The sequence below is a fragment of the Hetaerina americana genome, unplaced genomic scaffold (assembly GCF_022747635.1).
Source record: "Hetaerina americana unplaced genomic scaffold, ioHetAmer1.1.p SCAF_16, whole genome shotgun sequence".
NCBI lineage: Eukaryota > Metazoa > Arthropoda > Insecta > Odonata > Calopterygidae > Hetaerina > Hetaerina americana.
In genome coordinates this window covers 4670374-4814552 of record NW_027286719.1, presented here as the reverse complement: position 1 = coordinate 4814552, position 144179 = coordinate 4670374, and positions in this window count along the sequence as shown.

Here is a 144179-nt window from a genome sequence, read left to right as displayed (position 1 = left end):
AGATCTGGTATATACATTTGAAAATTAATATCTTTATTTGACTTTGGGTACATCACGCCAAGATGGTACGGGATTTAGGCTTCTAATTTTTTTGCATAAATCCGTTACATATTACAAGGTGGCGTAGACTTGGTCTGATTTGGATATAATTTTCTGGAAATGTCTAAGACCGAAAAAATAAAATTGAAAAATTATTTTTTTACTGAAATACGGCATTACTTTTTTATCTTATGATTAAAATTTCAATTTATTCACTTCAGTAAAGAGTGACAACAAAACTGTCGCATTCTTTCTCTCGCTATTCTACACGTAACATTAGCAAATTAATATTACGATATGATTTTTGCAGACAACTAACGTGACGCTTCGAACAGTACAGCTGCTTAAAAATTCAATAGTCTGGGATTGTGTCTTTAAAAGTAAATTTAAAAGTGCATCACTTCATTTTTTCAAATCCATTATTAATTATGCCTGACAAAATAAAATCGTACTTGCCCGAAGCATCTGCAAAATGGCATTCCCACAGAAGATACTGATGAAGAATCTACCTCGTAGCATTAAAAGACTTGCAGTACGGATTCAATTTAGTTAATAATATATGAAGTTCCACCGATAAATTGTAGTTATTACCATATATATATATATATATATATATATATATATATATATATATATATATATATATATATATATATATATATGGTAGTCCATGGGGTAGAGCGTTGGAAAGAAAGAATGACCGGAGGGTCCCGGATTCGATTCCCGGGCAAGGCACTCTGGGCACCTGCAGCCCCACCCAAGCTATGTGATTTTTCGGGTATCAGGTCTTCCTGGGACACTATAACCGGCACCGGGAAAGGAACTGGTCCCCCTTTACCCTGATGTGTGAATTTCACACGCCGTCGGGCTTATTACTGGGTGATCTCTGCCATCACCTACCCAACCGACCTTCGGGTTGATTACTGTGTTTATGGTATTTATTTATTTATAAAGGTAAATTAGTTAGGTGAAGCCTTCCCTAGCCACTAGTGACAAACTGTATCTGCATCATGTTGTAAGGCTTGGGAGCCTAATGCTCCCGTAGAAAAAATAAGGCAAAGTTGATGGGTCGCGGTACGGATGAAGAGTAAGTGAGATAAGAAGTGCGGTGCAATCTCTGGAAATACGAAGTCATATCTTAATGAAACACCCTTTGAGATTCAATGAGCTGATGAAACTAATCTTCGGAGGCGTGCTATGCGGGGAGAACTTCGGAGAAACGCCCCGATCAAGATGCAGGGAAGGAAGCCAAAGAGGTCAAAGAGAAGAAATATGTTGACGTGAATGATTTGATTCAATTACTATAGTCTCGACCTTCTAGAATCGCACAGTGGAAGGTTAGGCAGGAGATAACTATAATTCTCCGGAGCATTGATACAACATGCGCTTTTTTTCAGCGCATAGGTGAGCGATGGCGGCACTTGCGTGATGAAATCTGTCGATGTCTTTGCAAAATCTATTATTTCCCTTTTATTTCATTTTCATGAAGAAGTCAGTCGATAAAAGCAATGAAAGATACACTTGCGTCATACCAGTAGTGTCAGAGTTTTTTGTTCACGGGCTGAGTGTTTCACAATAATTTTTAATGAAGAAACAATAAATTATTTATATTCACCAGCCGTGCGAAAAAGGTGTTTGGCTTGCGTTGTCCCAACTCTACCGAACGCGGCTTCCCGCAACGCGAATTCAAATTTACGTCGTAATTGCTAAAATATCAAAAACTTTGCCGACCCTGGGACACACGCGGTTTCCTTAAATGACCTTTGTTTTTAAATATTTCCCCGGAAAAATCCCAGAAGAGATTTGATAATAAGTAAATTTTGCGCAAAATTTAAATTTTATTTCAAATGCGTCACAGCTCGATATAGAATTCATTTGGTGAACTTTGTTGGCCACTCTTTCAACCTAGACCTAGAAATTGGTTTATGTTTTTCTCTTAAATTCACATTCAAGCGTCACTATTACATTTAAATAGCATTCACGGGACCTTATTCTTATAACCCAGGTATTTTCGCAGTATTCATTTTCTAACTGTGGCTGCAGCAGGAACAAAACTCATTTCGATTATTTTCAAGACTGAGGTAAAGAGTTGTGACGAGGTGAGCGAGGTCGGGAAGGTTTTCTAAGGTCAGCACCGAGCGAGATATCCGTTGCTATGTCACCGACAGTATCCAGGGTGTGCACTCCCCTCTCCCCGTCCCTCCCGACCCCAGAAGGTGAATCACTTGCCTACACTGCGACTCGTGACGTAACATTACAAAACAGATTCATTTCCGCGAGTGTTGGGAAATGCTTCCCACTAAGTACTGCTTCGACATTATAATCCTCAATGTAGGACCAAAGCGACCTTCTGGGTGAGCAACTGGAGATCCTTAACGAGAAAGTGCGTGCGATGCTGATGCATGCTTAGACTAGTATTGCCCATGAATTATTATTTGCTCTCGCATAACAAATAAACTTCGAGGACGGTTTTTTGAAGTTGAATGGAACTCAGTCCAGTAGGACTGAGTCGGTGTTTGCTTGTGTAATAACCGTAAAAGTATTTCTTCATTTAATTTAACAAGTTAAGGAAGAAAATTAAGATTTTAAATCAATTTCAGAATGGCGTTGTCACAAAAGAAAACAGTTTATTTTATGCAAGGCTTCGACAGAATTATGGTCATATCCTGAGTTCCCGTGGATAACACACTCGTTGCTTCGACCAAAAGCTGACGTTTTCATTACTTGCCTGGATATTAGCGTCGCTCGGTCATCCTATCCTATCTTTCTAGCAGTGAGTTTTCCACCAAACAATTTACGCATCGAGAAAGATGGTCCCAAGCGTATTAACCGTGATATGCTCGCGCTGCCCTTGGGGCCCTTCACTAATGCCAACGCCCTTACAAATATTAATGCCAGCGATGTATTCAGAACGGTTTCCTTACGAGTGCATGCATATCTTATCCATGGTATTGTCCTGGTCCATATACTTTATATCTTTTTTTAATGATCTTGTCTCCCACACCATCCCCCCTCAAGCCTTCGTCTAAGGCATCCTGTCACAGTCTACAAGACGTCTTAGACAACATTTAGACTGGTGTCATTCCTTGAACCTTGAATTGAATCCGAGTGAAGGCAGCGTTTTGTCTACTCCGTTAAAAAATCCCCTGTTTACTTTAAATATACTAAATACGCCATCTATTTCAATCGAGTATCATCAGTAAAGGATCTTGAAATGCTACGGGTTCTAAAATTATTTTAACGGTCATCTTCAAACAGTCAAAAATAAAACTGTCTCTGTCAGGCCTCCTCTCTTGCTTTACGGAAATAAGTTCTCCGCGAGCATTACACTCATACATTTCCTCGTTTCTTCTTACGCTCCTAACTTATCGCTCTCACATTTAGTCCATATCAACACATGCCAACGTGGCTACACTCAAGAGCAAATTTTAATTACTAATTTCTTCACAAAATTATTAAAATTCCAGTTCCTTGGTCTCCGTAAAGCGTCCAAATATTTAATTTTGCCTTCACTTTCCATCTCTAACCTTCCCAAAAAATAGTGAAATCCCGATTTAAAGTTCATTTACAACGCTAATAAGTGTCTCGCTGACTGCCTCAAACTGCTCTTTCTCGGAAACTTCAGAGTACCTTCACGACCCACCTGCACCCACTCAATACTCCACAGGCCCACTCCCAGGTTATCACTAATTAAATGCTCTCCTTTCTTCCGCCTTTCCTCTCCAGTTGAATGGCGTCTTTTTTACATCAAAGCTCCGAATCAAATCTCATTTTTTGAGTTCTGGGAATAAGATAAAGTCACTTGGGGCGAGTTTGGGGGGGAAATAGGGCGGAAGGGGCAAAATTTGAAACCCCCATGGCTTTGATTGCCTTTCGCGCTGTGGTCGTGGTTGTAGGCTGCGCCGTGTTTGCTTCTGAAAAGGAGTCAGTAGTCGTGACATCCAGGGTAACACTTTTGAAATGTGCAGTTCTTCGTGAATAATATTCCACATATTAGCTCTGAGCACTCTCATTCCTGACCATTTGGATGGTTGCTCTTCGGTCTAATTGGAGAAAGTCCTCCCGTTCCGTCAGCATCGCCCTTGAGTGATGCCCTTCCATTTATTGGATCGTTTCTGAGAGACATAGAGACATCTGGCCAGTTAGAAAGTTCCTTTTCTACCCCGCAAATGTGTCATATGGCGGCCGATCATTTCCATAAATTCCCATTATTTCATCGTGGATTTTATGGGTATCCTTTCAAATGAAGGAAATTAAAATTATATTGCCATACTGTATCTATTCCAAGAAATATTTTAATATTTCAAAATACTGTAATAATCTCGGTATTTATCTCATTGAGTGAGGGAAACAACTTATTTTCGCCATATTTGCACTGGAATAAATGGAAAATATTAAAAGTCTGTGTTGTCCATAGGGGAATATAGTGGAAGTTACATTTTAAATTTTGTACAGGTTATTTTATACCTATAACTTAATTTTCTCACAAAATACTAGTACTTAGATTTATTTGTTGCGATCCATATTATTATTTTAAATGCTAGCAAATTAATACACCATTATTGAAGATAGATCTTCAAAGCGCATAATTTTTCGTTTTGGAACGGAGGACTTAATTACTGAAGAATTATGAATTCAAGGATCATTTCTGATTTATTCCAGGAAGCGGCGCAAATTTCGAACGCTACAGCCACTTATGGAATGTGTTAAGACATAAAGACGGATGATATGACCTGAATATTACTGAAACGTTGGTAACTATATTAGGTCATGTTAGTTCATGCTAAGCCTTTTTCTAAATTACATGTGTATTCCGGGAAATTAAAAAAACATCCCACGCACCAAGTTTCAATTTACTGTACAAAAATGATAAATGTCATAAAATCTACATAATATTAGCTACCAATAGTCATTTTCAAAGATCTCTGGGGCTGAGGGACTTTTAGAAATTTTTTAGGGCATGGAAAGCTTACAACGTGACTTCACCGGAACCAAAAAAGAAGGCGATTCCTAGTTTCGCCAATTATCAATCACTCCCAGAACTCAGTAATGTCCACTTCGCGAATCTTCGTACTCTGATCCCTGTCCCGTGTTCATTTGTGAGATATCCCTCATTGCTGTTTCTACATTATATCTTTCTACCGTCTTTGGTCTCTCCACGTTCTCATCTACGAATTTTGTTCGACTGCCGTGAACATTCCTGCACACATTTATGGACAACAACCTGGCCAATGTGCCGAGTTCCCATTTGTTTCTATACAAGTACTTGTATGAATCGCAAACCCATGGGTTAAATAATAGCCCCTTACTAAGGCCCATTTTTCCACCCCAGTTAAATATTCAACTCTTGACATCCTTCATCATTCCTTTGAATTCTTCCATTTTTTGCTCCAATCTACATTCCTCAACATTTGCATATCAATGGAATCCTTTATATAACATGTATACTGTTTCCATTGTTCCGTTTCCGGCTTTAGATACACTTTTTGGCGAGATCATATCTCTCTTCTATTTTAACCGTCTCTCTGTCTTCCGCATCAACTTTTCCACTGCCCCTATCCTTTTTGTCTCTACGCAATAGGAATAGATTGGAGGGAAAGGAGGCTAATCCGCAGACTGTACATGTCTCAGACTGCTCAGGAGCGAGTGGGGAACGGGGAGTCCGGATGGGCAATGTTAGGAAGAGGTGTAAGGCAGGGTTGCCCACTATCACAGTTACTTTTCAACCTGTATGTAGATGAAATGATTAAAGAGGCATGGGAAGAACTGGCAGTAGGAATGAAAGTGGGCGGGCAATTCGGAAAATAGTTCGGTTCGCCGATGACCAAGCTTTAGTTAGTCAGTCAGCCAAGGGGTTGCAAGCATTGCTGAGTGAATAGGAAATTCAGTGCGACAGGTATGGGATGAGAATCAATATTAAGAAAACAAAGGTTATGCGATTTTCTAGAAAGAAAAAGGGCAAGCTTAACATTAAAATAGGAGGGCAAAAACTAGAGCAGGTAGAACAGTTTACGTATCTCGGTAGTGTTTTGGACCAACGCGGTCAAAGTAGTAGGGACGTAAGGAGAAGAATTGCGCTTGGTAAAGAGGCTTTCACAAGGAGGAGGGAGTTGATGACAGGGACGTTGAGTAAGGATATTAAAAAAAGACTCGTAAAAACTTTGATATGGAGCGTTGCTATGCACGGTGCGAAAACGTGGCCATTGAAGCAGGAGGATAGACGTAGACTGGAGGCTTTTGAAATGTGGGTGTGGGGTAGAATGAAGACGGTGAAATGGACAAAGAAGAAAACAAATGCGGAAGTACTTGTTATGGTGAGTGATGAGAGTGGTTTTTTGGGAGAAATTCTATGGAGGCAGGAAAAGTGGATGACGGGGGCGATCTGGCAGATCTAGAGAGATCTGGCAGCACACCTCCAAGGCCTTGAGTTTCCAACCGACTGCCGTCTCAGGCCTCGTCCCTCCTATATATCCATCCAGCCGCCGTATGGGCGGCCGACCTGGCATAGGGAGGAAGGACGGTCCGAGACGGACGGTCGGCCGGATTCTCGGCGGTGGAGATGTACTGCCAGGTCACAACCTGTGACATTTCCTTTATTACTAATATGTACATATGCTTAATGTCGGCATTACGGAAAACAGCTCCTTTGCCTTTACATAGAGAATATACAACTGGCATATTGTCCGAGTAAATGGTAATGTTGCATATTGCCGGGGCCACTTGCGCTGCGTGCAGGGCGGCCATTAAGGCCGCGTAAGCCTCCGCTTCTATGATCGGGACCACTTCGTCAAAGGGCCATATTTCGGTTAATCCCAGGCTGGGGATGGTCCACGCCGCTTGTAGAGGTGTAGCATCGGCGTAGACGTCCAATTGTGTGGTGATGTTTGTAAAGGTCCTTTCCTTCCTCCATACCCCCGCCTCCCATAAATCCTCTGCCCATCGAGTTTGTCTCCTGGCAAGATCGGACATGAGGAAATATGGGAGACGGAGAATATACACACACCACGAGATATAGCCAAGGGCCTTTGGGAAGTCGATCTGTCTTAGCCTGGGGATAATGTCTAGGATATACCGCACCCGTTCCAGGGTTTCCTTAGTTAAAGATAGTTGCCTGGTATCCGTTCTGATTCGTACGCCTAGGTATTTGAGACACTGCGTTGGATTAAGAACACTCTTGGCTATATTGATGGAAATGCCCAACTCCTCGCGCAGGAAGGTCAGGATCTCGTTGACCGGTTGCGGCGCTGTTGGAGGGAAAACGAACAGCCAGTCATCCAGGTAGGCGATCATCGGCACTTGGAAGCGGGTATAGACTTCTTGTGCCACCGCCCGTGCCCATCGCTGCATGATTGCTAGTGCGAGGGCGTGCCCCATGGGTAGCCGTGTCCATTGAAAATATTCGTGGTTAATGAATATGCCATAGAAGTGCCTATGCGCTGGGTGGATCGGAATTTGCCAGAACGCATCCGTAAGATCTAACTTGATGAGGAAGGAGCCTTCTGGGATAGTTATTGGGGAGCCTTCTGGGGACGTATTGACCGGCAGTGGGATGTTGAAGACTGTAATAGAGGTGAGAATGTTAGGCAAATGAGGAAAGGGAAGGAACAGGATAGGGATGTTGGACGAGATGAAGGGAGGAAGGAAGTACTCAGAAATGAAGAGGGACCTGATGTACAGGGTTCGTCCAAAAAATAAGTGTACTGATTTTTTCCCGCCGCTCCAGGCGCGCCCAGAACCACTCTGACGGGCTGCGATTGGAGGGGGGTATGTTGGCAAGCGACGCTGAAAAAGGCAGTCGGCTCTGAGCTGTGGTGTAGTGAGGAGCTCTGTTAACGCGAACCTCCACGCTCGACCCACGTCACGGAACGCGATGCCGAAGTTTTTGGAGCAGCGTTATTCCATCAAATTTGCGGTAAAGCTTGGGAAATCGTCTACCGAAACTGTCGGTATGATTAACCAGGCTTACGGGGAGTCAGCCATGCCCAGAAACATGATCTTTCGGTGGCACAAGATGTTCGTGGAGGGCAGAGAAGAGTTCGACGACGAACCACGGCCTGGACGCCCATCAACGACACTCACCGACGAAAATGTGCGAAAAGTTCGCGATGTACTGAACTCTGATCGTCGTCTTAGTGTTTGGATGATAGCAGAGCACAAAAACAATAGTGCACGAGATTATTAGGGAGCAATTACAGATGCGAAAAATTTGTGCAAAGTTGGTGCCGAAAGTGCTCATTGATGATCAAGGACTCAATCGTTTGGAAATCGCGACACAACTTGCGGATCACGGCAAAAATGATCCACATTTTTTAGAGAACGTTGTTTCGGGTGACGGGACGTGGATCTTTGAGTACGACCCGGAGTCGAAGAGACAAAGTGCGGAGTGGCACACCCCATCATCACCCCGTCAAAAGAAAGCTCGCATGAGCAAATCTCGGATCAAGGCGATGCTCATTGTCTTTTTTGACAAAAGGGGAGTCGTCCACTACGAATTTGTACCTGAACGACAAACTGTAAATGCTGCATTTTACGTCCAAGTGCTCGACAGGCTTCGAAAACGAGTCACCCGCGTCCGGCCAGCGATCAAAAACATCTGGCGGCTGCATCACGACAATGCGCCGTCTCACACCGGGCTTGTCGTGTCGGACTTCTTGGCCAAGCACGGCGTGGCAACGCAGCCGCACCCGCCCTACAGCCCGGACTTGGCACCACCGGACTTCTTTCTGTTCCCGAAGATAAAGAGGAGTTTGAAAGGAACGCGATACGGGACTTTGGACGCCGCCAAAGAGGCCGTGACGACGTGTCTTCGAGAGGTTCCCGATGATGACTTCGCGGGAGCGTTCCAGGAATGGGAACGCCGCTGGAACAAGTGTATCGACTCACAAGGGTCCTATTTTGAGGAATATTAGCTTAAGATATGTAAAAGTGTAATAAATTATTTTTCCTGAGCTCAGTACACTTATTTTCCGGACCAACCCTGTAGAGTAGGATGCTGGATTTTGTGTTGTGTTAGAAGTAACGAAATATCTATTAGGTAGTAGCGTCCATCCAAAACGTACCTTAACCGGTAATTAATAAAATTATTTTAATTCTTTATAATATTTATCTATTCTTCATTATTATTCTGTGCTTGTTATAATGAATTAATATCTATCAATAAGTTATATCTATTGTATAATAAAATTTGTCACACGCTCCCCAAAATGGAATCAACCGTTACGGTGCCCTGGTGGGCCGGGAGGGCTCGTTGGCTGTGTTGTGCGCGGATGGTACCCAGTGTCAGGTCACTGCGTGTGACTGGTTTTCTTTATTAAATAATGTTAAATACATCTTTCTGACTCCAGGGTTCAATTGGAATACCAAACATATACTCTTAATTAATGACTGCATGGCTGCGGTAGGGTTTGAATGCTCTCGCAGGTGAGCATTAAACAAATTAAATTCATTGTCTATCTCCAAAACAAGAATTACCCCTTCCAGGGCTGCGTAAGTCTCTGCGGCGTTGATTGTGCACAAATATTAAACGATTACTATGCGTGGTCTGTGTCCGTACATCACTACTTGTGTATTGTATACTGGCTCAATCCAACTATTTACTGTTGCCTAGGAATTGTAGACAGATTGACATGGTACCCGGGAGTTATACCAGTGGCAGACATCAGGTGAAGATTGGGGGTATAGCTTCATTCATTGGATGAAATTCTTAATACAGGAATCGTATTCAGTCAATTAATTATTACCAATACGGAAATCAGGGACCTGGGAATCAATTTTTTTTATAGACAGCTTCAGCTGATTGCAAGAAACCAAGCCGTCACATACAGCCAACAACCTTGCGACCAATATCCCAGTACTATCGTTTCACCACCTTTGAGGAGCTATTCAATATACTCTAGCAAGAGCTGGGTGATTTTTTACCAGTTGCTTGTTTGCAATTTACTCAACATTGAAGTAGCATGCAGAAGTAGCGACAATTGAAACCCTTGATGACCAAGTACTACACCGAATGATAATTTTCTCCTTATCTCGACCAGGGGTAAATGCAAGATTTTTTATGTGAAGATATGGCTCTTTGGTGTGGGGAAAATATAATGTCAGTAATATAAAAGAATCTACGCAGCATTAATTTTTTCATACAATATACGTGTACGTCCCATATTGGGGTATCCGTAACTGAAATAAGGTCTTCACTGGGCTTTGGAAGGCCCACTTCTCTGCTTAAGACTGAGGTCTTGACCAAATGAAGCCAGCACTAGTTGTTCCGCCTATGGTTCTTTGATATAAGGAATGTCGGTAACCGGAATATGCAGGCCATCCCAGCCAGGAACCCTGCTGCCTTAGGGTGAGCACTTTGGCGTAATCTAGGCAGGATAAGGATTAATTGATGCACTCTGTTCACTGGTTTGTAAGTTAATATTATCGAGGCAACGAGAAAGACGTTAATATTTGCTAAATAGTTAAATTCCCTCATAAATATTCTTTACGAGTGTTTTATAAGCTCTAATAATGTAATTTTTTTATTTTCTAGCACTACATTTCTGTATTTAATATGGCGGTTACTTTAACACAGGTATTTCCACGGTGAAAACATAAAACTTTCACATTATATATTAATTGAGTTGCCCACTGATGTAGAAGGAATAAATATATTATTTATCACGTATGACGTCTTTCTCTTTGTAAAAGTGTTATGTATCAGGTGCATTGCACTCGTGTCTTGTTTTCTGCATTTAGAAACTTAGAAGTTGGAACTTGGTTTATTTCCAGAAAGATGGTTCACCTGAGGAGAATAAATATTTTACGTACTGATAGCAATCAGCGAACTTTTTCTTTTATCCGAAGGAATAGATGATCGATTGGAGGGAATAATGGACATTTCCCTGAAAGGAAACCATTGGTAGCGGTTGTGGATTGGGGGGAATGGGCTTAGAGGGAAAAGCGAATGAGGGAGGAGACCACAGTTAATGACCCAGGATTGACTGCGGCGAGAAAGCAATAGACTTCTGCAAGAGACGGGACGTTAAAGAATAACAAACGAGTTTAAATACCAAAATAACCGTAAGTTTACGTGCATAAAAGTGCGGGGACTTGGAAGGTCTTATTTATTATATTCTGATTAAGTAAGGTGTTAGAAACATCGTGATCTAGCCGCACTGTTTCGTGCGAGATGATGCGCCTTCAGATCTTCAGATCATAATTTTTTGGTAATAAAGTGTTACGACCAAACCACGAGAGGAAATAGGAAACACGCACGAGGAAATATATTGTGAATTTATGGACTGAGAAAAAAGAAAGGGCTTACCGGGGGAAGTGGAAAAGTTGATGTAGGAATGCAGAGATTGTTAAATACAAAAATGATGCAAGGTCTGTCCCAAAATTAGTATGATTTATTTTTTCCCGGATAACCGGAGGGATGGGCGGCGGTTTCTCTGTCTGGCTTCGAGGGAGGGGAGTCTCGGGAAGGTTGGAGGCCGATGTCAGTTGGCTCCCAGCCTTTGCAAAGTGCGGGCCGTTTGTTTGCGAAACCTATATTACGTTACTTTGTTACGCTCCGTCATGAATCGGTTAGTGGAACAACGCTACGCCTTTAAATTTTGCGTAAAACTGGACGAAACCGGGAAATAGACTCATGACGTGCTCGAGGCTGCTGAAGGTAATAACGCCATGAGTAGATCGGGTGTTTTTGACCGACACACACTTTTTCGGGAGGGGTAGAAGCTATTGAAGACGCCGAATGTTCAGGACGCCTTTCGACCCCAAAGTGTGAAGAAAATCTTGCAAGAATGGAGGTTTTATTGGAAAGGGATTGCAAATAATATATTCGCATGATTTTTGATGAACAAGGCATCGCTAAAGTAGTGTACATCGACTTGCGGACGAAAATATGAGCATAAAAAGATCTGTGCGAAGTTGCGCTGCTGCGAGTGTTCTCGGACAAACAAAAGGAAACTCGCACGCGGATCTGCCAGGAGCTTCTCGGCCATGTGAGTGAGGATCCAAATTTTTTATAAAATACCCCACCATACTCCTTCCTCTTCCCTGCCTCGAATGCGCGCTGAAAAACGTAAGTGGTAGCCTCACAACAGACCGTGATTAGCAGCATTCCGGGCGCCGCCTTCCAAAAGGCGTGGAAAACCCGCTACCAGCGGTGTGTGAAGGCACAAGGGCGCTGCTTCGAAGACTTTTGAGAGAGTGTATCAATTATGGCAATGAATTTTTTAAATCAACTTATTCCTACTAATTTTGGGTAAGAAATTTTATAAACTCGCCAAACGGTTTATCTAAATCAGCAAGAGAAACTACAGGAAAAGAAAATACGGAAATGCAGGGGAATCTATTGATGGCAGATGAGATGTTCAGGAATATAGACTACAGAAAAAAATGGAAGAATTTGAAGAGAATGAGGAAGGAGATGAAGAGTTGAGTTGGTTGAACTGAGGCGGGAACTTGAGAGAGAGAACTAAGCGAAATAATGGATGCAGTGTACGGCGTCATGGAATGTGTTTAGACGAAGGGCGAATTCGGTGCACCGCGTGGAAAGTAAAGAGCAGTTTCAGAAAGTTGGAAGGAAAAATACGCTCACAATATTATACATAAGACTAGGAAATTTATAAGTGACCCAACAAAGAAATTTAGTCATAGAAAGCGACGTAGATGACTTAGATAATGATCGCTAATTTCCAGGCATACTTGATTGAAGAGAGATATTTATTTAAGGGAGTCAACACCAACGATGGACTCATGAGGAGTGTGAAGGAAAAGTTTTGATAGGATAATTCAGCATCTAGAAAGGGGGTATTTTGCTGGAAATTTTCTTTAGTTAATTGTTCGTCGAGATTTGCAAAACAGTAAGGCGAGGACTATAGAAAGAGGTAGAGTTTTGGATGAACACATCCTAGATAACTGTAAAATTTATATTTACCAACATATACAAACATTTACTTATCTCCACCAAAACAATCTGTCATCTGACAGTACGATAAACCCCTCTTCAATAACCCATACTTCTTTAATTTCGTCCAACATCCCAATCATTTTCTTTCCCTTACCACGCTTGCCTAACTCTTTCCCCCTATCACAATCTTCAATATCCGTCGATAACAAAAACGGAAAAAATCTTCGTACACTACTAAATGTTTTCATTGATCCCGTAGCCTTCTCTTTAGAATTATAAAAACTCAAATTTTCACAGACTTAGGAAAATTGAATGAAAATCAGCAGCATTAATTCCTTAAACTCACTTCTGTTCTCATTTTCATATTATGTTTTGTTTGAAGCTTTTGACAAATGACTACCGCAAAGCAATACAAATTTTCGAAGCTATTTCAGAGATGTCATTACGTCATGGCCTCGGCAGCCCGACACTCAATGAATATCCTGAAATGGTATGGACGACATTTATGGAATAGCTTCTGATAAAATTTCACGTAGCTGATGCCACAGTTGCATCCTTAAGCAAACAGTACCGGACGCCACCGTTTGGGAATAGCCCCCGTAGTATAATGTACAGTATTAGAAAGGAACGGGTCACTAATAGAAAGGAACATTGACAGAAATCGGGATATAATTCCAAAAAAAGTAGCATAAATCGGGGTAAAACTTTATTGCAGATCAAATTACTAATTACTGAACTCTTCAAAACAGCACCCTTGTGCATCAACACACCGATGTCATGACCCTCTGCCACGCTTCCTGGAAAGAGTCGAGAGGAATATCGCTCAGACTCCTCGTCACAGTCCCCAAGGTACTGTGGGAAGATCTTCCGCCTCTGGCAAACAGTGTTCAGATTGCTTGTCAGAAGCGGGAGATCTTCCGACAGTACCTTTGGGACCATCTTGGCACACCTTTCTCGCGGCTAAATCTTCTGTAATAATTCAATTTCTTTGTGATTTTCTAAAAATTGTACTTTCCTAACATTCTGACACTTGGAGGTAATCAGAATTGGGCGTGTCTCGCATTTTTCACATAATCATCTCACTGTGTTGTTGGTGGATGTCCAGGGCATTCCTCATCGTTGACCTCATCGTAACCCTCCCAGAACGTTCTGTGCAAGCAGAAACACATCACTTGGGATAATCCTCCGTAGCCATAAACATCGTTAACCATAGTCATGCACTCCGAACCCGATTTACCAAGTTTAACACAAATTGTTATCGCATAACAATGCTCAATGGAAAGTGACAACGTGAATTTGTGACGCGACTCTCAAACAGAAGTTCAGTCTGGCAGTAATCCGCATACTGCTACGGTCTGCAGATAACTGACGCGGATCGTGTTGCTTTCCCAAGACCTTTCATCATTTTCCCCAAAAAAATAGCCCCACTACCATCGTCTGCTTCGCCAGGAAAAATCGTTTTATGTACAGGTACTTTTCGGAAAGACCTTCTTATATTTATTTTCTATCAAATTGGTGCAAAGGCGAGGCATTCAATAAGAAACATAGCTCTAATATTAAGTCTTCCAATACTTTTATCAACTGTAACCATTTTCTTCTGATGTGAACTTCACGTGGATATATAAATATCTGACACGTGCTGCCTAATTTTCGCCAAGTCCTATTTCGCTCAATTAATATTTTAATTTCAACCTTATCGTCACTCTTTCCTTTTCTCTTCCCAAGCACCAACTCGTCCTCACTAATTAAGTCGTTTGGATTTTTCCACATACTTATGTAAATGGTACTTTGCGCAATTTATGGACCTAAATCTGGAGAAAAAGCTTCCGCGGGATATAGAAATTCAGTTAATTTGACTTGAAGAAGTCTTAAAGGCTAAATTCATCATGAATATCTCAGTCATGGAAGACCAATAAAAAATTAAAAACCCTTCCCTCTCTTTTCCCCTGGATTCCAAGGGGAGGCTTTCATTTCCGTCCATCTTGCCGCTTTCTTTCCTCGCGGTGATAATTTTCACCGCTGTCTTTGGACTTCATCCACGTCCCATCACGTCTTACACTACCCATTCAAAACGGATAAATTACTTCAGCAAAGTTCTTCGTATTTATGCCCTTTACATATACATAATGATTTCTCATTCCATTCATAATTTCCATGGCCATCTCTTACCTTTGTCGTCATTATTATTTTTTTACTAACTGACCAGCCCTTCCATTTTTGTACAATGCTTCGCCCAGTAGTTTTAAATATATATATTTTCCCAACCCAATCGCTATTTCACCATGCTTTTGTATTCATTAAAGACTTATAAGAGGAAAAGGAAAGCGACCAGAGCTCTAGGGTGTATACTGAATAAAAGAAACATTTCACAACAGTAACAAATTAAAGGCAAACTCCTATAGCCGTAATACGTTAGCCTCACTCGTCACAAAAAAAGAAACTAAATTCGTTGTGATGGTTTGTGGGGACAGAAATTCCACGAGATTCCAACCACAACCTCTCAACCAAAATACTCTCGTGTAGTAGTTTGCGGGAATGTTGCTGCTTCCTCGCCAGTGACCAACAGCACGCACGCACTCTCAAAACCAAATGGGAGTCCTCACAGTGTTAAAGAGACTCCGTTAAGGATACCTGGGATTATGAACACGTACAAACTATCCGGGACTTTTTACGGGAATATATGTGGTGGTTCAAATCCGGCGCATCACTCACCCACGGAGAGGAAAAATGGGAGTGGAGAGGGGACATGGTAAAAAGGCATAGGAGAATGATTGGAGAAGGTAGGAGGGCGGTGGAATCTCCAACAGAAGAGTAAAAATGCGGCGCCAAGGAAAAAAGAGACCAATGCTCGGCAAGAATCGAGATAAACAATGAAAAGAGTCGAAACGGAAAAGAGAACGCTGAATTTTTTATAATCTTGGAAGTACGGGCATGCTTTATAAATCTACGACTGTTCGTTGTAGTTTCATAAACAATCAATGGTCAACGATGAAACGGTCGTCTAGCAATATTCCATCAGTGGTCCTCCTTTCAAATTTTCTCACGCTTCCCATTACCTTTTTTCACAATCTCATGTTAAGCTCGAGAAATTGGAAGCTTGGAAGAGAAGGGCTGCGTTTTAGTGTCGGCTTTCAGCTTGAGTACATGAGTCTACTCCCGTGGCTACCTCGTGCCATAGCCATCGAGTCCTTGTGCCGTGTTACGGAATGCCAACGGGCACGGACAATATTTATAATCGCAATAAAATCTAGGAGATCGTCCATCATTAACTGCAATCCCTTATTTTTTCCACTCAGTGTCCGTAAAAGAAACTCTCACAAAATCATTTATTGCATGGCAGGGCCGAAATTTGTGTTTTCATGTTTCATTAATCCACATTTTAACTTAGAGACCTATTGCTATTAAACGTGGATTTTACAAATATTAATTTTGTTGAAGAATGTTTATGATTCTAAACACGCGTTGGCTGGAATATGTTGTCGATTCAAAAACATGATACGGAAATATGAATTCTATACGCGGATACTCAATTTTTTTGAACTAATTTCATAATACTAAGGAATTTAAATATATTCCTCAGTGAAAAAATATTAATACAGGAATGAAGAGTATGAGATAGAAAATTATCAAAGCCTGATCGTTCCATTCCATTGTTTCCGATTTCCGATACTATTCATAGACTTTGGGATTCATAGTCTACTATTCATAGTCTTTGGGACATTTTGCACATATATTCATGAATACGCAAAATACGTGCAATAAATCTGCATCGACTAAGCTGCAATTTCATTCATACCTAAAATGTTTTGGGGATAATTGTATTTTGAACTCGTTTCTAATGCCCCTGTCATCAAGGTTTAAGTGGTCGTCGTCAACATTACAACATCTCATTTTGTCGTAAAAGACTTTGTAGTTCACGTGACAAAGAGAAAATCACTGCAAATTCGTTTTAAAATATTTTTCTGATTTCAAGTAAAATGCGTAAAAGTTACTTGTATTGCTGTTTAAACCTACTCTATTTTCTGTCTTCATATTTAATTGTTTAACTTAGTCTTTCTGTTTCTCGAAAAATGCATTACCTTTGTTTTATTCTCATACTATACCTATCAAACTGACTTTCTAAAGCGCTCGTTAGAGTTTGCAAAACCTTGGGTAATAGACAAACTGAAGTTTCATCATCCGAAAACCTGACTGATTTTATGTAGTATTACCCATCAACATTAATTCCCATCTCCAGTTCCTCCCATGGTTCTAATCATTTCCTTCACGGATATGTTGAACAGTGCAGGTGATATGGGACAGCACAGGCTTACACCTCTTCCAACATTACCTATCTGGACTCTTCATCCGACACTCGGACCTGAGCTGTCTGAGACATGCACAGGTTTCGGATAAGTCTCTTGTTCCTCCAATCAATTCCTTTATTTTGCAATGCATCAATTAACTCTACCCAATTTACTCTATTAAAACAGATTTTCTAAATCTATGAGACAAATTTACATCCTGATCGTATTACATGTTCCTCTCAATTAGTGACCTCATTATTGCAATGGCATCATTTGTGCCTCTCCCTTTCCCGAACCAAAATTGATCACCCCTAAGCAATAATTAGTCCTATTCTTCATCCTCTAATTGATTACCCTGAGAACTATTTTAGCTGCGTGCTAATTCAAACTTAATTTAGAAGATAAGAAATTTACAAATGAGATGGGAATCTAGATTTTGAGATCATGGTTGAGTGAGGAAAAAAATAAAAATCGCAAGACGCAAGATCAGGGGAATAATAGCACTTGAACACGTCTCCATACTTCCACTCGTCAAAATACACTGAATGAATTAAATGACCTCAAAGCTGCGCATCCGTGTTGAGGGGGGATGTTACTTCCACATGCCACACGAGTGCTTCTGTAGGTTATTTTGATTTTGGTCTACAAGTATGTGCGCATTACTTTTCAGCCAACCCTCATACAAATGCAAGATAACAAAAGAAAATATAAAATAAAAATGAGAACAAATGACATTGAGGAATCTTCGGTACGGCACAGATTTTCGAAGCAGCAAAGTTCACATACAGGGATCGTCCGGAAAATAAGTGTACTGAGCTCAGGAAAAAAAAGTTATTACACTTTTACATATCTTAAGCTAATATTCCTCAAAATAGGACCCTTGTGAGTCGATACACTTGTTCCAGCGGCGTTCCCATTCCTGGAACGCTCCCGCGAAGTCATCATCGGGAACCTCTCGAAGACACGTCGTCACGGCCTCTTTGACGGCGTCCAAAGTCCCGTATCGCGTTCCTTTCAAACTCCTCCTTATCTTCGGGAACAGAAAGAAGTCCGGTGGTGCCAAGTCCGGGCTGTAGGGCGGGTGCGGCTGCGTTGCCACGCCGTGCTTGGCCAAGAAGTCCGACACGACAAGCCCGGTGTGAGACGGCGCATTGTCGTGATGCAGCCGCCAGATGTTTTTGATCGCTGGCCGGACGCGGGTGACTCGTTTTCGAAGCCTGTCGAGCACTTGGACGTAAAATGCAGCATTTACAGTTTGTCGTTCAGGTACAAATTCGTAGTGGACGACTCCCCTTTTGTCAAAAAAGACAATGAGCATCGCCTTGATCCGAGATTTGCTCATGCGAGCTTTCTTTTGACGGGGTGATGATGGGGTGTGCCACTCCGCACTTTGTCTCTTCGACTCCGGGTCGTACTCAAAGATCCACGTCCCGTCACCCGAAACAACGTTCTCTAAAAAATGTGGATCATTTTTGCCGTGATCCGCAAGTTGTGTCGCGATTTCCAAACGATTGAGTCCTTGATCATCAATGAGCACTTTCGGCACCAACTTTGCACAAATTTTTCGCATCTGTAATTGCTCCCTAATAATCTCGTGCACTATTGTTTTTGTGCTCTGCTATCATCCAAACACTAAGACGACGATCAGAGTTCAGTACATCGCGAACTTTTCGCACATTTTCGTCGGTGAGTGTCGTTGATGGGCGTCCAGGCCGTGGTTCGTCGTCGAACTCTTCTCTGCCCTCCACGAACATCTTGTGCCACCGAAAGATCATGTTTCTGGGCATGGCTGACTCCCCGTAAGCCTGGTTAATCATACCGACAGTTTCGGTAGACGATTTCCCAAGCTTTACCGCAAATTTGATGGAATAACGCTGCTCCAAAAACTTCGGCATCGCGTTCCGTGACGTGGGTCGAGCGTGGAGGTTCGCGTTAACAGAGCTCCTCACTACACCACAGCTCAGAGCCGACTGCCTTTTTCAGCGTCGCTTGCCAACATACCCCCCTCCAATCGCAGCCCGTCAGAGTGGTGCTGGGCGCGCCTGGAGCGGCGGGAAAAAATCAGTACATTTATTTTCCGGACGAACCCTGTATATCTATATGATTTCGTCGCGTTACACGGAAGTGCCGAATAATAAATTGGACAGCAACAAACAATATAGAGACACATAAAAAGAACACTCACACGTTATTTCTTGATCATTTCGACGGAATTTTGCTCCGTCTTCTTCGGAAGATAGAGAAGTAATCAACTTAAATTCTCAAAATGATCAGGAAATAACGTGTGAGTGTTCTTTTCATGTGTTTCTATATTGTTTGTTACTGTCCAGTTTATTGTTATATATATATATCTTAAAATCCCTCCCCGGACTACAACCTTGACGTGGTGGAAGGGCTTGTGCGTTCCGATGACCCCTAGAGCTGTGCTGGCGGGAGTAATAAAAATTGCTCCTGGTAGGGTCACCCATGCCATGCGTACCCATGCCATGCGTACGCTTAAATAACTATCACGTAAGCGAAGAACGTCAGAAGCATGTGGCATTTGGATAAGATGAATCAATTTTTCACATAAATAATCTGCTTTTAATCATAACGAAGTCCTTCGGTAAAATCAGGGGGAAGAATCGTTCGCCATTACGTGAATAATTTCTCCTTGTATGAAGGTTAGGAGCCAGACGAAAGGTAGTCCACGCAGCGTCTGTTCCTCAGTGAGGCGGCTGCAATGGCGTCTGACCCCAGTGGGGCGGCCAGTAAGTGATGGTGTCACGTTAAAAACACAATTGAGGAAAGCAACGGGAAACCACCTCCATTATCATTCCAAGATGTAAATGATGGACAATTCAGAGATTTCGAGTCCTGGCAACTACGGGGCTCGGCTCAATCGGCCGTGTGTCGTACCCGGCAACGGGGGAGGCAAGGCTTCCAAGGTCGTCATCCCACGAAACCCTTGCGAGGGAAAACCAGCAACAGCAGGACAGAAGACGCAGGGGAAGAAGACCAAATTAGATAGAATAGCAACGTGGAATGTGAGGACAATGATGAGGACAGGGAAATTGGAGAATGTTAAGCGCGAGATGGAAAGGGGAAATATCGATATTTTAGGTCTATGCGAGGTGAGATGGAAAGATAGCGGGGATTACTGGAGTGATAATTATAGAATAATATACAGCGGCGGGGACGAGAGCCAACAAGGAGTTGCCATAGTATTAAATGAAGAGGTAGGAAGAAGCGTAGTCAACATAGAGTAAGTAACGGATAGAATACTACTAGTAGAGATAAAAGCAGAACCGACGAACTTGGTTATTATTCTGGTATACATGCCACCGAGGAACCATACAGAGGAAGAGGTCGATAGGATATACGATCAATTAGAGGACATAATCGCGTGTGCTCCTGCAGGGAAACATTTGATAGCGATGGGGGATTTGAATGCGACGGCAGGCGAGGGAAAAGATGGTGTTGAGGTGGGGGACTACGGTTTAGGCACGAGGAATGACCGCGGGGAGAAAGCAGTTGAGTGCTAAGAGAAGGACTAGGAAACCTTGGATTACGGATGAGATGATTATAAAGGTGGATGAGCGGGGAAAATGGAAGAATGTAAATACAGAGTTAGGGAAATGAAGTACTAAGAATTAAACAATAAATTGAGGCGGGCAACAAATAAAGCAAATGAAGCATGGTGGAAGACGCAGTGCGAGGATATGGAGTCTGCAGAGGAAGGGGGAAATCGGTGCGCTGTACAGCAAAGTTATATCTTTATCGGGAAGTAAGAAAGGGAGATCGACGCTAGCAGTTAGAGATAAGGCGGATAAGGAAATAGTTGACGCAGGAAAGATCCAAGAGAGATGGAAGGAATATATAGAATAACTGTATAGTAAAGAGCTTAGACCAACAAAGTTAGATATAGAAAAGGAACATGACGTAGAGGAAGACAGCTTAGGTCCAGGCATCCTAGACAATGAGATAGAAAGGGCATTAAGGGAGATGAAACTAAATAAGGCCGTGGGGGTGGATAACATTCCCGCGGAACTTTTAAAAGTCTTAAGAAAATGTGGGAGGAAGAAGCTATATGAGCTGATCCGTAGTATTTAAGAGGAAGGAATCTGGCCGGAAGACTTAGTGAGACCAGTTTTAGTTCCTATTCCGAAAAAAGGTAAAGGCCACGTCATGTGAGGACTACAGGACGATAAGTTTCATATCCCACGCAGCTAAAGTTGTTCTCAGGATCATAAACAAAAGGATAGAGAGTAGGGCAAATGATTACTTAGGGGATGATCAGTTTGGGTTTAGGAAGGGGAGAGGTACGCGTGATGCCATTGCAGTAATGAGATTATTAATCGAGAGGAATATAGAACACAACCAGGAGGTATTTGCCTGTTTCGTAGATTTCGAAAAAGCGTTTGGTAGAGTGAATTGGGAAAAACTAATGAGTATATTGCAGAAAATAGGAATAGATTGGAGGGAAAGGAGGCTAATCCGCAACCTCTACATGTCTCAGACTAATCAGGTGCGAGTGGGGAACGGGGAGTCCGGTTGGGCAGTGTTAGGAAGAGGTGTAAGGCAGGGTTGCCCTTATTTCCGTTGCTGTTCAACCTGTATGCAGAGGAAATGATCAAAGAGGCATGGGAAGAACTGGAGGTAGGAATGACAGTGGGCGGAGAATTCGTAAAATCAGTTAGGTTTGCTGATGACCAAGCTTAAGTTTGTCAGTCAGCCAAGGGGCTGCAAGCATTGCTTAGTGAATTGGCAATTCAGTGCGACAGGTATGGGATGAGAATCAATATTAATAAAACAAAGGTTATGCGATTTACTAGAAAGAAAAAGGCTAAGCTAAACATTAAAATAGGAGATCAAAAACTAGAGCAGGTAGAACAGTTAACGTATCTCGGTAGTGTTTTGGACCAACACGGTCAAAGTAGGAGGGACTCAAGGAGAAGAATTGCGCAAGGCAAAGAGGCTTTCGCAAGGAGGAGGGAGTTGATGAGAGGGACGTTGAGTAAGGATGTTAAGAAAAGACACGTAGAAACTTTGATATGGAGCGTAGCTATGTACGGCGCGGAAACGTGGTCATTGAAGCAGGAGGATTGACGTAGACTGGAGGCTTTTGAAGTGTGGGTGTGGAGAAGAATGGAGAAGGTGAAATGGACAGTGAAGAAAACAAATGAGGAAGTACTCGATATGGTGGGCGAAGAGAGGGGTTTGTTGGGAGAAATCCTATGGAGGCAGGAAAAGTGGATGAAGGGGGTATTGACCGGCAGCGGGATGTTGAAGACTGTAATAGAGGGGAGAATGTTAGGCAAACGAGGAAAGGGAAGGAACAGGATAGGGATGTTGGACGGGATGAAGGGAGGAGGAAAGTACTCAGAGATGAAGAGGGACCTGATGTAGAGTAGGATGCTGTGTTTTGCCAGGGGTCACAAATAATTTAATTAGTAATTATGTCCATCGAAAAACCTACCTTAACTGGTAGATTACCTTAAAAAAAGTAATTATGTCCATCCAAAAACATAAATTAACCGGTAAAAACCTTAAAAAAAATATTTTAAATGTGTTTTAGAGCAGTGCACATAACCTTGGGTTTATTTGTCCACCTCCCTCCATTGAAAGAATTCCGCACCCTCCCAGCCGTGACGCGGTGCACCATTAATGATGGGAAGAAAACCCCGCATCGGTGTAAAAATATGTACTTACAAGTTCTTTCGATCGGTGCTCATCATCCTGAAGTGCCGAAAAAATGGAAATTACCATCGGAAATAGTCAGGAGATTTTCTTGAATCCGAAGAATTTGTTACGAAAATAATTCAATTTCTGCGCATGCCACTTTGCCATTTGTGGCCGGCGAAAAGCGGTAAATGATGCCCTTTTTCTCATTTTCCATTCCCTTCTTTTGTTTGGAGGTGGGGGGGGGAGATTTAACTGAAGCTGGAATTACGTGGACTTCGCTGCTTCCCAATGAGCGAACGAGTTCAGTTCTGACTGGAGGCGTCTGGTGCACGTGTTCGTGGGGGGGCGGCCGAGAATCACGTGAGCTCCCAGGAGTTTCGTGAATGAGGGTTGGTGTCCAGTACCCTCAGCCTACAAGTTTTGCAGATACAAATGTAGATGTGAGAGCAGGATTAATAACCGGCGCGTGGGGCACCGTGGACCGAGGAAATGACAGTAATGAGCAGAAATGAAAAGTTGCCCTCGTGAAGTAATCTCCCCTGAGTTGGATAGGTTGAGTAGGCAGGAAGGTGCAAGCCGGGGGACATATTTTAGTCGAGAAAGGAATAAACAGAGTAATATGGGCTCAGTGTGATGTCATTCCTACAGAAACCATCCCTCATTACCCTATTTTGTAAAAGAATTAATGTTTTGAGGCGATATGGCTGAGGAAAAACGTTCTGTTACACATCATGTTTATTGGTACGTGCGTGATTACGTGCAATGCGTGATTTCAGGTAAAATACCTGAAATATCACCCACCTTATGTCTAACTGTTAGTATAGATCTTCCCTTTTTACTTCCCGATAATGATTTAAGCTTCTTTCATGGTGACTAATGTCACCTTTCCTCTGCAAACTTTCCCTATCTTCCACTGGGTTTTCCACTATACTTCTTTTGATTTCTTTGATACCCGTCTCAGTTTGTTATTTAACGCATTGTACTTCCTTCTTTCTAACTTAGTATTTACATTACAGTCAAATCTCGTTACTATGCCACCTGTAGGGACCGAGCAAGAGTGACAAGGGTTTGTGAAAACGGCTTTATTTTCTCAAGTTACCCATCAGTCCAAAGCTCTCAAGAATCGTCGGCTGGTGCATCTTCTTTCGGTGGATCTCGTGAATCTCGTTGTCTAGCCGATCGCACGCTTGCATCGCACCGGGCTTACCTCTTCTCTATTGCATGAACTTCCGGACAGTGCTCCAAGCGCGCTGGGCTTCCTCGACAGTTATCGCGTCATCTTTGCTTTCCACCAGCTCCGCACTGCATAGCATCTCCTCTGCAATCTCCTCCAACGTGAAAGACCCGCCAGTCTCGAGGCGTTCATCAGCTTAGAGAAAGTCAGACAGATCGATCTCCCCGTTCTCGTGTATCTTTTCCTCTGCAGGCAGAGCTTTCCAGATCTCGAGCAGCTCCGCATCCTGTGCCTCAGTTTGGATCTCTTCGATGAACTTGGCCTTCGCGAAACAATTCCTGATCGTCGATTTGCCGACATGCTCCCAAGCACACCGGGCGACGTGTAGAGTGTCGAGCAACGTGAACTTGAACTCCTTTCTCTCATCCATGGCTTCAAGCTGGCGGTATAGCAGGAGCTTCTTGTAGTGGCAATTGAGGTTTTCTATGATGCCTTGATCCATTGGTTACGAATTGGCTGTCGTGTTAGTTGGGAAGAAGACAAGTTGGATGCTGTTCAGCCGGAGCTCGGGAGGTTGGCCAGAGAAGTTATCGCGACAGATCAGCACTTTTCGTCCCTGCTGGCCGAGTCGTCCGTCCCAAGCATGCAATATCTCCTCGAAAAGCTCCACCGTCATCCACGCCTTCGAGGTCACCTCGTCCAGGTGGAAGACGTCGTCTGCGGAGACCTGCCTGAGAAAGGGCCGGAGAACCTGTTGTTGCCACTCAAGAAGGGATTACGAATCCTCCGCTCCAGCTTTGCCCTGCACTATCTTGAACGTGATGCCGAGGCGCTTCTAGAAATCGTCCAACCCACTGTCGCTCGCCAAGAAGTCCGGGATGCGCATCAGCTTAGCCAGTTCCATCGTCTTCTCCTTGATCAGATCGCCGCTCACAGGCAGATTCTTTCCTCTTGCTTGCTTTAGCCACATGAGCACTCACTCATCAAGCTTCGGGTCGTGAGCCTGCGTCTTATGCGCTTCGATGGAACTCCAGCTTTGATTGCAGCCTCGATTGCACCCTTCTTCCTGAGAATGCCCTTCACGGTGATTCTCGTAACTTCGACGCCCCATTTCTTGCTAGCCTCCCCGACCAACTTGGACTGATTTGGCTTCTTCTTTGCAGCATCGATGATCTCCTTTTTCTCCTTCAGCGGAAAGTCGGTTCGCTTGCGTTTCTGAGCTCATATTATGGGCTGAATATAAAATAAAATGATACCATAGTTGTGCGCGTGCGTATTGAGTTATAGTGTGCGGAGCTGGACTATAGTTCGTCGCTTCGCCTTTGGGACGTGAGTGTAATAATCGAGCAAAAGTGGCATGATAGCCGAGAGTGGCATAGTAGCGAGGTGGCATAGTATTGAGATTTGATTGTATTATATTTCCTACTCTTATCTACCTTTCTAATCATCTCATCTGTTATCCATAATGTCCCTGTCTTTTTCTTAATAGCAGTTCCTATGGTTTATTTAGGAATTTCGATATTTCTTTTTAGATACAAGGTGTGATCAAAAAAAGTCCGGACTGATTTTATTCTGCGCAAACCGTTCAACGGATGGAAACAAAACACAGGTCGCCATCAAGCGACACATCTGACAACAAAGACGATACGTGTTGCGTTTGTTTACATCGAGCCGTTACGCTGCAGCAGCGGTACGTGTCTTAACCTGTTCGTCGCCGCGTGCAACGACAGCATTGAAGGAGCTCGTATTTGGCCAATGTGGCTCATCTCTTTCTTCTGGCTATGCGTGCCACGAAACGCACTGTTCCTTTCCTGTATGATGTTGTATGAATTCTAACCACTGTCCTTTCCTCTTGTGTATTGTCTATTTCTCCTTTGGTGGGTGAAACAGCCCCCTGACGCCATCTCTTGGCTGAAAGAATCGGGGCGCTTGGCGACATATTAGACCCACGGATCTCAGGGTAAATTGACTATTCTCGATAGCTCAAGTGGTTAAGAGCATCCGCCCGGCAAGTGGAAAGATCCGGTGTTCGAGTCCCGGTTGAGGAAATATTTTTACTCTTGTGATCCGTTCGATTCCGCCTTCCCCACCTCTATTGTGTTCGTCCTTTATATGTGTTCCTATCCCGTTTCCTTATATCTGTTTCTGTATATATGAGTATTTATTCGCCGTTTGGCGGGATTTCGTGTTTGAATGTATATATATATATATATATATATATATATATATATATATATATATATATATATATATATATATATATATATATATATATATATATATAACACTTTTTGAAAGTCTCACGGACGTGAATAATAATGTATTTAGCACTAGTGAACACAGACAAAAATACAGGAACATAGTTTCTGTATTTTTGTCTGTGGCCACTAGTGCTAAGTGTTATACATTTTATGTATATATATATTTCCTCTTTCCATCTCTCGCTTAATATACTCTAACTTTCCTGTCCTTAACATTGTTCTAACATTCCTAGTTCTTATTTTAACTGATTTTGTCATCTTATTCTGCGTCATCCGTTCTGCTACTTACGAAATTGCTTTTAAAGGGTTTCGTGAGATGACGACCGCGGAAAAATTGCCTCTCCCGCTGCCGGGCACAACACATGGCCAATTGGGCCGAGTCCAGTGGTTGCCAGGACTGATAGCGTCTACGAGAGGACTGCCCATCATAAAACTTTTGGGATTAAAATTGAGGTGGTTTCCCGTTGCCTTCCATGGATTACAACCTTGACGTAGTGTAAGGGCTTGTGCCCTTCCACTACGTCAAGGTTGTATGTAATCCATGGAAAATACGAAAACCCGCGATATGGCTAACCTTGGATATTTCAAGAATTTCCTACCAGGGCATCGTAGACGTAATATACATACGAACGCAAGTGGTAAACATGCATTAGAATGGAGATGTCAAGTTGCAGCATAGGCTGAATTTACGTGTATAGAAAGGCAAGAAAAATATATAGAGATATATAACATCTGTTCAGTTCATCCGATTATCGAAGGATATGACTTTGGTTAAGATGGATAAAAAGACATAAGAGCGGTTAAAAAGGTGGAGAGGATCGACAGGAGATCATCCTGGAGCGATATCTCGATTGATGATTCTCGGGAGTGGCCCCGAAGAGATGCCCTCCGGCTGAGTGGAAGTCGACTTCTCACGGTGCATTAGAGAGTTATAATCAACTCATTAAGTCATAGTGAACTCATAGAAAATGAAATGGAAACTTGGAAGTTATATCGCGGAAAAGGGTCCTATCGATTCTTTTGATAGGGCTGAGTGACGGTTCATTTTGACGGCGCATGTGTATGTACAGGGTGCGTTCCGAAAGTAATGCAATTAATTCGGTAAAGTAATTTGTTAAACAGATTTGCACCAACTCTAAAAATTCTTCAAATCACTGTCCCTGGGCTTCTACACATTTTCCAGCGACTCTGCCATGAACGGTGCTCGCCCTGGGAGGCTTCTTCGGGGACCTCTCGTAAGGTCTTCGTCATGGCTGATTGGATGGCTCTTGGGGTCATCGGAACGCACAAGCCCTTCCGCCACGTCAAGGTTTCAGCCCATGAGAGGAGTGCATTCGCTAACACATACACAATTATTGACGAGTTCAAGTGTTTGATGGTTTACATACTCATTTGATGGTCTTTTGAAATGGCGTAAAGTAATTAATTCAATTGCATGATTGAGTTATTCATTTTTCTCCCTTAAGTCAAAGCTGATCCCACCCCTATCCCAGTTTTACAACCCCAAACAGGAATGTAAGAATTTTAAAAACTTGCTTGAGTTGTATGGCGCATCTGATCTCATCTGCGAAAGAATTGGCACCTTGTATACTTGAGGTTGGCCACCTCTGGTACACACCCTCAATTTCCATGCACCACTTACTATTCCCATAAAACGTCATCAATTAGGTCTGTTTCTCACTCTTCATGCTTCTCAACTACCAATATTTGAATAATACTTTATAAAAGAATAAACATATTTACAATTGAAGGTAGGATTTATATTATTATAACGGATACTCTTCTGGTCAAGGAAGGTCACTGATTATCTCTTTATTGGAATATTTCTAAGCCTTATTTAACACGATACCAAGTAATTATTGTTTAATCAGAAATACAAATTGTTGATCCTCAGCACCACCTCCTACTTTCATTACCTTCCGTTCATTCCAATATTATTTACTCTGCATTCACCTTGTTTAACGATCATTTTCCCGCCTAAAGCAATGTCCAACATTCTATTTCCGGTCAATACGCCCAGATCCTTTTCCGGGCTTAATTGAATCTCCCCGAAAGACAGTCTTTCCTCCCTTTCTGTGATTAGATAATCGTTGATTGGCTTGCTTTATGATCAATTCACTTTTTTCACCTTTCTCGATGCACAAAGCTTAAACGCTTCCATTCATCGCTTATTCTCTAGTACAAAAGACCACGTTTCCGAGCCTTACAATACTACGCTTTACATTAGGGCTTCAAAATGCCTTTTTTTACACCTATATTATGGTCCATGTCATCTACAAACTCTTCTTTGTGAAAGCGTCTTTAACTAAAACTTCTCTTCTTTGTTATCCTTGTTTCTCTTCACACCTTCTTACCAAATACATAAACGCCCTAGTCACCGATTTTGGACGTTCCATTGCAGCTACTTCGTACTTTTCTGGTTAACTTGCTTCTCCTTCCAATCTACCCCTATACATTTTAATCTTCATTTCAGCTAAGCAAATGCATCTCTTGGATGGATGTTAGGTCTAGCTGAAGAGGTGAACGCGATTTTATGGAGAAAAATTTTTAAATCCGATGATAAGATGGCATTGACCGATGTGGACGAATCGCAAAAGTTACAATGTAGGCAGGGAGAATATTCCGCTACCTGAGTCTTCTTTTAAGTTTAATAATTATAATAGCATAATATTAGCCACCGCCACTCCACATTTTTTTAAGTCTCCTATTTTTCAAATTCAGCTCCGTAAATAGTGTAGGCCACCACGCCTCATTCCTTTCGTCATTGGGTTTCTCGTGCGTTTGCTCGATCATGTGGGATGGCTGCTTACGCCAGTGCTAGTTCTCTCTCTTTCGAATTGAACTCTCTCACTAAATTCTCATGCTCTCCTTAGCTTCGTGGCAGGTTAATTCTTTGAATGGACGGTGGTCCTAATTGTAAAAGGGAACGCGATTATTAAGACAAAAATGCTATATGATGTCCAATTTACATACATTATGTGCGTTTGAGATTCATGCCGGACTACACATGATTCGATGGCATGTGTTTGAGTTCCAAGATCTAATTGAGCAAATCCGATCATATATTGGCAATGATAATAGAAGGCAAATATCCGAAGTGATAATGATGGTAGAGAGGATATTCCGCAAACTGAATCCTCCATTAGAAAATAAATAACCATCTATTAATATCGGCCACCGCCACTCAATAATTTTCAATATTTTTTAATTGTATTAGTAATCTGGGCAGGTCAAAATGTCCACAAAGGAGCAAGTTCATACAAGGAAAAGTATAATAAAGCTGCAAAAATTCCGTTGCGGCCTTGAGTTTGATACCTTTGCAGGCATTGTCGATATTGTCATTCGAAGAGAAAAGTCACATTCAGATAATACTGAGACGGATTAATTACGGCGTGATCAATAATTCTATAGAAAGTATAAACACTTTCACTCATAGAGTCGGAATAGATTTTCTTCTAGCCAGCCTTAGCTCTCACAAGACTGCGGTTAAAGTTTCAGGTAGATTTCGCGGTTTCATTTTTTTGTCGATTGAAGTAGTATATTTGTCCACGGTTTTCTAGGATACACGAGGGTTGTGAAAAGGATTCTCGGAATCACTAGCAGATGTCAGCGCTAGCGAAAACAGTTTCCCGCGTAGTAATGGATAATCCTTCATGAGTAAGCACGTCGGAAGTCATCTGTGGTGCGGACGCATCTATGCTCTCGTGTCGTGATATGTTAAGATGGAAAAAATGGAGATTCGAGCAGTGATTAAATACTTCGTGAACAATCGTCGCCGTCCATATGACATCCCCACAGCTTCGGCGCCGAAGCTGTGGGGATGTCATATGAACGGGCATATCACATTTTAACCGTGGAATTCAATATGAAAAAAATATCTGCTAGATGGGTGCCGTGACTCTCGACACAGGATTCTAAACGCATCAAAATGAAAATTTTCGAACAATGTTTGACCCGTTTTAAGAGCAAGCAGCAAAGTTTTCTGCACCGGTTTGTGACTACTGATGAAACGTGGATCCACTTCAAAACCCCATAGACAAAATAGCAGTCAAAGCAGTGGAGCAATGTTGATTTACCATCGCCTAAAAGGAAACGCAATACCTTCGACCAGAAAGGTGATGGCTTTAGCTTTCTGGGATGCGAAAGTGATTCTGAAGATCTTCCCACTGGCTCCCCAAACATTAACTGGAATATACTCCGATAAACTACTAAGTCAACTACAGTGGAAGATAAAGGAAGAAGGCCATTCATGGCAAGGAATAAAGTCATCTTTCACCAAGACAATGTACACCCACACGGAAGTGTAGTTGCCATGACAAAAATACGTGCACTAAGTTACGATTTGTTGCCCGGGTCGGCGGACATCAGACACAACAGGTCTATTGTAAGATTGTAAGTGGTCTATTCACTTGTTAGTTATCAGTCTTTCAACAAATGATTAAAAAAATAAACGATTTCCTATAAATTTTAATCTTCATTTCAGCTAAGCAAATGCATCTCTTGGATGGATGTTAGGTCTTGCTGAAGAGGTGAACGCGATTTTATGGAGAAAAATTTTTAAATCCGATGATAAGAAGTCTGCGGACACCCGACCTATCCGCCTTCTTCAAACATAGGACTGACAGCCGAAGTAGACGGGCATTTTGCAGGTCTAAAGAAAACTAATTTTCGAGATAAATTCAAGACATTTGAACGTCGCTGGACCAAGTTAATTAGTGTAGAGGGATATTACATTGAGAAATAAAAATGTCTTACTAAGGTAAGTTGTTTATTTATATTACATTCTGAGAACTTTTCTAATTAACATCTCAAATCGAGTGCTTCCGAAAAGAATAAATGATAAATGGAGACTATTATGCGTCAATATTGCACCGGTCGAGGAAAAAATCAAGAATAGACGTCCTCCTTTGTTAAAAAAATTCTCCTTTATCAAGACAATGTACGGTTGCACGCCTGCGCTCTTTCGATGGCATATGGACAAGTCTAATTGGAGAATATTCACAATAACTTTTTATGAAATCATTAATTTGAACAACAATTATTATTTTACCTGTATTCAAGGTTGACATCACTAAATGTGATTAAAGACTTTCTCCATCAAATGAGAGGCAAAAATGCGAAACATTAATGTTTTGTGAGAAATTAATTTATTATTCATTATTGTTTCGCATGATTACACTTTTGTCTTCAATGAGCCGAAATATTCCGGGTGTCCTTTTGCTAATGTTTTCCTTCACTATCAAGTAAGATTATTTGGCTTCCTTATCTAACTCATACGCATTTCATGTGAGTTGATTTCCACGCCCGAAATATTTGCCACATTTTTATTGGATAAATATTTCCAATTAGCATGAATCTCTTCTGCTTTCATTCATATTTGTTCCTCGTTTATATTTTATGGTGAGAATTGATTTACCGTTACCAGAAATTGTTTCACCGTTTCTTTTAAAAAAATCTTTATCTTCTCAATAATTTTTCTTCCGAGTTTTCTTCGTCCGATTCGTTAAATAAATGTTGATAATCGACATGCATATTTTAAATAACTTTCGAATTATTTTCTACTCGAAACGTATCCTTGTTCTCAGTCAGGAGTCTCTTATGACACCCTCCTGATTCTACTTCCTATTCATTGAGGTTAAATCTATTGCATTCATTTTTCGCATCTTTATTCTCTTTTGAACTACTCAATTTGATAGAAGCCCTATGCCGTAGTGATTTTGGTAATAAATTCGCAAGTGTACACTCCAACCCGCCCAGTACCAGGTATGGTGAATGGCAAAGTGCAACGAAGAAGAATTTGCGAAGAGATTATTAGAACCCATTGAAAAAGGACGCAGGACATACTGAGTGGCAATGAAATGCTGAGAAGTTATGTAAATGTTAAAAAATTGGGAGGACTAGGTGGAGGAAGGAAATGGATAGGTACGCCATTCGGAGTATAAAGAAGGGAAAAAACGAAAAAGGATTTTGGGAGTAGTTATTGGAACACATTACAAATTGATACGGGGCATAGTGGGTGGAATGAATTGTTGGGAAGTGTGGTAAATGGTGAAAAATTGGATAGACGAGGTAGAGGAAGGAAATTATCAGGCAAGCTGGGTGGCATATGAAGAGGGAGTAAGATATGAATTCAGAGAAATGCTTCCTGAAATGCGAGATATATGGTAGGTATTTATTTGTTTTCGTATAAGGTAATGCTTAGAAATCTATTGGCTCAAAGATACTGGATCCATCGTAAACCTATGTGAACTCATACAGAAATCTTGATGAAAAATTAATGGAACACACATGTTAAATACACTTCAAGTGCATAAGCCACTTCACTTACATAGGACTAAGGAAGGGTTGACTTATAATAAATGTCTCCCAGTCTAGTTGCAATTTTACGCTTCAATAATAGCAGCCATGCGAGGGACTATCCTTGAAAGCCTAGTAATGGATATGATAGCAGAATATTAATTTTCCGAGTCAGATCTCAACCCCATGTTTTTTAAATCAATATCCAAATTTTCACAATTCAGTTCGGGGGCATGGAAGTAGAGGGTGAGTAACGGAGGGATAAATATCAATTAGTGCTGACATCCATGCACTCGTCTGGGCAAATTTTTTTGCAAACTAAATGACGGGTGCATAATTTGTTTTTCCTGCCTTACGTCACAGCTGTGCGATAAACCTCTCGTGTTTTCCTTCGAGAGGCCAGCCTCGGCGCCGGCGGAGGAAGCTTAAATGGCCAGGCAATAAAACAGCAGCGGTCGGAGGAAAAGGGCAGGCACGCATTTGCCTCGCGCTATCTCCCTCACCCCCACCCCGTTTCTATTCCAAACATCCGCCCCTCATTTCTCCATCTTCCATCACGCCCACCCACTCCCGCCGTCAACTCCCCGTCCTCCCGCCCTCAACTCCCGCCCCCCTTCCGTCTGCCGTCTCGCCCCCCCGTCGTGACCCCCCTCCTCCCCACACTCCCTCCAACCCGCCATTCGCGGCAGCGGCGCACAAAATGGCGACGGTCGCCCTCCACTGAACCGCCCGTGCCCCATCCCGTCCGTCCCTGCCGAACGCCAGCCTTGAACGTCCGTCTCACCATTCAAGCGATAATTCAAATAATTCGGCGACTCTTTGGTCAATGGTAATCGCGAATGTTTTCAAAAAATAAACTAAGCTCTTTCGGGGAACTTAATCGATATATCGAGCCTTTCTGTGAAAATGACTGGTGATTTATTAAAACGATCATCCATTGCTCCTTCTATAGTTTTGGGAATTTTTAAATTATATCCTGCTGTAGTGCGAAAAGTTTAAGCTACTGACCCAATCAATATGGTAATATTTGTCTCAGCATTGTAATGGTCATATGGGAATCTGACGTGTAAATTTCATTTCTTCGCTACGTTTTACGGTCAAGTGCGCGTTTTTCTGGTGAAAGCGAAGGATTTTACGTACGTTTGTCATACATATATAAACGAAGAGAAAGATTTATCATGTAGTATTCTGAGAGGCGGTGGCCGGTGACGTTTCTGACGCAAGACCTCAACTCGTCGGTAAGTTCCCAACCATCAATTTGCCAAAAGCTGGCGTAACTCTGTTGTCTTGCTCAGAGAAGCGCTCCGGCACACAGAAAAACAGGGCCGTTGGTTTTGAGGATTATTTTCATCCGCGCATACATAATCTCCAAGGATGAAATGAGTGGAACAGTCTGAAGAATCGCTAATTGAAACTTCGAACGGAGACCTGACCCCATAATCAAGACATTTTTTGGACACTGGTGAACATAAAACGCTGCTCATCAGCTAGGGTGTAGGCAATTATTTGATGCATGGCGGAATGCTTACTAGTTGGCTTTAATAATTTGATAGCTTTAAATGCACATTCGTGCATGAAAGTAATGTATGAGCTGTTTTTTTTGCTGACCCTTTGCTATGCTATGGAATGTTCAGTTTTCATTACTGTACTCGAAATTTGAAATAGCTCGGTTTGCTGAGTTCTACTAGCACCACCGGAGATTTAAGCTTTGGCCGAGAATAAAACCATACCATTGAAAGTGCATGCAATTGCAAAATATGACACTATTTTCTTGTATGCCGTATCGGGATCCTGTTGGTGCGGTGGCTAACGTAATAGCTTTCCACCGAGAGGCCCCGGGGTCTTATCCCGGAAGCTCGTTTTTCAGTGGTATTTCGATCCCTACTTGAGGTGCTTTGTGGAGGGCTCTTTGAGTGAGTACGCCGTCCGTCGGATGGGACGTTAAGCTGTGGACCCCTTGGCGACTTTCGTTAAGAGTAGGCTAATGCCGACGCCGGGTTTCTCTCCACCCTTCCTTCTTTCCCATCCCTCCCTAATGGCGCAAATGACCTTAACCCTCGGTCACCTCCCCTAACACTAAAACTTCTACTTGTGTGCAGTATGAATTGGTACCGAATGCAGGGGTGACCCCTCATAGAATTACACCGAGGGCCAAAGAAAATCATCACAGTCAATGAAATCTCCTACCACCTGAGCTTAGATTCCGTGTAACACTCCAAATTATTATCTAACCAAATACAGAGCTTTCACATGGTCACTTTACGGAAAATTCATTGCAAATCGATTCACAATTCTCATCAGCAGAATTAATGTGTGGTACACTATGTAAATTATTTTTAACATTTCCCAGGGCTTACGTTGGGCTGATGACAGTTATTCTTGCGAGTTCTTCAAAGAAAAGTATGATATTTCCCGACAACTCTAATGCCAGCATTTTTCTATTTGTATCGCGATCACGATTCGTCTCAATCCGTCCTGAGCAGGGTGCCCACTCGTGCAGCGTTCCAGATGTCTCTTGAATGTATCACCACAAATCTGGCGCACCCGAAGTCGTCACACTTCATCTCGTATACTCTTAGGATGTCTATCCCTCAACGGGAACCTTAACCGTAGCATTTTCTTTCTTCTAGCGGACTCGGAATGATCTGAAGTACCTCAATCCTATCCTGCATTCGTTCACCTTGCCTGATGTTCTCACCCCAGTTGCCCACAGCCGAAGATCCGATTGTATTACGTTATGTATTTCTTGTACATGCGAAATATTTCCCGGGGAGAGAAGCCTTCGCGGCATATATTGGCGCGGTGTAATGGTGCGGGCTCTATGGGGACTCATACCGTCATTTCCGGTCTCCCTCCGCATCGCAGTGGTGTGGCTGAAGTACAGACGGTCACCACCGCTCGTGGCGGTTGCTGTTGATACCCGAGGGACATCTTTGTTGGAACCTCGAGTACCTTATGGTGGAATTGATACATTCCACTCTCGGTGCATTGTTGTAGAAGATACCTTTTCGTCACCTCGTTCCGGAAAAAAATAAAAATTTGTCATTTTTCTAAGGCTAGAAAATGTTTTATCCTCCCCCTATATACTATTTAGAATAGAATTGTCAATATTTTATCAGAAGGAGAAGACGAAGCCCAATGATGTATAATATCTTTGACCAATATAGATGAAGTAAAAATTCCGCGTAAACATAAAATGAGAGGACACCGTTGACGATAGTGAAAAAATGATTTTATTCTCAAATCTAGAAAAAAGAGATATCCTGGTTGATGTTTTTTTTTCAATTCCATTTGTGGCCATGAAATCTCATACATCTTTGTTTTTCTAAATGCTTAAATCAATCGAGAGGATTTTATTTATCTCAACGGTATTATATGATTTCGATTTCCTTATTTCCCATTTCATCTCGCAACCAGTTTTGCCTGGACCTAAACTATCCTAATATGGGTCATATTCTCTTCCTTTGTAGCCAAATATATCCTATGAAGATTTCATTTCAAAACCTTTTATCTCTTATGAATTTATACTTATGCAATAATTTTCCCGCGCGATCGATAATAGCTTGAACGGATTTATCCTTCCAACTTCACGAATACGCTTCATCATATTGGCAAGCACATCCATTCTCTGGGCATTTAACTAATCTACGCGTTGAACCATTCATCCCGTTTTTTTCACACTCTTAGGTTCCCGCTTCTGCTTATCGCAAACAGCCTTTTTTATTTCACATATTACAACCTACATTGTGAAAAAATCTCATGAAAAAGGCTATATTCAACAGATTCAGGCGAGATGTAGTGGACGATCGTCATAATGAGAAACAAATTTGCACCTTTCTACATATTTATTGTGTTTCGACAATATCGACGCGTTTCAGTTCATCAAACCATCCTTAGGTACAAGAAAAGATTCAACACATGTTACATCATATTTATAAATGTTTGAGGTAGGGGTGGGGGGAAAGAGTGAGGAGTAAGGTGGGCGGGTACAAAGGGGGTCATTTCGGAAAAGAAAACACTCCGCTCCTCCACATACAATCCAACACTCACGACCCAGGCCTCGACTTACAAAGTCATCATCTCTGCAAGTCGAAACCTAGGTCGCGAATGACAATTTATGCGTGGAAGAACCAAGCATCCTCCTTTCCAATATGAATCGATTCTTCAAAGTGACGCCTCAAACTATTATTATTGGTCAATATTTGAGAGGGCGGTGGCAGGTAATTGGTGTCCTGGAAGGAGGGAAGAATAAATAAGGATTAAACGGGAAGGAGACATCGAGGGGATAGATGCAGGTTAAGGGATGACGCACAAGTGATTTTAAGAAGGACATTACCAGGGAAGGGTTTTTCGGCACGTGCCGAGAGTGGAGGGTAGGGGGTGGAAATGGGGTGGATGGGAAAATACGCGAAGGGTGGAGTTAATTGGAGAGAGGGAGTTTCACTGTTTGCTGTGGAAACGGGATTCTGAGGAGACGAGGGTGGCTTACAAAAATATTGTCGTTTAAAATAGCATTCATATCTAATTTCACAATTTCGAGTTGCTTTAAAATTTCAATTCTTTTGCCCTTGTTTTCGTGGCGAATAATTCCCGGATTAAATTTGCAAGAGTGGGATAATTGTTGTAGATGCTTAGCAGGGAGTGATGTTTCATCTAAAGTCCTCCAGCATCTTTCATGTTCTTTGATTCTAGTTTTGACACTTCTTCCGGTCTGGCCTCTGTAGCACATTTCACAGGAATCACACTTCACCTTGTAAATGGCAAATTGTAAGAGGGGTTATAATTTGTCTTTGTTTCGGCAAAAGATTTTTCCCAGAGTATACGGATTATGAAATGAAATATTTGCTTCCACCTGAAGATGGTTCGATGAACTGAAACGCGTTGTACGTAGCAATAAATTTGTGGAAAAGTGCACTTTTTTTCTGTGCAAAGTGCAAACTTGATTCTCATACTGCAAAAGGGTCATCGGTTGCAGATTTTTCATCGAATTAATAAAAGTATTTGGGTAAAGTAGTAACAAAAACTACAATATTATTCATGTAATTTAAATTTGTTTATGGACATAATAATATTAATCGCCATTGTCATTATTAATGGTAGTCTATCATAGCTCACTCTTTTCTCTTCTAGGAAAATAATTAATTCATTATATTTTTTGAAGGAGTAACGATTAATCTATAATTATGCGATATTTGTCGTTTAGGAAATCCCAAGAACTAAAACCTCATCCCAATACCCACCTCCTAAAATGCGATATGCCCACTTTCCTTTTGTTTACACCAATTTATATTAATACTTGCATACTATTTTTAAGGCATAAAAGAATAGATGGCTAGAGTAAGCTAGGTTATGCTTGAAATACTGACCATGGTAATCATAGGATAGCATGGAAGTTTTCAGATATCGAAAGATATTACAAAAGCAATAGAATGAAAAAAGACAAATGGATGGAAGAACGAAACAGCCAAGGATGTGGAAATGCAAAAGGATAAAAAGGGGATGGCCACAAGTTAACGCTCATTCACGCAATCACTCAGGTGTGCTCGGAAACCTGAGTGACCCTCGTGAATTACGCTTACTCGCGCACTCAAGGTTTGCAAGATCTGTTAATCACGCAACGGAAGGCGGTAGGTCGCGGGAGTAGGTAAGTGCCCAGAGGAACCTGAAACCTGGAAGTTTTACTTGCCAAGCAGGCCTTTCAAGAAGAATCCGGTAAGGAAGGCTGACAAAATGGCTGGGCCGGGAAGGGGGGAGGGGAAGCGGGTCACTGGCATGGGAGAAATCCTTGTCAACCCTGAGCGCGCGAGTATGAGTGATTCAACAAGGTCAAACACACCCAAGTGATTGAGTGAATGAGTGTAAACGTGGGTGCAATACTTTTAATATTGTTGTATTTCTCTGTTGATGCGTGGATCTCTGGTATAGGAGAAACCCATGTATATCCTAAACCAGCGAGTGTGATTCCCAAAGGTCAAACACAACCTCGTGATTGAGCAACTGAGCGTGAACGTGTGTCCAAACTTTTTCGTATTTTTGTATTTTCTGCGTGCGAATGAGATTCGCGAAACTTACCTTTATTCCTAAAAACACCCAAGGGATCCAGCGGTGGTGAGTCTGTTTTCTTTTACTTATTTTGGAATTGTTTGCGTGCGGTTGAGGTGCCCCAGAGTCATTGTTTCCTAAACACACCCGAGCGATCGAGGGTGTGATTTTCAATGCTCCTCTTATTTGCCATTTTGTTTTTCCCTACCACCTTGATCAAAACCATTGCCAAGCAAGGCCTTGGGCATTTCGTTATTCCATTGTTTCACGGCCATAGGAACGTTTGTTTTATGATGACAAATGGATAGAAGTTCTTAGGTTTCCGTAAAAAATTCTAAAACTTCCTCCATTTGAATACTGACCTTTGACTTCCAAATTGAAGCGATATAGATTTAGGATTGACAACACAGTCTCTTGCACCTTTTGTCGTTTCATATACACAAATGTTTGGTTATTCGGTATCTACTGGCAATGACTTTCAAAGATACTGACTATCACCGGGAAATTTGTGTTGCGCACCGACTAAGTGATGAGTGGGTGTTGTTCGGCAGCGGTGTTGTTAGTTTAAGGGTGAACGGACGATGAACGAACGGGCAATGAACATCCGTGATCTCCAAAAACTGGAAATCCGTCAGTTTATCTCTCAACAATGCTATGCCGACCACTGCGGTCCCCGTCGTGAAAATTGGTGCTGGGGCCATTTTTAAACTGAATGCACCACTGCCTCACTCCACCTTCTCTCATTATTCCGTCTCCGTAAACTTATCAAAATGGCCTGAATGTAAATTTCAATTGACTTGTGGTTTTTTGCCAGCAAAAACCTAATCAAAATTTGTAATTCACAACTCGCGGAATTTTCTATGGCGGCGCACATTTCAAAAGCTCGCCGTGGGCAGAGGAGAAGAATCACATTCTAGACAACACCGCGGGAGAATGCGCACTGGGTGTAGAGACGTTCAAACACCAAGATTGTGCCTCTAACTCTGCCACCGCCACAATAGGCCGAAACGTAAGTTATTTCCTCGACAGCCCTCGTACTTACAGGTTTCCATATATCTACCTATATAAAGTGTTTACCCAACCATTTGGCTGTTATGCTTGTTAAATTAAATCAAATTGATCTTAATCTAATTTAATTTTGCCCAAAAAGAACTCCAAGGTGCTTTTTAATATCTTTCATGTTCACTCTTGTTGTGAAATAACTAATTCTGAAAGATTTTCTTTGTAGTTTTATAGTTTTTAATAGTTTATAAAACTTACGGACACGGTCGGGAAATTTTTAATATAGCTTAACACAATAAAATAAGAACCATACTATACCAACAGCCTAGAGTAAGAACAGTGAATGAATATCGTACCTTCTTCTGTACTCCCGATGCTGAAATGCTATAATTAGCAAGCCCGTGTACAGATATTTGAAAAATTAATTAATTACAAATCGGTTAGAATACAAAAAGACTTCAGCCATATTTTTGTGATCCATAGAATAAAATAAATATGACTTTATTTACCTTTTTTAAAAACACCTTATTTTGGGACTTAAATTCTAATGAGGGTTCTATGTCTTGTATGCTTTCATCTGCATGAATTTCATTTGTGATTTCCAAAGAAAAATAACATAAATACACTCCATTTTCTGCAATGGCATTTAATCAAAAATCCTTTTACAGTCTTCAGAGAGAACAACTCTTATAAAAACACCGTTACATGAAGTATGTTCCTATGGGAACCTCAGGTTAAATATTCATACAATGCAAAGAGTACACTACTAGTTAGACAATAATGTGAAAAAATATATTTACTGGACAAGAATATCATTATTCAATAATAAAACGAATTTTAATCCAACAATTTATTAAGTAATAAATTGTTGGATTAAAATTTAATTAAATAATCCCTGTAGTGTACTGTAGAATTGGTATCATCATGTAAATGCATCAAATTTTGTAAATATTCGTCAGAAAAATCTGAATTCTAAGGTTTTCAGCTCAACTTGAAGGAACTTCATGATGAAAAGTGGATAAAGTCTGACAAAGGTCGGCACCTGACAGATGATGTAAAATAGTCGACATCATCTGAAAATAGTCGACACCCGATGTCGAGTGTTCGACGAAACAGGTCGTTTTTAAAATTAAAATCAGTGGAACTTACAAAGTTAATATTATTCACTTTTTTTAAAGCAATCTGTTGTCACAATGTTTTTCATGAATCATGAAAAGAAAGTAGTTTTGTCATAAAGAGAATGTACATTGAGAACTAATCGATATTTGTCCAAAAAATGATATAATTGTCAGGAATCTTTCGTCCCGACAGGATCAGGATCCCACCGAGCTGAAAAGTTACATATGAACAGCAGGCTGGCACTCCCTTAGGAATGCACATATCATCCCTAGGGAAGACGTGGCATATCAAATAGCATGTTAGCCATCAATTTTTACTCTTTTACGAAAATAGGTTTTCAAATTCTATGGCTTTAAAATATAATCTGCTGATACGTCGAGAGGATTTATATATTTAAACCAATAACTACCAGAAGAAAAAATACCGGCCTTGATAATTATTTCGGTTCGTCAAAGCTGAATACCTGATGCAATGCCATAATATGCTTCTTATTAATCACACAAATATTTGATTCAAGTTTTCTAAAACGTAAAATAGGCAAAACTATAACTAAAATACACCCTTCAATAACTTGAATCATATCACTGACTTCCATTCTTAATTTTTAACTAGATAAACAAAAACATCAGATCAATATGATACATTTGCCTGACAATAAACTCTGCTGAATAAGTGAATAATTGAGCAATGTGTAAAATTAGTGGTTGCAAAATTCCTAGGCTAACTTGAAAACAACTTTGAATGAATCACGGGAAATAGTTTGCAATAACCAATTGTGCAATGGATCACTGTTTATTGAGTTAAATGATCTTTCCCAATGTTTCCTTCTTCGACAACCATATCGTCAAAGATAGTGCGAACATCTTCCGCGAGATATTCCTCGGAACTGCGGGGATCAGGTGAGAGATCCGAGTGGGGGAACACGGGTGGCACTTCTGAAGCACAACTCATCTTAACTGCCATGGAATTGCCCGCCTGAGGATTAATTTTAGCACCTTGCTCTGAGACGGCTCCGTACGAATCCCTATCGAAGCCGCCACTCAATCTCATTTCCTTTCTCTTTGACACCAAATATTTCCTTATTTCCCTGGATAGGTTCAATGTAGAGACTACGTGACATCTACGCAGGAAAAAGGAGTAAATTTCAAGGAGACAGTAGTCGAAACCGGAGATGAAGGAGTCTGGGTCCGGAGTGTTAGACTGACCGTGGCCAAAGGAAGGAATCGTGGTGTGGGGGAGTGGGCGCGACGCTCCTGCATCGCTGCTCCCGTTTACTCTCGCGGGATGAACGTCAAGAGGATTAATCATGGCAAGTTGCCCTGAGAGAGCTCTGTGCATATCCCCATGAAAGTAGCAGCTCGATTCCCTTCTCTTTCTCTTGGCCACCAAATATTTCCTTATTTCCTTGAATAGATCAGTTGTGAATTCTTGATGACGCCCAGCCATGAAAAATATGCATACTTCAAGGTAACAGGCGCCGAATCCGGAAAAGTAAGAGTCTCGGTCCGGAAGAATAAGCAGTCCGTCGTCCTCGCCTTCACTCCTGCGTTGGTCGGAGTGATCATCTCCCGGCGTTCCGGCCTCATCGAGCGGCGAGCGATCGCGAGCACCGCCCGGTGGAAGCTCTGGGCTCTCCACTGGAAGAGAGGAGGAAAAATGCGTGGTTAGTGAGTTTGTCGGAGGTGGAATAAGCCCCCCACGGAGAGATTCCTCTAAAAGTGGTCTACTGAAATGATTTCCAGATTCACACAATGCCCCAAAATCAAGAAATAGCGAGTGCGGCAGCGGGTATCAGGAAACAAAACGTAAAGTTAGGAGTCGCAGATTTGTGCGAGGTGACAGAGTAATTGGAGGACAAATACTCATACTCGGAGAAGAGGGGAAACAATACCTGGGGAACGATATTAACCTGAAGTCCCTAAAGGAAGGAGGCATTGAGGGGGAGAATTACAAAGGATGACCAGGAATAAAAAATGTGAAGAAAGAAAAGGGTATTGAGCGTGGAAGGATTCATGAGGGAATGAAGCGAATGGGGTGGTCGGAAGGGCGAGGGATTGTTTGGGAATCTGCAGCAAACAAACACCGGGATTCATTATATGGGATGTACGTAATAAAGGGTAAGTTGGTAGTAATATGCTCATGCTTAGCTCACCTATTTTCGATGGGAATTGATTCCTCGAGAATGAAAGTAATCCTCATGTCTCTCCGTTAGTATGTATTTACGGTAAATAGATATTTTAAATATTACATTAAAAATCTTATATTTTAAATATCCATTAACCGAAAGCGAGGTATACGTGGTAAGTGTAGCATTCATATGACGAGAAGGCGCCGCCTCCAGGGAGGATGGTAAAGGTGGAGAGGCGATCCCGGGAGGAGGCGTGAAGTGTGGCGGCTGTGTCCGAGGGGAGGGCGGTTGAGGATACGGGCAGTACGCCTCATGTGCTTCACTCGAACTCGTTTCAATCTCGTGTGTCGTTGAACGCGAGTCGAGATTACATTTCGACCGGACCGCCACGGAACTAGATAAGATACGCGTTGCCAATAATTGAGTCAGCACAAGCAAAGAAATCTTCATGGGGGTGGAAATACCTTCCCAAATTCTTGAGCCATCGACATTCTCCAGCCCAAATCAAATGGCCATGCGACATTATATGCCACTATATACACTTGGTTTTTTTACGCAAAAAACTTCATTATAATGCTAACGATTTCGACGCATAGGTGACATCAACAGGTATAAAATTTCACACATGACCAGGGAATACAGAAACTCTTGCCGGGTGGGCTATGAAAGGGAATTTGCGTTGGGGAGGGGGGTAGGGGGAAGTGCGGGTTAGAACTCGGGCAGATGGCGGAGAGGGGGGAAGGGAGAAGACTCAGATTTGACGAATGAACTTTGTGATGAACTATAATACTTCCAAAAGAGGTGAGTATTTTACAAAAATAGTTTCATTAGCCAGTTGACCATGAATGAATTCTCTTTTTATTCCCAACCGTCCCGGCGTGCCTATTCTTTGCCCCCATTCCTCGAGGTGATTTGCTTCCGAAACAAAGTCCCTCTCACGGTCCATTGCCCTTGCAAAGGTGCTTGGCAGAATGGGATTGGGCGGCATTCCCTTTCCGGAGATTCCGTTTGTGTTTCTCCGCACGTTGCTTGAATTATTTTCCCAATTTGTCCAATATAGTCTACGTAGCAATTTTTACATTCAAGCTTGTAAATTCCACCTTTTTTCCATGTTTTCCACTTTGTCCTTGTTCCTTCAGAAGCGAGCGAAACCTTTAAAAACCAATCTGTAAACTTCCGAACATCAATGAGCGTAAAATTAAGCAATTAAGTATCGTAGGGAAATCATGAAGCCGATGTCGTCTAACAATGAAAATAAACACGATCAAATCGGCTCACTTGCGGGTTCTATTGAGTTTTTAAGCCACGCCATCCAGCCCTTGGCTAGAAATCAAAGAGCAGAAACACAGAAAGCTTGCTCCGAAGAAGGGATTTCTCGGGAGATATTTATTTCCCCTTTATTCTTGAGCAGGAAAATTAACAATAGCGTTATGAGCCTCAGACACCGAATATAAAACGCTGAAAATACTCAAGCCAAGTGTAATAACAAATAATCTCTGACCATTGTTTTATCGTGCACACTAGCCAGCAATTACTACATACTCGTAAGTACATTAATTCATCACGCTAAGGCGATACTACAAGTTTCAGTTTTAATAAGTTGACCGCGACTTGCGCTGCCACATATCCATCCGTGCACACCTGCGGTAATCACAAACTTAGCAGCACAATATAGTGTTCGCAAGAAAGCCAAATAACTAATTCACCCGGAATATCTGGCGATTCGTAAGATGAATGCGTTGTGCGAAACAATACTATATATTTGCCAACTATTTTTCTGCCTTAAGAAAAATAATAATTATGCTTTTATTGCATACTTTTCGTGGTGAGTACAAGTAATGTACTGCTGGAAATAAAAATGCAATCCCGGAAGAAGCGATTAGTAATGCATTAAAACTGAGTGCTTCTGTGTAAATATTCAATAAACCGAGGCTTTGCGGGTCGGCGAATCCATTTAATAACTTAGTTAGTCGAGTCTTGGGTCAAAAACATATATTTAATATTGCACGTAAAAATGAAATTGTTAAAGCAAAATATTATGCACTTGAAAAAATATTGAAAAAGTATACTAGCTTCGCAAATAGCTATCAAATAAAATATATTTGATACACCCTTAAAACGATCTTGAGGGGGACCGGCCTTTCACTTTGTTATAAACGGAATTTCGCTACGTTGTAGCTACGGTATTTTTGTAACCAAAGAAAGAATTATAATTTATATAAATAAATTATATAATCAATGAAAATTTTGCTATAGCGGGGATTTCTTCTCATTCGTAATGGTTAAAATCATGATATTTAACATGAGCGACCACAGGAAAGTCCAATGGACAAAGAACTCACGTCGTTCTAGGCGAGACTTAGTTACATGAGGAATCGCTATAAACGAGTTCATTGTATTTTATTGCTGCTGGATCGTCATTACACATTTTAACGTACTAGTGATACACATTTAGTTATATTTACACGCTTGACACTTTATATTAAACATATGCGATTAAAACACATTTATCTTATTTAACATTGACTTTACGATATTTTTGGCGATTTTCGGTAAATGTACAAAGAGACCTTTCTTCGAAATATATTATAAATGCGAATGGTGCATCCTTCAAAGAATGACAACCCCTCTCGGTGAACAGAATGCCACAATGAGTCAAGTATTTTTTTCACTCTACCAAAGGCTTCGGGATGCAGTAGTTGAACGGAAATATAAAAATTTACACGGGTAAGCAGAGGACGCTTATTACACGCACACCAAATATGGTCGCACACTTACTCTGACAAGTTGCTCAGCAATACGATGATCCGCTTAGTCTTCAATACGGTGATCGTCTTGATCTTCAACCCGTTCCAAGTTGCTAGAGAATGCGTTTTCCGCGCCCGTCAACTCCGCGCGCACGCCTGACGTCCTGGACGTCGAAACCATCCGAAGGGTCTTGCTGCGAGCGCCACTTGGGAAGCAGCAGACGACAGAAGAAGCACACGACTTTACCAAGCCGCGCATGCGCATTGCATAGCGGAGAGAAAGGATAAAGAGGGATGGTAGTGAAGTAATTAAACGAGGAATCGTGTAGATAATGTTTACTGCAGTATCTAAAAAGCACGACCCAGAGTAGCAATAAGATGTCAAACAACGCGAATGAGAATACTGCGGAATGACTTGTCCGAGAGGCATCTCCCCCCCCCTCGTCTCCCTCCCCTACTTCCCTCCCCTCCTTGACACCCACCCTCCCACTCACTCCCTCCCCCACAATACGATTCTAACTAACTCCTGGGGCAAGTTGCAACCGTTCCCGATATTTAGAACCCGATATGGAGTAGCTGGGCATCGAACCAAGGAGGTAAGAATCAAAGGAAATTACATTAAACCTCCTTCGGTCTGGTCTGTAGGTTGCCATTTCGTCAATCATAGGAAGTACTATTAAACTTTGCTGCAGAGCTCTGTAGCTATCGAGACAAGATTCGTTGGTTTGGTGTGATGTAAATCAAACCAGATTTTAATTGAAGCTAATTAGTTGGCCGTATTTGTGAGATATTATGCAGATAGATACCTTCATCCCATGCAGCAACCTTCGCCCCTTTATCTTTGCTCACCCAGCGAATTGGGGGGAGGTCGCCAAATTTTGCGTTCGTTACGACTCATGCACTTCTTTTGCAACGCTTATCTCGAACATCCGATTGAAGTTGACACCAAGGCTGGAGTGGTATCGGTTGATTGGTTCCTAAAATTGCTCCGATATATTACTCTGGGGGCATTAGTATCAAAGGAACATGTGTTCATTCAGAATTAAGAGCAAGTAATTGTTCTTTTTATGACACCCGGGAGGAACATTTCTCGCCCAGTTTTCGCAAGGGAGTTCTATCCTCGTCCCCGGAGTTTTCCCTTCCGCTGAAGCCTATGACCGTTAACTAGACGGAAGACAACTACATAGCCAAAAAATGAATGATGCAGAAGAAAAGAAAGGAGGTAAATAGGGAATAAAATTATCACCAGAGGTTTTTAACCCCGTCAGATTAAAGGGAGTAAATAATGCTGGGTACAAAGCTAAAGTATTTTACTAGAAACCAGACTTCGGCTTTAATAATTTTTTTTACAAAGTTTATTTTAACTTTGTGACCACATGCTGTGGGTAAATAAGACAGTCTTTTAGTGTATCGCCGCAATAGTTTGATTTCCCCCGCATCCACCCACCTTTCTGTAAAAATAATTTGCCAATAAGTTTGAATTAATGAAATTTTTTTCTAAAAACTTAATCAATTTCATCGCATATCTTTATCTGCTTCTCATATTAATGACATGATGAACTTGAAACGCCAAGTTCAGGTGAAAATCATACCTTCAAAGTCCTTGAATTTATATATTCTGTTTTCAGGCTTAACTTGGTTGAAATTCATTATCACTGATTTAAAAATCACAATGTGTTTTTCCACCAATTTTATTAGTTACGACTAGTTTCAACGCATCGGCGTTTACCTCGGATACAAAGTTTTTAATGCATCCCTGAGTAATATGCATTAGCATAAAACCTCGTAAGCCTCGGCGGGGGTGAGTGGCGGGGGGTGTTAGATCACCACCCCCAAAATAGAATAAAACCACATGCAAAATCAAATCATGTTACCTCTACACGAATAGTAGTTTGATCATGCACTCGATGAATTTTAATCACAAGAAAGAGAATGCTTACATGCTGCAATATTTAATAACAGGATTCGAATATTCAAGTCCAGCTTTAGAAGAGTTAAAAAGATGGGTCTGTTAAATAAGAGAAATAACATGGAGGACATCGAAAAATATATACACTACCAGTCTAATTGTCTCCTACGCCATTGCTGTCATTTTTATATTCATATCTAATGAGGCGAAGAAAAAACGACATTTTAAATCTATCCGTTCTATAACGAATCACCTTCATCTTACGCTGGCGATCCGATAGACATGTCAGGTCTTTAACACCCTTAGATAAGTGACCTACCTCAAATTTACGCAGTAAATATAACCCGTATTTAAGCCTACGGTCAACTGGAAGCTTCCATTCTAAATTTACGTGAAACTATCGTGTGACTTACCGGAAACTGTGGCATATTTAATTGTCAAAACAGCTTTTTGTCGCTATTTATGATTTCATTTGGTCAAAGATCGCGCCTCTAGAGCTAACTGCTGCCGAGGACCTCCAAGGGTGCTTTAAACGGCGGAAAAGAAAATGGCATAAGCGCATAGCAATGAAATGAGAGTACTTTGAGGGGAAAAATCGATGTGGACTAAATTTTGCAAAATAAAGTTTCAATAGCCTCAGCTCGCGTGCTTATTGGACAGGGTAGTATCTTTATCTCTAGCTTTAGGAAGAAAAATCTTCTGGTAGCAGTGTCCCCATTTCACACAATCCCCGTGTACCCTTGGTAATGTTGTTAGTTCCGGCTCTGCGACCGTCTTGGTTGTTCCCAATCCAGAGGATCAGTGGATCCCTCCCCTCCCACTCTTGGAGGTGACCATCGGAGGGGAAGGGGTGGGCTCCCTCTTTGGTGGCGTTTGTGTACATTCCTCATGCTCGAATGGGGACTTCCACACTTGATTTCAACCCCAATAATTACGCGATCAAAACATATGTATCATCTTTAGATATTCCGGTAAATAATATTTCGCCCCAGGCCATGTGTTTAATTTTATCAATTTTTTTCTTTTATATTTATGTCAATAATAATGAATTGGCAGAGCAAATAAAAGGATTGTAATTACGAGGAAATCCTCAACCTATTAGCAAATGAAAAAGCCTTGATATCTCTCATTATATATTTTAATTTCATGTCAAGTAATCAATAATAATCTTTCCAATAAATACGCGAACTGAGGCCATAAAACGTTATTGTGCAAAATTTAGTCTGCCTCGATTTTGATTTTCCTAAAATTACTCTCCATTCGTTACTATACACTTATTCCATCTTCTTTTCCACGGTTGAATGCACCCTTGGAAATCCTCGGCAGTTAGGTATTTTAGTTTTCTCGTCGTTTCTTGCTTTATTATGTCCACATCGTCCCGGTGATATCCCCTCTTCACAGTTTAGCATTTTGGGAATAGGAAAATCCGCAGGGGCGATCTGGGGAATAAGGAGAATTATCAAGTTTGGTGATTGAATTTTTAGCCAGAAACTGGCGATCTAACAATGCTGAATGTGCACGCGAATTGGCACAGCGAGGGATCCATCCATCAAGTTCGGTTAAAATAATCCGCCCTGTTGATTGACCTTAATTCAGCTGATTAGCCATCATTCACACAGTTTTTCGACGATCGGCGAGGACAAGGGACCGCACACGATCAGTGTAGTCGCCCACACAGGTGGTTGAAGGCCTTGCATCATCCGTGGCGTCTTGTCGGCCATCTTTGAAATCGACTTGAAAACGGATTTTTTCTTTAAAGCATAATCACGGTAAACAGCAGTCAACATTTCAGTAATTTCTTGATAACGTTTACCGCACTTCATTAAAAACTCGGCGATAATTCTTTGTACCGTGATTCCGTCGATTGCCATTTTCGACAAGCAGTAAAAACCAGGACAACAGTAACTAACATAACTGTCACCATACGCACAGCTCGACGATCCGCCAAGCACAGACGGCTCATTGGGTCTCAGGCAAATAGCGCCGCTAGTGCGCGGGTCTATAGTCCTGGCCATGGCCGCTAGATTGCACCAGTTCGCCTATTTATTGACCAGACATCCTATTCAAAATTTTTCGGCTGGCAGCCGACGCCTCTGATCGGAGACGATCACGAGGATTGCCCCCTCAATCCCCCCTGGGGCATTTAGTGAGGAGGCATTGCTCCCCCACTCTGTAACTCTCTCTTGCTCCTTACCTCCTCCTTCGGCAAATGCCCAAACATTATTCCGTGGCACCGTGCTGCTTCTTCGCCCCAAGGACCCTTCATGGAGGCAACCCAATAGAGGACCTTATTTTTCCAGTGATTGGAAACGGCGGGGGGAGGGATGGGGAGGGCGAGGGAGGGAGGGTATAGCACGCGGTGGGGAGGGAAGTATGGGAGGGAAATGAGAGAGGGGGAAATGTCTCTCGCACTAATGAATTCTACAGTATATTCCACACTGTTAAAATGAGTTTTCTCATCCACCTTATTTCACACCTGCTCGTTTCTCGTTGACCAATTTCATACATATGAATCCGCGTTATCTGCACAATTCCTCAGTTATTTCCTTAGCTGCTACCCCTCTTCCCCCTTTCGCTTTGCCTTATATGGTGCGCTGTTTGAAAAGTCGTCTGCTCATTCGTCAGCGTCCACCCCCCCGAAGTTTCGAGCGATAACGCTCGGAGGGCGCGACAGTCGACGGCACTAGTTCGCGGGCAGTGGACGAGCGCGCACACCTTAAGGCATTCCAGCGTTCATTGTGGGCTCGATGGAGAATAAGAAGGAAGATACCCGTCCTGGAGGAGGGCCATGTACCAAAGTAAGTCTTTCAATTTACATATTCGTTACGGAATAAGTAAGCGGGGTCTATTGCCTGCCGTAAATTTACGTCGCTATGTTCTCTACTAAGTTTCTTGTTGGTCAGTGCAATGATAAAATATTTCATTCCATTCTGTGTTCTATTCACTGAGAAGCTTTTGTAATAAATGCAGGCTCGTGTTCCGTTTGCAATTGCAGTGTGTTCCAAGGAATGATTTTTATTCATTTACCGATAATCATAGAAATATCGGAATCTTGATGATGTCAGTGCAATGATAAAATATTTCACTCGTGTTTGTGATATATTCAATGCACAGAATTTTGTAATTATATCAGGCCCATGTTCCGTTTGAATTAATAAATAGTTCTAAGGGAATAATTTGTATTCAATTACTAATAAACACATTATATCGGAATATCATAAATGAATGAGATATGTGGCACTATTTTACTTGACAGTATTGTAGTATACGCTCAATATAAGATTCAAAGGGTACAACGCTAAATTAATAGCAGGACGTTAAAATATTTCAATTCGATTTTTGTGTGATGAAATAGTTTTTATTTTGTGGTGTGTTTGTTATATGAGTAAAGTTTTAAATTTAATTTAAGATATACGTTTTTTGGCGTGAAAATTTCCTTTTCTACAAGCATGGTATGACTCAACTTCCACGCATTTCACTATTTTCCGATTTCGCTTACCCCGAAAAACCGTCAAGCCGGTGGTGTATTCAATAATTTAGTCGGATAAGCTTAGTGCTATTTTTTTGTTATTCAATTTCTCCGGGATAATTATCTTATTTCCAATAAATATGTTTTTTCTGCTTCTCATTAAAATTATTCAATAATAGAATAACTCATGATTTTCAATGCGCAAAAAAATACTCGTCTAATATTTTTGATCTCATAAACGCATTCATCTGCCAAATTGCATCAATATCTCGGTTAGCTAGTTATTTAACTCTTTTGTGAACAACTTTCATTGTTGTTCGGTTTTTGGAAGTCGCCATGAGACGCGGGTGTGTCATATTGAGTGCCAGGGCCAATTTTTTATAATCTGACTCGTGTTGCATCACCAAATTGTAGTTAAATAATGTATGTTTGAATTAATGTATGTTTTTTGTTTTATGAAATCAATGAGTGCAGTAAATTAGTTTCACCATTATTTATATATTTTTATGCAATTAGTGAGAGTGAATGTGATAGCTATGCGCCTGCAAAATTTTTTAAAATTGGTTTATGTGTGATTTTGGTTGAGTCATTACTTCCGGATTTTCTTGCATCACTCTTTAATTTGTGCTGTGGTCTTTATGAAATATTTAAAAGGACTCGCTTGACTTTACATAGTTTGCTTACTTTGATGAACTTGTTAGAGTGCTATGTTCTTGTACCTTCTGAATTTGATCGACTTTGTAGTCGATGTTGTATGGCGGGTAAATGCAGTTTCTTGAGTTTTGTGTGCGTAGTAAAAAGCCTCCGTGGCTGTAGATTGCGCGAGTTTATCATACTTAAAAAAAATCGTTCTAACTTTATTTCTTTTATTTAATTCGTATACTGCCCGGTCTGTAGCATGAATTGTTTTTTCCCGGCAAGACAAACGGGTGGGCAGCGGTTTCTCGGGCTGGGCTCGAGGGAAGGGATTGTCAGGAGAGGCTGGTGGCCGGTGGTGGGAGACCTTTCAATGCGGAGATTTTTCATTAGCGAAAAAATATGGAGTTTTGACAAAATTGAAAGAGGAAACGCCCATGAAGTAATATATATAACCAGTAAACTGCACCTGCAATTTGAAGATATATTAAGAACATGTCATGAAGTAAAAATATACTGTTCTCGTTTCATAAACTAATTCGCTTTACCTGCTTAAAAATATTGTCATCGTAGTACTCAACGTTTCTTTAAACCAATTAGAGCAGCAATAATGGTTGACCTTTATAATAAGCAGTAATAAAGTAATGCCATAAAATTTCGCTGACCTATCATGCAATCGGTACGCTCGTTTTTTCTAATTTAAAGGAACAGATCTCAAACTTCGTCCATTAATATTTTGTAATAATTAATGAGCGAGGTGTGCAAACGCCGAAAATATACTCACGGCGGGCAAAGAGGCGCAATATCTGCATTATCCCGCAAGCAACGATCTGCACCTTTCTCCAAGGTGTCACAAGATCACCGAAAATACTCACTCCTTGAGCCGTCTCTCCCCCAACGCCAGCCTCAGCCAAGGAGGAGACGCAGAGGGGTGTGAGGCATACGCGAGCCTATGGAAGGCGCTTGGTGTCGGAGTGGGCATGATGTTGGTTTAATGGTGAAGGACGGACGAAGGTAGGGAGTGAACGGGTCAGGGGTTGGAGGAGGCCTAGAAGGGCGACGAGGGGGGAGGGGGGGCGGAGAATACCCTTGAGTCATAGGCGGGCTCGGTCTGGCATTCGTGCCTGAGTGTTTCATTTGCAAAGAATGAGATAGAACTCGCATGTTCGGTTGAGGTATATGTTCAGGGATTCGGTCCATTCGAAAGCAATGTTAGGTACCTGTCATTTAATAGACGGACAACTTACGTTTAACGGCAATGTTTTTATCTAATCAAATGATGGATGAGCTTTGAGGAAGGGTTGTCTGATCCGGGTAAATTCTTTCGTCAGCAAAGGATACGGTGAACTTGGCGAAGATAGCAGATGAAATGTAGGTTTCATTTGCAGTCTTTTAGTGAAATTGACTCAGCATTCTCGAGGGTGATTATTGTGGAGTGAGATAGAGGAAGTGATATTCGAGGAGATGATTGGTGGGAAAGAAAATTAGTGAGTGAGGAACTGATAGAAGTGGGAGGGATGCTAAATGCGTATCAAAGGCACTGGAAAGATCATTGACTAAGAGTCTGCATTAATTGAACTGTTTATTAACTTTTGGGCAATTATCAAGAATGAGGATATTATTACGGTTTAGAAGCATGGGAATATAATTACGAACTAATATGGGATATTTGTGAAAGTACAAACATTGCCCAAAGTGGCATAAATAATAATGGAATTAAAGAATTAAGGCTTGGTGATAAATTCGTTCCTGAAGACTGTGCAGTTTGCGTAGTTTGGATCCTGGCATTTTGCTCCGCGTGATTAATAATTGTTGATTTTAAGTCCTAGTTGGTATTATGCCATCGTAAATACATGTGAAACATTCTTAATTCATGCCTTTTGTGTAAATTGAGGTCTTTAGTTTTTAAACATTTTTGATTTTAAAACTACAACTGACCTCTCCATACAAAAAATTAAAATATATAACTTTTCTCATGTATTAAATGAAAAACAACCAAAGTAACATGTTTATTGAGAGAAATTAGCAAAATTGTACCAAATATAAATCGTGTTTGTGCTTATACAATTTAGTCAGTTAATGTTTTGCGGCTCCGATTTCGTCTTTTCTATTGCAAAAAATACCATATATAGTTTAAATGAAGTAAAACTTGTAATGTTACCCAATTAGGATTTTGCTCTTTTTTATGCCTTTTTTGTACAGGTTAGCAATGTAATATTAAAATTGCAATTGTTTTGTACTCTTCACGCTGTTATAACAGCGGAACAGTCACATTTTACTAGTTTTATACCAGTTTATTATGTGTGTCTTAAAATTTATCGCTAATGAAGGTATCAAAATGTCGAATATGAGCACTTTCAGTATGAAACAAAGGCAATTGGTGCGGGGTAATCAGCATTTTCATAAAGAACTACAATAGAGACTGTTTCGTAGGCAGTAGTTTTGAGTTTGATTCACAGGGAAGTACAAAATTAGCCATTAATCTGCATGAATTTACATAATAAAATCCGATGAATCATTTGTCAGCCGTCATGCTTTTGCCATAAGTCGGATAACGAAAATCGCTGACGTGAACCTATTTCCTCTTGCGGTCCACCATAAGGTAGAGATTGTTGTCACCATCAACCAGAGAGCTGTGCAAAGCAATATTATAATGGCTGTTACCTATTTACGATTACAGTATTTATCAAGCGTCGAAAAACAAACCCAGAGAAAATAAAAGCCAGAGAAAAAGCGTGCGTATGAAGGTTGGGTATCTTATCAGAATTATTAGAGAGAAGGTTAACTTCGGGGAGATGTATTTAAATCGAACCGGATCAAGGAGAATATCATTTTTACGACAGTGAATACCCGGAAACCGCTGCTTGAAGTTTCAATGTTGAAGTAGCTAAAAGCGCGTCTTACGGTTCGCAAATGAAAAACATCATTTTATGTACTCGCAAAAATACAGATGAGATCAAATATTTCAAATAAAGGGAAGACGACTAGGGAAAGAAGTATATGTCAAATGAAAATTTAACCTTTAGAAATTTAAACCGTGGAAACGATTCCATGGTATTACTGCTACGACTAAATGAGCGAGCCTTCTACCAAGTAACATCAGCCGTAAACAACCCTGGGGAGCCTTACCATCTTAGATTCGTAGTCCCAGGACAACTAGCAATGCGTACGGCTGACAGCGAGAGTATCCTGCCTACTACGCCCAAAGCACGTATCATCTAAAGAAAACTATCTGTGACTCATTATATAAGTGATGACGATGCTGCTAGAATTCCAATTGAAGGTCCTGAGATATCCTCCGGAAAGGATGAAAGTGTCCTAAGTGAGCTAGGTGGGGTTAACGTCGTGGTGAATAACGATGTTGATTTTACCAGGTCGTTGATTATTTCGTTGCAACTAAGATTCAAACCTGTAAGATCTATGCGTGAAGCCGACCTAGATGTCGGATTCCCGGCTCCAAATTACGTTTATAGAGATAAAGTTAATTGGAAACGCCGTTCCACCCCCGATGGGCTTTGTCAGCAACATGGCCGAAGAAAACACTGCTCATCACAATAGTCCCGTCTTATCCTGCCTTTTGTATTCGCCAGCCCTGAAAAGAAAATTTGAAAGTTAATCTGCATTCGAGAAATCACTGTGGGCATCCAGTTCCCTTTCTTTATAGAACGGCGGCTATGGTGTTGCATTTTCACAAACGATGTCATAGTGTCGGCCCAGGTTGCGGCGGGATAACGACCTTGACTTCAACTCATAGTTCGTGGGTTCAATGCCCACCTACGCGGATCATTCTCCACATTGTGTGCTTTCAATTGTCTTTAATGTGATGTTTACCGGTTAGAAGAAAGAAGGGACTACGTATTTTCCATTTACACCCAATAGAATAGGTAAATATATGTCAAGCATTCCGATCCTTTTTTAAAGCATTTTTCATTCCTATTCAGTAAATGAAGCCCATCAAATTCTTCCACTTCCTTTTTTTTTAAATAGGTTTTTTATGACGAATAAAGGGCATTTCATTATCAATTTAATACATTATTGGTAGCAAAATGTTAAACGGATTTACGCCAATAAGCGGGACTAGCTGGGAATCCATAGGAAAGTATTAAATTTCCGCTGTCCATTGTAAAAATTGGAGATTATTAGAGACTTTCGAGGACGCTTCAAACGACAGCTGCCAATGTGTCTTCAGCTGTAAGAAGAAATATCTTCTAGTAGCAGTGTCCCCATTTCGAAGAATCCCCGTGTATCCTTGGTAATGTGGCCACTTTGGAGCCACGTTGGTTGTTCCTAATCCAGTGGATCAGTGAGTCCCTCCCCTCCCACTCTTTGGGGTGACCATCGGAAGGGAAGGGGTGGACTACCTCTTTGGTGGCGTTGTTTGTGTACATTCCTCATGCTCGAATAGTCGCTTGAACTTAGCTTGGTTTTTTTATTTGTCAATTTCTCCGGGATAATTTTATTATTACCAACAAATATCTTATTTCTGCTCCTCATTAAAACTATTCAATAATAGAATAACTCTTGATATTCTGTGCGCAAAAAAATACTCGTCCAATATTTTTGATCTCTCAACGCATTAGTCGTCCAAATTGCATTATTTTCTCGGATAGCTGGTTATTTATCTCTTTAACGGTGTGAAATGATGAGGGCCAGGATCAATTTTTTATAATCTCTCACGTGTTGCATCACCAATTTGTAGTTAAGTAATGTGCATTTGGAAAAATTAATGAGTGCAGTAAATAGCGCTGTTTAGTGAATTGCATCGATTGCATTATTATTTATATATTCTGTGTTAATATTGATTGGTCATGTATTGCTATGCTTCAACAAATAATTTTTTAGATGGTGTGTTCTTTTGTTTGAGACATTAATCTACGATTTTCTAGCTTCACTCTTCATTTGTACTGGGATATTATAGTCTTCCTGAAATACTTATTGAATTTGCTTGACTTTAAATGGTTTACTTACTTTGATGAAATTGATATAATGCTATTTTCTTGCACCTTCTGAATGTTATCGACTTAGTGTGGCTGGTAAATGCAGTTTCTTTGGTTTGGTGTGCGTAGTAGATCCATGTTTGTAGATTGTCCGAGTTAATAATACTTTTTCAAATAAAAATTCGTTTTTTATTTTTCTTTCGATTATTTGTATTGTCCGGTCTGTCCGAGAAGTAGCATGATTGTTTTTTCCGCATAGACAAACGGACGGGCGGCAGGTTCTCTGACAGTGTTCCAGGGAGGGGAGTCTGCAGGCCGGTGGGAGCCCGTTCCTCGTCATTTGAAAAACCTTGATATCTCAATCTCGTTACGCTTTGCCATGTACCGTTTATTGGAATAACCCTGCGCTATCAAATTTTGTGTGAAACTAGGCAAAACCGTGGAAGAGCCTCATGACAAGCTCAAGACAGTTTATGGTGATAACGCCATGGGTAGATCGGGAGCTATTGAGTGGCACAATTTAAATCGGTACCGCAAAGATGACGTTGAAAGCACCGAAGGTTCAGGACGCCCTTCGACCTGAAGGAGTGGCGAAAATCTTGCAAGAGTGTAGGTTTGATGGATAGGGATGGCAGCTTAATTGATTTCGTGTTTAATGGACTTGGCATCTCTAAAAGTGAAGTGCATCGACATGGGACAGACACCCATGGCCATGAGAAAGGCGTGCGTGAAGTTGTAGCCTCGAGTTCTCTTAGAGTGATGGAGTGAGTAACGGGCTATCTGGCCCAGCACAACTTGGTAATCCTGCTTCAGCCACCTTAGAACCCTGCCGTTGCCCCAACAGACATCTTCATCTTCCCTAGCCTCAAATCCGTGCGGAAAGGACATCACTATAGCCCGGTGAAAGCTTTACAGCATACCATGACGAGAAAACTTTGCAGCATTTCGGTCGCCGCCTTCCGGAAGGCCTACGAAACGTGGAAAACACGCAGGTAGCGGTGTGTGGAAGCACAAGGATGCTATTTCGAAGAATTTTGACTGAATTTTTCCCAGAAGTAATGAAATGCCATTTTATTTGAAATAAATCTATTTAAACGAAATATATCTTCGATCATATCCTTAAATTATTTCAGTAGCATGCAACAAATATCTTCAAAAAATCAATGGTATCGTGTTTGTTAATTAAGCTATTTCTATTCGCTAAGATTGCCTTTATTGTTTCAGGAAAACTCTCTTCAACCAGGGGCTTTGATAAGAATTAGTACATTAGCATAAATACCCTTGCCCATAAATGTGGTCCTCATAGATTTTTAATCCAGTAACCCTGAAGCCATTTAGAAATATGTGTATTTTCTGTCATGGTTTTTTGTATTCGCCATTTTTAATTGCATTATAGGTCTGAGATTTCTGTAAACCATATTCAGCCTGCGGTGTTTGCAAATGCAATTTAAGTTTCTTTAGCGCCACTATCAGGACTCGCGAAGCAGAGCTTTTTCAACCAGTCTGCCTCATCGTTAACTATAGTCAAACATTGGCGTTGAAACTCTCAGTATGCAACAATTCAAAGAATTTTTTCAAGATTTTTTCCTGTATGTCGGTTTATTCCTATTGCAGATGATCGTTTATGCACATGCCACCCGTGGCGGATTTTTGCGATCTTTCAATTTAACTAACACGATTTCCAAAACCTTTATTTCCATTTTGTGTCAATTTAATTTAAACCCAAGTGAAAATAAATGGACCTTCGCCATATTTTTTTCAGATTAAATAGTGTTTTAAACGATGCCAAACTTCCAAGAGAAAGCTCCCAATCCAATTCCTAAGGAAACGTCACGCTTTTTAATGATAAAAGATTCATTTTCTTTTCTTCCACTGTTCATCTGGGCTATTGTCAAATCTTGCTTTGGATTTTTATGTAAAATAACCCAATTTAATACGTTAAACATCAATTCACAAGGAGTTTCCCATGCATACTGACATGGAACTCATGAGCACCGCATTTAAAAATGGTATCGCGTCTGCAATGCATTCGGCGTTTCGATGAACATGTGAATTACATTTCATGAAGCATCGGTTGTTAAAAAATTAAAGAGCACAGCCGGACCATAAATTGAACCAGTTGATTATTTTACACCATATTCATAGAAACGTGCTTCATAAACGTGTGTTTTGGCAGAGTACAGCAGTGCTACTTTTCGTAATCTGTTCATAAGCAACCCGCAGTGTTCAGTCGGACTCCATCCGCTTTCGTCGAGGACAGATTACCGGGTTCCGGATTCGCAAAAGGTTACCCTATTTTCTTTCTTTTTCCAACACCTTTATAAAGATCGTATATTTGCTCATTTGTGACACCCTTATATCCCCCAGTTCGATAAATCCTCTTAGACGTACCATGTCAAGTTTCAATTCCGAAATAAACTTAAACAATGGGTACCGTGAGCAAAATTAACCCCTAGTTCGCATTGAAATTGAAAAATAAACAACTTGGCTTTTTCACATAGAAAATTGTTATTTACGACCAAGGTTTCTTTATGGTATAACATCTTTAGGATTGAAGATGTTATACCATAACTAAACCTAGGTCGTAAATAACAATTATCGATGTGGAAAAGTCAAGTTGTTTATTTTTCAATTTCAATGTGACGATTTTCCACCGAGTCACGCCAGAAACTATTTTATTTACCCTAGTTCCAATTTAGATCGCATGCGCTTTTCCAAGGCAAATCGTAGACGATTATGAAGTGCTGATTTCTTTCTGGTTTCTGGAGCATAAATAAGCTCAATGGTTTACCATCATGAGGAGAGACCCTTGTAGAAAATACAGTAGTCAGGCTAGGAGCCAGATCGAGCCTCTCTACCAGGTATCTCCTTTCCTAAGAATGTCCTGTTTGAAGGAATACCCGAGAACCGTATGAAGGAGTACTTTTGGCGTCTATTAGAGAAGACGAAGGAATATTACGTATAAGTGAAGTGAGTTACGTTCGATGAAACTCTCACTCGTTCTCCCTCCGCTAAAATTGCGATTGACGCTTTGCAAATTATTTTTTTCCTATTCCTTTTCAGGATGAAAATGGCCCGGAGGTTGAAGTCCCTGGAGGGAACGAAGCAGCCGAGCAGCAAGGTGCACCGCCTGCACGAAGTGAGCCTTCTTCTCTTGCGCTTATTATTCAAATTAATCGTCCACCATAGGACAGGTCTCCGCATTAAACTGCAAAGAGAAAGCCCTTAAAAGTGCTTCACTTTACACGATTCCGTGCATAGGGGTGGCATGGTGACCTCTTTGGGCCAATTACCACTCGGAGATTTTACCTTGGACCACAAAACGGATCACATCATTCCCTTGAGATGTTCTAACGAGAATCACGAACTGAGATAATTGGAAAATTGCTGTGGGTTAATGTTTGAGTCATTTATTAATGAAAATACATATACACATGTAAGTTGCCACAGTAAAAGAATTCATTGAAAGGAAATTTAGAATAAACCTCCGAGGTTTGAGAACTAAATTTTACGTGAAATTGATTTCCAATATTCAGGAGTACAACTTCCCTTTTTCAATTGGCGTATTTTAAATGCTGTCCACAAGACTCTATGCATATAATATATGTTTCTCTTATTTAAAGTCACTTCTTCTATCTCACCATAACCAATTCTCAAATTTTGGACTTCAACTTCAGCCATAATGGCAATTGATAACTGTCGTCTTTCATCCAACAAGAATTCTCCGATAAGAGTGATGGCAATTGAATTTATCGTAATTACTCTTTCTTATTGAGACATTTCAATGTCTCGCAAGTAATTCATTGCATCAGTATCTCAAAAGTTCAAATTAAAAAAAATAATAATTGTATTACTGAACTTTTGCTATTCTATATGACGTTGAATTTACATTTTTTGTATACCTTTGCACAGTTATTACTCAATAAGAGTTTCAGTAATTTTTTGTGCCCATAATATACATATGATGGAATAATATGATTTCCTGTAATTTAATAGCTCCTTGCCTACATGTTAACGTGGTGTGATTTCCGTTAATTTTACTGGGTTTCGCGGAACTCACTACGCACAATCCCGTCAAAAGTGAATTTTTTCTTATACCGACGCGTTTATGAACGCCAATGAAAGTTTCAATACTTTTTTCTGTTACCCTTAATCGACGGCCGGCGATTATACCCAGCGATTCTTTTGATTCATTAAAGGAGTGACTGGAGATCAATGTACAACTTAATTAATAAAAGATCCTATTCCCTGGCGAAGGGAAAATTTCAACGCAGTGTAAAGTATTGCATCCATCTTTGCCAAAGCCGATATAAATACTATATGTTTCAAGTTGCAGTAGCTAACACTGACGTTACACTGCAGTCAAATCATTACCACATTTCTACGAGTATTTTATGAACGAAGCTTTTTTTGTGACAGGAAATTATATTTTGCGATTAAGAAATTTATGATTACAGTTCTGGAAAATACCACGCCATGTTAGTTATCTAATTTACTGGCAAATTAAAATGCCCCCTGGTCGAATTAAAATGCTAACATGTCATACGCCTATGAATGTGCCAGCAATTGAAACCATTCGTTTTTGCGACATCATTTACCTTACCGTGGGGAGCGCTCTACAATGCATGAGATTAGAGCTCACAATATTCAGCCACTTTGGTGGGTAGCATTCAAAACCATAGTGTAAGGAAAAGGTCCATTATTTTTGAATTTTGGCTTCCTAGAGTGATCTAGTAGCTGGAAATTTATAGAGCTGGTTTCAAATGGAGGGTGCTTCAATTAATATAGAACTGTAGTTATTCCATTTGGAAGTAAAGGAACCCCTATTAAGTAAATAGTTCGTACACATGTTAGGACTCATTTAATAGTTTGTAATTTCTTTTGAGTATATGACCAAACCCATGGAGAAATAACATTAAAACTAACACTCATTTTCTTGAAAAAAAGGAATACACGCATATTTCTTGACCTATGGTGAGAGTTCCAAACATTCAAATAATCAGCACATAACCTTCTTGTTAATCTATTTGCCAAGTAATGACGTTAATGTACTCAAAACGGCTGCTAGGAACTACATTAGCGCTTTACATGGATGCTGACAAACGGAGTGACGTAGGGATTCCACTTATCCTCGAGCAATCAATGACTATCGAAAATTTGTAAGATATACACTAGCATATTAATACAAGCGTCTCCCTTTATTACGTACCATCCCGGGTTATCCATCCGAGTGTTAGTTTGCAGCAGATCTATGAACCAAGCCCGCCCACTTCCCACCGCACCATCCACTTCATTCCGTCATTCCACGTACCATTTCCCTTACTTTCTTCTGATGGTTTATCCCCGGCCTTCCTCTGAAACTCCTCCGCTTCATGTATCTTGAAGTTACGATCTTCAGTCAAACATCGTTCCCAAGCTATTAATTACCCTCTTCTCCCAGGAAGAGTAATAGTCCTCCAACTACTCTCCCACGTCGCCCGATCTTCTTCAAGAAGTGCGACTCCGAACTCTCTGATCGGTTTCCTGAAAACTCCTGCCGTAGTCGCAAGTTCTTGAGTTTGGTCATTTCAGCAGACTAGGTGTCGAGGGGATCCTCCGGAGAGGGGCTCTGCCCCCATCCCACTTCCGACAAACGCACTAACCACGCGTTTGCAATCTTCTCTTCCAGTGGAGACCCCAGTGCTGCCACTGGCCGATGATCCCGGTCGCGCGCCGCTCGATGACGCCGCACCACAAGGTTCGCCGAGAGATGCTGCCTCCGAATGCAGGAGTGAAAGCCAGGACGCTCCAGACGGCGGGCAGTTTATCATTCCGGACCTATGGTTTCGCCAAATTTTCGAGCGTATCCTTGAAGAGCAACTGATTTTTCTGCGAAACAATATGCTAAGCATCATCAGAAATATATTAATCAATAATTCGATAAATCTGGAGACACAAAAAAGGAGAAATGAAAACAGCTGGGGCTATGATGAGGTTTTTTTCGGGGCTGGTAAAATGCAACTCGCAAAAGATAACCCTCTGGCGTTCAATTCTATGGCGGTTAAGATGAGCTGCGCTTCAGAAGTGCCACCCGTGTTCCCCCCCTCGGATCCCTCACTTGATCCCGAGAGTCTCGAGGAATATCTCGCGGAAAATGCTCCCTGTCACTTTGACGATATGGATGTCGCAGAATCAAGCATTGGGAAAGATGAAGGCGGTAAAGGCGAGGGTGAACGTGAAGTAGGGGAAAGTGATGAGGAAGACGAAAACGAAGAAGTTGAGGGAAACTTTGGGATCGAGGGAAAGGGTGACGTCGAAGGAATGGATGAGAACGACGGAAGCGATCAGGGCAACAGAAGCGAATAGGGAGACCAAAAGCCGAGGAAATGATAGGCATTCCCGATGACCAGGGATCCGTTCCACGATAGGTCATTGCAAGCTATTTCCCGTAGTTCATGCACAGCTTACAGGCTAGCACAGAAATGTCCTGGAATTTTTTTCCAAATTACTTAATGATTTATTTTTCAGCATTTTATGTGGCTATGCAATACTAGGATAATGGTCTAATTTTTTCTTCATTCAGTTAAAATATGAAAAAATAAGTTAGTATTCTATTAAAGTTATTTAAGGGTGAAACTTCATTTTTGACTCTTTGATGTTTTTTAAAACTTGCATCAAATAATTATGTGATGCATAACCAAATTTTCAAAGTATTGCATTAGGCATTCACCTTAAGCAAACCGGCAAAAATACCAGGGCAGATAATTTTTATTCTGGCGGCTATCGTCTTGAGTAAATATATCTTCTCGACAAACCAGAAGATCGAATCGAAAGCCATAGTATTTCAATTCCCATTTTCGTTGAGGAATAAAAATATAGAGCAACCATGCCTTTTTATATGCATCTTCCTCGTTTAGGACGAAATATGCGTTTCTAAATGAGTTCCAACTCGCTGCTCACAAGTGATTTCTCAGCTCAGTAGGGTTACCATGAAGGATTCCTAAAAACTTTAACGTTTTTCCGTCAAAAAAATCCATCTGTCATAGAATATATACAACTCTAATATTCATGTAAGTTAAATATCAATGTACATTCCATTTTGGTTATATTACATAATATATTTTCATGACCCATGAATACATCGTGAATTTGTAAGTATTTTTGTAGGACATATTTATAAACATGTGATGCATTTACCCAATGAACCCAATTCTGTAGTAGGCCAGAGAAATTAAATATAAAAGTGAAGTCTAAAAATAAATTGTATTTTAATAGTGCAATTGTAAAAATGATCTTCTCGTTTAGTTGATATATTTTGTAACAATATTATACCACTATTAATGGTCCCTTTGTATTGTGTGAATTGTTAAACTTTACATTTTTAAAAATTTACTGAAGAAACACACTCCATGCAATGATGGTTTATGAGATTGTTTTGTCTGAAGACTGTTAGCGTATGGTTCAATGGTCTAGAAGGTGTATTTACACGAGGATGAGAAAACATGTTAAAATTCAACGAGTAAACATCAAAATGGCTATGGAGTAAGTTATCATAAATTAACGCCATTGTGTGGCAATGAATGTATTCGCACCATCATTCTGGAAAGGATGTTTAATAAATGCTATGGCAAAAAATGGAGTCTTCTTATTTTAATTTTCCTTGTAAATTACAACTGAAATTAATGCAGATAAAAACATGCAAGAAATATGGCCCTCATTAGAGTATGTCTCTAAATAAGGCGGTTTTAATTAAAGGTATATTATAGGTATATTATAGTTATATTTAAGTTTATATATATAGTATATATATAAACTATACTATATATACTATATATATATACTATATATATATACTATATATACTATATATATATATATATATATATATATACTATTTTATTATTAGGTAATCTACCGGTTAAGGTAGGTTTTTGGATGGACGTAATTACTAATTAAATAATTTGTGGCCCCTAGCAAAACACAACATCCTACTCTACATCAGGTCCCTCTTCAGCTCTGAGTACTTTCTTCCTCCCCTCATCCCGTCCAACATCCCTATCATGTTCCTTCCCTTTCCTCGTTTGCTTAATATTCTCCCCTCTATCACAGTCTTCAACATCCCGCTGCCGGTCAATACCCGCTTCTGCCACTTTTCCTGCCTCCAGAGGATTTCTCCCAACAAACCCCTCTCTTCACCCACCATACCAAGTACTTCCTCGTTTGTTTTCTTCTCTGTCCATTTCACCTTCTCCATTCTTCTCCACACCCACATTTCAAAAGCCTCCAGTCTAAGTCCATCCTCCTGCTTCAATGACCACGTTTCCGCGCCGTACATAGCTACGCTCCATATCAAAGTTTTCGCGAGTCTTTCCTTAATATCTTTACTCAACGTCCCCTTCATCAACTCCCTCCTCCTTGTGAAAGCCTCTCTGTCTAGCGCAATTCTTCTCCTTACGTCCCAACTACTTGGACCGTGCCAGTCCAAAACACTTTCGAGATACGTAAAATGTTCTACCTGATCTATTTTTTGCACTACTATTTTAATGTTTAGCTTAGCCTTTTTCTTTCCAGAAATTTGCATAACCTTTCTTTTATTAATAATGATTCTCAACCCATAGCTGTCGCACTGGTTTTCCAATTCACTCAGCAATGCTCGCAACCCCTTGGCTGACTGACAAACTAAAGCTTGATCATCAGCGAACCTAACTGATTATACGAATTACCCGCTCACTTTCATTCCTACTTCCAGTTCTTCCCATGCCTCTTTAATCATTTCCTTAACATACAGGTTGAACAGCAACGGCCTGAGCAGTCTGAGACATGCACAGGTTGCGGATTAGCCTCCTTTCCCTCCAATCTATTCCTATTTTCTGCAATATACTCATTAGTTTTTCCCAATCCATTCTATCAAACGCTTTTTCGAAATCTACGAAACAGGCAAATACCTCCTGGTTGTATTCTATATTCCTCTCGATTAATAATCTCATTACTGCAATGGTATCACGCGTACCTCTCCCCTTCCTAAACCTAAACTGGTCCTACCCTAAGTAATCATTTGCCCTAATCTCTATCCTTTTTTTTATGATCCTTAGAACAACTTAAGCTGCGTGGGATATGAAACCTTATTGTCCTGTAGTCCTCACATGATGTAGCCTTTACCTTTTTCGGAATAGGAACTAAAACTGATCTCAAAAATTCTTCTGACCAGATTCCTTCCTCAAAAATACTACGAATCAGCCCATATAGCCTCCTCCTCCCACGTTTTCCTAAACATTTCAGTAGTTCTGCAGAAATGTTATCCACCCCCACGGCCTTATTTAGTTTCATTTCCTTTAATGCCCTTTCTATCTCATCGTCGAGTATGCCTGGACCTAAGCTATCTAAGCTAAGCACCTCAAGTAGGGATCGAAATACCCCTGAAAAACGAGCTTCCGGGATAAGAACCTAGGGTCTCTGGGAGGGAAGCCAGTACGTTAGCCACCGCACCAATTGGATTCCCTTACGGCATACAAGCAATTTGTGCTTTACTCTAGAATTTATGATTTTGAGATGAGAATATTCTAACAGAATTCCATATGTCCAATGTAAAGATAAATATAACCATACTGGCTGTGTGATTGAATCGCACAGAAGAAATATAAAATGAAAAATTGAGTTTTACGGAAAGGTTAGCTTGGGTTTTTGAAAACACTCGCGATTACCATTGACCGAAGAGTCGCGTCATAATTTGAATTATCGCCCGTGCAATGAGACGTGCGTGGCGTTCGGAAGGCTAGACGGCGAGACAGTGGGGCGCGACCGTCGCCATTTTGCCAGCCGCCGACGGATCCATCGGGGGTGGGGGGTGGGGGCAGGATGTGGAGGAAGGTCGCGAAGGCGGGGAAAGTTGGGGAGGGTTGGCGAGAGGGTGGGGAGTTGATGACGGGGGAACGGGGAAGAAGGATGATGGGTGAATGCGGGGGGTGGTGTGAATGAGATGGGATCTGGGGGAGGGGGGGTGAGGGAGAGGGCGCGAGGCAATTGCTCGACCAGTCCCTTTCCTCCGAACGCTGCTATTTCATTGCGTGGCCGTTTAAGCTTCCTCCGCCGGCGCAGAGGCTAACCTCGCGAAGGAAAATACGAGAGCGTTATCATAAAGCTATGACGTAACGCATGAAAAACAAGGGTTGGAAAATAATGCACCAGCCAATTACTTCGATACATATTCGCTCTGCCGAGCGAATGGATGTTGGCACTGATGGAAATGTTTCCCTCCATTACTCCCTCTCCATTTCCATGCCCCCGAACTGAATTGTGAAAGGGTGGACATTGAATCAAAAAGACATTGTAGCAATTAGCAGTTATGTCGGCGGCAGTAACTACTGGCCATAGGTTAAATATTTTGTTATAATATCACACGGCTGCCAATTGCAACTTATTGCATGGTTGCTATCATGTGAGCGTAAATTTGCAATTCACCAAAGAAATTTGACCAAGAAACCAGGCTCGGTCCTATGTAAGGCAGATGGAATCATACAGTCGCAGTATTTTTAAAATGTGTAATGAATTACATTTTGATCAATAGTTGTCTATCGGTTCTGATAGGTTTACAATGGACCCGGTATCTCTGACCCACAAGGATTCTTTGCGTCACCTTACAAGGAGAAAACAAATACTTTCTATTAAACCTGCATTACAAGAAGCTCCCCTACAAATCAACAATTTTCTCCTTCCTTATATTCCATGTAATGGGCCTATCCATTTCCTTCCTCCACCTCGTCATTCCAATTTTTTACCATTTATATTAAATTTCAACATTCCATTGCCACGCAGTATGTCCTTCGTCCTTTTTCAATGGGTTTTAATAACATCTTCGAAAATTCTTCTTCGTTGCACTTTCCCATTCACACCTACTTGACACTGGGCGGGTTGGAGTGTAACATTTCGAATTTATTACCAAAATCATTACGGCATAGAACCTTTATTAAATTAAGTAGTTCAAAATGGAATACGGATGAGAAAAATGAATGCATTAGCTTTGACCTCTATGAATAGGAAGTAGAATCAGGAGGGTGTCATAAGAGACTCTAGACTGAGAGCAAGGATGCGTTAAGAGTGGAAGAGAGATTGAAAGTTAATAATGATATACGCATCGATTGTCGACTTATATGTAACCTGCCAAACGAAGGAAACTAAGAGGAAAGATCAGTGAGAAGACAATGATTTTTTAAATAAGCAGGGTGACATTGACCTGGGAAAATTTAAAATAATTTACACCGGTAAAGATTACCAATGGAAATATTATTAATTGAGATAGAAGAGAAGCATGCTAGGGTGAAATGTGTCGAATAAAAATATGGCAATGATTTCAGGCGAGTAAATTCACACAAATGAAATGCGTATGAGTTATATAAGGAAGTCTAATTACCGTACTAGATAGTAAATGAAAACAATAACAATAGGACGTCTTGAATATTTCGACTCATTCAAGACAAGAGTGTAGCCATGTTTAACAGTATTGAATAATAAACGAACAACTAGTATTGTTTCTTTTTTTTGCCATCCATTTGGCAAAGAAATCTTTATTCATATTTAGAGGCATTAAACATGATAAAATAATGGATAATATTAAAATTAATAATTTCATGAAGTAAGTAATTTTAATTGTTTTCCATTTAGACGTAATCATATGCCATCAAAACTGTGTGCATATGCAACCGTGCATTGTCTTGATGAAAGAATTGTTTTCTTTGCCGATTGAGGACATCTTTTCTTGACTCATCCGTCAACTGGTGAAATGATGGCGGATGAAAATCTCCATTTATATTATTTCATTTTTGACATCATTCGATGCACATGATTCCGCGTGTATCCCAGGAAACCGTGGACAGGTTTGTCGCTTCAATGACATAAAAAATGAAACCACTACATGGATATAGCTGTAAGGTTGAGCGTGGTCTCGTGACAGCTGAGGCTTGCAAAAAAAAACTCTTTTGGATACCATGAGTGACATTTCTTATATTTTCTATGGAAATATTAAAGGCGCCATAATTTGTCCGTCTCAGTCATTACCTGGCCGCAGCGTTGCTCTTCCATTGAAAAGATCGTCATTTCATGCAAAGGCTTTACAACGAAGCTTACAACAAAGTTTTTGCAGCTCAATTATCATTTCCTCGTTTGAACTATCTACTTTCTTGATTTGGTCTAAATGACCGTTCTAGTGCTAAGGCAACGGAGTAGAGCAAGAGCCGTGTGATAGATTTTGTCCCGTCGAATAACGCGAAGGATTATCAAACTATGAAAGGTAATTGAAGAAAGTGACTATTCTTTGCATTAGGTAAGAAAACGTTTTCCAGATCATAATATTAATTATCGCCAAAACGGGAAAGGAAGCTGTATCTACTGAAATAGAGCAGTAAACAGAGAAGAGGAGGAAAATCTAATATTCATCATGGGATCGAAATTAAAGCTGAGCTCGTACAATAATATATTGATCGTCGTGAGAACAGAATCAATGAGAAATAACTAAGGCAATGGAATTTATTTAAAAAATATACCATGAAATTGACATTGAAGAACGGATTAGCTGTAATGGAACGTCTAAAAGCGGTGACTCTAGTGTGCAAATGTATTTTAAACGGGAGTGTGAAGGGAAAGAAGGATATCAAAAAGGGTTGCTCTGGTTAAAGGAGCTTTCGCAAAGAAAAATTTGTAGACGATGATAGAGATGTTAAGATAGACGTTTGGAAATCCCTTAGAAATATAGCATTAAAGGGACCATCATTGATATTCCTTAACTGGCAGAATATCCTATATAACAATTGAAACCCTACCTCCATTTGCAAATGTTTTCGTTCTTACTTAAAGTAATATTGCAAGATTGGTATTTCAGAAGCATGAAGAGTGAAACAGAGTCCAAAATAATAAAGCTTAATTGGAATAAGTCATGGAATGAATTTGCGGGTGCATACCTTCAAGAAGAAAGTATTTGCATTTTATGTGAACTATTAGATGAATTCATTCGGGGTTAACGTGGGCACGTGGATAATTTTGTGAATAATTGGGCACGAGAATAAATATGCATGTGTCATCTAATGCACCCTAGCGTTCTGTTGGCAGAATAATAAATAGATATGGGGGATGGAAAAGGCAAAACCAACCGTAGATATGCCACCCTACCAGCAAATGAAGTGTCTCCAATATAAGGAGTAACTATGCCCAAAACTGGAAATGTGTGAGTTTGGGCAAATCCAGCGAAAATATTTTACTATTTACGACATTATCACTGAGCGATGAATTTTGATCGTATCAGAAGAAAAATGTTTTTTTAATTACTACAATACAACTCACTGTTTGTGAATTTCTTATGGTAAAAATGAATGCGATAAATTGATGATTACGTAATATCTGAGTTTTGTGGAGTGATTTTATAATCTGGTATTATGAACTTATAATATTAAATAATGGTAGGTATGTCCTCATTAAATTAGCCATTTTAAAAGATCTTAAGGCAACAAATAGGTAAGACAAAGAGGTATCGTAAGGCATCAGAGAGGTAAGAACTTACCATGGATCTATGAATAAAAAAATGTGAATGCCTTGTATGGAAGTGATGATGCCAAGCATGGATGAAATCTCACTGTCACTTACGCAAGCCATGAGTGAATGCGATCGAAGAATCACACAAAACCAGAAATATAATATGTCCCAGGTAAAGAAGAGTATGTGTGAGTTAATGTGTGAAAACACCAGCAGTTTGATCGAAATTAGAAAAGAGAAGCAAATTCTCCGATGCAACGTTACATAATATTGGCCTTATTAACGGAAAGGCGCCGGACACATTTTGAAAACTGGTTATGCAACGCACACGGAGGAGGAAAAAATCTTCGATGGCAACGGTTGAGCACAGAGTCGCACGCACATTAATAGACAGACGTGACAGCAGCCGATGGTGTTTGTTGGATGGCGGTCCAAACCGTTTTTTCGAATCCGGTTCCAAAAAATCAGTTCAGATTCGACGAGCGCATTGGGTGTCACATAGTTTAAGGATACATGGGAATGCCTCGGAAAGGGAAAGTTTTTGGCAGCGTTCGATATATTTGGCGATTGTTGAAAAGCGGTTTAATATGAAATTTTTAAATTAAAACTAATTTCAAGTGTGTGCAGAATATGCAATTTATATAAAAAAGTAGGGGAAAGATTATGGTAAAATTACCAAAAAAAGAAAATATTTCAGAGAAAATATTTTAGGTTTATATCGCTCTGACCTCATTTGCGTAAAAAGAGGTTTTGCGAGAGAGAAAAGACATTATAGAAAATAGAAACGCATGCTTAGGAGGCGGTCTATAACTAATGAAGGACTACGAATGAAAAAATCGGAAGTTAATTTTAGGGGGAATCAATTCATAACACTTCGTTTGAGCAGAAATATTTCTCATTATGTAAAAAAAAATTAAATGATATGAATACTAAACACATAAGAGTCCATTCACATGCGCAGCAACGTTAGTGCTATTCGTCATCAACTAAAAGCTTTAAAAGTGGGCACTTGACGACATGCAGCAGAATAATTTGGGCTTTCTGAAAAACGTTGTGTACGGGTGAATTCATGACACTAACTACTGACTGACAAAGAGAGTAAACGATTGCAACCCGGATTAATTTATTTTTTCTATGATTTTTGGAAGGTTTTCTGCTAAGTAAAAAAGCAGCAGCATTAAATACCGCATTGTGGAAGGTTGTGTAATAGACTTAGCGGAGATCTGAGGTGGGATCTTGGTTCTTAATTATGCGCCCTTGACACGTGCATTGCTACCACTTTATATAACATTGAAAATAATTATCTGTTATACTGTTCCAAATATAACATTCATCAAGCCGATGCAGCGCAATTTCCGGCACCTCCACGAACTATTGAAGCTGTGTTCCTAGAATAATGATCACCAATTGACGCAGATAGGAAAATGACGCTTATGGATAGGTTCAATAATAGTGTGCTGCCGAAAATCAATGATGGAATCATGTGCTTGTCTCAGACCGCAGTGATGAGGGTATATGATGAAGTAATAATTAAGGCAGCTACATGAAAGACCTGAAGTTTGCGACAAACTTAGTGGAAAGTGTGCAAATCAATTACGACTAGCTAATGAATTTGTTCAAAGTTGAAGCAGATTTTGGCCTTTTTTCCGTTGTACTTAGCATTAAGGTTTGCATTTCTATAGCAGAACCACAAGTACACTGTAATGGTTAACACCTCTATTATAAATTTACACGAATCCTTATTATCAATGATTTACTGTGAAAGTACCTGAATTATAAGAAATACGAGGTCTCATGAATGCTACAAAAATTTTATATTGAGACTCAATTAAAATTCGCTTAGATATTACGTGAATTAAATGAAAAAGTAAACAAAAATCTAGGTCGAAGTTGTAACAAAGGGCAACAGAGTTTACCAAATGACTTTTTTATTGATCAAGTAACGATGTATTTGTCAGAATATTAAAATTTATCCACATTTTACATAATAAAATCTCCTTGTTTAACTTATTCCCCAAAAAAAGGAATTTTTTTGGGAATAATTTAAGGAAATGTTCACTTGAGAAATTGGAATTTGAAATGACGCAAATAACTCTCTCAATTCTTGTGCCGTCTGACTTCTCCAGGAGTAAAAAGGAAATGGAGTAAAAAAGAAATTATAGATTTTGCGAAAACATTGATTGGTTAAAACGATTTCATCAAGCAAGTGCCAAAGCTGTTCACCTATGCGCTGGAAAAAGGGTATGTTGTATCAATGGGGAAATATCCTAATTCCTAATCAACCTTTCACCATGCGATTCCAAAAGTATGAGTCTAAAGAAATGGAATCAAATCATTTACGTAAGCATATTTCTTCTCTTTGACCTCTTTGGCTTCCTTCCCTGCATCTTGATCGGGGCGTTTCTCCGAAGTTCTCCCCGCATAGCACGCCTCCGAAGATTAGTTTCATCAACTCGTCGAATCTCAAATTGTTTTTCATAAAGATATGACTTCGTATTTCCAGAGATTAAATCACACTTGATATCTCACTTACTCTTCGTCCGTACCGCGACCCATCATCGTTACCTTATTTTTTCTCCCGAAGCATTAGGCTCCCAAATCTTCCAACATAGTACCGCTACTCGTTTTAACTAGCGGCTATGACTGGCTTTGCCAGAGTAATTTCGTCGCACGGCTTTATCTCAATTTAATCCGTATTGTAGACCCTTTAATGAATGAGAGACGTTTCTTCATCCTGGGCACACGACTTTGCAAACGCTTCGGGCAAGTATGATTTGATTTTTCCAGGAATAATGAACACTGAATTCGAAAATAAAAAATTTAAAAATTAACTTTTATGGAAATAATACAGGGCTATTGATTTTTTAAGCAGCTGTAATGTTGGACGCGTCGGCTTAGTTGCCTGCGCAAATCATAATACGTTTAAGATTGTTACGTGTTGATCAGCGAGGAAAAGAATGCGACAGTTGAGTTATCACTCTTCGTTGAAGTCAACAAATGGAAATTTTAATTTTTGGAGAAAGATCTTCTTATCTTTGCACGAAAAGAATGATTTTTTAAATCAGTTTCTTCGGTCTCATTGTAAATTTTATTCAAATCGAACCCTGCCTATGAGTCCTGGTAATTTTTAACCTATTTACGCAAAAAATTAGAAGTCCTTATTCCATGCCGTCTAGGCTTGATATAGTTAAAAAAATCAATTTCCCGATTTCTCAATTATTATGCATTTTAATGCACCCAAATTAACAGTCATTGCGGGATGTTAGCAGAGTTTCTTTCCGATGGGGCATTTACCTCGCGAGGCAAATTTGCTAATGATGCCTTTCTTTCTTCCACCACCATTAATAGATTTCCAATCTTCAGTTTCTGTATTGTCTGAGCCAATTCCGATGCGGAAACTGATGTTTGTTTATATTTTAAGCTCCTTTAGATAATGCCTCCATACATTCTCAAATGAACAAGATTCATCCACAGATATTCGGGGAAACAAAAAATGCTATTGACTTCTCCGTAATAAAAATGTTTCCCTCATTCATTTCAACTAATTATATTTAACTCCTTTGCCACACAGACGTTGAAGATTAAGGGTGGAAGTCACTTTCTTCCCATACTACTAATTTAATTTTGTTCATTCATTTCTAGTCCGGCATTGTTTTGCATCTTTCAATCAAAATGTTTTTTTCCAGATCTAAGAATGCCCTCTTCGCATTTTATTTTATATTTCCTGACTAACACTTGAGTAAATGTTCACTGTGTGACTTAGCACTCATTCATATAAGCCTAATTAAAATTAATTACTAGCAATGGAGGAAGCAAAATAAATATAGCCAACAGACAAGGAATGGAAAATATGGCCATCCTATCAGATGGAGCAACTACTAACTGCAAGCGCTACACGCATCGATATGAGGAGCTGATTCATTCAATTTAGATATTGGCAACATTTTCTCCAGGTGTAAGCCATTGATGATAGGTGCAGGGGAGAAAAGATTTGAGGAACTGAAAATTAATTGTTGCTGAATTAGGATAAAAATATTAAGGATGGACTAGGGTATTCAAAGAAGACATAATTCGAGGAGTGGATGAAGGGAGACGCTTATGAAGGGTAGTATGAGAAGGAGGGGGAAAGTGGATTGTACTTATACTGAGGAACAAGGGTAGGCTAATATCGTAATTGAAGGAAACATTGAAGGGCATGAATTACAGAGTAAGAACTGGAATCAAATACCAGAAAAAAAATAATAGGTAATATGGGTGCAAGAATATAAGAGGAAATGAAGAGATTGGCAAAATAGAGAATATTATAAACCAAATTTCCATCTGAAAACAAATGATGTTGATAGATTTTATTGTTGGAAAAGGATGTATCACCATCACTATAATTGTTATAGTCAAGCAATGCATATTTTATGCTAGAATAATGATGAGTCCTGTGATGATGAGTACTATTGATTTGTAAGACCAAGACAATTTTTATCTCCCTATTTAATCTCATATGTAAAAAAAGGTGCATTACTGGGCTAACTGAATCAACAAGCTGTAACATTAAGACCAGAATCAAGGAATAAAGTAAAGACTTCTCATCTGGAATAGGCTCATTCCTATTCCTTAAATATAAGCTTGTAAATGCCTACACCTCCATATTAATCTCACTAGTGTTGCAGCTTTAAAAGAAATGAATGGAATAACTGCAGTAGAGTAAATAGAAATTCTCCGATAGACCCTGGTCTGGACCACACAATGACCAACATTAGCTTATTGCATGACCATTCACTGCGCTTCAAATCAATATTAAGCAAGAGTAAATGAAGGAGTTATGACACTCATCTCCCTGGGTGAGACCGAGAGCAATTTCCCATCACCAGCTTTTGTGGTCTAGGAATAGTGACAAAGAAGGTGAGTGAGAACAGGGAATGGTGAATCAAGGTGGGGCGTTTGACTTTTGGAGAAACTCATCACCTTGATACATTGCTCCCTAGTAACAGATATACTGCTGTGATATCAACATTGATTTATTGGCATCAGAGAGAAAGTTTAAGCCAGCCAAAATGGCAGGGACACACAATGTGACTTAGAGCCCTCCCATTTTTGTTGGCTAAGTCTTCTCGCCGAGAGTGTATCAAACTGGTGACATCCTTCCCCTGTGACACATATCATTTTACTGGAAGATCTGGTACCTGATAACGCAAATAGCTTAGGTAAATATGAGGGTGCCTTGAGCCATCCTCTGGAATTGAACTCTGTAAATAGTCCACAGCAACCAGAGATAACCACAGATATGCATGGACACTGACACTGGAACACAACTTCTCACAGATGTGCATGCTAAACCAATTTTTATTTTCTTCTTTCATTTGTTCATGTGAAGTTATTAAGACTGAAATATAGAAAGACTCCTTCCTCTGATGCTTAGGTAAATCCTGCTGGGAAAGGTATTTGATTTCCTTAATGTAGCATTGTACCTAACTGTTAATGATTATCCTATGTAAGGCACTAGTATTTGTCACAGTTATTGAAATTAATTCTGGTGAAAAATGAAATGGGATGCCTGGGAGAAGACTCAGGAATATACACCATTGTATGAGTACAAATTGAAAGGTCTTGGGCCTCAATGAGGGTCCATTCAATATCCATGTGGAAAGGTTGATTTTGCCTCCAACTTAGAGACTACACACAATCCCTTCAATCTCTAGCTTCCCTATCTCAAGTTTCTCTCCATTATATCCTTCTACCAGTATTTCTTCAATTGGTCCCTTTACTCTATCCATAAACATGACCTCGTCTCCCTCCTCATCCATTCTATTCTGTCGTCTCTCATCTTCCCTTCCAGCCTGAGACAATAGTATCTTGCCATCCCATTGGATTTTCCAGCAGAGATGAGACTGACGAAAATCAAAGATTTAGCCTTTGATTATATTTCCCATTTCTAAAAAAATATAGTCTGATAAAAAGACTAATAATTTACATTTCGTTCCTCTTTCCTCAAATATCGTCTATAAAAATAAACATGGAGTATGAATGCTTTCCATTGTTTTCACCATTCCAAGTGCATAACTCATTGCATTTGTACTGAATTTTAACACATCTTATTTTTCATACCTTGAAGATGTTTGCATGGAGGTAGTGACTTGGACCAAAGAGTTCTCAAATATTTAAGGCTGTTAAGTTAGAGTTGTGACTGGTGAGTGGTAAAGTGAAATGCAGTTAGGCTGTACATTGGTGATGGTTCCTTTGGACCAGTGGAAGGCATATAAAACTCAGTGAATACCCACATTCTTGATCTATTTGTCTTTGTTACTCAGTTAGGGCCCTTCTAGCCACGACACAGTTGAAAGATGATGTTGCATTCGGCCAAGGAGCCTTGACCGTGGTACAGGTTCTCCAGCCAAGGGATGTGATAGTAATATCGTATCAGCAGCTGATGGCTAGTATTGTCTAGTGTAAAGCAATTGATTATATTTTATAAAAATTACTTTTTTGAAAATAATTTTTCTGCAAGTCTTCAGTACCCATGAGAATTTATATCCACTGGTTATCCTATTGCAAGTGAATAAAACCTCTCATTTAGTTCAATTCTCAGGCGGCAAACTTCTGGGTTGAGTGATTGGAGAAGTTGTTGCAGCTTTCCGAAAAATTTATGGAAGAGAAGAACAATTGAGTAGGAAGGTGAAGAAATTATGTATAGACTATAGGAAACTTAACTACAAACGAAATCTTTTTGTAACAAATATATTTTTTATGATCCATGGGACACAATCTAAAAAAATAATTCTTGTGATGAAGAAGCAGCCTATGTACTTATCTCGCTTTAGGGTCTGTCCTGTTAGATATTACTTTCTTACTCTAAATTCCTTGAAGTCGTAATTGCTACTTTTCCCCTCTAATAGTTTGCCAAATGGTAAATTTTGGGTGGGTTAAAGTACATAATTTACACCCCAAGTGGTGCCACCCTGGATGGCCATATAACTAACCTGGTTGTTGGGTTAGCCATGAATACCAATAACTAATAAAGGAATCAATCCAAAAAGAACTGGAAAACAGTTTGATTTACATTTATTCATCAAAATCATCAGGAATCATTATGACAATAAAGCTCCTGTATATCAATTTTACTTTGAAACTCACTTGAACAAGAAGTTAGGTTGTAATGGAATATCTAAGAGAATACATCAATCATGAGTAATAATGAATTTGTAAATGAAACCTGAAATGCAGAAAATTTTCTGGCCTATGGAATAATTGTGACCAGCATTGAATATGAAAGATAATTCAGTAATTAGGAAACAAATTTTGATATCAAAGAATATTACAAATGGAGAGAGATATCTGCAATAATCATAATCTAGTTTTGGCAGGTACACTATTGAATACCATGAGCAGTAGGAGATAAGAACTGAGGGTAACTATGTAAGATGAGGCTGGCCATTCTCTAGGATTAGAAAGACAGTATGGGAAAAGAATATATCCATTGGCATTATGGATGAATGTGGAAAAATATTATAATAAAGTAAATATTATTACATTGTCCTGACTTAGAGTGCTTTTACCATCCTGATTATCCTGACCATTCCCTATCTCAGTGAACTCTCCATATTCTTGTGCTATACTACTCTATCCAATACTATCCTTTTTCAATATGAATTACGTTCATGCCTTCATTTATTATTCAACTTTATGCACTTTTTTCTCAGTAATTCTGCATTGATTTTCCCCATTTTCTTCACACTACTTTCTCTTCCAGTCATCTTTTTGTAACCATAATGTTCATAACACATTCTCAATTTGTCATTTCTGTTGTTTTGGTTTCAAATTGGTTAAAAATTCCTGGACTCATTTTAATCTTTTTTAGACTTTATCCACCTACCAAAATCTCACCCTGACTTTTAACTAATGCATTATTTGAAATCTTCCCTTGTATTCCATCTTTAAATTCCAAAAAGTATTTCCCAATGGTCATACAACTATATTGATCCAAGTTTACACTTATATCTTAAGAGACTGAGAATTGATGACTACTATATGTTCATCTAATTGTAACCTACCCTAAAGTAATCCTGCCAATATTTCTCTATACCTCTCTGTTTATTACACCTGATTGTAAATTTATTGTGGTGTTTTAACAAGATGAAACCTTAGAGATATCATCAGGAAATAATGTAACTAATGTTTTGAGGCATACAACCGATTTAGCTTTTCGTTCAATGGAAATATAAAACCTACTGTTGACCAGGATAAACAGAGAAAGCCAGATACTGCTGCAAGAATGCTCCAACAGTGATGCCAAAAGGTCATTGGTTCCCCTTCAGATCCACAAATGTTTTCTGCTGAGGGGTCAAGGCTTATGCCAATCAGGTATCAAAATGTATCGTTTGTTTGCCAAATGAATAGGACAATAGAAATGTTGCCCACCGATATACATCTAGTGCCTTAACATCCAATTCAGCATAATATTCTTCAATTATAATTCTTCAATTCAATTCTTAACATAAAATCACATAAAACTATTTCACCAGTCCGACTATATATTGTTGCCTAGCATATGCTGACAGATTCACATGGAGACTGGGAATGATACCAGTGGCAGACATCAGTTAGATTATTGTGCTATTGCTGTATTCATGAGATATATTTCTTAATTTAGGGATCCCATTTAGTTGACAATTGATTACGGCCAATTTGAATGTCAGGGTCTGGGAATCGATCCTTCCATAGTTAGCCTGAGCTCGGTGAAACAAAATCAAAAACTGCCGCATCCAACAAAAACCAATAGCCAAGTATCATTTATTCAATACCTTTGAGAAACTATTCAATATACATCAGCAAGAGCTGGGTGCTTCAATCACCATTTGCATTGTTTAGAATTAACTCAGCCTATGAAAATAACAAGTCCAAGTGACAACAGTTGAAATGCTAAATGACCAATTACTACATGGCCACAATAATTTCCTCTTCTTATTGACTGGCGGTAGATGCAAGGTTTTTTGTGAGAAGACATGAACCTCTGGTGTGAGACAATATCGTGAGATCTGTAATACACTATTGCTAGGTAGTTTTTATTTTGTGTCATACAGTACAGTGACCATGCAGCTGTTTTGTTCTCTCAATTCTGTAAGTAATTATCCTTTTTGCTTCTAATTGTGAAGTACGTAATAACGAATCCAACCCAAAAGCTATTGTGCATGGCCTCAAGGAATACAAAACACTCTTCATAATCACATGTGCACACCCTGTTAATTTTCAAATGATGTTTACCTTCTACGAATACTGCAGAATTTCAATTTAGTACTTGAAAGGGGAGTTAGATAACTACTTACCTGTTATGCAAGTAGGGGAAATAAAAAAGAGAAACTTCATGCCTTCTTTAAATACATTTATTTTATTTTCTAATTCATAATTCACTATGCATGAAAGATACTCATATCCTAGGCCCATTAATTGAAAAAATTAGATAAAACAGGCAAAAAGTATAACATAATTTGGAAAAATGAAATGAATTAGCTCAAGAAAAGAAAGTTCAGGAATGGACAAGGTCTTCAAGTTGCTCCGATTCAACCTGAAAGAGTTCCTTTATTCGTCACGTGACTGTCTGCCTTGATATAGCCATTTCCTCTGCTTTCCTTTCAAAAATTTCATTACCAAGATTGCGGGGAAAAATCTAGAGATAAGGCTTAATAATTTCCTCCCCATTAGAAAAAGGTTGTTTTTTTTGCCAATGCTTATGCAATTTTATATGACGCTTCTGTCATCGCCAAGTATTCAATTCTTATGTCAACCAATATATTTTGTCTTTTTCTGATTTCTTCATTTTTCTTAGTAACATTTTCTTTCCATAACTCTGATCCATGAACTAGCTTTATTTTTTCTTCCTTATCAATCTGATGCTGTGCCGTACAATGTCTCTTAAGATAATAATTTCCATTATGTGAAAGGTTACTTCCACAAACAATATAAAATGGTTTTCCTCATGGACTTGCTAAAAATATTTTCCACATTTTCCCTCTGTTTGAATTGAATTCATGCTTACAATCAATTTCTTGGCTTCTTTGGCTGAATCCCTTTTGCACTGTCATGGCTAACAGGAGTACGAGCATAGAAATTTCAGAACTAAAAAAAAAAGAAAAAGAATCAAAAGTAAGTGCATCATTTCACACAGAATATCAATTACAAAGTCCATATTACTAGCTGTCTCTAAGTGTCACAATTGCATGTGTACCTGCCCCCTTTTAATATTTTTCGTCCTCTATGTGCAGGCATAGGGATAGCTACTAACCATGTAATAATCGTAATATATGTAGGCAGGTTGCATGATTGATTTGTGGTTTGTGGTGGATCGCAGGTTGGCAGGTGCATGAGGAAATAAAGGGAATATATGTAGCTATGTAGTATCTTCCAACTCCTGCCTCATGTCTTTGAGATGGCTTGTGGGATATTGTGCGGATATTATGTGAAATTTGAATTCTATGTTCTTATTGAGAAAAAGCAGTGGAGCGAATATTTAATCTTGAATCTGCCTTTCAATCATTCTCAATACAAAAATCATGGTAGTACGCTCACTGCTTCAAATTCCACGCCAAGTCGGCTGACTCAAAACTGACTGGGTTATTTCCTAATTTACGGAACAATTTTTCTTGGGCGATCTATTTAACAAAATGAATGTTTGCAGCAATAATTGCTGCATATAATTTCAAAGGAAAACAAATGCGATGACATTTAAGAATATGTAAGCACCATTACGCCTTGATATTGGAATTCAACATACCTCTCCACATCCAAATAAACAATTACCACGCCTCTTGCAACATCTCGTCCATATTATCCTCTCTGCCAGTCCCCAAGCATGCTCCCCTCCAACTTTCTCCTCCAACGATTGTTTTAACTTCATAGTGATGGCCTCCATTCCCTCATCGGAGAGACACCATAAGCCCTTTTAACCTCTCCCTTCCAATCCTCCTATTCCTTTGCCCATGGGCCAGTGCCCATCACTCACTCACTTTTATTCTCTCCTCCTTCCCAATTCTTTTTCTTCCCCTACTACCTTATTTCTCCTTCCTTCATTTTTACTTTTACAATTACAAATTATCTGTTATTGATCAAAAATTTTGAACCACACCTGGAGAGTTCTCACTTGTTCATACACTTTATGTGCCAATATATAAAACAGAGCAATGAATCAAAAGTTGGCTTAATAAATTAATTGAATAAAGTGTTCATCTTATTGTAAGTAATATTGAGCATGACCTTCAATAATTCAGGGTATGGTGCCCTATTTTTTGCTGCGCCTTTTGTGGTTTCTTGGGGAGAACCCAGCACAGTGTGGGCCAAGTTGATAGTGTCCAAAATTGCCACCTGTTGCCTCCATGTCCATTCCATTTATAGGAAACAGATTTCAAAGTAATCCCATATTATAACCCACATTGTTTTGTTGTCTCAAAATCTTTGCACAGTCAATTAGTAATAGTTATGCGTAGTAATATAAAAATATAGTAATACAATGTAGTAAACTTGCCAGGCAACCCTCACGGTTCCATTGCTTCAGTAGGGTCTCAATGCAGAGCAGGGAAGAGCAGAAGTGTATTGTGGCAAAAATGTACTATCATTTGAGACTGCGTGTGAGTGTGTGCATTTCGGAAATGTTGTTGTGACTATTCGACGTAGGATCGCCGATGGAGAGCACAGGACCTCTGCTGGTGGACCTCGCAGTTGGTAAATATGGGGAAACAATAATTTTGACAGTAAAATAGCGTGTAGTGTGCAGGAGGATCCTTGGAACTAGGCAAGGGGGTTCGCGGTAGGGCCTACCGAAGTGGCTTTGAAGGCATGTAGGACAATCAGAGAGAAAACGGGGTTAAAATAGGTACAGGAGTCTTAGGCGATTTAGCTATGTAAGAGATTTAGAGTATCTAGGGAAACATCATGGAACTTATAGAAAACCGAGGAATGCCTTGTGGCATTTAGCCCACCTGATAACTTATTACCTTCTCATTCTTAAGTCCATTATGTACGAAAAGAAATAATATTTTTACAAAAATATTTGTGTCACAGATTGTATCTGGCCATATGTAATATTTTGTAAAGACCCAACGCCCTAAAACTCGAAACTCGGGCAATAAGTTTGAGTTCATGTTCAATTTTTCTCTATTTTTCATCACGTTTTTTTCTCTCTTTTTCATCTCGAACCGTTCTTGTTCATGCTTTTTCCTCTGAATGTCCCGAAGGCCGCGCTTGCCGGCTACGAGTGCGTTGCTGCAACATGGTGCGATAGGGTAGTCATTTTAATCACCAAGATCAAAAATGTAGCCCCAACGAGCAATGCTTCCTTGGATCAGCAAGAGCAAGCCCATGCAAACACTCTTCCCATTCTTTTCCTCCTCCCCCGCATTAGTTTGTTGCTCGCTGGATCGCAAGCCGTGGCGAAATATTTATACTTAGTTGGAAACGGCCAGTTCCAGCAGAGTTCTCCCACTCCTTTAGTTCTCCAAAAAAGATGAAAAATAATGTTGTTAGGATTATTTCAACTCATTTCCTGGTTCATTAATGGTCATATTTAATAAGTCTATCCAGCCAAAGTCGCAATGTTTCGAAGACTGTGGTAATTGATCAGAAAGCACATCTTGGCCATATTTATGAAAAACTGGAACGCGAAATGCGTTAGAGAACCACTTAAATTCACATAGTGATATCAATTTCTGCCATATGTGCTAGCACCAGCGTAAAATGTTCAAGATGATGAACTCATATAAGGAAAGGGCTATCTGGTATTTTCAAATCCTAGAGAGAAGGGTAGAAACCCTCCTCAAACCTTGACGGATTGAGAGGCCCTCCCTAGCATTCCCACTTCCTCAGAGCTCCTTGAAGGTGATCATTTCGGCTAACAGTTAATAGAGAAGGGATGACCGAGAGGGAGGGAACGGAGACGAAGAACCAATCATATCCAACAGTGATCACCCGATGTTTCAGACGGGGGTGACTCGTACTATGTTCATCAAATAAAGAACTAATGTAAACAGCAGTTCATAAATAAGGTAGAATATTCCTTTTCCTGACACTATGCGCTTTTTGTAAATTGGTATCAAATCTCGATCATGCGCTAAATGGTATATATGTGCCAAGTAATTTCAAAACCGTATGAACACGTTTCACCATATGCATAATTGATAATCCGTTTAATATTTTTCTGTCATAAAAAATAAATTTTCCCTTCGAGAAAATTCCAAGCATCACTTCGAACAGAAATTAGGTACACAAACAAATACTGAGATTTTTTTATCATTAGAACCTTACTTCTATTAATTTCACCAATTTTAGTTATTTTATTTTTCAGTCGAGCGCCGTTTTTTCAGTGAATCTGTGCATCTGATCACCCCGGGTCCCTTTTCCCGTCCCTGGTGGCGAGGGGGTAAATTCCATGCCTGCCGAATCAGAGGTCGTGAGTTCAATTCCCGCGTAGGTAGGCTTTCCCACAACTAGGGATTGGATTTTTGTAATCATTCTCAACGTAATATTTAGGGGTAGGTTGGAAGAAAGGGCTACAGTATCAATACCGCCCCATTAAAATCGTTAATTAAAATGAACCTCTCGTCGATAATGCGAAGTTTCATTTGAATTTTGTTCCTTCTCATTGAGCGTAGAAAGCAAATCGCCGTCTTCTCCTCGCGATGCACGTACGGACGGCGCCCCAAAGGGAAATGGAAGAATCACATGTTTCACCACGTCAGGATTCCTTCACCCTATATGTCTGATTTACGTTCTGGAAAAAAACAGAGTAGCGGTGAAACACTTGTTGGGATGCTTGAAATGACACAAAAGATAAAACGTTACACTTAAATACTTCTTTTGATTTTTCAAAATCATTCTTGGTTTTTTAAGTGGTAGCTATTCCGTTGTACCAATTTTGCCATATTATACTTTTCGAAAGAAAAATCATAAAGAAATTTAAAAAAAAGGACAGGTAAAGGCAGGAAACAAATCCTTTTACTCGGATTCTGGGCTGAAACTCATTTTTTTCATACATATTAATGATGATGAAAATGAAGTCTCAATGCGTCCCTTCGAGGAGGATTCCTTTAAATCAAATGTTGATATTTTTGGACTAGATAGTTACTGGTCACGGCCCACCAAACAGAAAACTTTTTCTCAAACAGCAATTATTTGAGTGGAATATAAAGGAACCTCCCTAAAATCTTGGTTTTCAGTATTAATCAATCCCGCACTATGGCTATGAACTATTGAAATTAAAAATAAAACAAATACTCTCAATGGCCAAGTGAATATTTGATTTTGTTATGAAAACTGAGAAAATGGAACTAAGCTAATATCGCTGTTGTATAGTATTTGCAGCAAGAGAAAGGGAGGTTGGTGGGGGGATGTGGGCGAGGGTGAGGCCCGAAGAGGGTGGGTGTGACTGCAGGGAGGGGATGGGGGTGGTCAGGGAGGTGCGCGGTTGAGGGACAACGTGACATATTCTTCATTGAGTGGGTGGTTTCCAGGAGTAGGGAACAACTTAAAAGAACAACGTCATTAAAAATATGTTCTTTTCCCCCATAGCTCAAAACCGACCAGCATCCAGTCGGTCGGTTTTGAGCTAAAATAATAAATGTTGCACTAGAGGATGAAGCCGTTTCGATGCGTTTGAAACAAGTCGTACCTATTAAAATTGGTGAAAAAGGGCATTGGCCTCTCATTCATTTTCTCGCTTAAATTTTACTGTGCTAAATACCCCGGTGATAACTTTGGGCCCTATATCATTCAGTTTTGCCATCAATCCACCTGTCCGTTGATTAGTTTCATTTCGAGGTTTCTTTGTAGAAGGGGAAACTCCAGGGAGGAGGATTGAACTGTCTTGCCCAAAATAGATTAGAAATGTTCCTCCTGAGTGCCATAAAAACACCTAATTACTCTTAATTCTGAATGAACACATGTTCCTTTGATACTAATGCCCCCAGAGTAATATATCGGAGCAATTTTAGGAACCAATCAACCGATACCACTCCAGCCTTGGTGTCAACTTCAATCGGATGTTCGAGATAAGCGTTGCAAAAGAAGTGCATGAGTCGTAACGAACGCAATATTTGGCGACCTTCCCCCAATTGGCTGGATGAGCAAAGATAAAGGGGCGAAGGTTGCTGCATGGGATCAAGGTATCTATCTGCATAATATCTCGCAAATACGGTCAACTAATTAGCTTCAATTAAAATCTGGTTTGATTTACATCACACCAAACCAACGAATCTTGTCTCGATAGCTACAGGGCTCTGCAGCAAAGTTTAATAGTACTTCCTACGAAATGGCAACCTACAGACCAGACCGAAGGAGGTTTAATGTAATTTCCTTTGATTCTTACCTCCTTGGTTCGATGCCCAGCTACTCCATATCGGGTTCTAAATATCGGGAACGGTTGCAACTTGCCCCAGGAGTTAGTCGAGGAATCGTATTGTGGGGGAGGGAGTGAGTGGGAGGGTGGGTGTCAAGGAGGGGAGGGAAGTAGGGGAGGGAGACGAGAGGGGGGAGGTGTCTCTCGGACAAGTCATTCCGCAGTTTTCTCATTCACGTTGTTTGACATCTTATTGCTACTGTGGGTCGTGCTTTTTAGATACTGCAATAAACATTATCTACACGATTCCTCGTTTAATTACTTCACTACTATCCCTCTTTATCCTTTCTCTCCGCTATACGATTCGCATTCGCAGCTTTGTAATGTCGTGTGCTTCTTCTGTCGTCTGCTCCTTCTGTCGTCTGCTCTTCTGTCGTTTCTTCCCCTGTCGTCCGCTGCTTCGCCAGTGTCGCTCCCTCCATAATCCTTCACATCTGAAGTCGCGACAGCCAGGACTTCAGGCGCTCGCGAGGAGTCGACCAGCACGGGTAATACACAACTTTGAACATTGCCCCCGAGCCGATCGAAGAGCAAGGGGATCACCGCATTGAAGATTGAGCAGATCATCCTACTGAAGTGAAAGCAGATCACCGAGTAGCAGATCATCGCTTTGAGGATCGACGTGTTGCAGGACAAGCAGATCTTCGCATTGCAGAGATAATTCCCAAAGTAAGTGTTTGACCATATTTGGTGCGTGTGTTACAAGCGTACTATGCTTGCCAGTGTAAATTTCTATCTTTTCGTTCTACTTCTGTGTTTCTTGGTGTCGCAATTAGATTGACAAAAAAGTATTTCACTCTTTTCGGCATTATGTTCACTAAGAGGGATTTTAATACATCCTCTTATGCGCGATTTGCATTAGTAATATATTCCTAGAGATTATTTTTTTGTAATTGTGCCGATAATCACCAGAAATATTGGAACGTCGATAGATGATAAGATAGATATGTTTTATTTTTTGTGACGATTTTAACAGCAGGAGTTTAATATAAAATTATAAATATACAAAGGACTCCAAATATATCACCAGTACGTTAAAATGTATGCTGACGCCCGGAATCCCTGTGATTATCATCAAATGTACTCGTATAAAGAGCAATAATTATTCCATGGAAGAATACATTTTTCTGATTGGAATATTATATAGAATCAAACGCGAATTAGGAGATCGTATTTGTTTCTCGTAGAATCGAAGGCAGAAGAGAGTGAAATATTGTGGGCCCACTTACATTGTCACGCAACTTACTAGAGCATTTGTAACTTCCCGGGCAGCAACTTTTTTCGTCAGCTAGCTTTCGTAGGTATACTTTTCCCTCGCACCAAACATATGCCATGTCTTCGGTGGATTCGATCATATGAGGCCTTATTTTGTGAAAATTCAAGATCACTGAAAAAATACGTTTGGTATCTTTTCTCAAAAACTTTGTTAAAATAATGCCAATTTTGACATTTGGGTGATATCATGAGGTATAAATCTCTAAATGGCCAGGAAATAGACGTACTCTTTCCATGAGGGGGGGCGGGTTACGGAAGGAAATTTGCGGCGGGAGGGATGGGAGGGCGATGGAAGTGTGCGTTAGGGTGAGGCCGTGGGCGTAGGGGGAGGTAGGGGGAGGTAGGGGGAGGTAGGGGGAGGTAGGGGGTGGTAGGGGGAGGTGGGGGGAGTGGGGCGTGGGTTGGTACGAAGAGGTGGCTGACGGGGGAGGGGAGGAAACAATTTGTAGAGAGGAAAGGATTACAAGCAGAGGGGGGGAAGATACAGGATTTACGAATACCCTTTGTTGATGGACGATAAAACTGCCAACAGAGACTGGTATCTCACAAAGATGTGTTCGTCAACTAAATGTGCGTTAATGCACACTATTTTGATGTCTAACTGTCCCAGCGTGTCCAATTAGGTCCCTGTTCCTCGAGGTGAAATATCTCCGGAACATATTCCCTCTTATGTTCTATCTCTCATTGGCGCTTTGAGAAATGGAATTGGGTGAAATTCTCTTTCTGGTGATTCCGCTGGTGTCCCACGGCGCGTAGCTTGAGGGATCATCCCGTTTGTCCTTTATACTTCTTTTTGCATTCTTTAAATAAGAGGTAGTAATTGCGACATTATTTCATGTTTTCGAATTTGTCCATAATCCTAATCAAAATCGTTCGCAGTTAACTCTTGTGAATATTTGCAATCCTAAATTTGCCTTGCGGGAATATATTGGTTTCTTTTTAAGAGTTGTGTCCGTTACATGCGAATTTTTAATCTTTGCTCTGATTCAGCCATTCTTATTTAGAATTCCTACATTTTAGTCGTTTTTCAATGCACTCATTTTAATTATAAAAAGTTCACTCAAGAAATAACATTTTGAAGTGGAAAATTTAGCAATATATTTAGCACAAAATTAAACGTGGACAGGTTTTGGGAAATATGTTGGTGGGAGTTAAAGAGAATAATATTTTCTGTACAAGTTGGGTTCCAGGTAATTGAAAAATCTTAGAGTTTGCTGATGTTTGAGAACATGATTGCAAGAAAATTTCTTTGAATATCCAATTTCTTTGAATTCTTTCACACGAGTGAAATTAATGTTTACACTGGGTGTTTTATGTGCTGAACATCGTCCAGCTGTCTCTCCGAACCAGTTGACACAATGAAAACATCTTCATAGAGAGCGTAGTGACGAAAAATGGTAAGAAGGTTCAAGCTGCGCGCCGAGGAACACAATCGGGATCTCCGGAATGAGTATGTCGCCCAATCCCATTTCGCCAAGCAGCTGTGGGAGATGGAGCATTGGAGGGATTGTTTCCATACATACTTCACCCCGAGGAACAGGGGCAACAAATTGACGCGCTGGACCAGTTGGAAATAATAAGAGATTGTATTACGGCACATTTGGCAAACTAAAATATCTTTGTGGACACTCACCTTTTTGGAAGTTATATTGCCTATCAATAGAGTGTATTCTTGTATCTTCAAAATCCTATCTTTCGTTCTCTTCATCTCTCCCCATCCTCCGTCAGCCACTCCACCAATCCACTCCCCTCCTCCCCCTTCCGCAGATCACCTCCCCTCCTACCAAAGGGTATATGCGAGTGTGTATTTCCTGGCGATGGAAGACATTCAATTCCTGATGATGTCGCCTATGCGTCGACACCGATAGCATTACAATAAAGTTTTTTGTGTAAAAAAATACCAGTTGTATATATTGGCATAAATTGTCGCATGACCATTTTGATTTGGGCTGGAGAATGTCGATGGCTCAAGAATTTGGGAAGGTATTTCCATCCTCATGAAGATTTCTTTGCTTGTGCTGACTCAATTATTGGCAGCGCGTATCTTATTTAGTTCCGTGGCGGTGTGGTCGAAATGTAATCTCGACTAGCGTTCAACGACACACGAGATTGAAGCGAGTTCGAGTGAAGCACATAAGGCGCACTGCCCGTATCCTCAACCGCCCTCCCCTCGGACTCAGCCGCCACCATTTCACGCCTCCTCCCGGGATCGCCTTTCCACCTTTACCATCCTCCTTGGAGGCGGCGCCTTATCTTTTGGTCGCATTCCTCCCACTCCATTGCCAGTAGGAGCCTGGAATAACGCGTCATAGGAATGCCGCACTTGACGCGTATGCCTCGCTTACTTAAAATACTTATAAACGGAGAGACATGAGGATTTCAATCATCCTCGAGCAATCAATTACCACCAAAAATATGTGAGATATGCAATAGCATATCACCACCAAATTACCCCCTATTACGTACCATCCCGGGTTATCCAGCCGAGTATTGGTTTGCAGCAGATCTTCAAACTACTCTCACCTTCTCCTCACCACCCCCTTCTCTTCAATTCCTTCATTGTCCCTCCCACAGACATTATCCTTTTCCTTCTTCTGATCGTTGATCTTCGGTCTTCCTCCATTGTTCTTCCCCTCCATATTTCCTTCAGTTACGGTCTTCAGTTAAATATCGTTCCCCAGGAATTGGTTACGCTCTGCTCTCAGAAAGAGTAATACGAGTATATTCTATGTAACTATAAGTCCTTCATTTAGTATCTCACCTCTCTCAATATTATTAAAAATGTTCTACTGATTACCCTCTGATCGGTTTCCTAACACCCCCTGCAGCATTCGCTATTTCACAATATCGGATTATTGTGTCAATCAGGAGTGTTCAGTCAATTAGGTTTTGAAGAGTTTCTCCGGAGAGGAACTTTGCGCCAATCCCACCTTCGACAAACCCGCTAACCACGCCTTTTTCCTATTTTCTTCCAGTGGAGACCCAAGAGCTTCCACCGGTCGATGCTCGCGATCGCTCGCCGCTCGATGAGGCCGGAACGCCGGGAGATGATCACTCCGACAAACGCAGGAGTGAAGGTGAGGACGCTGAGGACGACGGACTGCTTATTCTTCCGGACCGAGACTCTTACTTTTCCGGATTCGATGCCTGTTACCTTGAAGTATGCATATTTTTCATGACTGGACCTGATAAAAGATTCGAAAATGATCTATTTAAGGAAATGAGAAAATATTTGGTGGCAAAGAGAAAAAGAAAAGAATCGAGCTCCTTCTTCGATGGGGGTTTTGCTAGAGCACTCTCAGAGCAACTTGCCGCGATTAATCCTATTGACGTGATGTCCGTGGAAGGAAACGGGAGCAGCGATGCAGAAGCGTCGCTCCCACTCCCCCACACCACGATTCCTTCGTTTGGCCACGGTCAGTCTAACACTCCGGACCGAGACTCCTTCATCTCAGGATTCGACTACTGTCGCCTTGAAATAAACTCATTTTTCCTGCGTAGGAGTCATGTAGTCTCTAGATTGAATCTATCGATGGAAATAAGGAAACTTTTGGTGAAAAAGAGAAAGGAAATAAAATTGAACGGTGTCTTCGATAGGAATTTGCACGGAGCTGTCTCTGGGCAACGTGCCAAAATAATCGTCTTGCCTTAGATCCTCTGAGAGTGAAGAATAGCGACGCTGCCCAAGTACAACGCGTGTTCCCCCTCCCCAATCTTTCGCCTGATTCCCAGACTCCCCAGAAACATCTTGCAAAATATGGTCAGTCTTTGACGATGTGGATGTCGAAGAAGCAATTATTGAAAAAGATGAAGACGAAGAAGGCGAGGAAAAACACAAAGTAGGGGAAAATAATGAGGAGGACAAAAACGAACAGATTGAGTGAAACTTTGGGATCGAGGGAAAGGGTGACGTCGACGGAAAGAATCAGAATGAGGGAAACAATTGGGACGACAACGGCGATTTGGGAGACCAAAAGCTGAGGAAATGATGGACAACTGCAATAACTAAGGATCCGTGGCACTATAGGTTATTAAAACCTGTTTTCCATTGTTCATGCACAGTTGGTTTCAGACTAGCCTAGAAAATTCCAACCACCAATTTTCCACAGTGCTAAATCATACACTTTTTCAGCAGTTTATAGGGCTTGACCACACCATGGTGAATTGAGTTTTTTGTTCGTCAAATTAAAGTTCAGGTCAGTGTATTATTCATGTTTTTAAAGGGATTATTTTTCTTTTTGGCTATTTGAAGTTTTTAAAATATACATAAAATATTTGGGTATTGATAAGATAAATGTTAAGGCATTCACCATTTACAAACAGAAAAAACTATCAGGGTAGATCTTTTTTATTCAAACGGCTATCGACTTAAATATCAAAATCCAAATCTATAGCATGTGATTTCCGAATATTATAGAAGAGCAAAAAAATGAAGCTACTTTGCCATTCGATATACATCGTCTAAATTATAGACAATGTATGCGTTTTTAAATAAGTACCAAAGCGCTGTTCACAAGTTATGTTTCACCTCAGTGGGAGTGTCGTGAAGGATTTCAACAAAATATATAATTTTTCCGTCAAAATAATCTATTTGTTATAGGTTATACACAAATATAATACTCTAAATCAATTTGCTCTCAATGTGTATTTTCATTTTTTCAAACGCTGTCTTCCAATTGCCCATGAAAATAACCTTGATATTGTAAGTGTTTATTGTGAAAAATATTAACAAATTTTGATAAATAGACTTAATGAGTCCAATTCTTCAGTAGACCAGAAGGGTCATTTAATAAATGTTTAATTTGACAATAAGTTGTATTTAATGGTGTTTATTATGGATGATGATATCCTAGTTTGACAGATATATTTTTGAACAATATTATTCAAGTAGTGATGTACTCTTTGTATTGTATGAACATTTAACCTGAGTTTACGACAGAACACAATTGATGTAATGGTGTTTTTATAAGAGTGTTTTGTCGTTTGCTAGCGGTTGGTTACATGTTATAGAAGGCGTATTTACAGGAGGATGAATAAATATGTTTACATGTAATGAGTAAACTTGAAAAATGACTATGATGTAAGTTCTCTTAAAATTAGCACCATTAAGTGGATATGAATGTATTCGTACCGACATTCTGAAAAGGTTGTTTAATAAAATGTCTTTGCACAAAATGGAGTCTTTACATTCATTTTTCTTCAAAAATTTCATTGGAAAATCATGAAAAAGAAGACATACTAGAAATAACCCCTAATTAGTATATAAGTCTCTTAATCAGGCAGTTTTAATTAATGGGCAAATAAAGTAATTTTTCTGTGGTTCCATGCATCAAAAATTTATGGCTGAGAGTTCTTTGAATTGAATTGATTTGGAATTTATGGCGAATAAATGGAATTCTGATATCAGATTTCCATATGACCTTTACAATGTCAGAGCAAATATGGATATATTGGTGGGACTAGTCGCACCGCAGGAAGGCAAAATTTTAGTCGTCAAAAATGGAGCAAAGTCTTTTAAAATAAAAAACCACCAGGTGGCTGTGAATGTATACGTAAACTCATTCTGTAAAGAATGTTTAATTAAACGTGATTGTACAAAATTAAGTTTTTGTTATTACTTTTCTTTGTAAATTAATATTGAAGTCATCCCGATGAAAAAATGCAAGAAATGACCCCTCACTAAAGTATAAATCTCTTAGTAAAGCATTTTTTATGAAAAGATATAGAAAGTAATTTTTCAATGGTTTCATGCATCTCAACGTTATGGCTGAGAGCTCTTCATATTATAATTGATTTGGAATTAATTATTTTTTCGGATATCTGTATGCGGGCTTGCTAATTGTAGCATTTCAGGAAAGTCATACTTTATTTTGCAATGGCGTATACAATAAATAGCATGGTTGTATACTCGAGCACAGCTTGAATTACCAATGATACTGGGGAAACTAAGGAAACTGATTCATTTCTAGTTTCTAGTACGGCGATTAAAAATTCACATTTCCAAGCATAGCAATTAGTCAGCGAAAAAACCACATAGATATTGCTCACTAGCTCGAATTGGCCTTTAGAGGAATTCAACAATTAAAGTCAAAAAGTGACCATCAGAGCTTTTAGCTAATTACTTGTTGGAAACTTTCCTATGAGTTAAGGTCTTCCATCAGAAATGTCGACGGCCACCGCGTTACACATTGCCACTTCATTAATCTCATCTTTCCTTAATTAATTTTCATTCATAGTTCGTAAAATCCTTTACCATTCACGAGAGAAACGCACACGGTACCCGATAAAGTAACAAATATATGAAATTTTCATATCAGATTCCCATGTGGCCATTATAATGTGAAGATAGATATAAACACTATGGTTGTGTCAACAGCTTATATTATTCGTACTCCAGAAAGATAAAATAAAAGATTCCCAAATACGGTTAGAGACAATATATGATCGTTCTAATAAATACACAAAGTCATTTCTACAGAAAGGTGCTTAATATTTCGATTGAGTACCACAAAGATGCTCCCTTTGGCGTTTGAACATATTCGAGACCAGAGGCGCGCAAATAGTTGAATTATTGTCCTGGTAATGAGACGGACGTTCAAGGCTGGCGTTCGGGAGGAACGGGAGATGGATGGGGAAGGGGCGAGACAGTGGAGCGCCACGGTCGCCATTTTGTAGGCCGCCGGAGGGGGACGGGCTGGCGGGGGGAGCGCGGCGGGGAGGGGGGTAGCAGGTAGGAGGGCGGGGAGTTGAGGGCGGGCGGGTGGGGGCGATGGGGGAGGAAGGGGGGGCGGCGTTGAATGGGAACTGGGGAGGGGGGTGAGGGAGATAGCGCCGGGAAAATGCTTGACCAGTCCCTTTCCTCCGAACGCTGCTATTTCATTGCGTGGCCGTTTAAGCTTCCTCCGCCGCCGCCGAGGCTGACCTCGCGAAGGAAAATACGAGAGGGTTATCGCAAAACAATGGTGTAACGCGTTGTAGGATTGTGAACTAGCCTATTATTTTGATAGATATTCGCCCTGTGGAGCGTATAGATGTTAGCACTAAATGTAGGTTATCCCTCCGTTACTCCCTCTCCATTTCCAGACCCCCGAATGGAATTGTGAAATTGTCAACATTGAATTAAAAAGTCATGAGGCTGTAGCAAATAGCAGTTATGTCTGCTGTAACAATTAATGGCCAAGCGTATTATGTGTTAAGTATTCTAAAATAGTATCCATTATACGGCTTTCCATGAGAGCGGTTTGCATGGCTACTATTATTGGAGCGTAAATGTGCAATACACAGAAGAAATTTTGCAAATCAAACTTTCCGTAGTCCTATGTAAGGCAGGTGGGACTGTGCACTCGCAATTTTTTTAATGAGGGTAATGAATTTTGATCCAGAGACGTCCATCGGTTCTGTTAGGTTTACGACGGACCCAGTTTCCATGATCCAATAGATTTCTAGGCGTCACCTTACACCCAAAAAAATAAATGCTCACAATTAAACCGACATTACTATAAATACTTTTTGAAACCCATATATTTTTCCCTCTTTATATATTCCACGCAGCTTGCCTACTCATATCCTTCTTCTACCTCGCCCACCCAATGTTTTACCATTTACCACACTTCTCAACCATTCATTGCCACTCAATATGTTCTGCATCCATTTTAAATGTCTTCTAAGAATTTTTTCCAATATCCTTTTTCTGTTCACTTTTCCAATCGCATCGACCTGACACCGGGTGAGTTAAAGTTTAATCTTCGGAATTTATTTCCAATATCATGATGGCGTATGGGTGCAATAAATGATCCGTGTCAGTATTAGCTGTGCGTTGCTTTCTCTTCCATTATGGCAAGATCGACAATTCTTGCGAATGAATTACACCCAAGACCGCAAAAAAATTTTGCAGCTCTGTACTCCTTTTCCTGTATTGAACTTGCTACTTTATATACCTTTGTCCTGCCCATAATACTAATATGATGAAATGTTCTAAAAATATAGATTTAGGGTAGCTAATATAATAAATAATTATTTATTTTGAATAGAAGACTCAGGTTACGGAATATTCTCTCTGCCATAATTATCACTCCTGCGATTCGTTGTCTATTGCTAATGGCAATGTTCGTGTAATCGCTCAAAGATATCGTGGGACTCTTACACATTCTCTTAAACCGTATGTAGTTTCGAAAGAATCTCCAAAGGGGAAAATTCAGGGGCAGGGCAGTTGGACATCATTGGGCATATTTGTCTCAACAATCGCGTTCAATTTTTCCACTACCGCCCAAACAAAGAATTTACCTTCTTGAGCCAAGAAAAATATTAGAATTTAGTAAGCAAGTTTGTTATCGAAACAGATAACTTACGCTAGAGTTATTAGCCTAATCCCAAGATTGCCCATGGATTAGTTTAAAGAAAACAAAACCGATATCGAAAGGGATTAGTAGTGGGAGCCGTTGTCAAAGGTGTATTTACAGACATGATTGTTAAAGATGATATTAGGGTGCAAAACGCTCTAATTAGATATAAAATAAGATTTTTCGTTGGAAACCGACGCAGAAAACTGACAGAATCTAAGAAACAGTGAGAAACGTATCTAAATAGTGTTCGCCTCTTCAACTGTAACCATGATCCAATCAAACAATTCACCTGCTTCAGCTGAAATGAAGATTCAAATTTAAAAGAGAGTCTTAATCGGAAGAGAGTTAATTAACAATTAAATGTCCCAAGCACAATAGCCAATTCATCTGCTCGATTGGAATTAAGTTCTCCTTCAAAATAAAAAAATGAATTCAAATAGTGTTTTGGTCTGAAAGACCAGTCTGGACGTTCTAATGCTAACACAAATGAATAGATAAAGAGCTGTGGGATGGATTACGTCCCGCCGGCATGACTAGAGGAGTTATAGAAATATGGAAGGCAAAGTTAAAAAGTAACTATCCCTTGACACTAGGCGTGAGAGAGGTTTTTCGACCGTAATAAAAATTATCCTCAAAACGGGAAGGAAGCTACTTGAGTAGAGCAGAAAACAGAGGGGAGGAGGAAAATCTAATATTTATAGTAGAGGCAAGAGGACAATTAAGGAACTTAAATATGTATCCAGTTGATATGCTGAAAAGTAATCATAATGTGGAAGAAGTAGAAAATGTAAATGGCATTGATCATCATTAACCTACTTATTATATAGAAAAGGTAGAAGATCAACAATACAAGGATGGAGATGACTGAAAGTGACCAATTAGGGGCACATGTTTGGGTCCTTTTAGAGTAGGGCCTCTAAAGGCGATGCCATTCAATTATTGAGACCATGGTAGAAAGATGACGTGAAGAGGAAGAGTGAAGTGGTCCTTTGTTTCTTATATTTTTATAGAACGTTCTAAAGAGTAGGGTTTTTTTTAAATTTTAAAATGAAGATTTAAGCGAATAAGAGTAATTTCGAAGAAGAAGCAAATCAACAATGCATATGTCTCGGACTGCAAACGTGCTAGTTTAGGATGGAGTTTCGGGAAGAACAAGGCTAGGCTGGTTCCCCAAAGTTTATCAATGTATAAACATGTATGAGTTAGCGTACTTTATGGTAATCATGATAGCTTATTTTTAAATAACATTCATATTTATTGATTCATTTGTTTCCTCTTAATTAATGTTTATCGTTTTTTCAAGGTCCACTGTAAAAGTAATGCGCATTCTCTGGGACATATGGACTTATTGATCGTACTTTTATATATGCTTAAAATTATTCAAAACACTCTCCCCCTGCAGTAATACACTTGCGGAGACTTGTCTGTTACGCCTCGAAGGCACCCTAAAACTTCTCGACGGGAATGTGTCTTAGGAACGTGGTAAGATGCTTCAGTCGGAGAAACAAAAAGAAGGTCACATGGAGCCAATTCGGGACTGTTAGGAGTCTGGGAACCACCGGGGAGTGGTGCTCCGGGCCAGGAAGTTCATAACGATGAAGGGCGTGTGGCTGAGGGAATTGTTATAGTGGAGCTTGACCGCGCGTTTGATGTCAGCCCCCACGCATGTGACCCGGCGTTTCAATTGTCTTGAGCACATCCAGGTAAAAGGCTGACTCGACATATTTTCTCTGCGGTACAAGAAATGGAAAATTCCTCGTGAGTGAAAGAGGACAATGATCAACGTTTTGATGCGAGACTCGCTCATTCGCGCTTTCTTGGGACGGGGGAATGATTTTGTGTGCCACTCGCTGCTCTACCTTTTCGATTCTGGTTCGTACTGAAACATCTAGGATTCGTCCCCGGTTACGATAGAGTTAAGAAAGTCCGGCTTAATATGAATAATATCCCATAATTCTTCACAGCGCGAAACTCGAAGTTCTTTCCTTTCTTCCGTCAGCACTTTTTGGGAAACTTTGCGCAGACCTTAAGGATTTCCAGTCACTACCCCATGTACCGCAAATCTAGACTTGTGTAGCGCATCATCAATTTTCTGGATGCTCAATCGACGGTCGGAACGCAAAATTTCGCTTACATGATACACTTTTTCATCGTTTCTGGCCTTTTTGGGCGCCCAGGACGATGTTCGTCGGCGACTTCTCCCGGGCCCTCCTTGGACGTCTTGTGCCACCTTCCAGACAGTGGCCATGAAATGCAGTCGTCCTAGAAGTCCTCTGGAAGAATCAGGAATATTTCGGTTGTATTCTTTCCAAGCTTCACCCAAAATTTGATGGCGTATCGCTGTTCAAGCGGGCGCTGCAACGCGCCGTGCTACAAAGTCGGGAAACATACTTCACACGCATGCACGTTATTCCACATACACCGCTTGAGCAAACTAGCGACCAGCCGCTATAAAAGACAGACCCTCTACCACTTTTCCCAACTCGTTTTACCTAGCTGCAATGGTTAGTCGCGTCACAATAAATTCATGTTCATCTTAAATCACTTTCATAATTGATCATGTATAATGCGGTATCATAAACTGGTGATGTATACGCGCATCGTAGGTGTGTTCTCCACTGAATTAGTCATTTTAAGTGAGAGACAAAGGAGTAATTTTAATGGCTTGAGTGGAAGTGGTTGACATAAGACCGTCGCCATGCCACGCATCGATGTAATTATGCCACATGCGAATGCCATGAGTTAATGTGATTAAAGAAACACGCAGCACCAGAAATGTTATACTCGTAGGTCCCAGGAGGAGGAAAAAGTGTTTCAGTCAATGCGTGATAGCAGTTTGAGCGAACTTAGGAAAGAGCTACAAGTTCTCTGGTTTTTATAATACTCCACTAGGGTGGGAATGGCCCCGTACACATTTTGTAAACCGGTCTAAGAAACGCCAACGGGGGAGGAGAAACTCCTCAATGACAACGGTTGAGCACATATAAATAGACAAAAGGGATTGTAGTCGTGGGTGGTAGTTGGAGGGCGGTCCATAATGTTTATGAAAAGAGCAATGTTGGTCACATTATTATAGGATACTTCGGAATAACTCAAAAAGGCAACATGTTTCGGCAACGTTTGATATATTTAGCGAGCGGTGAGAGGTGTGAAATGATAAAATACCTACATCTAAATCAAAACACTGCGAGCCATCAAAAAGGTGTTTGGCAGGGGGTTCAGCACCAGGAGGAAAGGGTAAGGGATGAGGGGGTTAGGGTTTTTCAAGTGGATGGGGAAAGTGGGGGGAACCTGTAAACAAATAAATAAACATACTCGTGTAACCATACGAAGTCCCTAACTTGTAGGTTAAACTTATTCTGTCGAACTGACTCCTTGGGGATTTCGATTACAAGCATTCTGGTCTCACATTGTTCTGGGAAAAAATGACATTTTAAACCTGTCAGTCTTGCAGTCTATCTCTCTAATCTTGTATTCGTGATCCCTCCGCCCGTAATACTTTGGGGTTCGTATTATGTTCTTGATGTCATCGGAAAAGGACCCATCTTTAAATGTTTTTAAGATGTTTAATCTATATTGTAAACGCCGCTGTGTAAGGGAATCCCAGGCTACATTTTATGGCAAAGTAGTTACGCCACTGCGTTGGTCATAACGATGTTTGACAAATCCAGCCCCCCTCCGCTGAACTCGATCTAATTCCGAAATCAAATTTATCTCTTGAGGATCCCATATACTGGCAGTATACCCTAGGTGGGGCCTGACTAGGGCAAGAAAACATCGTTCCTTCACTTTTTCGTCACATTTACCCAGCACTCTTTTCACAAATCCCAATTTTTTATTAGCACGACCGCATATTTCTCGTATGTGCTTTCCCCAGGAGAGATCGTCAATAATTACTACACCCTTGGGTATAGTAATTACTGACGGATGGATTAAAGGAATCTACCCTCGCGATTTCTGTTTGTTTCACTTTTTAACTAAATGTTGGGGTGTTACTCTTTTCCCAAAAATGTATTACCACGCATTTTTTCAAATTTAATTCCAATTACCATGTATCGCACCAAGTCTGAATTGCACCTAGGGCTTTAGCTAACGCGACTCTGTATTCGCGACTTCGAATGTCCCCATGACATTATACCTCATCGTCGGCAAAAAGACGAAGCTACTAGCCACGGTACTGAGGTCATTTATGTAAATAAGAGATAAGAGGGGGCCTATGACACTTCCTTGTGGTACACCCGACGTGACCTTGACAGTATCCGATGATACACCGTCCAGGACGACTGTTTGAACACGATTTTTTTTAAATTGTCTAATCCAGCATATAACACTCCCGTGTATTCCATAAGTTTCCAACTTCGCGAGTTACTTGCAATGAGGGACTTTATCTGAATTTTTTTTAAATCTTGGAATATCGCATAAACTAGAATAATACTTTCACCGGAATGCATTATATCATGAACAAAGAGTGCGAGTTGAGCTGCGCAGGATACCTTTACGGAACCCGTCTTGGTTATAAATAAAGAAATCTTGGCTATCGAGATACCTCATTATGGAGCTAACAATAATGTGTTCAAGAATCTTACAGGAGATAGAGGTGAGCGATATTGGCCTATAATTACTGGGGGTCCTCCCGTTCTCCGTTTTTAACTATGGGCGTTACAGAAGCTATCTTCCATCCGTTTGGTACGCTTTCTTCAGCTAATGATTTCTTAAATATTATATCAAGATAAGGGGAAATTTCAGACGACAGTTATTTATACACGCGAGCCGGTATCTCATCAGGTCCCGGAGATTTGTTGGGGTCGATGTTTTTAAGGAGTAACTCTATTCCGCGGTTGGAAAGGTCGATTGCTTTCTTTGGCTGCAGAAATGTTTTCGCTGGTTCTCGGGTATATTCTGAGAGCATATGTTTTTGTATATACCTATTAGAACACTAGCCTTAGATACGTGCAAAATATGCAATTTACTTATAGTAAAGATTAGGACAACGATTGTGTTAATAAATTACCAAAAGAAAAATAATATATTTATGCCTAAATATTTTAGAATTAGTAAAAATGGATTTGGATGAGGGTGGCAGAGTACCATACCCACTTGGTTGTGGGGGAAAAAAGGGATTATGGAGAACAGGAACGAATGGTCAGGTGGGGGCATAAAACTATTGCAGGCGTTTGCAAATAATGAGAAATATATTCGAGGAGCAATTAATTCATAAGACTTCGTTTTGGCAGAATTCTAATTTTATGAAAGAAAAATGTTTAAAGAAAATATTTATAAAAATCGTATATTTCCATGCACAGAAGCGATAGTCCTATTGGTTAATAATTTTTTCTAAAGTTGAAATATATTTAGGCTTTATCTTTAATAGAACCTCAAATATACTGTTATTCATAACTATGACTAATTTTTATGTATTGTAATTATGGCGATCGATTTTGTTCATATAAATATGTCTGGTAATGCCAACATCCCTACGGGAATATTTTCAAAAAATAGCGATCTAAATGAAAGATAAAGTTTTTTAATACGCCACTTGCCCTATGACAAGTAAATACATTACGAGGGATGGTTTATATATATTGAGCCTTGACGACACTAAGTGCTTTAGGTGCCATGTGACGGTTCCATCTGAAAGTTTGACCATTTTAACGCTATTTTCTTCAGAACATTTTTTCGCTTGGTTATAGCTTGTGTTTTTGATTACAGTACTTCGTAAATTTTGTCCCAGAAAATAAATGAAGCTCACTCGTGAGCACTTTCGTGCGATGATTTTCGACGTGGATTATCATGACGAGGGCATTGATTAACCTGCTTCCACCATTGACCACCAGGAGGCCCCATCTTTTATCATTGTGAAACGCTTGCATGATGCATTCCATCATGGCCACCTTTCGCTCAGCGACGAAAGTCGTGAAGGTAGTTAATTAATAGTTAGTTAATTACGAGGGTCATCCGGAAAGTAGTCCCCGTTCGTGAAATAAAGACACAAAAGTAAATATTAACAAACATAAAAAATTTTATTTGAAAGAGGATACTTTAAACTACTTCTCAACATAATCTCCAAGCAAATTAAGGCATTTGTCATAACGTGTGACAAGTTTCTGTATTCCTGCTGCATAGTCCTTCGCCGCCAGCTCATTGAGATACGCGAGGGACCCATCTTGCACAAATTTTTGCATAATGCAGATGGTGTTTAACAATTTCATGAACAATTGTTCGAGAAACATTGGGAAAATGCTCACAGATGTCATCAATTGTGACGCGCCGATCGTTCCTCACGAATTCGTCAACTGAGCTCACCAGTTGGTCTGTAATGACAGACGGTCTCTCCGAACGCTCATCGTCGTGTGTGTTCCCCCTCCCCATGTTGAAGTTGCGACACCACCGCCGAACAGACGACTCGTCCATTACATTGTCTCCATACACCTCCTTTAATTGGCGATGAATATCACATGGGCGAACGTTTCTTGCATTGAGGAATTCAATCACTGCCCTCACTTCACAACTGGCGGCGTTCTCAATTTTTTTAAACATTGTAAACAATCACAGAAACAACACAGGCAATGCTAGCGTCACGCAACTTGGCTCAGAGAAGGCAGACAAGCCACTGAAGCTATCTGACCTCGTCCAGCGGCTACTCGCGTCGTCAGCACTTCATGCGGCACGAACGGGTACTACTTTCCGGATGACCCTCGTAATACGTCGGTTGCTTCAACACAGGTATTTCCAAAGTGGAAACTTAAAATCTTTACATTCTTAGGGAATTAAAATTTAGTTGACTATTGATGTAGAAAGAAACAAAACATTATTTATAATGAATTGCATTTTTTTTGGAAAAGTGTTCTGGGTGGATGTATTGGGTCCATTGCATTGGTTTTTTTGTTCTCTTTAACTGCTTATAGAAACTTAGAAGCTGGAACTTGGCGTATTTCCATAAAGATGTCTCACATGAGATGGATAAACGTGTTATATCTTTCCTGATCATAACTAATAGAGAGGTAAGTGTACTGTGCGGAAGCTCGTAAAACCTTCATCGAATCTTTTACCACAATTTGTCATTCGTCTCATCTGTGTTTGCGACAATCACAAACCAGTCTGTAGATCCACCCTCGGCAATAGGGTTTGAGAGCCGCTGTTACAGTTACTCGCCTGCGCTCCGAATTGGACTGCGAAGTCATGACGTCGCTTTCTTTGTACGAATTTCAGGAGAAATTTTTATTTCCGCTACTTCGTATCATTTTGGCTCTCATTTCCTTTGAGTTAACCACTTTCGATATTTATATTGCAAAAGAAAAAAGAAGTGACAAAGAACATTTTGATACAAAATAACCTATTATCATATAAACTTTTACGGAATTTGCAACCAAAATTAGCGATATACCTTTTTGAGAAATACTGCAAAAATAAACAAACACTAGTCACTCAACAATTGATATAGTTAAAGGACAATTTTTCAATATTTTTAGACTATGTAATTTGGCTACGTGTAATTCCAAAGAATATTGGAAATGAGAGATTATTTTTCGCTCCACCTTATTAAAACACATGAGTGGAAAAGGAGAAGTAACACTACAGTCTTACAACAGAATAAATACTCTATTGAGACAGAATACCGTAAAAATAGAATACGCGTTCTAAGTCATGAACATGCAGATTGCCAACGACGCATTTTTGCATCGATTTAAAATCACACTTAATCTTTATTCGAAATGATTTAATTTAAATATTACATAGTATTTATAAAAATTTTCCAAGTTGAATAAATATTAAAGAAAATAATGTAACAAGTAACAGCTAGCGACTCCAAGTCAGCCATGAAATTTTCTGAAATTATAAACACCCTGGGGCACAATGATACTCGTACCCTGTGTGATTCTGTAAAAATTAAAAGCAACTTATTGGTCTAAAAAATTCATTTTCCCCTATGAATTATATATTTTAAACAATATGCAGCTTAAAAATTTTTGCCAAGACGTTAGCATTCTAAAATCGTTCGTTAGGAATTTCCTTACGGAAGAGCTTTTCAATTAACGTTAAATAATTGTGGATATACTTCGGAGAATAAAAACAATGCCCGACTGAATTTTGTGTGATGTATTGGCATCATAATTTGAGAATGCACTACCTCAAATCAGTGGGTGATTGTTCAATGATTTCATATTATTAAAATGCGTTGGTAGTGAAGGGTGGATCACTCAAGGTTAGCACTGAGATGTGGTGGATACTTTAAGCACAGCATAGCAATTTTATGCGAGAATTCGGCAGCAATAAAATATGAACATGACGGTCAGAAATATGCTTTTCCTTCGCGCTAGCCGAGACCCAAAAAACTCTGAACACAATTCCAACCTCTGAATATAAGGGCACGGAATGCTAATATTCACATCACTCATTATTCACATTAATATTTAATCCATGCTTCGTGACCTACGAGGCCCTACTTCCATCTCTTATGATATGGCCCTTTAAAGTAATGTATTTTAGAAGCTGAAAAATTTTCGCCGTGACATTAACTCTTTCGTTCTGATTTTTCTTATGGAAGAGCTTTTCTGACTAACGTTAGATAATTGCGAATATGCAGTAAAAATCAAAAACAATGTCCGACTTAATTTTGTACAATGTATTGGCATCATAATTTGAGAATGCACAACCACAAATCCGTGGGTTATTGTTTAATGCATTTCATATTATTGAAATGTGTTGGTAGGGACCAGTGGATGACTCAAGGTCAGTACTGAGCTGTGGAGGATACTTTAAGGCACAAAATGACAATTTCAAACGGGAATTCGGCAAGAATTTCAAAAGATGGACAAAACGAGTAGATAATATCCTTTACCTTCGTGCTATCCGTGACCCAAAAGAAAACTCAGAACACACTACCAAACCTCTAAAATAAAAGGGGACGGTATCCTACGTATTCACCTTACTCGTTATTCACATTAATAATTTCTCCATGCCCCGTGATCTATCAGGCCCGACTTCTGTCTCTCGTAAAATTTCCCTCAGAAATAATGTATTTCACAGGGTTATCTATTCATATTTTAAATGTTTAACGAGTAAATTGTACAAATATTTTTAAATAATACTCAATACCTGAAAACAACTAAGCTAATATAGCTATTTTCGTTTGTCATCAAATTAATTAATAATTAAAGGGGCAATTACCCTATTTAATCCGTCTATTTGATAGGATTAAAATGAATGAATACGGCGATGATATTGAAAGGAATCCGAAGTGACCTGAAGGGGATGTGCCCTGCAGGGGAGAGAGATATAGGCACATTTAATGAAGGTATGGTGGAAGAGGCTGAGGAAATGGGAAAGGGTAAGCGGGAAGAGAAATGCGGCTTTAAATACAGGGGAGGTGATCGTGAGGAAGGAAGTAAAGGGAAACGAAGAACGTTTACCGCGAATTGAGGAGAGAATAATATAGAGATGAGGTAATCAATCGTACATATTAAGCATCGCGTAATTTTTTTAGGTCGGTCTCCCGTGAAAACTTCCTTCATATCTAAGCAACCGGTCGATAAATGGCAGCTATCGCGTTCACTTTTCACGTCCTTGTGGCGTGATGGGCGAGCGCTCCCATCGCCTCCGAACACTAGGGCGTCTCTCGCATTTTTATTTTTCCCATCACCAATTAATTCGCGCGTTATGGCGCGCCACTGATGCATGAACTTCCGCCTCGAAGCTTATTCATTATGAGTGAGCAAATAATCGTGTGTGGGCAAAGCTAGTCTACGCTTGCATCAGCATCGCTTGTGCACGGGTCGTCGCAGACAGAGCCAACACCTCATTAGCAATGTTAATGCGTTGCTGTTTTTGGTCGAAATTGAGAAATATAGGTACGAATTTCGCGGCGACCCGTGTCATGCCCAAATCATTGGTACAAATCGAATGGCACGAGCCAATCGATATGTTTAGGTCCTCACCAACTTCTCTAACGGTAATTCGACGATCGGCCGATACAATTTTCTCCGTCTGTTGTTGACGAGCTCGAGCGGCCGGCACGCTTTTGTCGTTTACATCTCCTCGGCGCTCTGAGAACATTTTGTACCACCGATAAACTTTACTTCGGCCCAAGGTAGCTTCTCCATGTGCCACAGTCAACATTCGGAATACGTCCGTACACTCAATTTTGTTTTTCGCCAATATATTTCTTTTGAATATCTTCTGTAGCACATCCGGAGTGTCGCTTTGGTCCTCCGCGAGGAATATAATGTCGAGGCAGTACTTTGTGAGAAATATCTTTTAACACCCACGGCAAAATATCTGAGTTGTAACGTTGCGTCGCGAGTAGCATTGTAGGCAAGTGATTCATCTTTGGGGCCGATAAGGACGGGGAGAAGAATGTGCGTACCCTGGAAATTGTTGGTGCCATAGGAAGGATTATCTCGCTCGGTGCTGACCTTGGAAAACCGTCACAACCTCGCCCACCTCGTCACAACCTCGCCCACCTCGTCACAACCTCGCCCACCTCGTCACAACTCTCCATTTCACTCTTGAAATTAAACCAAATTAGCTCAGTTCTTGGTTCAACCATAGTTATAAAATGGTTTACGGAAAAAGCTCCTGGGTTGTAAGAAATAGGTCTCATGAGCACTACAAAAGTTTTGAATTGGTAATTAAGTGATCCCTTGCGCATTACCTGAATTTAATTGAAAAAAATAAACCAGTACCTAGGTGTAGCCTGAAAGTGTTCAAAATAATTCCCCAAATGATACTTTGATTAATCGAGGGGCAACTAATTTGTAGTAATGGTAAATATTTTCCTAAATTGTACTTCAATGAAATTTCCTTTGAGATTTTTTCTTGGGAGTCACAGAGAAAGCCAATTAAGAAAACCCCTAGTATCCCAGGGTTGGCGTAGTTTTTATTATGTCCGCAAGTATCATGCACATTTGAATTCGCGTTGGAGAAAGCTGTGTTCAGCAGAGTTCGGAAAACGTAAACCCAATTACCTTTTTCGCAAGGCTGGTGCATATAAATATTTCATTATGTTTTTTTTGTTTAAAATTATTCTGATAAACTCAGCTCGAGAATGAGAAAACACCTAACTGCTTTGGTACCTTTTGCATTTCTTCCATCGGCTGACTTGTTCCATCGACTGACTTCTTCCTGAGGATGTAGTAAAAACGAAATGATAGATTTTACGAAAAAATCGACTGTTTATAAGTGATTTCATCAAGCAAGTTCACCTATGCGCTGAAAGAACGTATGTTGCAGCAATGGGGAGATATTGATATCTCCTGCCTAATCTTTCACCATACGTTTTCAAAGGTCGAGTTTCTATATTCAATCATATCATAAAATCAACATATTTCTTCTCGATGACCTCTTTGGCTTCCTTCCCTGCATCTTGATCGGGGCGTTTCTCCGATGTTCTCCCCCCATAGCACGACTCCGAAGATTAGTTTCATCAACTCGCTGAATCTCAAATTGTTTTTCATAAAGATATGACTTCGTATTTCCAGAGATTGCATTGCACTTCTTATCTCGCTTATTGTTCCTCCGTATTGTGATCTTTTCATCTGGTCTTATTCTTTCTCATGGAGCATTAGGCTCCTAAGTCTTGCTATAAGATAGAGACACATGCTGTAACCAGCCACTGTGGCAGTACATCTGTAACCCAGTTTAAGTTCTGCTGCAAGTCGGCACTTTCTTAATCACAGTATCATGTACGGAAATGCGATATTGCAGATACTTTGGGCAACTACGAGTTGATGTTTCGAGACATAATGGACATTTAATTCATAGAAATAAATTCATGCACTCATAACAATATGGTCTTATGTTAAAGAAATTATCCAAAACTATCGAATTTTAAAGCAGCTCTAATATGCGATAAGTCAGCTTAACTGTCGGCATATATCATAATAAAAATGTGTATATTATGATTAATATGGTGACAGAAATGCTATCTTCGCATGTAACAAGTTTTTTATCCATTTTTCTCGGTTTCAAACATTAGATTAGAATGAAATGTGTATCCAAATAGGACCCAGTCTATGTCACCTTTTGATTTTTTACCTATTTATTGATTTTTGAAATTAAATTAGAATTACGTACTCCATGTCGCCTTGGGGGTATATGTGCGCAAACAGATTCATTTTCAGGACTATATATTATTGTGTTTGCTCACTCCCATGCTCCCAAATTGACGGTCGTTGCAGGTTTTTTGTAGTTTCCTTCCGATGGGGCATTTTCCTTGTCGGGGATAATTTTCTACTGATTCCTTTCCTTCACTGGTTGATAGATGCCACTCCTCCATTTATAATATTATCTGATCTAATTCCGATACGGACACTGATGTTTATTTATAGTTTACTACCATTCAAGTCATGCCGTCACATATTTTTCAAATTTACAAGCAATTACCTCGATTCTAATCGTTCTACCATCTGCGAATACGGGAGTATGAAATTCAGGGTGCCCGTGCACTGGCGATGGCTCTCTTTGGCCGGCGGAAGGCGTTCAAAGCTCATCGAATATCCATCCTTATCATCCATTTGTCACTGTTTCTGAGTTAGGGCCCTTCTAGCCATCGGCACAGGGTAAATACTATGCTGCGCGCGTCCCAGGGGCCGTAACCATGGCACTGGTTCCTCTGCCAAGGGTAGCACCTCTCATTTTAATCTAGCATCAGCAGCTAACTGCTAGTGATTTCTCGTATAGAAAGTAATTGATTATATTCTCTAAATCCTGCTCTTGAAGAATACTCTCCCGCAAGTCCTCTATCTCATTTAGAATAGATATCAACCATTTTTCCAATCGTACGTGAATAAAAACTTTCACCTGGTTCCCTGGCGGCAAACTTATACGTTGAGGGATTGGAGAAGTTGCTGCAGCCTTACGAAAAATGCTTGCAAGTGAACAGTGACTGTGTGGGGGTTAAAAAAGAAGAATTTATTGGAAACTAAAGCGGCAATATGACTTCTTCGTAGCAAATCTATTTTTTATGACGAAACGAACCTAATTTGAAAGAGTAAGCCTCGTAATGATGAAGCAGTCCATATACTTTTTTGCTTACTAGGCTCTCCCGTTAGAAATTAATTTCTTGGTATAAACTGTTTTAAAATGTAATTCATATTTTTTCTCCTCTCTTATTATGTCAAAATCTAACTTTTGGGTGGGGTACAATTCAGAGCATACGCTCCAAAACGTACCACCATAGACGGTCACATAACTTAGCTCATTGTAGAGATTACCCGAAAGACCAAAAGCTGATAAAGGAATAACAAATTTTGTAATTGAAACCTCAAGTGTAGTAAATCTTCTGGTCTGTGGAATAATTGTGACAATCCACGGATTATAAAAGATATTTAAGTAACCAGGGAAATAAATTTGATATTTATATCACACCTCTGGTGTGGAGGCTACTTGATCACAAATTATATAAAAATGGCTATATATAACTGAGCAAGCTCCCAAAATTAGCAAGTCTTTAAATGATCTTTGAATAAGAAAATGTTGCCAAAGGGATATCAGCAATAATTATTACCTAATATCGCAAAATACAATTATGAATTAAAGCAATTGAAAACCATGAGCAGTAAGAGACAGGAGCTCAGGGTTACTCATACCAGGCGGACCATTCTCAAGAATTCGGAAAAGAGCATGGGGAAAGAATATTGCCACTCTAATGGTGGATGAATTTGGCCAAACATTTCACATCAAATGTATAACATTATATTTCTCTTGAACAAAATTCTTTTACCACCCTAATTAGCATGGCCATTTCATTTCTGTAAACTCTCTATTTTCTGGTGCAAAAATTTTCTTTGCAGTCGATTCCTTTTGCAATATGAATAAGGTTTTTGGCTTGGTTTATAATATGAACTCATGCGATTTTTCTCTGTAATTTATTATTAATATCACCCCATTTCTTTATCCCGTTTTCCTTCTTAATCATCTTTCCTGTGCCAATTGGTTCATTATAATTTCTCAAATTTTTATTTCCATTGTTTCGGTTTCAATTTTGTAAAGAATTCCTCAATTTATGCAGACATTTCTTCTATTTTACCCACCTCCCAAGATCACACCCTGAGTTTTAAGCTTTGCATTCTTTTATGACATCCTGTTTAGTCAATCTATAAATTCAAATTTATATTTTATAATGGTCATACCTATTTATAAATTTAGGTTAACACCCCCTCCCGAGACTTAAAAATGATGACCTATAATTTGTACCAAACCCTAACATATTCTTGCCGCTACGCCTCAGTATTTTCCACTAAATCCTTAATTTACTGTGGTGTTTTACTCTGATTAAGCCTTCGAGGTATTATAATTTTAAATTAAACTACCATTCTGAAACATTTTGATGATTAAACTTGTCGATGCATGGAAGTATAAAGCCTACTAATGACCAGGGCACTCAAAGAGAGCGAGATTACTTCACAAGGTTGATATAAGGGTGATACCAGATGGTCGTTTGTCTTACAAATATTTTCTCTGATAGGTCAAGGCTAATAACATTCTTCTATTGACATGTATAGTTTAGTTACCAAATGAGCAATAGAGAACAGCCCTCCCAATATATCCAGTGCCTGAACATCAAGGCGAAATGTCATGCATCTGTATAGTTGGCAATTTCACAGTGGGTTTACAATCTTTTGTATAAACTCATACTTAATTATTTGACTGGTTAAATCCAACTATTTACTGTTGTCTGGCAAATGTTGACAGATTGACATGGTGCCTTGGAAGTGGCAGTGGCAGACATTTGGAGAAAAATGGGGCTAAAGCTTCATTCATGAGATGAATTTCTTAATATACGAATCCCACTCAGTTGTCAATTCATCATGGCCAATCTGGCATGTATCCACCTGGGAATCATTCTCTCCACATTCAGCCTCAGCTGAGTACACAAACCGTCGGTTAGAATAGAGATCATTCAGTTTCCTGACAGGGACGTTAGCCAGTCAAACTACTAAACCATAACACTTCGCTGTATGGACAAAAGAATCATTTTATTTAACAATTTTAATAGGGTGATGTTGAAAATATAGCACCTATTGTTTCCTATATTACGTTGAAAACTATTACAAATATCCAAGCCCTAGGCGAAGGAGAGCCTACCTACGCGGGAATCCAACTCATGATCTGTGCTACGGCAGGTGAGGACTTTCCTCCGCCACCGGTGAGAAAGGAGATACAGGACCTGGAATGAACAGCGCGACTGTGGCTGGAGAACAAGGGGGGAGAGTTGTAGGGAACTCCCCGGCCATTTGTGCCTATTGCGTGCCGTTGAAAAACAATGAAAGATTGACAATCACCATCCTGACCACGTAAATTATCGCCATTGTAGTGAATTAGTCTTATTGTGAGTTGATACTATAAATTGCAATTTCTGGTTACTGGTTGGTTTTCTCGAATACACGCAAATATTCCATGCGGTTCGAGTCACTGCCATGTGTGCAGAGAATGATTCAAACAAACGGCGCTTGACCGAAGAAAAAAATTGGGACCAAATTCCTAAAATTAATGAAAGAAAGGTTCAAATGATTAAAAATCCCAGTATTGATTTATGTACCCAAATTCTGTTTGGAGTGATATTCGGAATCAACTAAATGTGAAAATTTTGCTTTTTGAAAAAAATAAAACATAATTTATTATAAATATGGTAAAACGTGTTCATGAGGTTTTTAATTATTTGGCACATATATGAAATTTAACTTATGCTCTAGATTTCATACCTCTTTACGCAAAGTGTATAGTATCTTTAAAAAGTGTAATATACTTATTTTATGAACTGCTCTTTACATTATTTCTTTCTTTCATGAAATTAATTGTTAGTGCAATTAAAAACTGACCTGAATGTCCATGAAAAAAAATTGTAATCAATGTCATACTATTGCATCGATTACTTAAATTTTCCCAATAATCAATGACAACTACGGAAAGCGGTGGTGATTATAAACCGAGACAACTCTAACTGAAACACCGGGTGATCACTGTTGGATTCTAATTTCTCTTCATCTCCGCTCTATCCCTCTCTGCTATCTTTTCTCTTTTACTTGTGTTCCAAACGGCGTGTGAAATTCACACATCAGGGTAGGGGGGGCAGTTCCTTTCCCTGTGCCGGCTTGGTTTCCCAGGAAGATCGGGTACCCGAAAAATCACTTAGCTTGGGTGGAGCTGCAGGTGCCCAGAGTGCCTTGCCCGGGAATCGAACCAGTCCATGTACCCCCTGGACTACCGCGACCCACACACACACACTCACAGACATATATATATATGTATAGAGAGATATATATATATACATATATATACAAATATATATATACATATATATATATATACGTATATATGTATAGATATATATATATATATATATATATATATATATATATATATATATATATATATATATATATACATATATACATATATATATATATATATATATATATATATATATATATATAGAGAGAGAGAGAGAGAGAGAGAGTGAGAGAGAAAGAGAGAGAATTCATTGATGATGAACTGTATTGGTAATATTTGCAGCCCTCTCTTCAGTCAACGAGACAAAAAAAAACTGCCAAGCTAAGACTCCAAAGGGTCCGAAGGTGCTCAGGGCCAGGAAGTGGCAACGACAAAGGAAGTGAGGCTGGACGTATTGTCACGGTGGAGCTTGACAGCATCTTTGCCTGTGTTCTTAAGTCGACAACACACTCCACGCGGAGGCACGCCTTCCCGATCAGGCTGATCGGAGTGAACTGGCGACCGGTCGCATTGCAAAGAAAGGTCCCCGCCACATGTCTCGACCAGTTCTTCCGCGCGTACATTGATAGTGGCGTAACATTAGAATCATGCTCATTCCTTTGAAATATGACACTGACCACGCGCATATATGGGGAGATACATATCAGAGAGGCTTTCCCGCGAATCGAATCCGGGTCTCCTGGGCCGGGTATTCCGACGCTCTAACCCTGGGCTACCGCAACCCACCATGCTTCAATGATGGCAGCGGTGGCCTATGACCCTTCCACAGGAAGTCATTGTCCGGCAGCCACTTGGGGAGGTGGTGGATGCGACGAACACCCCTTGTTGCTCCCATGCACACCCTCCTCAGCAATCCTTCAGCAGTCCCTGCTCCAATGGCCCCTTGCTCCTCCAGGTCTCCTACAAACTTCCCCTCACGCACGCTTCAGTAGTCTACGCAATAAAAGGATTTCAAGTATGCATATATCGCCAATTATTTATTTATCAAACAATGGAGGTCTTCAGAAACGGGGAATTATCATAAAGGGGAGGAAAGCAACCATGAAGACGAGGGAGCACTCATTCCAAGGCATCTGTCTCTCTTCCCCATCCATCCCGCTGTCATTTACTATCTTATAGGAAATGCTTGCACAGCATCTTCAACAGATCTCTCCACACCGAGATCAACTCTTATATTGAGGAAACCTCATGCCTTTTTCACACCTTGAGTCTCACCTAACATCCACGGAGCCGTAAAAACCAGTTCTCCATTAAATATCAATAGTGTGTGCGGGTGGGTAATTTCTTAAGCAATCCATTGCAACCCATTGGTCTCTCGCCTAAAAAGGTTACCTTGTGGTATGCAATGATTCCTTCACCCACCCTTCCACTTTCGCAAAAGCAGGCACGGAAGAAGACTGCAAAAGCTCGCGAAATTCTTCTTTATCATCACCTTCTGCGTCTTCATATCTGTAAACATGAAGATAATGCTCAGGGGAAGAATAAAATAATGCGGAGTGAATGGATCGCAGACTTCCAAACGGTGCAGTCTTGTTTCCATCGCTGTTTTAACCCAATGTTCCCGGAAGAGGACTGCTGTCGCGGAATCCTTCGGTAGCGGATTTTAAGAACGACAGTCCTCTGCATGGGGTACAATATCCATCAGCATTGCCACTATCAGTCCCCAAAGATAAAGACAAAATATCCTCAAAACTCCTTTTACTATCTCCAACATATTGAGCAATCGAAATGACAAAGGAGAAGGGAATGCGGAAAAGTGGACCTTATGAACTGAAGTGTAAATCCTGCCCCATTAAAGTCGTAGGTCAAACAGTCAGAGACTTCAAAACTAGAGAAACTAGCACGGAAAAAATCTATAGAAAGGAGATGAATCTCAAGCCCAAAATACTACTCGTCTAAGGGTAAGAAAGAGATTAGACGCCCTAGAACGATTAGAAATCACTGAACATATGATCCAAAACGACCGGTTGTTAAATAAAAATTTACTGCAGTCTCACTCCCCATTATTTGGTTATATCTCACCTGTTGCCACAAGAAACCTATGTTTACCCCTTGCGCGTCTTCTTGAAGACTAACAGTGGAACAACCGGGGATTACCCCAACAGAGAACCAACCTTTCTCCCGCCCCCCCAAGGACAGACCCTTCCTTGAGACCAGCCATTTACACCGTGGCTTAGTCTCGAGCCCACGCAGGAGGACACCGGCAACGCACTAGCTGCGACCACGGAGTGAATCGACTCTCGGCATCCGGATGATCCCCAACGAAAGACACCGATCGGCCACCATCCACCTTCCCCACACTCCGTGGGGAGACGGGGCGATGGACGCCATTAAGAATTCAGATAAGAGGAGAAGACCATCTCATCGCAACGAACTGGACTCTTCGTACTAGGGTTGATATTTAAAATTTGAACCCCGAAATTGCACGGCGCCTAAAGCACATACAAGTGTCTTAGGGGCCTTCTGACGTTTCCATCTGAACGTTTGAGCGTTTTCACGCTAAATGTCTTCATAGTAGTTTCTCGTTTGATACGTCCCAAATAACCTGTGCTGTTGACGGTCATTCGATACTTTTGTCACAGCGAAAAAATGGAGGTTACTCGTGAAATCTTCCGCGCGACGATTGCTTACGACTTCCGACGTGGATTATCAAGACAGAAGTGCATCGTACAACTTAATTTTACTTTTACCAATGAATTCCCTTTTTTGCCACTCTGAAGCGATGGTAAAACGAGTTCTATCATGCTCGCGATTCGCTCAGCTACAACGGTCGTCCAATATCAGTTGTTTTGCCAAAAAATATTGATACTGGATGAGAATTAGCATAGGAAGAGCGACATGTAACTTATCGGTCGATTGAGGCGCCCTTGAGGATTAGTGTGACGAGCATCAACAAGATAATACATGAACACATAGGTGTGAAAAAAAATTGTTCGCGTTGGATCCCGCATAATTTGACGAAAGCTCTAAAAGATGCTCGTGTCAATTGGTGCAAAGACATGCTCAAGAGATACAATCGCGGTGCATCAAAAGCTGTGTATAACATCTGCACAGGTGGCGAATTTTTTATCTATACCTACGAGCCCAAAAAAACAGCAACTCGCCGTATGGGTCTTCCAAGACAAGTCAAATCCGACAAAAGTGATTCGTGCACGGAGCACATTGAAGCAAATGATCACCTGTTCCTTGAACGTAGAACCATAAGTTCTAAATGGGACACGAGCATTGATTTGTCAGCAAAACTCGGTGAAATACGGAAAGAGGAGCGGCAACGAAGGATCATTCTTCATCATGACAATGCAAGTTCTCACAGATCGGCCGAAAGAACTAGCTATTTGACTGGCGAAAAAGTCGAATGGATGAGTTATCCTCCGTGCAGCACTTACTTAGCACCAAATGAGTCCGTTTTATTCCCGTTATAAAGAATTATTGCGTGGCCAACGTTTTTCGGCGCCTGAAGAAGCCGTTGATGCTTTCAAAAACTATGTTTTGGAGGTACCTCAATCGAAGCGTAAAATGTGCAACGAAAAATGGCTCGAGGGCATGCCGAAGTGTATTTATTGTTATGGAGAATACTTTGAAAAAAATGAAGTTATTTTTAACCATAAATTATTGTCTTTCAATTTAAGATTTGAATGAATAAATATAATCAACTGTAGCGAATAACTCACTGTTACGCAAACGCACCAAAAGTCCATGGAGAAACGAAAATGTATTGACGATTTGGCTTCCAGAAAACACCGAATAATTACGAATCCCCAACGAGGATCTAGCTTCCAGGTGACACCGGTGTGTTACGAATTCTCAACAAAGGCTTCTGCTGACATTTTTAGAAACCACAGAGTAAAAACTGCAATTAAATCACTGCAGACTCTTCTGAACATTGAACACTTTCTCGGGATAATGAGAAAATAAGGTGAAATAAAAAAGCACGGGGATGGATTACAAGAAAACACTACAGACGACTTCATTGACTGCGCCTGTATTGTTATAGCACTATGCAAATAAATGCCAAACAGTGGAACAGAATACGAACACGATTAAACACAGGTTTTTCCTTGCACAAAACTTAAAATGTGCTACATGATGCTTTCAAAGGGGCTCTCAAATTCTCTAGGATAGGCACTAGGTATTTTCACCTAATTAAATTATCCTCGCACTTACACACTAATGTAATCAGCTGATTATTCTACAGATCATTCGATGATGTAGTCTGGAAGTTATTTCGCTTGGTATGCAATTTACCATTGAACTAACAAGAGGTAACGTTGCGATACGAATAGCTCAGCTTTGCGCCCTAAGAAATTATCTCCATAGATTTCTCCCCGCCACTTAAACCTGCATTACTCCAAGGACTTCTCGTATTGATAAAGTAGAGCACACCAGCAAACATCTAGAGGCACGAGCACCGAGGAAACACACATGAAAAACAATGAATATTGGTGTTTTTGCAGTTACTATAAGGGTGTGCGTTCTAAGTCTAGCAGAACTCAATTCGATTTGGCAAAGGAAAATTAGATCTTTAAAGAAATTCCACTACGCCAGTTTTCCTTTGAATAAGGTCAGAAAGAAGCCGATACTCGGAAGTTAAATTGTCATACTATGCGCTAAGAGGGAAAGAGTTTCGTCTTGCTTTGTTCATTTTGAAATGTCCGTTTAGTCACTTCCATGAACCCAGCTGGTCGAGTCTCGGGAGTCGTGCTTTTGTTCTTCGAAGGAATAATGTCAAGATGTGCTTTGAAGTGATCCGTGCGGATGAAAACCTGAATGGGCAGGGATTGGAAGCTGGCACGGGATGCAGTCTTCTTATTAATTGATGATGATTGGTTTAATGACGGGAAAGAGTGATGTTTTTGATCATCTTCGGGATACTCCTGGTGTCTCTAGGATCGCTATAGTGACCCCCCTCCGAGTGCACACGACGCCCATGCTCGGAGTAACTTTCTCATTTCCCCTGCGGTCGCTTATAAAGTGCTCTCATATCGGTCAGGCTATGGCCCATTAAAATGTTTCATGACATCCACAGAATGACGGCTCGTGCCGCCAAGAGTAAGTTTCGAATTTCGTGTGACGGGTGACTATGTTGTCAGCCGAGACGGATCATCTCAGTGAGTGTCTTTGTACAGTGGGAATTATTAAGTAACCGAGACATATTAAACAGGAAAGAACAATGCTTCTTACCAGAGGAGAAGGCAGCAGGAGTTCTTGCCGGTAGGAGCAAGGGATGGACCGAGATACCCGATGATCCGATCCGAAATGTCTAAGGTACGTGTCTCGGTGACATTGCGGGCCCTCGCCGTGTCGAAGTCAACCCACTGACATTGCTTGTGCAAGAAGTTCACTATTTCCCCTGGCGCCATGTTGTGGTTGAAGTAGGGACAATGGCGGTTATATGAAATACGTAATAAAATAATATGGAATTACAAATTAATTCATAAATAAAGAAAAATTGTTTTAAAACTACATTGTCAAATTCTTGATGGAATTTTTTATATAGATTTAGTTCACTTTCAATTATCTAACTCAATGACACATTTTCAAGTTTAATAAATGACGCCATCCAACGGTTTTGGCCACCTGACATTCCTTCGATTAACTAATCGGTTCAGTTGGTCGCGGGTCGTCGCGGAGGAAGGGGGTGAGTTCATACATCCTAGTATTTGCGCCTTTTACGAGTTATGTTGTCTCATGTAATGGGCTTCACTCGTGAAGAAAGGTGTAATTACTTAAGTGAAACACAATTCCATGATTAATTTTGCGAAAGTGACGTAAATGTCAACTATCTCATAATTGGTTGCAAATGCAGTGGGGAGGGGAAGATGTCTCCCCGACTACTGAAGTCCCACAGCATACCATTACACACTGATTAAATGAGTTTTCTCATTCTCCTTATTTCACACTTGCTCGTTTCTCGTTGTCCATTTTCAAACATATGAATCCGCGTTATCTGCACAATTCCTCAGTTATTTCCTTAGCTGCTACCCCTCTTCCCCCTTTCGCTTTGCCTTATATGGTGCGCTGTTTGAAAAGTCGTCTGCTCATTCGTCAGCGTCCACCCCCCCGAAGTTTCGAGCGATAACGCTCGGAGGGCGCGACAGTCGACGGCACTAGTTCGCGGGCAGTGGACGAGCGCGCACACCTTAAGGCATTCCAGCGTTCATTGTGGGCTCGATGGAGAATAAGAAGGAAGATACCCGTCCTGGAGGAGGGCCATGTACCAAAGTAAGTCTTTCAATTTACATATTCGTTACGGAATAAGTAAGCGGGGTCTATTGCCTGCCGTAAATTTACGTCGCTATGTTCTCTACTAAGTTTCTTGTTGGTCAGTGCAATGATAAAATATTTCATTCCATTCTGTGTTCTATTCACTGAGAAGCTTTTGTAATAAATGCAGGCTCGTGTTCCGTTTGCAATTGCAGTGTGTTCCAAGGAATGATTTTTATTCATTTACCGATAATCATAGAAATATCGGAATCTCGATGATTAAAAAGATATGTGTCTCTTATTTTTAATGTAAATTTTGATCGCAGAGGTTCAATATTAGATTTCAAGTGCACAATGCTAAATTAAAACCGGGACGTTAAAATGTGCAAATTCCATCCTTCTGTATTCAAATGTGTGAAACATTCTCTATTTGATAGCGATTTGCGAGATTAGTATATTTTTTGATTTCATTAAGGGTGTGCTTTATTTTGTCGTAAGAGTTGCTATTTCCACTTGCGAAATGGTCTCAAATCTAACCCACTAAAATATTATCCGTTTTCGTTTACCCGAAAAACCTCGTCGGTGTATTAAAAACGTTACGCGGAAGAAGTTTAATTATAAATCTCCTTCTCTAGGATAGAATTATTGTTTCCAACAATATGTTACTTTTACTCTTCACAAGGTTTACACTTAATTTCAATGCGCACGCAAATAGTTGGCATATGCTGTACATCGCACCACGCATTCACCTTGCAAATTGCAATATAATCTCGGATAATTAATTATAGTACTCTCTTGCGAACACTTCTCTGTATCGTTATGTTTGTGGAAGTCACAAGGAGACACGGGTGTTTGGTGGTGTAAGCCATGGCCATTTCTTCAAGCCTCACCCGTTTTGAATTGCTCTAAAGTTGGTAATTTATATAAATTATGGAAACTAGTGCGCGCAGTAATATGTTATCACTCTTTTTAAGTTATCGGTTTTAATGGTGATATTTCATGTTCCGTTTTGTTTCAACCATTTGATTCAACCACAAGATTTGTTTTTTATTTGGTTTCTGTGTTATTTTGACTCAGATAGTACTCCCGGATATTCTAGCTTCAAATATTGCTAGCGCAGGAAGTAGCTTTTTTTAGGAGAGGCGACCGATAGCTAAGGCCATTTGTGGCATTAGGGATGGAGAGGAAAGGATTAAGGGTGGGAGAGAAACTCGGCGTCGGCATTAGCCTGCTCTTAACAACGGGCGCCAAGGGGTCAACAGTTTAACGTCCCATCCGCTCTCAAAATGCTCTCCCCACAGCACCTCAAATAGGGATCGGGATACCACTGAAAACATTTGCCACCCCCGAGATTCCAAACTGGACCCTCTGGGTGGGAAGAAAATACGTTAACCACCACACCATCCCATTGTTTGTTTCTGTTAATAATACTACTTTTAGATACACTTCCGTGTTAACCAGGTGCACTTTTTCATTTGGTTTGTGTTATTTGAAGTAATTCAATTGAATTATTTCTTAGAATTTGAAAACATATGAACGTAAGGCGTTTGAACGTAAGGCATGCCAGTCAAGGCGGGGCCCAGGAAGACGCTGTTTGAAGGTTGCTTAGCAGAAACAACATTTTAAAATGTACTGAAATGTGTAATACTAATTAAGGTAGTAAATAATAAAAATATGGCTAAAACGATGTAAAACAGTGAAGAATAGTTCAAAGGATTGGGAGGAAGAGTGATGTTGTTTTTGTGTGGGAGAGGGAAATATTGCGTAGCGTCTTTTTCGTTTGAAGAAGGATGTTGACATTTGGGGAACTTATCAATATTGTCATCAATGAAAAATTCTGTTTGTGTGTCATAATTTTAGTGCGAATTTCTCCGTCAGTATTGTTTTGAATCACGGAGTTTATACTTGAAATGTCCAAACACGTTCAAAGTTATCACCTTCTCGCCATAGAAACCACGGTAAACCTATCTTTGTAGAGGTAGTGACGGTGTGTTAATACTGTGCTCCGATTTCTATATAACATATTTATTTACCCCGAAAAGATTGTTTTGGGTTGCATAATGATTTGTTTTTGATAACTCCTTGTGTGTGAGACGACTTTTCTCTATTGCTACCAATACACGAGGCTAAAAGAAACGACATGTGGCGGAGCGATGTCCGGTTTAGGGAAATTCTTATTATACGGGAAGATGACGCACTTAACCCCTCATAATACCCCCCCCCCTCCGAATCCTTCGCTCCGTTGATTGCCATTGAATTTTTAGACACAATATGATGCATAAAAGCCCCAAGGCGTGATAAATCCCATTTTAACTTAAATAAACATTTTTAAAAGAAATTTATCTCCGATTTTTCCCTCAATCTAATTTAGCAGTGTACAATAGGCATCTTAAACAATCAAGGGTAGTGACTTTGTTAATTGAACTATATCTAGTCTCCAATATTGTCTATATTATTCCATGACAATACTTTTAAACGTGTAGCTTCAATGAGCATTAGTACATTACATTAGAATAAACGCCCTTTCTTTATAGATTTTTCATCGGGTAACCTTGGCGTCACTTGGAAAACCTGTGAACTTTCTGTCAAAGGTCTAATGTATTCGCCATTATAATTTTATATTAGGTCTGAAATTACTGTAAACCATATTCAGTCATCGGTGTTTGCAAGTTTTCGATACATCCCCAAGGACGATATTTCCTGCTAATCGGACCATGGAGAGTATCAATCCCAAAGGAAGTATTAACGAAGGGTACCGTAAGCGAAATTAAAAGGGATTACCCATTGAGAGGCATTGATTTCTTTCTGGTTTTAGAAAAAAAACCTAAGGATCTGACATAATGAAAACTCATCCTTGCAAAAATACAGACACCTCCAACAAAAACACATTTGTCCCACCACTGAATATGTTATTGGCGCTTTACGAATTACGTATTTCCTTTTCTTTTTCAGGATGAAAATGGCGCCGAGGTGGAAGTCCCTGGAAGGAACGAAGCAGCCGAGCAGCAGGGTGCACCGCCGGCACGCAGTAAGCCTTCTTCTCTTGCGCTTATTATTCAAATTAAGCTGGGATATGGAAGGTTCGGTGGCCAATGAACTGGCTTTACACCAAGGGGGCTCGGGTTCAAATCCTGTACACAAAAATATTTTTCATTAGTTTCCTGGTCCCAATTGAAGTGCTTTGTGTTGAGCACTTTGATTGAGTACGATGCCCGTCGGATGGGAAGTTACACTGCTGACCCCTTGGCGCCTTTCGGCAAGAGAAGGCTAATGCCGACGCCGGGTTTCTCTCCACCCATCCCTTCCCATCATCCCTAAAGGGGCAAATGACCTCAGCTTTCGCTCGCCTCCCATGAAACCTACTTCTTCAAAATAAGCTTCCACAATTCAACAAGAGAGAGCCATTAATAGAGCTTCATTTTATATGATTCCATGACCCATGCATAGGGGTCTAATGGTGTGACCTCTTTGGGCCATTTCCCAATCACAAAAGAGATTTTATATTTGATCAAAAATTGTTTTCATCACTCCCTTGTGTTCTTTAATTAGAATGACGAACTGAACTACTTGAGAAATAGCTGTGGGTTAAGATTTCATTCAATAATTAATGCAAATACATATATTTAATCCTGCAAGTACCCCCAATAAAAGTATTTATTGAAACCAAAGTTAAAATAAATCTCCGATCTTTGGGAATTTCATTATATATGGAATTCGTTTCCAATATTCAGGAGTCAAACTTCCATTTTTAAATTGACGTTAATTAAATGATGTCCACAAGATTTTGTGTATATCATATGTGTTTCTCATTTTTCAAGTAACAACTTCTATCTCATCATAACCAATTCTCTAATTTTGGGCTTAACCTTCAGCCATAATGGCAATTGATGAATATCGTCTTCCATCCAAATGAATTCACGGATAAGAGTGATGGCATTGAATTTATGGTAATTACTCATTCTTATTGAAACATCTCAACGCCTCAACTTTAATACATTAGTTTTTCCAAAGTGCAAATTAAAAAAATAATAATCATATTACTGAATTTTGCTATTATATTTGACGTTGGATTTTCATTTCTCGCACACCTTTGCATAGCTGTTACTAAAGAAGTGTGTCAATGATTTTTTGTTCCCATTAAATATTATGAAAAATGGTGGAACTCGCCACGCACGATCCCGTTCAAAATGGAATTTTTCCATAGATGGTGACAAAAAGAGGGACGTGGGGATTCCTTTTATCTTCGAGCAATCAATATCTATCGAACATTTGTAAGATATGCATTAGCATATTAATATAAGCCTCTCCCTTTATTACGTACCATCCCGGGTTATCCATCCGAGTGTTAGTTTGCAGCAGATCTATGAACCAAGCCCGCCCACTTCCCACCGCACCATCCACTTCATTCCGTCATTCCACGCACCATTTCCCTTACTTTCTTCTGATGGTTTATCCCCGGCCTTCCTCTGAAACTCCTCCGCTTCATGTATCTTGAAGTTACGATCATCAGTCAAACATCGTTCCCAAGCTATTAATTACCCTCTTCTCCCAGGAAGAGTAATACTCTTCCAACTACTCTCCCACGTCGCCCAATCTTCTTCAAGAAGTGCGACTACGAACTCTCTGATCGGTTTCCTGAAAACCCCTGACGTAGTCGCAAGTTCTTGAGTTTGGTCATTTCAGCAGACTAGGTGTCGAGGGGCTCTGCCCCCATCCCACTTCCGACAAACCCACTAACCACGCATTTGCAATCTTCTCTTCCAGTGGAGACCCCAGTGCTGCCACTGGCCGATGATCCCGATCGCGCGCCGCTCGATGACGCCGCACCACAAGGTTCGCCGAGAGATGCTGCCTCCGAATGCCGGACTGAAAGCCATGCCGCCTATATGGACGAACTGTTTATCGTTACGGACCCAGACTTCGGCCTATTTTTCGCTCGTGTTCTGCAAGAGCATATCATCATTCAACTACGCAGTCTTCAAATTTTCATGACATACTTTTTAATGAACCTTTTAAACTATTTGGAAGCACAGAGAAGGAGGAATGAAATAGGCTGGGGTTTCGATGAGATTTTCTCCGGAGCTGGTCAAGGGCAATTCGTTGAAATGAATCCTATGGCGTTCAATTCTATGGCAGTTAAGATGAGCTGCGCTTCAGAAGTGCCACCCGTGTTCCCCCCCTCGGAACTGTCACTTGATCCCGAGAGTCTCGAGGAATATCTCGCGGAAAATGCTCCCTGTCACTTTGACGATGTGCATGTCGAAGAATCATGCGAGGGTGAACGTGAAGTAAGGGAAGGGGAAGAGGAGGACGAAAACGAGGAAGTTGAGGGAGACTTTGGGATCGAGGGAAACGGAGACGTCGAAGGACTGGATGAGAACGACGGAAGCGATCAGGACAACAGAAGCGAATAGAAAAAGTAAAAGCCGAAGAAATGATAGGCATCCTCGATAACCAGGGGTCCGTTCAACGACAGGTCATTCCAAGCTATTACCAGTAGTTTATGCACTCCTCACAGGCTAGCACAGAAGAGTTCTACCATAATTTTTCCTCATTGCTTGACATTTTTTTCAGCAGTTTATAAGGCTAGACAGTACCCTCATAGTTATCTAATTTTTTTATCTAGTTTAAAACTGAACATAGAGGTCAGTTTATTATTCAAGTTTTAAAAAGCTGGCTCTTTATTTTTGATCTTTTTCGTGTTGAAAACTTGCATCAAATAATTATGTGGTGCAAAAGAAACACCTTAAGGTATTCCAATAAACATTTACATTTGATGAATCGAATTAATTTTCAAGGCCGAGATTTCCCTGACTCATGAAAAACATCGTGATAATGTATTTTTTTGGGGAAAAAATTTGTTTAATTCATTCAATGGGACCACTTATTCAGTAGGCCAGAATGTCTTTTTAATATAACCTTAAATGCATTGAAGTGTATTATTAAAGTTTAAAATATCCTATTTCGGTAGATATATTTTCAGCAATTTTATGGAAGCAGCAAAGTACTCTTTGTATTCTGTAATTATTTAACCACAGATTACTGAATGAATACACTTTAGGCAAATGGTATTCGTAGGACTGTTTTGTTGGGAAACTTAGCGGTTGATTTCATTGTATAGAATGTGTGTTTAAAAGAGTATGAAGAACATGTTAACATGTAATGAGTACCCTTGAAAAATAATTATGATTTTTTTTCTGTTAAAATTAACACCATTAAGTGGCTTTGATTGTATTCGTACCGCCATTCTGTAAGGGATGTTCAATTAAATGTCTTTGCACAAAATGGAGTCTTTATTGTTATTTATCTTTGGAAATTACATATGACAGTCATTAAAATGAAAACATGTAAGAAAAACCCCCTTTTTAGAATGTAAGTCTCTAAATAAGGCAATTTTTATTAAAGGGCAAATAAATAAAAAAATATATATTACATATTTAGAAATATATATATATATATATATATGGTGAGTCGTGGTAGTCCTGGGGGTAAAGCGTTGGACTGCTAACCAGAGGGTTACGGGTTCGATTCCCGGGCAAGGCACTCTGGGCACCTACAGCTCCACCCAAGCCATGTGATTTTTCGGGTACCAGTTTTTCTTGGGAAACCATAACCGGCACAGGGAAAGTAACTGGCCCCCCTACCCTGATGTGTGAATTTCGCACGCCGTCGGGCTTAGTACTGGGTGAACTCTAACATCACCTACCAAACCCAACTTCGGGTTGATTACTGTGTTTATGGTTTATATACGGTCGCGGTAGCCCAGGGGGTAGAGCGTTGCTAAAGTGATCGGAGGGACCCCGGTAAGTCTCTGGGCACCACCCAAGCTATGTGAGTTTTCGGGTACCAGATCTTCCCGGAGACTATAACCGGCACAGGGAAAGGAACTGGCCCCCTACTCTGGTGGGTTAATCTCACTCGCGGTCGGGCTTATATTAATAATATTAATGAAGTATATTTATAATAATGGGCAAATATCTGAGGTTTCATGCATCACAAAGTTATGGTTCTTTGAATTAAAATAATTTATAATGCAAAAAAAATGGAATTATCATATCAGATTTCCGTATGACCTTGAGAATGTCAAGGCAAATAATACTATGTTTGTTGGGTGTGTACTAGTCGCACAGCAGGAAGCTAAAATTGTAGATTCAAGACTGTAATGAGAGGGACGTTCAATGCAGACGTTCGGGAATTACGAGAGCTGGTGGGGGGGGAAGGCACGAGAGAGTGGGGCGCGACCGTCGCCATTTTGCCGGCCGCCGCCGGAACCATCTGGTGGGGAAAGGAGGGGGAGGAAGGTCACGAAGGCGGGGAAAGTTGGGGAGGGTTGGCGAGAGGGAGGGGAGTTAAAGGCGGGGGGAACGGGGAATAATAATGGAGGAATGGGGGGGGGGCGGTGTGAGTGCGATGGGATCTTGGGGAGGGCGCTTCCAATGACGACCCTTGCTTGGTTTCTGTTATCCTATTGGAGCGGAAATATTAAAAATCCACCTTTCCTCTGATCCATATTGAGCAGAAGGGATTATGGACTCGAAGTGCATTCAATATGTGCATTGGATTATGCATTGATTTAGAGTTCTCCATCATTTCATATATAGTAGGTTTCCAGTGTCTCTGACCCACTACTTTGCTGAGCGTCACCTTACGGGAAAATAAATAAATACTACCATTAAACCTTCATTACAATTAACATTCCTTGAAATACATCTCTTTCTCCCTTTCTATATTCCTTACGACTTGCCCAATCATTGCTTTCCTCTATCTCGTCTAAACATTTTTTTACCATTTTCCTCACTTCTCCGCCATTCATTGCCACTCCATGTGCCCCGTATCCATTCATATAGTCTTCCTTTAATTTCTTCCAAATTTTTTTTTGGGGGCTTTTCTTTCGTATCTACCTGACACTGCGTGGGTCGGAGTGTAAGCTTCCGAATTTATTTCCAAAATCATTTCGGCGCAGGCCCTATATTAAATTAATTAGTTCAAAAGGGAATAGGGACGAGAAACATGAATGCAATGGCTTTGACCTTGATGAATAGGAAGTGGAATCAGGAGAATGTCATAAGAGACTCCTGACTGAGAACAAGAATACCTTTACAGTGGAAGAGAGATAGGATGTAATTATAAATGAACGAATTGATTATATCCAATTGGTTAACAAATCGAGCGAAGGACATTTTGAGGAAAATCAAGGAGAAGGTAATGATGCTTTCAAAATCTGGGTGAAATGGTTGCTGGAAATAGTAAATCAATTCACACCGTAAAATAAACACGATGGAAAAATATGGATTGCAGAGGAAGAGATTCATGCGGGGTGGAAATATCCGCCCAATAAATAAATAGCAAGGTTTTCAGGCGAGTAAATGAACACCCATGGAGTCGGTATGAGTTAGATGACGTAGCTAAGCAACCCTGCTTAGCAGTGAAGGAAAGCATTAACAATTGGACGCCTGGAATATTTCACGTCATTCAGAAAATAAGATGAGGTAATATTCATCTATTCAATACCCCCCCAAGCCGCAAGGGCGTGAGGCGGGGGGTGTTAGGGCATCACCCGTGAATAAGAAAGAAAAAAACCTAATGCAAAAGCCACAAGTTCATACTATCCACAAACAAAACGTGTACAGTCTTGCAAGAACACTTACACCACACACAGATGCAATCACTCAAACTACCAACTAATATTCACATGCACCTACAAATATACCTGATATCCTTGCAATGGTTAATTTTGTTCCGGCTTGTGAATTCAGGTTTTTTAGTATTCCCAGGGTGGCTTCGGTTTCTTACTGTGATAATTTCGTACTGTTTGGGGAAAGAATGACTATTTGTATGAATCTGTATTAGAAACTATCTCCCTAATTTTATCTTTATTGTCTCATCTGCCTAAGCAGTGTGGGGCCATTATACGTCCTTCGGAGTCATCGTTAACCTTCGTCTAAATTAAGCATTAACCCCCAAACCTTGCGCCAATCCGAGATTGTCTCCAAGACTCTAGAGAGGAGCTCGCAATTTGGTCGGCTCATTATTTCCCTGTATACCACCGTGTCGCCAGCAAATAATATCAGATTGCTACTAACGTGTGCGCTTGAGTCATTTATGTATACTAAGCGGCCTATTATTCTTCCCTGGGGGACGCCCGAAGTTACATCTATATCTGTTGAGCTCAACCCACCGAAGTCTACTATTTGTTTTCAATTTGACATGCAGTCTAATCCAATTTATTATTTTCTCATTGATACCATTGCATTTAAGATTGTGTAACAATTTACTGTGTGGGACATTATCGGAGGCCTGTTTGAAATCTAGGAATACTTCATCGACTCGTGTGTTGAATGGTTTGAGGCGTCACTTTGTGGAAGCGATTCATTTCGGAAAGAAATACTCATCTATTCCACATGTATTTTATTATACATGACCAAGGTTTCCACTTGCAAAGTCCTGATGATGACTTGGTAAGTCGAAACCCAGGTCGTGTTTAATAAAATACATTTGGAATAACTAAGTACCTCTTTTCGAGACTTGTGTGTTGTTTTGTCCCGATCTAGGTATTTCGTGAATGAAGAGACCAAGTTGTGTTTCCCAAGATCTGCTTTTCCTAAATCCATGCTGATTGTGGCTTAGTATTTTCCTACTATCAAGAAATCTCATAATGTTCCAGGCATAAATGTGTTCTAATATTTTGCAAGAGATCGACTTTAAGGAAATGGCTCGGTAATTGGTTGGTTTATCCCTATCGCCGCCTTAATAGATGGGAGTTTCTAGGCTAGCTTCTAGTCGCGAGGCATTGAGCCTTCTTCCATCGATTTCAGAAAAACAATTTCTAAAAACGGGGTATGTCTCCAGCTAATTCCTTTAATATTCTAGCAGGTATTTCTTCCGTACTAGGTGCTTCGTTTGCTTGGATACTACGGAGGAGATGTCCTTTTCCCTTCTTGGTCAGTATCATATCGCTCATGTGCTCCCCGGGTGGGTGTGGAGGACAATTTGGTGCGTTGGTGTCTTTATTGTTGACGCTCTGGAAAGATCGTGTAAAATATTTGCTTTTTTCACGCTGTCTATAATAATTTCTCTGTTTTCCGTCTTCTAAGATCGCACATTACGGCGTCTACACTGTATTTCTCTAACATAAGACCATAATGATTTTGGATTTTCCTCAAGATATTCGCATATCATTGTTGATTTAAACGAGTGCAGTGCTGCACGCATGGTTTAAATCTGATGCAGATCTGACTACCATCTAGGTTCCTTACTGTCGCATTAATTTTAAAGTCAGGTCAGGTAAAGGTCATATTTAACAATAATGAATAATAAATTATTTACTCGCCAAAACATTGTTGCCTTTCATTTAATGAATAAACTCATTATTCATATTAAGAGGTATTAACTGTGAATGAAATAATAATTTTAGTACAAATTATGTGTTTCCTAAAAAGTGATTTTAGTATTTTTCCATTCAGACTTATGGTATTCAAATGCCTTCGAAACAGCGCAGGCGTGGAACCGTGCATTATCTCGTGAGAGATAATCAATTTTTTCTTTTCCACATGAGGACGACTTTTTCACAAAACAGAAGCATAACTCGGACTGCAAACGTGCTAGCCTGCGAAGGACATCAAAGTTGGACAGTGTTAAGCAGGCAAGTCCCTTATCCCTGGTACTTATCAACGCATACGGAGAGAGAATTGTTAGTGATACATGGATGCGTATGCTTAGGAAAGAATTTAATCTGGTAGGAAATCGATCACTTATAATTAGAATTAATTAGAAAGTCTGTCATGGAAGAGAAATTATGCGGAGGTCATAAAATAATAAGTTGTTAATCGTGGGCTCAAAATTGATAAGAAATAACTGAGGTAATGAGATTCATCAGTAATATATACCATGAGATTTTCATTGAAGTACTGAGTAGCTACCAGTTAAAAAAACATCTAAAGGCGCTGGCTAATTTAAGGTCTACGATGTCTGTCCAATAAATACGCGAACTGAGGCCATGAAAACTTTATTTTGCAAATTTTAGTCTACATCGATTTTGTCCCCTTCGAAGTACTCTCCATTCGTTGCTATGCACTTATTCTATCTTCTTTTCCACTGTTTAAAGCACCCGTGGAAGTCCTGAGCAGTTAAGCTCTTTAGTTGCCTCGTTGTTTCTTGCTCTATTCTGTCCACATCTTCCCAATGATGTCCCTTCATCACATTTTTGCATTTTGGGAATAGGAAAAAGTCTCAGGGGGCGATGCCTGGCGAATAAGGAGGATGATCAAGAATGATGATTAAATTGTTTGCCAGAAACTGGCGAACAATCAATGCTGAATGTGCAGGTGCATTGTCATGATGAAGGATCCATCCATCGCCTTGAGTCAAAGTTGGTCCCACGCGATCTCTCAAACGCTTGAGAACTGTAAGGTAGAACTCTGCATTTACTCTTTGTCCTTCAGGAAGAAATTCATTATGAACAACACCTTCGACATTACAGAAAACCAGGAGCATGACTTAGATTTTAGGCCGGTTTTTTCTTGATTTTTTGGTTCGAGGTGCACCTTTTGCTTTCCACTCCTTGCTTTGCGATTTTAGTTGTCATGTCATACCCGTAAAAACCACGATTCTTCACCAGTGATCACCCGATTGAGAAATCAAGCATCATTTCCAAGTGAATTACACATTCAACTCTTCTTAACTTTTGATCTGGGATCAGCAGCTTAGGCACGATTTTTGCACACATTTATTAAAACCCAAATGTTCGGTTAAAATAGTGTGCACTGTTGATTTTCCAAAATTCGCTTCGGACAGCTTTTCGACGATCGGTAAGGAGAAGGGGCTGCACACGATCAATGTTGTCGTCAACACAGGGGGTTGAAGGTCGTCCCGGCCTTGCATCACCCGTGACGTCTTGCCGGCCATCTTTAAAACGCTTAATCCACTCGAAAACGGATGTTTTCTTCAGAGCAATATCACCGTAATCAGCTGTCAACATTTCAGTAATTTCCTGATAACTTTGACCGCACCTCACCAAAAAACTTGATAGTGATTCGTCAATTTCCAATTTCGACAAGCAGTAGAAACGAGGACAACAGAAACTAACATAACCGGCACCATACGCACAGCTCCACGATCCGCCAAGCACAGACGGCTCATTGGGTCTCGGGCAACTAGCACCACTGCTAGTGAGCGGGGCATAGTCTGAGTTATGGCGACCAAATAGCGCCAGTTCGCGCATTTATTGGATAGACCTTGCATGTGTTTTGAAATCTATCTCCTCCACCCTTGATATCTCTAACTTTTTCAGGGTGATTTCCCCTACCGTAGTTCGATGGGGTTAATAATACATTGTCAACATCACTGCTAAAGAGACCTCCTTCCAATTCATGCAAGAGCTTCAATCTGTAATTTAACCTTCGCTCCGTGAGTGATTCCCAGCCTAGTGGCTCTACTATTTTGATTACGCTACTAAGTTACGTCAGTACTTAGTAGTAGTTACTTAGCTACGTTGTCCACATATTCATCGTATGAGTTTTACCCAAGAGCGATCGCGATTGAGGGTTACGCCTAGGTATTTAATTGAGTCTACACATTCCATTTCAATGTTCTCAATGCTGTAGTCGTTTGGGTGGGAATTGCTCCTTTTCCAAAAATGTATGGCAGCGCACTCTTTTAAGATTAATTCTAATTATCAAGTGTCGCCAACCACTAAGGTCGTCTGACAAAGCTGCTGTGCCCTCAGGATCACGGATGTCACGGTAAACCACTCCATCATCGGCAAACAAACGTATCTTACTAGTAACTACGGAGTCAATGCCGTTAACGTAAAGTCGGAATAAAAGAGGTCCGATGGCACTTCCCTGGAGAACACCAGAAGTAACTTTTGCTGCATTTGAGCTAACTCCATCTATCACTACTCTTTGAATCCGATCATTCAAAAAGTCTTCAATCCAACCCCGGATCTACATCTACATCTACTTAATACCCCACAAGCCGCCGCAAGGGCGTGTGGCGGGGGGTGTTAGGACACCATCCGTCATTTAGAAAAGAAAAAAAACCGCATGCTAGACCCACAAATTTATACATCCACAAAAAAAACATGGCATACATTCATGCAAAAACACTTACACCACACACATGCAAACACTCAAACTTCGTCTCACATACACATGCACCTGAAAGTATACCTAACAGCTTTGCAGTGTTTAACTTTGCTCCGGCTTGTAAATTCAATGTTTTTAATATTTCCAAACTGACTTCGGTTTCTTACTATTATTATTTCTGATTGTTCGGGGAAAGAATGAGTATTTGTACCTATCTGTCCTGGTTGTTGTCTCATCTACCTAAGTAGTGTGGGGCCATTAGAATTCCTCCAGTGTCATAGTTAAACTCGTTTGTTCTGAACCTTTCTAAAAGTCTAAGCCTCGCTTGTTCTCTCCGCACTTCAAGTGGTCCCCAGCCTAATTCCCCTAAGAGACCTGTCACACTTGTGTTCTTATCATAATATTTTTTAATGAATCTAGCGGATTTTCTCTGGACTTTATCTAATTCTTTTTGCCAAATTTTCTCCCAAGGATCCCAAATACTTGCGGCATATTCCAAATGAGGTCTAACTAGAGCAAAATAACACCTCTCTTTAACTTTTTCATTACATTTCCCCACCACCCGTTTTATGAAGCCAAGTTTCTTTAAAGCTATCCGCATATTGTCCTGATATGTGCTCCCCATGAAAGGCGTGGTGTTAGAACAACCCCCAAATATTTAACTTGATTTGCCGTAGTCAATACTGAACCCTCTATTTTGTAGTTTATATCCTGTTCCTCGCTTCCTTTATTCCAAAATTTCAAAACTGCGCATTTATCTGTATTAAGTGTTAATCCCCATTTATTGCACCATTCTGAGATATTGTCTAAGTCTCTAGAGAGTAGCTCGCGATCTAGTTGGCTCCTTATTTCCCTGCATACCACCGTGTCGTCAGCAAATAACCTCAGATTGCTACCAACGTGTGTGCTTAAGTCATTAATGTATATTAAGAACAGAAGAGGCCCTATTACACTTCCCTGGGGGACGCCCGAAGTTACATCTCTATCCGTTGAGCACAACCCATCAATGACTACTATTTGTTTGCGATTTGACAAGAAGTCTCTAATCAAATTAATTATTTTCTCATTCATTCCATAGCATTTAAGTTCATGTAACAGTTTATTGTGTGGGACTTTGTCGAAGGCTTTTTTTGAAATCCAGGGATACTGCATCGACGTGTGTGTTGTTTTCTCCCGATCTAAGCATATCGTGATGAAGAGACCAAGTTGTGTTTCGCAAGATCTGCTTTTCCTAAATCCGTGCTGTTTGAGGATTATTATTTTCCTACTATCAAGAAATCTCATAATGTTAGTGACAATAATGTGTTCCAATATTATACAAGAGATCGATGTTAAAGAAATGGGTCGGAATTTGGTTGGTTTATCCCTATCACCGCCTTAATAGATGGGAGTTATATAGGCTAGCTTCCAGTCGCGAGGCATTGAGGCTTCTTCTATCGATTTTAGAAAAACAATATGTAAAAACGGGGCAATGTCTTCAGCTAATTCCTTTAATATTCTAGAAGGTATTTCTTCCGGACCAGGTACCTTGTGTGCTTTGATACTACGAAGCAGATGTACTAATCCCTGCTTGGTCAGTGTAAGATCGCTCATGTGTTCCCCGGGTGGGTGTGGAGGATCGTTTGGGGCGTTTGTGTTTTTATTGTAGACGCTCTGTAAAAAATGGTTTAAAATATTTGCCTTTTTCACGCTATCTGTAATGATTTCTCCATTTTACGTCTTCAAAGAATGAACAGTTGGACGTTCACCCTGTATATCCCTAACGTAGGACCAGAATGACTTTGGATTTTCCTCAAGATATTCGCTTAGCATTTTAGATTTAAAAGAGTGTAGTGCTGTGCGCATAATACTTTTCGTCTTACTACGACATTCATTTAGCTGCTCTTTGGATGCATTCATGTAAACTATACCGTCACTTTTTAAACTCTTTTTAAAATTTGACTGTAGCTTTCTTTGCCTTCTTAATGCCGATCTGACTTCCCCGTTGTACCATCTAGGTTCCTTACTGTCGCATTTGAGTTTAGACGGGATGTAAGTCTTTATTCCTTTGCGTAAAATATTTAAGAAATAATTCCAAGTGTTCTCTGTATTGGTTGTCAGTGTTTTTGTTTTGTATTCTGGTAATTTTATTTTTAAATATTCTCGTAGTCCGTTAAAATTTGCCTTGTTATATAGGTATATTTTACGCTTTTCTTTGTATATTTTGACGAGCTTATTTTTTAACTCTACAAGAATAGCCTTATGGTCACTGATTCCGTCTATCATTTCAATGTTAGTAATGATTTCGGTCATAGAAGTCGCAAAGATGTCTAGTATGCTTTGGCCCCGTGTTGGTGATTTAACCATTTGTTCTAAGGAGTGTTTTGTGTAATTAATGGTTTCTGGCGTAGCTTTATGGAACCGATTCATTATAAATAAATGAAAGGACTAACTTTGTAGTTCCACACGAAAACGATTTATTCACACGACCCGGGTTTCGAAGTAAAACTTCATCATCAGGTGAGCTCTGTACATTTGCAGCCCTTCTTATATATACAGCCAGGGCGGGGGTGGGGTGGAGATAATCAGGAAGGTTTGGGAGGGGTAAAGTCAGGATTGGTTTGCGTGCCGAAGGGGAGGGCAGTTTGGCGTCCCCTCCGCGATGTTGGTGGAATGTGGAGCGGGAGGGAGAAGTCTACATTGTAGAGCTCTCGTGAGTCAGCGGATTAGAGAGGGTTAGATGAAGGGGAGGGGGCGGTGCATCGGCCACCGTGAGGATTGGGACTTTAAGGAGGGGAGAGTGGGAGGCATACAGAAATTCGTTAACAATATTTTCATTTAAACAAACACTATTTAAAATTTCTAAATGTTCTAAGGCGTCTAATCTATAGCCTTTGCTTTCAACATGTAAAATTTCGAAATCAAAATCACTTTTATGGTTATTATCAATCAAATGCTTTGCGAATTGAGAGTTCATCTTTTTATTTCTTGCACATGCTTGATGCTCCTTCACTCGTTCTTGGAATTTCCTCCCTGTCTGTCCGATGTATATTGCCCCGCAATCGCACTTTAGCTTATATACTCCACTCTTTTCCTTATATGGGATTCTGTCCTTTGTGTGGAAGAGCAGGCCCCTGAGGCTTGATTTGTTATAATGGGCTATCTTAATTCTACATTTTGGAAGTTTCTGACACACTTTTTGTGAAAAATCGTCTAAATAAAGGATTCTGCGCCACTTGGCTGCGGGGTCCTGTGGCGGTTCAGTACTGTAAATATCTTTCAATGCCATTTTATTAAGTTTTTTGCGGTATAGTTTCTCTGCTAGCTCCTCATCGTAGCCGTTGTTTCTTGCAATCAATTTAATCGTGTTAAGTTCTTTTTTGACGTTGTTTTGCGACATTGGGACGTTCACCAACCGGTGTATCATTGAATGGAAGGCGGAGAGTTTTTGCGAGAAGCAATGTCTTGACTTGAAATGGATAACTTGATCTGTGTATGAGTTTTTCCGAAAGATAGAGAAATCAAGCCGGTTGTTTAATTTTGAAATTTTTAAATCAAGAAAATTCAGTGCATTATTTTCTTCTACTTCACAGGTGAATTTTAGGTTTTCGTTCAAAGAATTTAAATGTGTAAGAAATAGCTGAATTTGCCTTTTGGAGCCTCTCCACACACAAAACACATCGTCCACATATCGATACCAACACAACACATTATTTGTTAGTTCGTTACACGAGGAGAACAAGTTCTTTTCGAAATGGTTCATGTAAATGTCGGCCAGAATCGGTGATAGAGGGCAACCCATAGCTAGGCCATTGGGCTGTTTGAAATATTTTCCGTTAAATTTAAAATAATTTTGCGAAGCACATGTCTGTAGCAGTTGGATTAGTTCACAGATAACTGGGTAAGGCACAGAATTCTGGATAAGTTTGGTTTCTGCAATGTCTATAGCTTCTTTAGGCGGCACACTGGTGAAGAGGTTGGATACATCGAAGGACACTAGGAAGCACTTGTTGGGGATAGTCACTTTGGAAACACGGTTGATTGGAAGACTCGTCGTCGACCTCTTCTCTGCCCTCCACGAACATCTTGTGCCACCGAAAGATCATGTTTCTGGACATGGCTGACTCCCCGTAAGCCTGGTTAATCATACCGACAGTTTCGGTAGACGATTTCCCAAGCTTTACCGCAAATTTGATGGAATAACGCTGCTCCAAAAACTTCGGCATCGCGTTCCGTGACGTGGGTCGAGCGTGGAGGTTCGCGTTAACAGAGCTCCTCACTACACCACAGCTCAGAGCCGACTGCCTTTTTCAGCGTCGCTTGCCAACATACCCCCCTCCAATCGCAGCCCGTCAGAGCGGTGCTGGGCGCGCCTGAAGCGGCGGGAAAAAATCAGTAGTCAGTACACTTATTTTCCGGACGAACCCTGTATGTCTGCGTTTGCACTGACAAAAATATGTTCAATATCCGATATTTTGTTTCTAATGCTACGGCAATTTAATGTTATAATTTTAATTTGGCCAATTACTTCTTGTTTTTTGGTTTTATGTACGCTAACAAAACTGTTTTGAGACGATTCGTGGTTAACAGAGACAAAAGGATTACATTCACTCGCATTGCTAGCTGTTATGTATTTAGAAGCACCAATTTCATTAAATTTACGTGGGTTATATGTTGTTTTAACGCAAGTGTTTGCGTTAACACGCAAACACGGGGTAGGTCTCTAATCGGCCAGCCATGTGTAGCATTCGGACGAATCCGTGCATCCATTTGGGCGTGGCGGGTTTTCGTATTCCCACCCCGAGCACCATCTCTCCCGAGGGGAGCCCTCCGGCCGGCGATCTCCGATCGAAGCTCCCGCACCGTCCTCTCCAGCATGACTATACGGGCCCTTAAAGCCGCGCATTCGCCAGTGCCTTCGAGCATGGCAACAGGGGACCTAGATGTAGCCATCCTAATTTAACTACCGAGTTCCCAACAAAAGATAGCCTGTATACACTATCCTCAAATTTCTAAAAGGGGTTAGCTAAATTTAGCTCAATCAATAAGTTACGCTTTGGAATGGAATATAAAGCCTGAGCGGAAAAAACGATGCTTGAGTAAGGTCTGCTTTTCGGAGGACAAAAAAAGAGTAAAAAAAGGAAAGCACTCACCGATCACCAATCAGAGTCGAAGGACAAAAACCACCACAATCCACTAAAATAAATTACTACTACCACACACTACGGTTAACAAACCACTCAAAAAACGAAAACTATATAAAAGAAGCAACGTATACGTTGACACTACTCTTCACTAAAACCAAAAGCACCAAGAATCCAGCTGGCAGGCAGGTAGCCTCTGGTGGGTCAAACCGGTTATCAGGAGCACTCAGTAGGCTGTGTAGGATGTTTATTTATGCCATATGGTACTTTGCGGAAGGCTTTCTTAAAATTTAGAAAAATTCGCGTCCACTGGAACATTGCTTTCTCCCGAAATAAGAATATCATGAAAAAAAAGCGCAAGTTGTGTCTTGCAGGGACCACATTTTCGGAAACAGTGCTGATTTTCCATTAACAACTTCTGATTATCGAGGTGTCAAACCATCAAACTGGCAAATATATGTTCAAAAACCTTGCACAAAATGGATGCGAGGGAAATAGGTCTGTAATTACTTCTCCTTGTCACCGTTTTAAAAATTTGTGTTCGGTTAGCCGTTATCAAATCCCTGGGAACCTTGTGATCTACCAGCGACATCTTAAATATTATTAATAGATACGGTGCAATTGCTGAAGCTAGATCCTTTAATATACGAGAAGATATTACATCGGGCCCGGAGGATTTATTAGCCTGTATATTTTTCAGCATAAGTTCTATTACATTATATGAGATTTCAATTTTGGGTATCGGTTGGCCGGCACAATTTTGTTAACTATCTGAGGTAATCTTTGCGATAGTAGTGAAGATGCTTTGAAAGAAGTTATTTATTGAGTCAGCCTTTTTCAAACTACTGACTACACTTTTGCCTTATTCATTTGAGTGAATTAAGAGTTGACTTATTTCCCTGAACTTCTCTGGCGCATAACCAAAATGCTTTTGGATTCTCTTTCAAATGTTTCTCTCACCTTTTCCTCTTGAATTCACTTTACGCTTTCCGTAATTCATTCTTGGCATTCGCCCTGGCCGTCTTATGATCATACGTGATCTCATTCTTTTTGTCGCTAGAGACGTCATCCCAGATATTTATCGTGGTTGGGTTGGAGGGGAACATTTGGTTTAAAGCGACGTAGATGTAAGCGGTGAGTGCATCGACATTGGCAATCGCATTGACATGTTGCCTGTCCATGTGGTAGAGGACTTTCTTCGTCTTTCTTTTCATATTCCAGTTTGCTATTTTCATATTGTTTTTGTCTAAAACTTTACCACATTCTAAGGTGCATATGTTTATTAATTGATAGTATATGTCTTAGCATACGTGTCAGCTGAAAAGGTTTTTGAATGAATGTAGACATCAATGTGGGTTTAGGTTTGCATGGATGTGTTGATTTTGCATGTAGTCCTGTTCTCTGTCACGGGTAGTGACCTAACACCCCCCGCCACACGCCCTTGCGGCGGCTTGCGGGGTGATGTAGATTTAGATGAAAGAATGTGTAAAGAGATAGAAGGATATCAAAAAAGGAGGCTTTAGTTAAAAGGGCCTTCATAAAGATTACTTTGTAGATGACAGTGACCATAATATAGATGTAATGAAAGACGTTTGGAAATTTTAATGTAAAACGTAGTAGTGTGCGGCTCAGAAACATGGTCTTTTACGATCATGAGGACAAGCGTTGAATGGGGATGCTCAAGCTGTGTGCATATGGATAATGATGAAAAAAGTGAAATGGTCGGAATGGAAACCAATCAAATGTTTAATATAGAAAGGGAGAAAAAAATGTCTTTCGGGGAGATTCTGTTAAGTGCGGAAAAAAGGATGTAGAGCATATTGAGCTGAAATACAATGATGAATGCTTCTTTAGACGGGAAAATGCTCGTTGAACAAGGTGAATGCAAAATAAATAACATTGGGATGAACGAAAGGTTAGGAAAGTAGGAGGTGCTGCTGGGGATCAACTATTTGTATTTCTGATTTTGCAATAATTACATGGTGTCGTGTTAAGAAGGGCTGAGAAATATAGCAGTAAAGACACGATGAATGACATTGCCTGGCCAGTAGAGCATCCTTTATAATAACGGAAACCTCACCTTCAATTTGAAACGTATTCATTCATTCTTTCTTGAGGTAATATCGCAATAATGTTATTTGGGAAGCATGAAGAGAGAGAAACAGTCCCAATTGATAAAGCCTCATGGGATAAAGTCATGGAAGGAAATTTAGGATGGGTACTTCCAAGAAGAAAGCATTTGCATTAATGTGAATTGTTAGATGCATGTACTGGAAGTAAATGATCAAGTAATTGGGCACTTGAATAATTTGGTACAAAATTGAGAAATATGGGGAGGTGGAAGAGGCAAAACCAACCGTAGAAATGCCACCCCACCGACAAATAAATTCTCTGCAATTAGAGGAGCAACTATTCCCAAGAATGAAAATGTCTGAGTGAGAGCCAATCCAGAGAAAATATTTTACTACGTACCAATGACATAATCACGTGGCGATGAATCTTGATCTTACCAGAGGAAAAATATATTTTTAATAACTACAACGGTTCTCATGCATTGCTTATGGTAAAAATGAATGTGATAATTTGATTATTTCGTTTGCTCTAAATTAATGTAAGTTGATTATCTAATCCGGCATTATGAACTGATAATATACAAGTATGGTAGGCGTGTTTTCCTCTAAGTTAGCCATTTTAAAATATCCTAGGGTAGTATTATCATTAAGAATCTACAAAGGAGGAATTGAAATGGCTTGACAAGGAAGTAGTAGACTGAGAATTTGGTAATGCCGTACGTGGAAGTAATCATACCGCATCCGAATGCCCTGGATGAGTGTGATCGAAGAAGCGCACAAGACCAGCAAAGCTGTGGATTTCAGGTAAAGAAAAGTATGTATATATGTGAGATTGTAAGCAGTTTGAACGAAATTAGAAAAGAGAAGCAAGTTGTCTGTTGTGACGTTACGTATTACTTCCCTTAGGGAGGGAATGGCGCCCTACACATTTTGAAAACTGGTTACGAAACGCCAACGGGGGAGGAGAAAATCCTCAATGACAACGGTTGAGCACAGAGTCGCACACACATGAATAGACAAAAGTAGTCGATGGTGGCCGTTGGATGGTGGTCCAAACTGTTGGTCGAAATCGTTTATAACAAATCAAGCCTAGTTAGACAAGTGCATTGGCTGTCACATAATTTAAGAAAATATGGGAATACTTCGAAAATGGAGAGTTTTTCGGCACCGTTTCATTTATTTTGCGAGAGCAAGATGATCAAATATCTAATATAACACTGGTTTAAGATGAGTGCAATTTACCTAAAGAAAAGGATATGGCATAAATGTGTAAAAATTACCACAATAAAAAAAGTCAATATTTCAGAGCGAATATTTCAAGATTATGTAAATTAGGTTTTGGCGAGGGTGGCATAATACCATGGTCACTCGGTTGCGAGAGAGAAAAGGTATCGTTAGAAAAAGAAAGGAACGGTTAGGTGGGGATATATTGATATTGAAGGATTACGCTTGAAAAAATCTAAAGTTAATCCCAGGAGGAATATAATTATGAGGCTTCGTTTGAGCGGAAATGTAGCTCATCATGTAAAAGAAAACAAGTAAATCATGTGAATTCTAAACAAATGTAGTTCAGTCACATACAGCACCCTCGCACCCAAAAGTGGTAGGACTGATTTTCTCTGGCGCGAACGGAGCGGTGGATGGGGGGTATGCCTGGCAGGGTAAGGTGGAGGGGGCTCTTAGCAACAGACCAACACCAACCTCAGTCGCCTGCGGGCTTTCGTTGAGTGAGGACACCATTTTTAGTGAAGCAAGTTTTTTGTCCGCGTCGAAAAACAAAATGAATCTGAATTTAGAGCAACGTTATTCCGTGAAGTTTTGTGCAAAACTCGAGAAGACGGCAACTGAGACCCTCGATATGATCAAGCAGGCTTATGGGACACTGCCTTAAGCCGTTCCACAGTATTTGAGTGGCACAAGTTGTTTAAAGAGGGTAGGGAGCTCGTTGAAGACGACCATCGCTCCGGACGGCCGTCGACGGCAAGAACCGACACGAATGTGGACAGAGTGAGGACACTGCTGAACACAGACCGACGCTTAACCAGTGAAGAAATTGCAGACCAGTTGGGTCTGTCTGCATCCAACGTCCAACGCATTATTTCACAGGATTTGGCCATGCGCAAGGTGTGCGCCAAGATGGTGCCGAAAGTTCTGAGTGTCGACCGGCAGCTCCTGGCCAAATACGGCGTTGCCACGTTGCCGCACCCGCCCTATTCTCCCGATCAGGCACCACCGGACTTCTTCTTCTTCCCCCTGATGAAAAGACAGCTCAAGGGACGACGTTTTGACTCGATAAAGGCCGTTCAAGAGGCTTCGACGAGGGTCATCAACGGCATCCCCAAAGAAAATTTCCAGCGGGCGTACGGGGAATGGGAGCAACGTTACACTAAGTGTGTAGCAGCTCAAGGAGCATACTTTGAAGATTATTAAGTCGATGTAAGAATATCGTCAATAAAATTCTTGTAAAAAAATCAGTCCTACCACTTTTGGGTGCGACCCTGTACATACACAACGGTAGTACATCATTAACTAAAAGCTCTAAAGGGGGACATTATTACATACGGCGGAACAAGTTGGGTTTTTTGAAAAAAATTGTGTACGGCTGATTTCATGCCATGTCTGACAAAAAGAGTAAAGATTCCAACCATGGTTAAATTAATTGTCCTATGAATTTTAAGAGGTGTTCTGCGGAGTAAATAAGCATATACCGCATGGCCGAAGGTCATCGGATCCACTTGGCGGAGACCCGAGGTGGGATCTTGGTCCATAATTATTCGCACTTAATACGTGTATTGCTACCACTTTACATGCTATTGTAAATGAATATTCAATCATACTGCATCAAATATAACACCCATTTGGCCATTATAGTGCGATTGTTGGCATCCCCACGCACTATTGAAGCTGTGTTCCTAGAATAATGATTACCTATTGATTCAGTCAGGATAATTACGCTTATGGATGCTTATAGTATGGAGTTACACAAGAATATCCATGGTGGAATCATGTACATGCCTTAGACCACAGTTGCGAGTAAGAATGACCTGACCCGGCGAACTTCGTACCGCTTAACAATCAATGAACAGTTTAGTTACACCATTTGTAAAACAAGAACGGCTGTACCGATTTTAACCATATTTGACTTGTTATAATAATTTAAGGAATAAAATTTAAGAAAACTAAAAAAATAAGCATTACAATAGCGTGCCAGAAAGAACTTTTCTTTTTTCAATCTATGTATGCATTCGGGTTTATTCTCTTGAGTCAAGCACCTTCTGACATACAGCATTTTTTGTTATGTCATCAGGCGCAAGAACAAATAAAGTGGATGACTCACCAACACATCAACAATATGCCACATATAATTGACCATGATAAAAATATGGTTTTTCTAGATTCAGACCACAAACACTCAACGATTGGCCTTGTGATTTGTTAATCGTCATCGCGAATGTAACACGAATTGGAAATGGAATTCGTTTAAACTCAAATGACATGTCGTATGGGATCATAGGAATCCTCTGAGTGAGAACTTCATCATCTTTGAATTTTCCTTTGAGAATAGTCGCGTGAATCACATTGATCATCAGTTTTTTCAACCAAACGCGTTCCATTGCATAGTTTTGGTTGGTATAGGTTTCGAAGCACCATGACCACCGAGCCAACCTCCAGCTGTCAATTGTGCGGTGGTAAGTTGGGCACATCCAAGAATTTTAAAAAGTCAGATGGAAAGTTGGTGCGGTTAGTCTTCGTTTGTTACAAAGTCAATATATTTAAATGAATGCAGAGTACCCACGATTTCATTCTGAATTGCGAAGTTTAAGTCATCCACATCTTTGTTCTCAGCCGCCAAAATTGCTCGCTCACTCAAACATTTGTGATTTTTGTGCTTATGAATGATTTTCGGGAACACTTCTTTGATGAGCTCATCTTTCGATGAAGCGAAATTGCAAAAATGTTGAGGAAATGAAATCAATCCGCTCGATTCATCGAAGGAACACGGCCATTACCGATGGTCAACAATTGCTTGGAGAAATCTTCAGCAGATGGATCTTTGAGCAATGCAACTCTCATGTTTGTTGTCAGTTGAAGTTTCTTCACAAAGCGCCACAGATTGTATGATTTGAGGCAAGCGTTTCTTTCATCGGCAGCAGTCGATCTTGGAATAACTTGCAGTGTGTGCCGGATATCGCTGGACAGTAAAATCATTGCGCCACCAAAGCATCTCAAGTCATTGCGCAGATCTTTCAATGTCCTCATATCATTACTTTTGTGACGGCCAAGGGTTTCCAATGCGCGTTCGTGCGCCATCGTGCATTCCTCACATATGACTTTAGTTGCTTCCAACGTTTCGGTCATTGCGGACTGCTTCGAAATGTTACATGCCACTTGCTCAAATTTTTGTAGGTGTAACGGCAACTTGAACACCGAATGAGCCGTACGGCATCCTTCCAACAATGTGACCGCTATGCCAGAAGAAGCAACTGCTACCGCAAATTCAGATGTCACACGAACAGTGGCCAAAAGTAATGAGATGAGGAATGTCCTCCCAGTTCCGCCAGGTGCATCCAGGAATTTAAGCCATCATTTCCACCATCAATTGCCTTCATTGATGTATCAAGTTCTTCCCTCTGTTGGGGGTTCGGCAGGGGTTCATTCGTTTGGATTGATTGGTCTAATTCATGTCGGTCATATTCACGTTCACGTTCCAATTCTCGATTAAACGCGTCGTTCATTCCACCATCTGGCGCTGGCATTCTTAACTTCACTAATAAACAGCCGTACCTTTGGGCAATGTTTAATAGTAATTTGGCAAAACATTATAAGTCAACAGAGCACCTGACAATCGACGAGCGAATTTTTTGCGAACCGGGGTCGAACTCAATTCACTCAACATTCCATCAAAGCCAGCCTAGTGTGGAATCAAAGTATGCTGGATATATGATGTTGATAATTCGTATCCACTTGCTGAGCAGCTTTGCACTGGTAAATTAGTTGCGGGCGCAAGGAAAACGTTGATGAGGGAGTTGTTAAAGATTTGGTGGCAGCGCGCAAAGGATTCGGTGGAAATATTACAATGGATAATTACTTCACTACTCTGCCATTGCCACAATGTTTACTAATTTAATGCATTTAACAATTGTGGGCACTTTGAAGAAAAAGAAACCGTGCATTCCACCAGCGATGGTTGCATCGAAAGCACGAGAGGAATTATCCACTGTCTTGGCTTACATTAAAAAGTAACCATGTGCAGTTATGTGCCAAAAAAGCAAGGCAGTAATTCTAATATCATCAGTGCATCAGAACGCAATGATTGGTGGTGGTGCAAAGAAAAAACCCGAAATTATTGAATTTTGCAACTGGTCGAAAGCTGGAGTGGACAAGTGGACACGATGCTTGGTAGATATACTACAAGAAGATAAACTCGCAGGTGGCCTCTCTCATTTTCTGCAATATTCTCGATATCGCATGCCTTGCAGCATATATTCTTTATTATGAGAATAATAAATTGATATCGAAGAAAACTTATGAACGACAGTTATTTTATTGGCAACTGGGCACGAAAGCTGTGTACTCCTTTCGTCGAAATTTGTTCAAAAAATGCACAAATCATGGAGCATTTCGTAACAAAAGTGGCGATTGAAAGTTTTTTTGGGTCGAACCATAAATCCACATATGCAGTCAACAGCCGAGAAACCTCGGACACAGTTAGATTCAACCGGAAGGTAAACAATTTCGGGTGCATGCCGTATTTGTCTCCAGAGCGAATTAAAAAAACGTCGCGAAATTCGAAAGTCATATTGTATTTGTGATGAACATTGCATTGCAATCACGAAATGTAAGGAGTGAGCGAAATAAATAAATGTTTGCTATTTATAATAATGTAATGCTAGTTTCTTTCATGGAACTATTATTATAATTAAAAGAAAAAATAACGAAAATGACAAAAACGGAATGATGTTTTTTTACCTGCTATATTTACTATTGTTTATAATAAAAATTGTTTAAATGAAGGAAATTACAAAACGATATTTTTCTTTGTTTATTCGGAAGTTAAATTACATAAACACCTTCAAACTGTCTCTTTAGTGTATATAACCCCGGCTTTCATACACGGAGACCTTCGTGGGTACCCGGGTACCCGGTCTTTCGTGTAATCGTTGTGTCTATGAGGAAGCAATCTGGCTGGAAGACTTTGTGAGATCAGTTTTAGTTCCTATTCCGAAAAAGGTAAAGGCTACATCATGTGAGGACTACAGGACAATAATTTTGATATCCCACGCAGCTAAAGTTGTTCTCAGGATCATAGATAAAAGGATAGAGAGTAGGGCAAATGATTAATAGGGGAATGATCAGTTTGGGTTTAGGAAGGCCA